Source organism: Triturus cristatus, chromosome 5_1 (assembly GCF_964204655.1).
Source record: "Triturus cristatus chromosome 5_1, aTriCri1.1, whole genome shotgun sequence".
Lineage (NCBI taxonomy): Eukaryota > Metazoa > Chordata > Amphibia > Caudata > Salamandridae > Triturus > Triturus cristatus.
Window position 1 is genome coordinate 437979405 of NC_140587.1, and position 144179 is coordinate 438123583.

Consider the following 144179-nt stretch of genomic DNA (forward strand, 5'->3'; position numbering starts at 1 on the left):
CACAACTTGATCTGATTTTCCACTCTCTTTTGAATCACTAACACCCTCTGTTGCAGTCACTGAAAAGTATGCAACTTAAAAATGTCCACGAAAACTGTCCGTACTTTTACTCACTCCTGCCAATTTACCACTGTGAAGAAAATCAGCAGGTGCAAGTATACAAGATTGTGAATCAGCGCATTTCCTGTTTCTTTGTTCCCCTTACAAGAATACTGTTCTATGCTGTGGAACCCCTTCCCTCACTCCGAAGTGACACTTGGAGGCTTTCCTTTCCCACCTTTGGCAACGAGCATACTCCAGCATGTGTGTGAGTCCTTGACAGCTGATCCTGGTGTAGACATCCACATGCAACTGTGTGTGAGTGCCCGCGAGCGCGCACGTTTGTAGGAGTCAGCTCCCACTCCGCCATGACTCTGCTTATCCTCATTCCCCTCATTGGGATCCGTGGAATGATGCTTGCGGATGGTTTTCTCGCACCTACATTTAATTTAAATGCAGAACGTTTTCTGTGGATTGAGCCCACAATGTCCTTCAGTCTATATTTGAAAAGGTGACATTTATGTTGAGCTTTCACTAGTGGGAGACGAGCCCGTGACCCTGATGGATTGACATGGCAAGACCCCTGGCCTTCAGCAGTTCAAGGAGGACAGTAGGTGAGCACCCATGCACATATAAAAGGAACGACTGGGCAGCGACACTGTGAAGAGCAGTTTTGCTGTGGAGCCGCGGGCTCAGCACACTTGCAGCCATACTTTATTGCTCTTGATTAAAGCGATCATCATGCGTACAGAAAAAAACATAGGGGCAGCTTTATGTTCCCTGGCGCATCCCTGCAAATCAGCAAGGATGCACCAGGGAAGATGCGTCACGAAAGTTTACCCTTGCGCCACAATAGATGCGCCGCATTTACAATGCAGCGCATCGTGGCGCAAGGATAAACAGATGCGTGACGCATCTGATGGTGGAAGGTTGGCGCATTGCTGGAGTTGCGTCACAAGCGCGACGCAGCTCCAGCAAGGCTCGGGGGTGCCCTATCGTTACAATGCTGCGTCAATCCTTACGCCTGCTTCAAGCAGGCGCAGGGTTTTGACGCAGCATGGCCGGAAAAGTGACTGAGTGAAATCTTGTAGATTTCACTCAGCCACTTTTCGGAGGCGTTCCTGCGCCGGAACGCCCCCCCCCCGTGCAGGTACGCCCACATGTGGCGCAAGCTTTACAACGTGACGCATCTCCCTAGATGCGTCACGTTGTAAATGGGACGCAATATGGCGCAGGGTTTACGCTGCCGCTGCGTCACAAAAGTGACGCAACGGCGGCATAAAAGTGGCTCAAGTCCGTTATAAATCTGCCCCATAATTTTCTTGCTCAGCCCTGCATTCCTAGCAAACACCAACAACATACATTCCAGAATTTTGCTTTGTTCGATGACATCTGTTTGTATTTTGATGTTCATTGTGATTTCAGAATTCTTGTTCTATTTACCAAGGAAACTGTGGAGACCATGATCTTTCTACTTTCTAATCTTATTTCTAAGGGTAAATATCAACAGTTTTGTTGTGAACCATTTCTGTCTGAGCAGTGTGAGAAGGATTTGTCTTCCATGTTCCATTAAAACAAGATTTCCTCACAAAATAAGTCCAGGCTTGGCATTGGCAAGAAACAAAATTGCATTTCTTAAAGCATTCCCCTTCATTTCAGGTTGCACGCCACATCCCTGGGTTCAGCGCTGGCACTGATTTCTTGGCACCGTTTTTTTCTCACATGGATGGGATTCTGAATGGCAATTGGCATAACGAACATTGGTTTGGGTTAAGGCCACTGTGGCAAGCTATGTAGCTATGCTAATGGATAGCACAATTCAATCCTTTCATCTCTTTTTATGCTTTTGAATACTTTGGAAACAATACATCAGGCCAAACGAGGGAGTTCTGCTCTGCCTTCGAAGTGGCTAAATAACATTTAATTGTGAACATGTCCCCCAAATCATCCTCTCTACAGTGGAACATAATGGTAAATAGACAGGGGGAGGAACACTAGTTCTTTCATGCAAAATACTTGAGAGCATATCACACTATCAAGCTGTGACTTAGCTAATTGGTAGATTTGTAGAATCACGGATGCATGTGAAATGTAGTAAAATATATTGGTAATTTCTTTGCATATGTTATAAGCATTTGGACATGGTTTTCATGCACAGGAACCACAACTTACTGCATGCATGCTTGTGGATGGTTGCTCCGGCACTAAACATTTGTCTATCGGGGCTCCTCCCTTCTACATAGGCGAAAACTCCTGGCTTTCACAGTGACAACTCTTCTTCTCCATAAAGCCCTTTATACATTAACCACAGGAAGGGTCTGCGTTCCTGCTCAACAAGAAAACTAAACTTTGTGTATCATACGTTGAAGCTGCTCTTTACGGACGCTCAGCAGTTTTCTAACTTTTTCTGCTGCAACTTTATTGACATTGTCGTGATAAATGTTTACCCAAACCTGGTATCTACAGTGAATTTACGTGCTGAGCATGTCTGACAATCATATGATCCACTTAGAATCCATTCAGCGACAATAATGTGTATTTATATATTTTCATTCTCCCCAGCTTACAATGATGTGAGTTACCACCACTACATTACCCACTCTAACTCTGCAGATCACACACAGACCCACACATTCCCACCCAAACTCTTACCATTCACCATTATAAATGCAACCTCTCACCACAAAAGCCTCTACCCATCAACACTACCATTTACACTCATCAATGCTTATTCTGCAACACCACTTTCCCAACATAACTGACCTGCTTTTTCTCAGCAATCTAAATAATATTTTATTCTCACAGACCTAGCTTACCTCCTCATCCTCTATAGTCAAACATTTCACCCTAGATGGCTATAACATAATCCTATAGCCAGACCCTCACAAATCTGATAGAGTTCTCACCATCATAATGAAACTGTTTCTAGCTATTTCCTTCTTCCCCACACTCTCTTTGAATGCTTCTCTTCTCGTCTCACCCTCTTCCCCTCAATGTTTCACCTTATGTATCTCTCAAGGACCTGACAAACATTTCCTTAACAACTTCTATGACCTTATCTCCCTATCACCTCAGACAGATAAATATTATAATGGTGACTTCGTCTTTCTACAAACAAGAAGACCAAGGTCATCTGAAGGACATTAGTGGACATCTTCGCCTTTCTCAAAGTGACTATCACACATCATCTCCCCACCCACATCCATGACCGCAACTTTAATCTCTAATGTTGTCTATTTAGCCTCTCTCTACATCGTCTGCATTCCACCTGACCCACTGGAATTGACACATCACCACTCACCATCCTTCCAACTCTATTTCCTAAAATCCCCACACATGATCAATCTAAGGCATCCATTACAACATCATACCCATATCCAGATCTTTCCAGACCCTACTCATCATAGCCCTTGAACTCTGTACTGCAGAAAGGCAGAAGACATGGTATGTTTCCGAGTTTCCAGAGAACCAGTTATCCCTCAAACATGAATGCTACATTAGAAAATGTAATGTCCTAGCCTCATTGCTAAATTATGCCATTACACCAAGATCATAGTTGAAATGAGAACGAGTGAAGCACTTTACAGAGCAGTCAAACACTTCAGAAATCTGTTTCCACCACTGTCCTTCCGACACTCTGTAATGAAGTCAACCAGCATTAGCAGTTTATTCACCAACAAAAAATTTAATCTTGCATAACAACATTGAGCACTCCAACACTCTGAATCCAACAAACATCTGCACACCCTCTGCTCCATGAGATAACCCTTCTGCCTGCTCTCCTTTCAACCAGTTACTTAACTGGCCAAATCTTTTTTCTCCAATCCCTTAAAGCAACATTTTATGAGAATGACATTCTCGGTCCTCGATCATCTAAATCCTAACCTCTGAAGATCTCCTCCCATAAACCTCAACATCTCCTTCCAAACAGGCACATTCCCATCATCCCAGGAAACATATCATGTCCCATCTGCTAACGAGACCAAACCAGCTGGATCCAGCGACACCACCAACTACCACCCCATTAACGTCATCACCTCCTGAACTAGGGCCTCAGAAGAGCAGTATCTCTTCAACTTCAAAAACATGTTGGTCACTGCAACCTATTGCAAGCATAACCGTTGGGTCGGGGAGCGAAGCTAACTGCCATGCTGTGGAGAGCGACTGCCGAAAGCTCTCTGGCTATCCCCGCCCTTATCCCCTGATTCTGTCACCTGAGTCCCAGTTCTGGGAGTGAGGGTGACCTTCTACAACCCAGAGAAAGGATGCGGGATGCTGGAAATCCACCACCGCTCTTTGCCCCTGCTGAGAAGCTGGGATTGCTCTGCAGACTCGAAGATAGCTGCAGCGAGGTGACTGTGGCTGCGGTTCCAACAGAAAGAAAGAAGGCCCTTGGAACCAGGATTATGAGGCAGGAATCAGGGGAATTCAGAACACATCAGAAACGAACAGCCTGCCTAATTGAATTAATAATAAAGGGTTACCTCAAAGGTGATCTCAGGTGCTAAAAAGTCTCAATTGAGCCCTAATACAACTCAAACAGTTTTATATCTGAAAACAATATCTAATTATTCAAAAATAACTTTACTTTCACAAATATATTGAAGACATGATATTGAACAACTCTTTTCATGTCACGAACCATCATATAGAAATCATAACTTTCAATGCTCATAAATACGTACACTTACTCTGGAAAACTCACACATCTCATTTGTCCTACATGTATAACCCATTACATTAGATACACAAAAACGCAATTAAAACAGCTTTGAGGATCACAAGGAGCAGCAGTAAGATCTTGACTCATGTTAAATTTTGTACAAACATAAAACTAACACAACACTGATTGCATCTGTGTAAGCACTACATAAATAGCTGTAGGGTACATCTTTTTCCATTCTGGGTAACCTACAGTTATTTATGAATGAGATGTGTGAGTTTGATTGAAAGTATGACTGAGTATGTGGCTGCAGCATCCAGGAGGGGGGGTTTCAACCACAGGCCTGATGGACTGGCTTTCACGTATAAGGGAGCTGCATCGTTCCTACCCATACCAACCACACATCACTGCTTGCAATCCAAATCTAACTTGGGCACCATATCCAGAGAGGAGACAATCTCCCTGATCTGCTTCAATTTGTGATGGTGAGTGTACCCATCCTCTGGTCTGGAAGCTTCTGCTACGGAGCCCGTCCATAAGTGATCCTATATGAGCTGGCCTCAGGGAGGAGGCCTATGCCATGCCACAGCCTGCTGGCAGTCATACATGCTGTTGTGACCAGCTAGGTGTTGATACATACTTGGAAGTACATCTGCTAATTAGGTGACAGACTGCCTCTTGGTGGAGTCACAACTGTGGGGCTGACCCTGAAGCATTGCTTATCTTAGGAGTCTCCACCTCACCAAAGAAGCACTGACTTTAATGACCAATTTGAAAGTGAAAATCAGGAAACACCCGCTACCTCGAAGTTAACAACATCCTGGACCCTTCCCAATCTGGTTTCCGCAGCAACCACAGCACCAAAACCGCTCTCATCGCCGCCACTGACGACATCTGGACCCTGATGGACAAAGGAGAAACAGCCGTCCTCATCCTCCTGGACCTATCAGCAGCCTTTGACACGGTCTGCCAGCGCACCCTATCAGCACGCCTCCATGACGCCGGCATCCAAGAGAAGGCCCTGGCCGGGACCACATCCTTCCTCTCCGGCAGAACCCAGAGCGTCCGCCTTCCCCCCCTTCCGCTCCAAAACCACCGAGATCATCTGCGGCGTCCCACAGGGATCCTCCCTCAGCCCGACGCTGTTCAGTATCTACATGGCTCCTCTCGCCCACGTCGCACGACAACACAACCTCAACATCATCTCCTACGCCGACGACACCCAGCTAATCATATCCCTCACTGAAGATCCCCACACCGCCAAAGCTAACCTCCACAGAGGAATGAAGGCCATAGCAGACTGGATGAAGAACAGCAGACTGAAGCTGAACTCAGACAAGACGGAGGTCCTCATTTTCGGACCCACCCCATCAGCCTGGGACGACTCTTGGTGGCCCACATCACAAGGCACAGCACCGGAACCCACGGACCACGCACGCACGCAACCTGGGGGTCATCCTCGATTCCACTCTCTCCATGACCAGGCAAGTCAACGCCGTCTCCGCGTCCTGCTTCAACACCCTCTGTATGCTCCACAGGATCTTCAAATGGCTCCCCCTCGACACGAGAAAAAACGTCACCCAGGCCCTCATCACCAACAGACTCGACTACAGGAACGCACTCTACTCAGGAACTACGAAGAAGCTCCTGAGACGACTCCAACGCATCCAGAATGCCTCGGTCCGACTCATCCTCGACGTCCCCCGCCGCAGACACATCACACCCCACCTGAGAGGCCTTCACTGGCTCCCCGTCAACAAAAGGATTACCTTCAAACTCCTCATCCACGCACACAAAGCACTGCACAACACCGGACCCACCTCCCTCAACAACCGACTCAGCTTCCACACCCCCACCCGAAGCCTCCGCTCAGCTAACCTCGCCCTCGCCACAGTCCCTGGCATCCGAAAAACCACCGCCCGTGGCAGATCCTTCTCCTACCTCGCCGCCAAGACCTGGAATACTCTCCCCCTCATCCTACGACAGACCCAGGACCTGCTGGCCTTCAGAAGACTCCTCAAGACCTGGCTCTTCGACCAGTAGCCCCCCCCCCCCCCCACAGCGCCTTGAGACCTTCTCGGGTATGTAGCGCGCTTTACAAATGCAGTGATTGATTGATTGAATGGACAGGGCTTGTAATAATAAGCCCATTGCCCTGGTGAGTAACACTTGGCATTCTTATTCATCAAGGAAGTGACTTCAGCATTGTGGGGACAAGGCCTGACAGGTTGGTCTTGCCCCCCACTAGTCCCCTGAATGAACAGAGAGTTGTTAAGAGACTGCAGGGAGACCGATTGTTTATCTGAGCATCCTCAAAGGAACCTTTTACCCCCTAGGCTGTGAAGTTGGCAGCTCAGTGCTCAACTTTACGTCAACACTGTCCCCTTCCTGTCCACCTGCCTAGTCTGCTGGCTAATTGCCCCTTCGCTAACCTTGTGGGCCCCCTGCCTTGGAGAACCACTTTGGAACTACCTGTATTATCGATGGCCACTGATTTAAACCTTGTGCTTGGAGATTACGTAGATGCAGTGTTGACTCCATTGGTTCCACCAGAGAGGTTCTGGAGAATAAAAGTATCTCTTTGGTAGTGGATCTTAATTTATTGTGGAGTAATCATAGGAATATGGCTGAACAGGTACACAAGGTCAAATCTATCTTATCAAACTTGGTCCCTGTTACAAAGGACAATGTGGCTAAACTAGCATACATATCTGAACATAAAAGAGTGGTGGAAAGCAGAGTGGAAGATCCAGAGGGCAGGGCCTAGAGCAATAACATGAGAATTGTTGTATTGCCAGAGAATATTGAGAGGACTCTGTAATCGCCCCTCTAGAGTACTGGCTGCAGGAAATTGTAGCCCCAGAAGGACTGTCTAAATTTTGTGCCCTTGCGAGAGTGCACAGCGCACATACCCCAAGCAGCTCATCATTCTTTGAGGTGCTTATAGACCATGGTGGGAGGCTCAAGGGACCAAGATTTTGATTTGCTTGTCAGGTGTTTCTTCCTCCCCCTCCTTTAACCTTGAGTCACCGGTCCACTGTGGCCTTGTTGATGGTGTGATTACATTATGGTTAAGCGCAGTTTGGACAGAGTGCCACGACTTGCCTGTCCTAAGGTGGGTTCAGTTGGAGTGTGTTACTACTATTTAACTACTTCATTGGATTTTGTTCATGCTTTCCACTGAGGTGTACACTTTCTCTGTAAATGTACTGTGAGGTTATGGGCTGTAATATGCAGGGTACACAACTCTGGGTTGTTTCTTACTCACTATGTCTAGTTCTGCTTCCACTGCAAAGGTAATTATCTGGAATGTGTGGGACATTAATTCTCTGAGTAAAAGACATAGCGTGCAAATGTACATTAAAATTTAGAGAGCCCAAATTGCCTTTCTCCAGGAAACTTACCTTCCCAAACAGAGGGGCTGGGGCTGCAAAAACACTAGTGTGGGAAGATATATGCCACTACATATTTTGCATTTGCTAAGGGGGTATCAGTTAATTGATCTAGTTGTCCCGTAAAGAGTACTAGGGTGCAAAATTGATTGGAAAATGATAACTTTCATAAACACTTATGCTCTAAACACTGACCAATCAAGCTTCCTGCCAGCCCTAACACCCCATATAACTATGATATTACATTATACACTGATTATGGGAGGGGATGTTAATTGCTAGCCAATGTCATCCTGGATAGAGTGCATCCCCCCACCTTCTTCTCTGATGAATAAAGTTGCCCAGTTTGTTTGTAGATAGTTCAAAAGGTAGGGTTTTATAGACTCTTGGAGGACTCATAATCCCAAGTTAAGTGCATATTCTTTCTATTCGGGTATGCATGAATACTTTGAATACTTTGCTAAAACTCACTGCAACCATACCATTAATATTGTCATTTAATAGGATATTGGCAGGACCGCATCCGACCTGGAAGCTCAGTGTTGCACCTTTATATAACCCGGGTATCAAATCTACCCTGGGGGACAGAATTCGCAACTACTTTAGAAAGAATAAGGAATGGTGCCATATCCTCTTCTGGAGTGAAGGCATTCAAACTGGTGGTACACGGCCAATGCTTCGCTACGATGGCAGGGGTTTGCACAAAACTGCATGCTGAGATAATGAAGCAAGATAAACTCTTAAACAAAATACAGTTGACAATAACTGGTGATCCAGTGCCCTCGGACCGCCTTAGGCTAGAAAGGGAAGCCCTGAAAAAGGAGTTTCCAAAAACTACAGCTGCATAGTACAGATGATCCACTGGGTTACACACTAGCTGAAATTAATACAGCTTTTCTAGTTTTTATGCTCAACTCTTTATGCAGCAACACATTATTGCTGCTAGAACAAGTAGTTTACTTCACAATGCTGTGGCCTTTCTGGGCTTGGAGATAGTAGTCCAAGAAGTACCCAGAACAGATGGCTTATGTTTTGATTACTATATGACATACGTCGATGATCGGGCTCTTATCCTGACTAAATTGTATAATGCAGCCAGAGCTTAAGGCTGTCTCCCACCAACAATGAGGAAGGTTTGCTTGTCCCTCTCTTGAAGAAGGGAAAGGACAGGGACTAGGTGATATCTTATAGACCCTTATCTAAATAAAATATAGATTGTAAGGTGCTAAGTAAAATTCTAGTGAACAGACTTCTCCCCTACCTTGTTGGTCTTATCCAAGATGATCAGTCAGGATTTGTAGCCACAATGAGGACAGTGTCTAATGTTTAACGATTCATGCAAGTATTGCATGCCCCCTTGAGTGACTATCCGAAGGCCCTCAAAATTTCAGTAGGTATCAAGATGGTCTCTGACTGTTGCAAAGCCACTTCCTTTATGCCACAATGACGAGCATGGGGCTGGGCGGCTGGTTCCTTAACTGGATGGCCCATGTAAAGACCATTAGTGTTATTATGGATGGCTGTCAAGTTAGAAGGGGCACATGGCAAGGTTGCCCTCTCTCGCTGGTATTATTTGCTAAGGCCATAGAACTGTTGGCCTTTATGATTCTCAAGGGTGAGTATTAACAAGTGCTACACGTCGATGGCTCCCTCATAAATGTCTCTCTTATGCGTGGATAATTTTATTATACCTACGGAGTGAACTTTCAGATGAGATGGATGCTGCTAGGCCTTACAGGACTTCACCTTTCAGGCTTATGCGTGAACTGTGAATTCCTCTTGAGCATTCCGACAATGCGGGCAGCTTACTGGCATATTTAATTTGTGGGACACATTAGCACAGGATTGTTCTAACAACACAGGATTGTTCTAACTAGCAGGCTCCCTATTGATGAAGGTGGGAAGGTGGTTCCAAGTATAGAGCTGTATTATCTCGCTGCACAGCTAAAGTGGGTGACCTACTGGAGGGATAAGTGCTGGAGTAGACAAGCTGTTGGGATATAACTCATACCCCTTTGAGATCCACTGATGACTTTATTGTTCAATCCACACTCCCAAATGAGGAAACACCCTGCTGGGCCATGGGAACACGATTCACTGATTAGGCTAGATCAGCTCAGTCACCATCTGCTAATAGTCCGGCAGTGGGCTCTGCGGCCCAGATTATTCCCACCAGGCATTAGTATCATGGTAAGTGTGGTTGGGTAAACACTTCAGTGAAAGTTTATTGAAGTTTTCATTACATTTTTCATTTAGGTTTACTTCCTCCCTCTTCACGTTTGGTCATAGTTACCTGCTTTTGTGTGTACTCATTATAGCATTGACCTTTTAATTGCAGATCTTATTCCTTGAGAGAGTTGTGTTATTTCCAGTTACACAGAGAACTGTTGATTTTGTGTTGATAATCTTTCAATTGTTGTGCACCTATGCAAGAACTGTATTGATTGTTCTGCATTGATATATGGTATACCAGAAACATGATAAAAATATGTTACAAAAAAGTACATCAGTCAGGTTTCTAAACATCCTGCAGCTCTGAAACTGCTACTCTGCAGGCAGTAGATGATGCTCTCCAAATCACAGACAAAGTTGACACTAATCTTCTGGGCCCCAACAAACATTTGCAACATAGGATACCCTTGATTACTGAACTCTAATTCATAACCTTTTTTCCATTATGTGCATCTTGCAGAGTCGTCCTTAACTGGCCTCCCTCTTTTTTGATCAGAAGGTTGCACTACATTCAATATGTTTAAAGTAAAGCTCAAAATTGCCACCAGCCATGTCTCCAGGTTCTATCTTCACACTGACCATATATAATTAGTCAATGGAACATCTTGATGTTTTTCTGGATACACAAATGACAATCAACAATATTTTAAAGTATATCTATATCTGGCATTGGAAACTGCCTTGGCATCGTCTAATCTTGGGTGAAGCTAGCCTATGATACAACACATAAATAGCTACATGCAAATCATTGAAGACAATTTCCAACCCCAAATTGAGAACTCTCTCCATGCAATGCAACTTTTTATTTTAATGTTTGGAAGCTCTACATACAAAGATAAATAATACAAGCACAGGTAAAGATAAGGACAGAATTATAAGAAATTGCTGTAGGGTCCCCTTAAGTATATACAAAAATGAAATTGTATGTTTTTTTCTACATAGAATTTGCTCTGGGACAGAAGGCAGTCCAAAGATTCATTGACCCTCCAGGTTAGCTCAGAGGAGCAGTCATGGTCATTACCACTATTACAATCTCATCAAAAATGAAATGTAGAACAAAGTTTATTAGTTAGAGAACAACACTTTACTAGCACCTTAAAACACATATACAGTGAAAAAGAAATCAAATATTAAGACATTACAAAGGTCAACAAACACATGAACATCAACCATGATCATAGCATAGTAACATTGTGTTGTCAAGTTATAATAAAATGTTAAAATTAACAGTGTTTACAAAGATCATGATCACTGTGCTGTAAATAATATGATCTTCACAAACTGTGTGGACCATATTCCTCTTGGAAAGGAAAATCCATGAGATCTGACAAGAGAGGATCAGACTGCTATTCTTTCTGGTAAAAGTTTTGACTCCCACTGTGCTGTTTGCAATTTGAAAAAACATAGGTAACAGTGAACCAGTGAACCAATCTTGTTCTGGCTACTGAACCCCCCCATCAAAACTAATGACTGTCGCAATAGATTTTGGAATCACTATGAAAATTATAACATCAAAGACACAATCTTTTGGAAACCATGAAAAAGAATTAAAAAGTGTTATTTTGTCTGTCAGTAGTCACATTATATTTTTCAATATATGTTTGATCAAGGAGATTGGCTCTTTGTCTCACTCGAGTGTTGAGGTGTTCATAAAGCTTAAAAGTCAGATATATCTTGTGACCTCAATGTGCTAGTGACAATAGTCCAGGAAGGACAAATCTTGCCAACTGGTTAGGTTAGATCAGACTCAGAAACTCTGGGAGAAAAAGGGATGTGAGCCTGCAAGAACAAATAAGCACAAAAAAAATAATCCAGGCTTTTTTCCAATATGTGGGATCTAATTTGCAAGCAATCATTCCAGTCTGGTAATTTACCTTGACATAGACTACCAGATTTAGTGCCCCCCTACAAATGGCTTGAGGACTCTTCTTCTGATACCAAAGCCATCAGGCAGGCGATGGGCCATTCTCACGCCATTTTGAACAGCAGTAGTAGAGAAAAGGGAAAGATGGCTGGTCCCTCAAAGGTAAACCGAACAGAGTTACAAAAAGGGTGTGTTCACCAGGCAGAGCCGTCAGTCACATCAACTGTTCTTCCAGGGTAGAATTTTAGGCATCCCTCCTCTCAACTCTTGCAAGAGGTAGAGATGGCTTCCTGGACAGCATCGCAAGATCTTTTTGACTGTCTGAAAAATTGTGCGCATACAGGAACAGCAAAGGCTAGGGAGGCTATCAGAGCTAACACTCAGTTCTCAGCTTAAAGCAAGTAGCCAGCACCCAGCTACACCTTTAGGTTGGCATACAACTAAGGTCTGTTGAGGAACAGTTATTTCAAGTACTGGGACTTTTGTTTGGGTGTCACACCACTGCTACTACGTTCAAGTACCTCATTAACATTTGAAATTTCAGCAACCCAACTCGGTTGTTTCCCACCTGCAGGGAAGGTGAAGATTTCCATGGCAAGAGCAGGATTGCTCTGCTTTCAGCATGCATTGCAGGTGCTGGTGGCTACATGCCACCTCAGAAAGGATTCTCCCAGGAGGGCATCACATGCAGGAATCCTTGTGTATCCCATTCAGACAGTCCTAGGGGAAGGAAAAGTGGGGGATGTGCTCTTCTAATATGTTTCTGTAGGCTACATCACCATCTATTTCATATGCAATTTGTGAGCAAATAAATCTGTTTGCTATCAAGTACAAGAAACTCTCAATATTTGTGCCAGAGATGATCACAGTTCTTCTGTCAAGTTGTGTTCCACTGTTCCGGATCAGTATTACTTTCTATTAATAGTTAAATCTGCAAAGAGCGTTCATTAACTAATAAAGAGAAAAGGAGGAAATGTAATTAACGGTAACATACCTCAATTTACAGATGGTCTACAAAAGCCCCTTGTTCTATATTAACGGGCCAATGAAGAGAGGGAGAAGTCCCTTTTTTATGCTGTACCAAAAGTAAAAAGTAATATTTAACATAAGAACTAAAAGTGAAACCATACAGATCAGAAGTTTGAAATGTGTGTGAGGCCCTGGAGAAATTTTATTGTGTGGGGAAATCTTATGAAATTTACATATTTCATGTTTGTGAACATCATGATTTTTTGTGGTTCAATCCTTGATGAAAGATTCCCTCACAATACTCCGGAGATTACTTTGAGCAGAAAACATCTTCCAGAAATTTGAAAATTACAGCTAAAAGACATTTTCTCCTTGAACCAATCTCTTTCTGGAATATATGTATAGTTTACCCTCTCATTAAATTGTCATGCAAGACACTGGCCAGGGCCATTTTGTGTAATACTTGTAATTTTGGGCAATTGTTATCAGAAAATCACATGTATTTTGCGAAAATAATTGTATCAAAAGGCAACGAGCCATAGTAAATGTATCTAGTGATTATCAGGAAAGGCAGTGCTCTCAGAGAAAAGAGATGCTTCATGGAAAATATGTGAGTATATGCCAGTCTTTTAATAATACGAAAGTACTTCGGACTGCTAGAAGTTTGGAGGAATACAGACAGGGGGGCACATGTTGTGCCCCCCTGAATGTATCCCCATGGAGGTGGGGGGGCATGGAGGCCCTTTAGGGCTCCCTTTGTTCCTCCACCACCAGCCTTTTCATGGCAGGCGGTGGTGTAACTCGTAATATGCTAAGCGGGACTGCGCCATTCCCGTCAGTATGTTACATTGTGGTGCAGTCCTGCTAGGGAACGACTGTTCCCTAGTGCAGCTGGTGGTCCTTTGCTGCAATGACTTTTGAAGTCGTAATGCGGCAGACGGACCACTGCCACCACAAGTCTGCCGATCTTATGACCGCCAACTCGTAATAAAGCCCTATGTTCTTTCTTCAATGTGTAGGGAACTGAATTGAGAATAGTATATTGCAGCCAACCCTTCCCATGCTCAAAATCAAACAAACTATACACTTACCCCAATATTTGCTGGAATGTTTTTGCAATAATAAATACAACCCCTCCAAATTATTGGCTTTTTTCAGTGTTTGGGGTTTAGGTGTTAGAATAGTGTATGTTTCATTCTCCAACCGAAACAGAAACTCTCTGGACTGGACTGGAATACCAACAGTAAATTTAACCCTTTCAAGTTCTTTTCTTTCCTTAATGTATCAAGGATTGGACTTAGATTAGTATATCTGCACCCCTTACACTATATTCAACAATTTAACAAAAATGATTTTGGTTGTACAGAGTAAGATTATTTAATCCAAATTTAATCCAATTAATTTAATTTATATTTTTACAAACATGGTGGTACATTGTGTAATTAACACTTTACTGAATGAATAAATCAAACATTTTAATTGCCATTCTTAATTTATACTTAATAAATGCAAATAAAATTTCAGTTTTAAATCTAATTTGTATAAAACAATATGTAGCACATTGAATATATAAGTAATACATTTTTTACATCAACACCTTGGGGCAGATTTATAATAACTGGCGCATCCCTGCATATCAGCAGGGATGCGCCAGTTATTATGCGCCACAGCTCCGCCACCATGGATGCGCCGCATTTACAATGCGGCGCACCATGGGGCAAAAACGGCACAGATGCGTGACGCATCTGTGCCGTGAAAGTGGCGCATTGCTGGAGTTGCGTCGCAAGCGCGACGCAGCTCCAGCAATGCTTTGGGGGGACCTATCTTCACAATGCTGTGTCAATCCTTACGCCTGCTTCTAGCAGGCGCAGGGTTTTGATGCACCATGGGCTCAAAAGTGACTTAGTGAAATCTTGTAGATTTCACTCAGCCACTTTTAGGAGGCGTTCCTGCGACGGAACGCCCCCCCCTGCACAGGTACGCCTACTGCTGGCACAGGGCTTTACAACGTGACGCATCTCCCAGATGCGTCACGTTGTAAATACCCGCAGCATGGCGCAGGATTTGTGCCGCCGCTGCGTCACAAAAGTGACGCATAGGCGGCGTAAATGAGGCGCAAGGGCCTCATAAATCTGCCCCCTTGTATTTATAAATGCAGTGCATATATATTGTAAATAAAATAGGAACTTAGAGATACATTATTAGGTCTGTTTCTAATTTAACAATATTTTAAGGCTGCCTATTCACATTAAATGTACAAACAGTAAATATTAAACAATTAACATATATTATAAAGTTGGGTATATTTAGTACAATATACGTGTTTATTTAAGGCAATTTAAACAAATTTCCAAACCACATTGCATAATAAATTAAATAATATTTAACAATTATTAACATGCTTTTTTATTAAATGTTTTGCATATTTTCATCACATATTCAAAGTTTATTTACAGCACGAAAAAATATTATACTTTTACATGAAGAAACAAAACTTATTATTGGAAGAAATTGGTTTATTGGTTGAGGGGTGGAAGCTCTAATCTGACATCACCCACAATACTTGTCATAGCGAACCACAAAAGTCACTTCAATTTCTGGTACCTTGGCACAAAAGTAATGTGGCTTAATTGAGAAGCAATGTGTATAGAATTAATGCAGCACACAAACAGTAATAAAGTGAAAACACAAGCAGAATTCCACACTAATTTAGAAACATAGAGAACAATTTGATTTAAAAAATTGTATCAGGATTACAAACGTCCAAGCAGTAGAAATGGAGATTGTCATTTCAAAGTTTTAGGTAAAAAATAGCTATTTGAAGCACAAAGTGCCAACTGCTGGTATGGGCAGGGAGATGTACCTCTAACACCACTTCTAAGGTTTCTAGACCTATGGGCACCAATTGGTGGGTTAGGACCCACTCCAGCAGAGGCCAGGTGAAGGTTTTAAGGTTTCTTGAGCCTGTTATGTTCCTGTAGCTCACACAGAAGGCTCTGGTTCTGAGGGTCCACTATTTATACCCGATGCAAGGGGGGGGGGGGGGACATGCAGGCTACTCCCACATCTGGTCCTGGAAACTTTTTTCATTCCTATGCCAAGACGCAAAGAATTCTTGGGTGACAAAAGACTAGTGTCAGTTTCCCTTGTGTGTGCTGGAGTATAGCCCTTCGAAATGTAAGTGGGGCAAGGAGCAGCTCCGACCCCAAACATCATGGAAGGATGTCCCATTTGATGGATGTCCCTTCCTTCCAACATCTAGTCCCACTTTGTCTCACTGTCTGGGAAAAATATAAAACGCCTAACAGCAATGCTGTTCACAGTCATGTGAGCCGTAACCCTGGCACCAATTGGTTAGGGCACAAAATGGCAACTTTCTAAAAGTGGCATTTTCAGAATTGTGACATAAAATCTGACTTTACCATTAAAGATAATTTTAAATTATAGTTAATTTGAGCCCAAACATGATATTCATACCTCTGCCCACTCAAAAGTTAGCATCTATTAAATGCAATAATGTAATCTATTGCTATCCAATGGAGCGTTTCACTACCAGAACATGCACAACTTACAAACACGTGTCCTATTTTTTAAATACAATGCACCCTGCCCTGTGGACTCTTAGGGCTTACCCTAGGGGTGACTATAAATATTAAAAAGGATGGTTTAGGCCTTATTAAAGGCTTATTTTACTAGGTAGATATGACAGTTTTAAAGTAAAATGCACTACAGGATTCTTTGTCCGACCTGAGACATATTATGAAAGACTACTTTAATGGGAGGCACAATGAGTGCTTCAGGTTCAAAAGTAGCATTTAATTTATTGGCCCTGGATCATGTAGTACCTTTTACTAGGAATTTACAGTACATTAAATGTGCCAGTTGGTTGTAAGCCAATTTCAGCATATTTAAAGGAGAGAGCACAAGCACTTTAGCACTAGTTAGCAGTGGTAAGGTTTGCAGAGTCTTAATGCCAATAAAAACGGGCTCAGCAATAGAAGGCAAAAATCCTTGGGGGGACCCTTAAAAAAAGGGCCAGGTCCAACAAATATACTTTATATATTAGCTGCAATGTTTTTGTAGCCGCTTTTTTAGTGCACTGTTGACTTTTTTCATTTCATTTCACAGGGCATTGTCAGAAGGTTCTTTTTTCAACTGATCAGGTAAAACTTAAATTGTATGTGTATTTGAAATAAGTAGGTTGATTTTGTATAGTTTTGGTTAATTTTACTGTAAAGCATTGCTAGTTAAGTTATTAATTTTTTTAAATATTAGTTTAGCACATTTTCAAAGCTTTGGCGCCAGAGATGTATTGCAGTTATTATTTTGTTAGTTAATGGGAATACCAGGGCTACTAATGAAATGGGGTGTGCATCAACAGTTTTACTTTGCTAGGTCATAAGATTGCTTGAGGTAGGAGTGCGATATGTAATGTTTTTATTTTTGGGGTTTTGAAACACATTCACTGAAGATTGTCCCCCTTGGAGTGGTGTTAACATACTGCAATTGGATTAATTGTTTGGACATTAGAGGTCTTTGGCGAGTTAGTATATGCTAGTTAATGGGTATATTGGGGTTATTAATGAAGTTGGGGGTATTTAAATAGTGTATTTCTGCTAGTTAGTAAACTTAAGATTGTTTGCAGGGGTGAATGGAGCATGTAGTGTTTTTTGTTGCTGTTATGGAACACCCTCTCGAAAGAAGGGTCTTTTTGGAGTTGGATTACATAATACAAATGGGTTTGAATTTTGCAGTTGTATTGTATTATTTACTTTTGGCTGTAGTTATTGAGGGTATCGATCAATGTGATATGGAACCTTCTTCATTTTATTTTTTTGGGGGTATATTTCTTATTGCATTTTTGGGGGAAATTATATTGTGAATCATCTGCTTGTGGAGGAGGTGCCTTGTTTGAATTTTCTAGCGACAGAACTGTGAGCAATGTTATTTTATACTTTCGTTTTCACACAAATAATAATTACTAATTCATTCATTAAATGATTATTATTCATTTACTAATTTGGTAGTTTTTATGGTGTAATGTTAGCATATAAATGTAAAACAAACTTTATATAATAAATTATATGATAGAAAATATATTGCATTTTTATTTAAATGGGTTTAAAATGTTGAATGGTATGTTTATTTGATTTTGTATTTTTTTATATGACACATTTATGTATGGTGTATATAAAGTTTTAGAATATGTCTGAGTATAAATAATTGCTTTGTGCATTTGTAGGTAATTTGTGTAGTGTATTAATTAACTTAGGGCCTTATTACGACTACGGCGATCCGTTGGACTGCTGTAGTTGTGTTGGCCGTCGGACTGCCAAAGAACCACTGCTACGGCCAGGGAGCCACGATCCCGGCAGTCTTGCAGCGGTGTGCGGCTGGCAATATGTTGGTGGTCCTGCTGCGACATCGTCAAACATATTACTAGTTTTCTCACCACCACAGTTTTCATGACGGTGAGGAAACTAAGGGGGCCCTACAGGGATTAATGCAGGAGGGCACATGCTGTGCCCCCCTGCATGCATGCACCCCCAGCTCCTGCAGGGCATGGACTTAGTAGTCCATGCCCTGCAGGAACGTGCAATGGCGTTCCCATTGCTATGCTTTGCTAAGGCTCACATATGAGCCTTAGCACAGCGACGCCGTGGGCCAGCCGGCACAGGACCACCCGACCTGGATTTCAGTTGGAATCTGGTGGGCAGTCTCATTATTGGTTTGGCGGTCTCTAAGCGGGGCACTGGCATCGCGGTTCACTCCAAAACTGCAAAACTCATAATAAGGCCCTTAATGTTGTAGTTTTAAAGGTGTAATGTTAGCAGATGAATGTAACACAAACCTTGGGTAATGAATTATATCATATATATAAAATAAATTGCATTTTTTATTTACATGTATATGAAATGCTGATTGGTATGTTTATTTGATTTTCAGATTTTTTTACTTTAGTACATGTTTATGTATGGTGGATATAAAGTTTTAGAATATGTTTAAATACGAAAAATGTCTGTGCATTTGTAGTTAATTTATGCAGTGTGTGATGTGCTTGTTATATGCTACAAAATGTAGTTTTAATGTAATACAAAAATAGTATGTTGCAAAATTCCAGGAAAAAAGCCTTTACTGGTATGAAGATCTCAAAGAGACCTCTTAGTCTTAGCTTAGAAAGCTGGTGTTAATCCTATTCTGAGGAACCTGATATTCCTTAGTACTGAGAGGATATATTACACAATGAGGGCTCACTGAGTCTGGATCAGATCAATTCTACAATCATACAGTGAGAGAGATGGTAATGTCTCTGTGCCTTTATCACTGAAAACCTCCACAGGCTTCCTATACTCTTTAGGTAGCCCTTCTGGAAGGTGCCCTGAGTTGGTCACTAAAGGAGTCTGAGAATATTGCAATGGAAGACTATAAATAGCATAGCCCATGATAATGCCTCTATGCATCAAAAAGATAGTTTAGACGGAAACATTTTTTAGAACAATTTTTTATTGTTTAAAGATGAACAGTGACAAACAGTGGACACATTGCCATCCGAAAAAAGGAGCATCCACAATGAGCCACATGTAGAGGAAATATAGGTACTCACTAGCATAGACCATGATATGCCCACCATTTCCCCCCCAACTATCATGTGTTTCTGGATATGTATATCGGTTCTTCTTGCTTTGTGCACCTGTCCATTGACACCCATCCACTGGCCATGGACGGGGGATTGGAGAGTTCAATTGTTTGGCAATATCCTTTTACTGAGCATAGTTTCTATTCCAATAACAGTGCAATCTCCTCCACTTCCACCAAAGTATTCTACAATATTTACCAATACCACATGTGGAGGCAGTTCCAATACTCCCCCAAGAGCCCTTGTGAGAGCGGTGAATATACCCTGTAAGGACTGTGCAATGAGAGGACATTCCCATACCATGTGGAAAGAATTCCTCTGTCCCTCTGGACAACAGAGACAAGAAGTTCAAATAACGTATTTGCCCACCACGGTCTCATGTGTTTAAGATAGGTTATGTGCAGGTATTTAAGCTAAATGAATCGGAGCCATAAAGTGGTAACCAGCACTCTTGGGAACATACAAGTATCTCTCAAGTCAGAGTCATCTAATGTTTCCAGTCATTCCTTCCAGCAGGCTCCCATGTTTGAAAAGGAGTCTGGTGAGTTAATCAACAGTGTTTTATAATTCCAGGAAATCCCTCTTTCTCTATGGGGCCCATGAGGATCTTTGCTTCAAGTGGATTAAACATGGATATATCACTAAAGGCTTCCCGATAGGACATGAGAGTGTGGCGTAGTTGTAAGTAGTTGTAGAATTGGGATTTGTGTAACGTGAATTCAGTCTGAAGATCTTGAAAGGATTTCATGTGTGTGTTCTGCTAAATATCCCTGACAGACGATATGCCAATAAGGGCCCTCCTATCAAATATTTTGAGGGATGCTAAGTGTTACAACCACTTACCCCATCATAGGGGCATTTTAAGTATGATCTTCTGATCTACTGCAGAGCAGATCTCCACACAAGCAGTCCTATTTTGTGATATCTGGGAGAGTCCATGGAATAGGATCCCTGCAGAACAGTCCCAGGTTGTTATCTCATTCCACCAGTGCTTCTTACAGTCGGAAGGCATGGTTGCGTAATCCACCACTCTGCCAGTCATTCACTACTAATATCTGCGCTTTTCAGTAGTACAGGCATACATCTGCCATGCCCAGCCCTGATGAATGGACATATTTACCTAAGGGCAATTGTGAAAGCCGGGTTGTCTACAAAAAGAATTGTATTTTAGCAAACACCTTCTGAAATCAAGCATGGGGAATGAGTAGGAGAAAATTTAGGAGAACACACAGAAACATGACAGGGCCAACATTTTAAACAGAGGTACTCTGCCAAGAGCATCGAGGGAAAGTTTCTCCAATGTAGTGAGATTACTGGCTAGTCTGGTCATTAGAGATCTCAGCTTCGGTCGATGCTAAATAGGGCTTCAGGGCAATGTGTATCCTGGTAATGGAAGCTAAGCCGGCGTGCCATGGATAAAGCAAAAAGAAATTGGGATAATGGGTGCCCATGTCTGATGCCACTACAAATTGAAAATAGAGAGGAGAGAGTATGTTAACTCAAACCTGGGCAAGTGGACAAGTGCATAGAATCCATACATTCACCCTAAATGTAGCACCAAACCCCATGTTTTAAGCACTCCTTTGATGAAAGACCAGTTAACCAAATCAACAGCTTTCTTGAAGTCTATAAGCATTAAGGTACTGGGTCCTTTCAGATCAATTAAACTTGCGACTGTCATTTGGTCATTATGGATGCAATATCTGGTTCTACAACTTAGCATAATTCTGCGTTAGTCAGGGTGGACCTAATGGGTCAGCATTCTAGGCAGGAAGGTCTTGGCATAAGTTTTAATCTCTGCTTTTATGAGAGAATCAGCCGGTAGGAAGCACAACAGTCAAGCGGGTGGACTGCTTTATGTTGAACCACAAGAGTTGTTCAGTCTAGCTCTGGGGGAAAGTGGAATTTTTATATTGCTTCTTGATACATGTTCAGAAAGGGTCAAATTAAAAGTGATTGAAAGCAGCTATATTATTCCATATGGTAACCACCTGGACCTGGGTTTTTTCTAGAGATCATATCTTTTAGAGTGACTTCAATTTCCTCTCCGTTAGAGGTTGCTCAAGTTCCAGGAAATCACTAGGGTGCAATTGTGGCAGAGGAAGGCCTCCAATGAGTGAAGTGGAGGCTTCCTAAAGGGGGTGCTTTTGCGCCGCATGAAGAGAGCAGTAGTAATCTGCAAAGGCAGCAGCAATATCTGTTGCCATAGTAAGTTTCTCACCCATAGTCGTCTGTGAGGCATGAAACTAAGCAGGAGGGTACCGCTTTTGTTGCCAGCCATTTCAACACTTTGCCAGATTTATCTCCCCATTCGGACACTCTTCTCATCGAGGCCACCCAGCATTTACGAGCCTCTTCAAGAGTTAGCTCAAAGACCAGGTAGTGCTGTGCCTGCTTGCTGTACTTGCTCAGTGTGCCGACCTTGACTACTACGTTCTAGGGCCATAATGCTGGTTTCCAGTTGGGATATCTGCTGATGTTTCTCTTTACCTCTCAAATATGTTCTGACAATTCGCCATAGAGCAGCCTTCATTGCAGCCAATAGCTTGCCAGATGAAGCCACCATTCCTTTGTTTAGGTCAAAGTAGGACCGCAGTTACTGGGCTAGAAATTGTGTAAATTGTTTATCCACTAAGCATCAATCACTGAACCACCAAAGCGGGCAGAGGCCTTCCTCTTAAGAGACAAAAGGAAGTGCTACAGTACCATGGTCCGAAATCCCCAAGGAAAAGTAAAGGAGCTAGACATATTGGTTAAATCAGTAGAAGGGAGCAATATCAAATCAATGTAAGTATCATCTTGGGTGCAGCCAACAAATGAGTATGTGCCAGCGACTACAGATTCCACATACTCCATGCATCACACAGACCCAGACCATCAATCCAATCCTGTAGCCCTCATCCATGTCTGCTGATTGTCCCTCTAGGTCCAGTAGAGTTCACCCCTGGAGTCATAAGTCATTGAAATAACGCCTTGAATGGTAATTCCTTAGGGTAACTATAGTGCCATATATTTGCGCACCTCGAGGGGGGCCTTTATCAGTAGAGTGGGACATAAACAATTATAAGGGCAACCTTCAAGGGTTCCCTCAATCACAATGTACCTCCCCAAAGACTCTTGTGTTACACATGAGACAGAAAGGAGAAACGCTCTGTGTAGGACCCTCTGGTGTGGTAGACCCCGTCATATCTGTACTGAGCAAGAAGGGCACACATATTGCCAATTGAGTGGGTCTCCTGCAGCAGCACAGGACCCATGGCATGATATTTTGCAGATCGTAGGACCACTCCATGTTTTATGTAGTCACTAAGATCATTTATGTTCCTTGTCATAAGTGTAAAGGTATAAATTACAGTTTTCAGTTAGCATCAAGTGTCATATGTTGACCTGTAGGACAATAACCGGGGTTCCCAAGAGGGCTTCCAAAGCTCTAGCTGATGTCAAGTCAAACAAGAAAGTACATGTACCAAAACTGATGGCCAAGGGGGCCAAAGTAAGAAACAAAGAACAAACCACTCCTCTCCAACTAGAGTCTCCCATTCTAACATGTGTAGGAACATCATAAAAAGGGATACATTGGTGCTGATAGGCTTGGTATATCAGGTCACAGCAATCTATTATTCAATAGTCTTTGCTTCTTGTGATGCCCCTGTGTTGGTGGCTTGAGGAAATGACACACTGTGCATCAAGCCATTATCCTGACTATGAACAGGACCAGGATGAGTTTCCTCGAAGTCTCGGGATGTTCATGCCCTTGAGGCTAGTCGTCATTGCCAGTGTGATTTCCTGCATCCCCCAGGAAGTCTCCCATGTCCCAGGTCATTCTGCGAAGATACCAAACCCCATGGGGGGACCGGGTTGCAACTGAGAGTTCATTTTTCCATCGCTCAGTCCCATGCACCTTCCGGGGTATCAGAAAAATATGGATTTGGAGTCATGAATCACCTTAGGTTTTGCTGGATACCAGAGTATGTGTTAGAGCTTAAGGGCCTGCTTACCTTTGTCATACGATTTCTGCAATTGCTGCAAATTCGGGGTATAATCTGGAAAGATCATTAGACTTAATTGAAATGAGACCTCTACCATCTTTTGGACTTCCCTAATGATCATATCCCTATACTTATTGTTCAATATTGTTATGATCAGGGGTCATTGATGGACCATGGGAGGGGGCCTTTGTACTAGGAATATGTGCCCGTTTGATGCCAAACAGGTGGAGATATCATCAGAAGACATCCATGTTATGATCCACTGTTCCAAAAAGTCATTCAGTACAAAGCACTGCACCCCCTCAGGGGACCCTACAAAGCAGCGTTTGCAGCGCTGCCACCTGTTCTTAGCATCTGCCACATGGTCTTAAAGGATTTTCAATGTTGCTGAGGTGGGAGATCATAGAGATAAGCTCCTGCACAGTGTCAGCCTGCTCTAAAATGCGATACTCTGCCCCTGAGTCTCTCAGAGGCACACTGTGGAGGTCCTGAGATAATATCTCAATCCCAACCTTTCCAAATCTTGAATTAAAGCATTGAGCAAGAGGCCTGAATGGCCGGAAGACTAGTCCCAGCATCATCTGTCCCTGAGGGCCCGGTGGACCAGTCACTGCTTTATGGCATCTCTGGAGGTCCCAATGTCGGGGCATGAACAATTCTGCTTTGCGCTTGAGAAATGGTAGATTAGTCCCATCCTATGGCTCAGGGCTCTTGGAGTGTTACAACAGCAGGAGTATTCACAGTGACCCAAAAGTTTAGAAAGTAATAGGCTGGAAAAATGTGCCTCCAAATCAGATGACTAGTGCATGGTCCTCTGCTAAAAGTTATTAGGAGGAGGGGAGGATCTGGCAGCCTACACAAGACTGCAGCAGGTAAGTCAATTCTAAACACAGTGGAGGACCTGTTGGTCCACAGCCCGCTTGCACTATTGGAACTACTAGTATCTGGTATCTGAGGTGCAAGCAGCACATGCACCTGAGGATGACCCAGGGGACGCCAGTCGAGTGAAGACCAGTGGTCAGTGTCGGAAGGCTCGGGGGCCTTACAAGTCCCCAGCGGCAGGGCAATTAGAAGCAACTCGCAGGCCAACACCACTTCAAGCCATTGGATGTCCACTAGGGTCTGTGGGTTGTACCCTAGGCATTAAACAATGGTGTGTTATCGGCCCCTCAAAATCTGCAGCTAATGTCACATCTGGTTCCTGGAATTGCGCTGAGCTGGGTAAACTCAGCTTTTCAGTGAGCCAGCAGGAGACGGCAGCATGTGGGGGAAGGTTCCGCAACCAACAATCCAGGCTCTAAGACGGAGCAGCCTGCAGCCCCCTTCACTGGTCACACCACTGTTCCCCAGCCTTGAGGTTATCATTCTAGAACACAGCAGGCCCAAGTAGGTCCTGGGACGCCATTCGGGGAGGGGAAGGAGAGAACCAGGCATTGCTGGAGGAACCCACAAGGGCGACAGTAGTGGTGAAGGGATGAACACCACACCCCCACTCAGCTGTCCACCAAAGCACGCACCCAAAATCCTGTGGTTCCAGGCCTCCGCTTCAATCAAAGATCATCTTCTAGGGGGAAATAGCATAAACCACGCAGTCTAAACAGTGCTTGGCTTAACAACGCAGGTGGGACCATACACTTCTAAACCATGCATATGCCTTTACCACGCATATGCGTGTTTTAGACGTTAGTGGTAGTTAGCGCCCTTGTTTCAGGCAGAGGATCGGACTGTGCGGAGGGTCAGAGGTGTCTTTCTGCTTGGACGGGGGCTAGGGTAGAATCTTACCCACAGATATGCCTTTACCAATTATGCCACTACAACTAAATACATTATAAAGGCATGCGTGGTTGAAACGTGGTCATTGTTAAGGCAGCGTTGTTCAGGCATATGTGATTGGTGATTGAATGTTTACTACATACAACCTCTACTAGGCCTCAACACTCCTGCCCAGCCCTAGGCCCCTACAGAGCCTGCAAATCTGTGATCTTCAGTGGGGATCAGGTCTGGCAGTCAAGCTCTGAGCATTTGACCACACACGTCCGCTTCTCTATTAGTGTTCCTGTAGGCCTACTGATATCTTCTAGGTAGCAAGGGCAGCAGAGGGACTTTTAGGATGCCAAAGTAGCCCCATCAGCAATGAGGATGCATAGGGATCCTATTCAGGAGAAAGGAGCTCATTTCATAGGTCCACCATCTTGGCTCATTGGGGCACAGCTCCCATTTTAGAGGTAATCTCAGCATGATTCATGAGAAATGTTTGGAGACAGGAAAGGAAATACAATTTTCATTGTGCAAGGATAACTGAGAAATAGCACAGTATCCCATGGATTCCTCTGAAAGTGCCATTCAGTTCCACTAGGGTAATGGACCAGTGTTTCCACATTTGCTCGAGAAAAGGTACCATATCACAACTGCATATTCCTGTGGTTTCTAGAGTACTGGAAACTGCCTGTATCTGATTGATCTTATATAATAAAAGACTTGTGCCATCCTTCAGTAGGATTGTTTGTCTTGGCTGCTTTGTTTAGTGTACTTCAATGGACATTCCATCGTGGGTTATGGAGCCTGGTTTAGTCCGTACAACCTGTACAGTAAATGTGACCAACCCAAGTGTCTGTAAAATAATCTAGGAAAGTGGCACATTTTTCTTCATTTGCTTGGTAATATGTGCATTCTATCAGGAGGTCGTAATGTTTCACTAGTTTGAAGTAGGGATGAAAGCTGGAAGAATCAATTTTTAAAATCTTTTGCAAGATTGCTGGGGTCTAGATAGGTTTCCCAACCACAGAAGTGGCTGATAGTGCTCAACAACAACAATAAGCTGCACTTGGTTCTCCTCCATTGTTCTGCTCTGTGCTTGGGAGCTCAGAAGCCCAAGGTTTACACCCAGGCCCTCGAGCACCTGCATGAGATCATCATCCTTGTTGGAAGGTGTGGTAGGCTCACTGGACTATGGACCGAGCATTGAGAAGCACTGGGAGTGCAGGCTGCTTGGTTGACAGAAGGCAGTGTCAGTGCAGCCTGTAGCCATGTGACTGGCTGGATCAGCCGGGCTGCTTTGGGAGGACTGGGCAAGCAGCCGGGGCCCAAAACTGATGACCCGTATTACCTCCTGGTCCTTTGTAGGCTTGTACACTGCATAGGGCATTGGAGTGCACCAAAGCCTAAAGAATCACCAGATCAAAGCCAGGAACGTCAATGCATTTGAATTGCTGCTCCATGAGTATTTTCAATTATCCTTTTTTTAATGCAAAACTACTCACCCCATTAACAACATAGTGAAATGAAAGATACTATCGAACAATTCTCAAAAATACTTTGTCATAGTGTATAATTTTTGGTGTTCTTTCAAATTGTTTTTAATGTCAAATATTAGGAAAAGACTGAAAATGGTACATCATACAACTACAAGTTCCCTTTTGACTTCCACGTGGTCTTAGAAATATTTGCAATTGGTTTTATCTTTGCCACCATTTTAATTTCCTAAACAAATTGAAAGAAGATATACAACATAATAAAACATAGCATAAATTTGCAAAAATGAGATCAGTCCCTCTGAGAACAACTTCCGCCCCATGGCAAAATATTTTAGGAAAAGGTGCAGGAGATGCAGTTTACCTGGAGACCTGGTGACATATAAACAGCATTCTGCTGCTACCGCTTCAGCCTCAGAGTTACAATGAAATTACTTAAGGAAACCAACAAGGAAAACCAAAAAAGCAATGATGAGAATATAATAACTACCAAGAATCGGTGTTCTGAAAATATAATTGATCATACTATAACAACTACCATGGCTTTGGGTTGTGAAAAAAAGAACTGTAAAGAAAATTGACTCCACAAATCAACAAACTAACTCCTATACAGAACTGAAATCATAAAAGATTGGATAGATCACTGTATGCTACACGATGATTCCACCAGTGTGTCACTACACAAAACCCACAAGATAGAAAGGCCCAACTAGCAGAGAATTCATTATTAGAGTAAGTCATAAATCAATCAATGGACATAAAAAGGCTTCATCACGATCTCAAATCAACCCAAGATGATCATAATACAGCAGAGGACTATGATTTGAGACCATCTACTTCAGAAATTAACAATAGCCTACAATAACACTCACACAAGCCTCCATCTTGGCCATTGTTACTTAGAACGCTTGATGCTCCAGTAAATGCACTTAATTTCATGTTCTGACAAGCTTGGAGTGCAAGTAGATCTCATGCACACTCTAGCCACCTTTGTCTTACTAATTGATAAACAGCTGGAGTACCTAAATGACTTAATACAATAGGCCAACGCTGAGACAAGCCCCCTCCGAAGACCTATGCATATTCACCAGTTATTAACAAATTATCAACTTTACCAAAGGCTTTTGGATGGTCTTCTACAGGAGGTAAAAATTATTAGAAAATCAGAGCTACAAATGCCAACAAATATACCATTAGGCATACAAGTGAGCCCACAACCAACTCTCAACCTTGCGCTATAAATTGTTCCTAGCAGATTATGCACACAGCTCTCATCCATTTGCCATCAGATGAAATAGTCTTTCAGTTAGTGAAATCTCCCTAGGAAAACTGCACAGTGGTCACTGGCGGGGAGAAATCTGAGAAAGTGCAATGTTTGGTTTCTCCAAAAACCCTTAAATACTAACAAATAGGGGACGGAAACGTCTCAGAAATGTCCATAATAAAAAGAATGAAAAACAATTTAATAAAAATGGCAAATTGTTTCCAATATTTATATCTTTGAGAAACACAAACCAATTGCAGAGGCAGGAAGCAAACCCAAAAGAACAAATTAAATCTTATGACATCAAAGTTTGCACGCCACATATGGAGAATCCCTGGATCAAAAAGAAACAAATATATTTAATCCACATATAATATTAGACAAGAACCAGAGATCCAACCCCATTTTTCTGACATATAAAATGACAATGAGGAGAGGAGAGATTTTACAACTAAAAATAAAGTGCAAACAAATAACCATTAAACAATGGTCCAAAACAGAGCAGAGGATATTGAAACAAAGAACTAATAACAAAATAATTATATTATTTCACGCTTAACTTACTTAACAAAATCCCTTGGGATATAGAACCACTGAAAAAGGAAGAAGCCAAACCACCAATGGCCAAAGTTGTAAATCCACAAAAAGAAAACTCAAACACACCCGAAGATGAAAATTACATCAAAATTCTGTTGGATTATGCAAACACCTGCATGGTCCAAAATGGACCAGAGTATGCATTTTGCACTAAGAAAATATCACTAAATGCAACAAATTACGTATGCAGGATTAATTGACAGTAATTTAATGTCACAAGAGCATCCTGAAAATTCCCAAATTATTCAGATTACTCCATTGTATTAAAACTTTCCCACAGGCCAACACTGTAGCTGCTAAGCATGCAGCAATGGCCTAATAAGCATATGACAATCGGTGATCAATAGACAACTGCACAACTATAATCACGTCTTAATGACAAGCTTGAAGAGCCATTCTATTGACCAGGAACAAACTTTTATTTCTCAAGCAATTCGTGTAAAATATGAAAATAATGCCCAATTTACTCTCCCTGTTTATTGTGATGAGTCTTTAAAGCTTTTAAATCGCAACCATCTATTGTCAATTCAAAACTGTACAATTTGGGGTTTTTCGTTTTATAATGATTATAATTAATGAACAATAAAGGATTTCTGTATTTAAACCAAAACATTTTAATACAAAAGTGCATTTGCAGTTTGTTGTGCATTCCTCACTTATTACCTATTCACCAATGTATGTTAGAGTATGTAAAAAGTGTTCCTGTAATACTCTTTTACATCCTCTTACATGCTTTTGTAAATTGGCCTCAAATATCTAAAGAAGGAATGAGTTGTGAATATAATTGGAATAGTAATATACAATTAGTACAAATGCAAAGAGACTGTACCTTCTTTGCACTTTTCCTAATAGGGTGTGGATGTTTCTGGCCAATTCACAAAGGCATATGAAAGTAAGAGAAATAGTAGCCCTGTAGTATCACTTTCCTTACTCATAAACACTTTTGTGAATCAGCCCCACCATGTAGATTATTTTAAATGGCATCAAATAGCTTGATTGTAATGAAAGTAGCAGCCTTGAATGTGAGTTTCAGTGTAGCTTTTGATTATGCTGTTAATCATAGCATACTCATAGTGTTTTTTTACATTTGACATGCATATACATATTATTTTCTTGTGTATTACTGACATCAATGGTAGGTTTGGGCTTCATTGGGAGACAAGCCCATTTGAAGGGAAATATTGAGTCAGTGATACTGTCCGTGTCTCATTAAGATTTGTCTAAATGAGAAGGGGGCATTTAAAAGTTCCATCCTTTAGATAATTTTAAAACTGGGTTATGTTCGGCATGTTACTTTGAGTGTAGAACATTATTATACTTTTATCATTGTTATTGTTGTTTTAGGAGATACATTCTTCCTTGGTGTAGGTAAGAGGGAAGGGGACATGTATTTCTTCAAAGATTTTGGGTGTTAGGATGGCTTTTCATTGGTTCTCCTTTTTCTGTTCATGGTTCTTTTAAGGTTTTGCACTGATTACTTTGGATTTGGGGATTATAGTCTTTGATTAGCAGATGCTGTTGATGTCGGTGAAACCTCTTTAAGGCCATGGACTTCACCTCATTTATTTTTTTCGGCATTTAAAGGGGATGATTGTGCTGTATCACAAAGCATGTTTACAGCAGCATTCAGAATATTATTTGGTACACCTCCAATGTGTTAGTTTATGTGTAGTATTTTCTTTAGAGTAGGTGTAGTCCATATACCTTAATACTGGATCCCTTTCTAAGATTTAGTAAATGTTTATTCGGTTGAAACTTTGTGATTTGTAAATTATATAAAGTAAAATAAAATAAAATGATTGGTCGTTGTTTATATTTTCTGGAGCTATTATTATCAATGTGGTATTTATAGTTGGATTTAAAACATATTACCACTTACTGGTTGTTTGTCTTGTAAGGATTGCAATTTTACATTAGTAGAAAAACTTTGTAGAAGTCTTCTGTTGTAGTATATTCAAATAGACATATTTTCAGAAGATATATCTGTAGTGGGATTGAAATAAGAGAGTTTTGTAGATGTTTAATTTAGCATTAAATGTAGATGTTTGTTAGCTATTAGAAGGTTTACTTCAGTTCAGCGTGCAGTTGCTGCTTTTGTGCAAAGTATCAGTCTCCACTCTTTTCAGGTGAATTTGTCATCAGCTTTGATGGCTTGTGGCATCTTTTATTTATATCCCTTAATAATTAGTTGTAGTATCTGTTAATCGCTATGGTTTTGAATTGTTTCATTAGTAAGATGTCACTTTTTAATTTACATATATTTTAAAGATGGCTTTTGTATGTTGAAATATACATCTTAATTTTATTTGGGTTATAAATGTGTGTGTTTAATATCTTTTAAAGATATATTTGTTCATAATAATTGTGATGTCAATATTGTGTCTAATTTCATTCTTTTTTGTTAAAATTATAGTTTGGTCTTATTACTGCCCTTGATATTACGTTTTAACACTATCCTAACTATTTTAAAGCAATTCTTATTGTTAATAAAATGCTTACCTCTGTGCTAGTCTACCTGCATGATCATTTTTGCAGTTTTATGTGAACTGGCACAGACCCCAAATCTTCTCGAACAGTTTCAAATGGGCTGCAAACCTTGTAACATAAATACAGTTAGTGTTGTCATAAGAAACAAGGGTTGAATTTTATTAGTTCTTCGCTCACTGATGATGATTGAGGAGACTACTGGCTGCTGCATTAATCTGAACGAACACTGCATGGTACACTGCATGGTACCAAGTTGGTAGGAGACAATACTTCTCAAGTTGCTTTCTGTTTTATCCTCTGGAGTTTTCCATGATTCACCTCCTTTTGCAACAACAGTTCCATTCTAAAGAGTGGCTCTAAAGTACTGGCTCAAGGGTACTTCATAGTGGCCAGCATGTCCTTCTGTTTCCTGGCATTTGACTTTGATTGCTCAGGTACCTGATGACCCTTTTTGGTATTCCTCATGCAATACAAAGCAAGTGTCCTCTTTGTATTGCTCTAACAGGGTTTCTGTTCCTGACCCTGAGTAGTGTGCGAAAGTAGTTCCTACAGGTCAAAGAGGCCCCTCTTTTTCAGGGTAAGGGTGGGCGGAATTTGCGAAATTGACTTTCGCAAATTGCGCCAAATCTCTGCGAGCATGCGAAACTTTCGCGAAGACGCGGAGATTGCTTTTCCCGCCCGTTCGCGATGTGTTTTTGCGTGCTCGCGGGAAAATATATCTCCAACTTGCCCATGCGGTCGCTAATGGGTGCGGCCATCTTGCTCGCAATGCTTATTTCCTGTTCACGATCACAATGACGTGTTCGCGATCGCCAACTCTCGCGGGATAGCGCGACGGGCTACCAACAATCCAACATCTTGTGGCACACGCGAACGGATAGGAAAACTCGTCGGCGAACGCCGGGACCCGGTAAGTTGCGACCGCACACGCGAGAATACATTTTTAAAGCGCGAACAAGAAAAATACTTCCGTTTCGTGGCAGGTTGCGAAAGTTTTGACATTTTCGCGCTCTCCGCGGAACGCAAAAATGTCAAAATATCGCAAATTCCGCGAGCTGAACGAAATTTACCACCCAGGCCTATTTCAGGGTCCCCAGCAAGACTACTTTCACGTAAAGAGGTCAGGGCCACTGACCCTGGACAAAGAGTCCAAAATATACTAATCCGGAGAGCATTCCTCCACTCAATACAGGAGTTCATCAGCAAGCTGGTCCATCCATCATCTTCTGTACTTTTGCTCTTCTTTAAATGTCTCTGCTCTGTGCAGGGGCTTAAAAGTAACAATGGAGTGTTCTAGAAGGGGGGGGGCATCTCTACCCCTTCCAGGAATGCCACATCACCTTCCTACCTCAGACTGACATTTATTAGGAGCTGTCCAAAGGCTGGTCTATCACTAGTACAACAATTTGGGATTTTGCAAGATGGGAGAATGAAGTGGTGATCTGGACTACCTCTTATCTTAGCCTGGTTCCACCCCTAGCTGACACTACAGCAGGGGATTCCCTCAAAGATGTGAAAGAGATCTCTGGAGTTACTGGAGTTCTGTCTGCTCCCCCTTTGTCACTGTGAGGAAGACACAAGACGTTTGTCAGAAAGAGTCTGTTCTTCACCCTATGCAGATTTCTCCCCTTCCTGTTGTCAGGAAGATAGCCCCACAAATGCCCCATTTTCTAGGACTTGCTTTTAACTGAAAGATGACTTGCATACTATTTGACTTGCCCCAGCAGGGCAGTTCAAAACTAAACACTGAAATCTCATTAGGGCTAGCTCAGGGAATTATCACAAAAATCAAATTAAAACGAGGAACGCATATAGGCCAAAATGTATATTTTATATTTGTTCTGGACCCAGTGAAACATACAAAAATTCACATCAATGTCCTTTTTATGTTGACCTAATCCAAAAATTGTACTTTAACAGTGTTCATCCAAGGTGAACACAGTTAAGCATTACAGACTTGCACTTTAGCCAGAAAGAAAGAGGGCATTTATTTTTTGGCTTTCCAAATAACTTATAAAGCTTTTAAAGCCATTAGTCAATGTATTCTCAATTCCATTCATGGCAGCAATATCTGTTCACTGATATCAGACTGAGTCAGACAGCTTAAAAGCATTTCAACAGATGCCTTCAAGGGATGAAACTTCATCAGGAGGTCTCAATCAAAACATAAATCCAAAAACCAGGAGATTCGAAATCTAGAATCTGTCCTTTCGTGGCTAAAGAAGATTCCTACACAAATGTCCTTTCTATCTGAGGCCATAGAGATTTTAGCCAGTGCTTTGTACATTCTTCTCTAGCAAACATTCACAACTGGAAGTAAGTTTTGATCGTACTTAAAATGCCTTAATTGTTGCAGCCACGGGTCTCCTACCTTGACCTCCTTACTTTTCCCCATGGAAACATAGACTGCTGTGAGAACCAGCCTTGTTCTATGTTGGCTGCCTCAAGGACTTAGGGGTCTCACCAGGGCTTGGCCTATCTTTGCCACTGAACACACAATTTAGTGCTGACCAAACCTCTTATTTCAAGGATTACGTGCTATTACTTTTTACAGGTGTCAATCCTGGCACGAGTTGTAGCACCAACATCAGGATTCTTACTAGGGCTTATTTGCATTCAAGCCAAAAGATCATCCCTAGATAAAGGTTCAAAGTTACTAAATGAAGAAGGTATGAGGCTATGGGTGGTGACAGTATATGTTGCACTTATAACCAGCAATGATCTTTCTTACATAGATAATTTTGGCTTAAAGGAAGTAAGCCAGCAACTCACACAGGACTGGGAGGGGGTGAGCCGCCATCAGTGCAGCTGAAGCTTCACATCTTTTCATAATGTCCTTCTGGGCGCCAGGTGCATTAGTAAAGAAAATAGGGAAATAAGCAGATTGATTAATAAAACTATCAATCTCCTACTCTCTTAAAGTTGAGTCATGCTCACGTAAGACAGTCAATTTTCTTTCCATATGTCTGACGCTACTGTTGTTGACCACCAAAGCCTGGGAAAACCATGGAGAATGTTTGGGATTTACTTGCTGTGCCTTGCAGGTTGATTCCAACTCACAAGTATCAGGTGGTGACCCAGCCACAGAAGAATTATTTCTAGGATAGCAGTCAATCTTATCCAAATGATCTGAAATGGGCAAAAGACAAGACGCAAAACAATAACTATCAAGCTTAGGCCTGGAACAACTTAGAATAGCAGAGAAAGTAGGCCGACCTGTAAGTATAGTGCAAAGTGAAATACATATGACAATTGCACCACCCTGGGTGGGTGGTGTCCCTCCAGAGCACAACCGATAACTTGCGAATACGTCGCAAATCCAAATGTGAAAGTAAACCAGGAGTTTCAGGCAATTTCAAATAATGAGTTAATTCCTAATAATTCACCATCAGATCATACTCATTATAATCATGAGAATGTCTGGTGTACAAAGTTAAAAAATTCAGGTTACTGTATGCAGCTGAAGAGTGAGCCCCAATGCATTTCGGGTATGATAATAACCCTTCGTCAGGGGAAATGTTCCTAAAAACGTAAAGATAGGAGTAAATTGAAGCAACCAGTTTGACAAATCAAATGTTAGTCTTACGGGTGCCTTGTGACTAAAAACCACAATTCTGTGTGTTAATGAGATAATAAGAAACAGATAAAATAAATGTATGCCGGGAAACAGGCAAGTTACAAAAAAAGTGCTTAAACTGATTGGTGATGAAATATAGTGACACCCAAAGTCGCCGATATTCCAAAGCCGGTGATGTATGTCAAAGAGACGAAGCTGTTAAGTGAATCGACGAACGGTTTAAATAAAGTTAACGTGGCCGGTAGAAAAACAGTTGAGAAGTGAGGCAAGAAAAACGGATCAGTAAAACGAAAATTAAACTCAGTGCAAAGTCAGGTGTGGAATGAAGAGTAGCAGAGAAGGACCATAATTTAAACCTGTGTAACCGGTATCAAGAAGGTTTGTGAGCAGAGGTGCACATACCTTGATGTTAGTCAGGTTAGCGTTCAGCGTGCTCACGATGTTCGCAAATGTTCACATAGCGGCCATAGACCGCCGCGGTTATAAACAGTGAAAAGGGGCATATTACGTGTGTTACGTTCTTCATTAATATGGCGGCCATGTTAGAGTTATCGCCCATCAAAAATGTGGAATATTAACGAAAACCAGGAAATGGATAATAAATGAATGTAAGAGACAGATAAATACAGAATGTGATGGAGGGAAATTTGAAAGTTGAAACCTGAGGGTGATTAAGGAATGTAACGGCCATTTTAGAATAGAAAATAATGCATGTAAATCGCTCGATGCTAAAAATCATACAAGAGAAAAAAGTCAGGGGAGGTATTGAATCATAAAAAAGAAGCAATTTAAAAGTAGAAAGGGCGGTGTGTAAATCACGTAATAATGAGAATCAAGCGTGAAAAATGAGACTGAAGTGAGAAAAAGAAATTAGGATAAATGATAAGAGAGAAGTAAATGATTAAAGAGGTAGCTGAAACAAAGGTATAGATGAAACCAGGACATAGTACAAAGAATGTGGTTGCTTACAAAAAACAACTAAATTCAACGCGGTCATTGAGTCCATGTGGTACCAGTGAGTTCATTCTATAAATCCAAACAGTCTCTCTTTGAAGAAGAAATTTGCGATTGTCTCTGCCTTCTTTGATAGGTACTACTTCACATATCAAAAATCTTAATTGGCTGATGTTATGATTGTAGTCAATAAAATGTGCTGCCACTGTGGATTTGATGTTCTTATTTCGAATATTACTCTTATGCTCATTGAGTCTGGTTTTGATCTTTCTTTCTGTTTTGCTGATATATGCCAGGCCGCATGGGCACTTAAGCATATAGATGAGATTCTTGGAGTCACAAGTGGCCTTAACATATAACTTGATGTTGAACCCACCTGTGAGATGTTGCGTGTAATTACCCTTGATGATGTTGTTACAATTTCTACAATTATGGCAGGGCACAGTGCTTTTATATGTTATGGTCAAATCATGTTTCTTTGGTGGTTTAAGTAATTCCATTAGGTTTTTACTTCTCTCGTAGGCAAACAAGGGTCTGTCCGAGAAAATATTCTTGAAGTCAGGTTCCACCTGTAACATAGGCCAATGTTTCAAAATGACTTTCTTGAAATTAAAACTTTCAGTAGAAAACTTGAAAACCATAATTGCTCTAGATGTGGCTTTGAAGCTTCCTTTGGTGATCAAAAGCTGAGATCTAGATTTTGATGATACTCGATCAATAGCTTTCGTTATAATTTCTTGAGGATAACCGCGGTTGCAAAACCGCAACCCCTCCCGCTGGAGTACATAAACCATGCTTACCCAGCATTCGTTCTGAACTACCAAGCCCTCCAAGGAAGGCCAGCCGTTCGGGAGGAAGGGAGAGGCGTAATGAATGGGACAAGGAACACATGACCAGGAGTAATGAAGGTTACTGGTAAGTAATAGGACATTACCCCGAGGTCCCTAGGTTCTCGTCCCTTTCATGACTCATGGAGAATACCAAAACCAGAAAAAAGCACACAGGGCACCACACTCAATGCAGCACCCAAGTGGATTTATTCAAACAAGGTACAGAAAAGAAAAACAGAGTTAGGAGCACACATCCTGCAAAACACCTAACCTGAAAATCACATCCTCCCCAACACATTCTGGAGACGATAATGGCGAACAAAAGTATTAGAGAGGGCCCATGTAGCCACCTGACACCTCAGCAATGGACCCTCGATGCAATTCAGTCCATGAGGCCACCACACCTCTCGTGAAATGGCCCTGCAAGCCAGCTCAATCACCTGCTTCAGCCACCGGCTAATGGACATAGAGGAGGCCCTCTCCCCCTTTGCCACCAACTCAAAAGAAACAAACAATGCCCCAGACTTCCAAAAAGCCTTGTGCAATCCAGATACACCAGGAGAGCTTGTTTTATGTCCAACAGTGACCAGTCCACATCCCCGGAATAACTAGGAACCTCCACCAGAGCCGGTAGAACCAGCTCCTGAGACCTCTAGAATTGAGACACCACCATAGGCACAAATGATGCATCCAAACTCAAAACCACACCATCCCCCCAAAAGAGCAAGTATGGCTCCCTGGCCATCAAATTCCCCAGTTCCCCAATCCGTTGAGTTGAAGTGATCGCCACCAAAAAAATCACCTTGAAGGTGACAAACATACCGTAAACTAATTCCATAGGCTAGAAGGGAGCTGACACCAGAGACTTAAGCACCAAAGGCAAATCCCATAAGGGAAAAAGCGGCTTCACTACAGGGCGGGCCAGAGAGAAACTGTGAATCTAACTGACCACTAGATCATCCAGATTACCCCATGATGCACCCTATTAATAGCAGCCTACTGGGCCCTCAAGGTAGAGACCGCCAGGTGCTTCTCAAAGCCCTCCCACAAAAACTGCAACACATCCTTGAGGGAACACACCAGAGGGAACAGATAAAGCGAACCACACCAACAGCCAAAATTCCCCCACTGCCTCTCATAGGACTTTAGAGTGGAAGGACGAGGGGACAGCTAAATAGTGGGCACTAGGTGTTGAGGCAGCCTCCATCGCTGCAACCCATGCCTCTCAACTTCCAGACCGAGAGACAGAGTCAAGGAAGAGCCAGAGACGGGACAGCCCGCAGATGAGAAGGGAAGCACAGCACCGTCCATGGACCCTGAACAACCATCTTCCTGAGACAGAGGAACCATGACCAATGGGGCCAAAAGGGCACCGCCACAATCACAAACCTGGACTCGCCCTGGAGACTTGCAGGAAACTGGGAAACAAGAACAATCAGCGGGAAGGCCTTCAACAGGTGGTCAGGCCAAGGGACTGCTAGGCCAGCCACCTGCCTGGCCCTACCTCAGTGGCCCGACAAAAAAACTTAGGAACCGGTGCATTTTGCCAGGTTGCAAAAAGATCAAGAAAAGGTGCACCAAACCGCCTGCACACCTGCTGAAAAATCACTCTGGTCAGACGCAGCTCATGAGAGGAAGGGAAGATCTGGCTGAGGGCATCTACCACCCCATTGTCCGTCCCCACACAAACACTGCTCGCAGGAACAAAAGGTGTTGCTCCACCCATAGGAACAAAGGCCAAGTCACTGCATCAAGGGACTGGGACCAACTACCCTTTGATTATTGATTATTCAAATATGTCACCATGACTTGGTTGTCTGAACGCACCACCCGGAGTCACCCCTCCAACAAGGCTTGAAATCCCCTAACATCCCAGGAAACAGCTATCAGTTCCGTCCAATTGAAGGACTACTGCCCCTCCCTCAGAGACCAGATTGCCTGCAAGGACCTGTCCCCCAGAGTCTCACCCCACCCAAACGCACTGGCATCTAAAGTCAACACCAACTGAGGGTCGGGCTGCAACAGCATACTCTGTTCCAGATTTACGACCAGAGTCCACACCTCCAGTTGCTGACAAACTGCCTGGGATAAAGGAATCACCAGATCAAAGTTGCCAGAGTAAAGCTCCCACACAGACAGTAGATACAGTCACAAAGGGCGGAGGTGAAATGCAGATGCCGATGTGTACCCCAACATCCCCAACCACAGGTGAACAGACAGGCATGACTTGTCCATCATCTACAGGATCAAGGATCAAAGAACTTGGATCTGAGCAACAGGCAGGAACACCCAGCTCAGGTTGGTCTGGAACCAGGCGCCAGTGAACGCCATGTCCTGAGGGGGCACCAATTGACACTTCTCCCAGTTCATCAGAAACCTATGTGGCCTGAGCAAAGCAAACACAATCTCCAGATGACCCAGGATCAGTTCCACCGAAGGAGCATGTAGGCGCCAATCATCCAGATAAGGATACAAATGGATCCCTTGAAGATGAATTGAGGCCACCAGAGGAGCCACCACCTTGGTAAACACCCTGGGGGTAGACCACAGGTCAGATGGCTGGACTAGGAACTGGTAATGAACCCCCATGAGGCAGAACCTCAGAAACTGCTGGAAGAGGGGATGACTGAGCACATGATAGTACGCATCCTGCAAATCCAAGATACACAACAGATGGTCCTTCTGCAACAAAGGTATAATTTGCTGCAGGGTCTCCATCTTGAAGGGGAGATGCAACACAAACCAGTTCAGAGCCTTCAAATCCAAAACCAGCCGGAAGCCCCCTGTAGCCTTAGAAACCAGAAAGATGATCAAATAAACACCCCGCCCCACCTCGAAGGGTGGGACCACTTAAATAGCTTCCTTCAGCAACAGAGAACGAATCCCCTGTGCCAGAGTCTCCTGCTTCGCAACTCTGGATAGAAAGGAGATGGCCAAACCCCGGATGCCGAAGGGACCTCCCCAGATGCGGTCCAGTATCCTTGCCACCCAATGTCCATCACCCAGGCATCTGAAGTAGACTGCTCCCATGCCTGGAGGAAGTGCCGTAGGAGACCACCGACCACAAATTCCTGCCTCATCATATAGTCAGGAAAGAGGCTTAGGCGGGTAGGATTTTGCTTTCCAATCCCAACTCTGACCAGTAGTGAATCGACCCTGAGACCTGGGGAACTGCTTCCTGGAGGTGGAGCAAAATGGAGATTTAGGCTTAAAGGACAGTCTCTCAGGAGCCATGCTCTTAAGGGAGGAGAAATGTTTCTTCTCCTTAAATAGCTTATGCAGCATGTCCTCCAACTCTGCCCAAACAGCAATGAATCCTGAAAAGGCAACCTCAGCAGTGACACATTCTGGGCAGAATTAGTCCACCAGTCCTTAAGAACACTATTCCTACAGCCAGCCACACACACCTCTCCATAAAGGGCAGAAGCCCTGAACACATCAAAAGAAATATCCAAAAGTTATTCTACTTCGCACTCAATCTGATCCAGGAGCCCAGCACAGTCAGAGGCATCGTCCAAGGATCTGAACAATGCCTTGAGATCGGTCAGCAACAATTGTGCCACATAGGTCCCATAAATCCTAGCCTGAAAAGCAAGATGGGACCCGAAATAGACCCCATGAAGAGAGGCATCCACCTTCTTATCCACCATATCCTTGATGACCGCAGCCTCCACCAAGGAGGTCCGCCCCACCAGACTGGCCTTAAAGAATCAATGGGAATGGCATTTGGTAGGTCTTTTTGCATTTCCTGCAAGGCGTACAATTTAGCTATGAAGTGGGGCAACATGATCTGATCAGGATCTCTCCATTGCCTTTAAGGACCTCAAAAATATACTGATGCACCGGTACATCCAGGGGCGCTGAACTTTGGAACTGCTATAACAAACCCTCAGAAGAAGTTGAAGGCATTTCCTCATCAGGGAATTCCATATTTGATTTTACATGCCTAAGCAAGTCCGGCTGCAAGTCCTTAGAAACATACTTTCCCTTCAGATCCTCGGATCCTTGCCCCTTCTCCTCAGACCTTGAAGAAGAAGGAGGTGGAGCATACCCCATCCCCTTAGGCTTAGGGAAGTCCCTCATCTCCAACAATGTCTCCCAATTTGACCTCTTCAATTTAGCATCCCCACACTGCCTGCGATGTTTTGGAGGGGAAAGAGAAGAGCTGGAGGAACTTGATTCTCAAGAGGAAGACTCGGTGTCATGCTAACTTTTTTTGTAGTGCTTCCCCATAATCACCAAGCAGGAGTACCACTGACCACAGCAGGCAACACACACTGGGAGCAAATAACAGGATCAGATCAGGGCACAATAGCACATAACCACTTTGTGGAATTCACCCCCGGCAGAAATACTCCTCCCTAGCCCAAAAAGGAAAATAAATCTGCCACCAGGCCAACCCAGACACACCCTCCAGAACCGGCGTGTCTGCACTCAGCCCGACTGTCCTCCATGTGGAATCCGGAAATCAGGCACTATTGGAGCATTCCCTGTCCAGCTCCGACATGCCAGCCATGACCATCTGCATCTGCCAATTGGGCCCAGCCATTAGGCAGACAAGACTGCAACCCGGAAGCACACTAGCCACCAAGGGCCAGAGTTTTGCCTGTCGCGTCTCCCAGCAAACCCCACAGACCTGGAGACACCTACCGCAAGGAAGACGGCCTCACCAGGAACCATCGCTGCTCCCCTCCAGCAGGAGCAGACCAGCAAACCGCTGTCTCAGTCTGAAAAAGACAGAAAAAAGAACAGAATGAATGCTGGGTAAGTACAGTTTATGTACTCCCAGTGGGAGAGGGTGGGGTATGGCAACCCAGTATTCTTTGTGTTCTTTTTTCTGTCAAGGAGATGGTAGATCTCCATGAGCTATGAATGGGACGAGGACCTAGGGGCCTGGGGGCTGTAGCCAGACCTAAAAATAAGACTATGAAAAGAAATGTCATGCATAGTACTTTGTTCAGAGTACAGCTCCCACTCATTCTGAATTGCATTTTACCTGTGAAAAACACAAAGTGGCAGAAGGTTCTGACAATACTTTACCTTATAACGAACATCTGGATTGCTTTCTGTTTATACATGATGGCATGAAAGTGCTCGAAACAGTGCTTGTAATGCAATATTTCTTTAATTAGTACATTGTTCACTTCCTTATCAGGTTCTCACTTGTATACTGTGCTGCCTGAGGCTGACTAGGGGACGCATTTTCCATACTTTGCTGTAAAACAGCTTTCACATTCATTGCCCCAACAATTACTCTGAAGATCATTACCCGTGTGCCCAATAAAACCAAGCTTAAGGATATACCGACAATTCCACATGTGCTTCTGATCACAAAAAAGACATTTTTAGAGGTCACATCTATGCTCACGGTAACGCCTGTGTAATAATATAAACTTACTATTTATGTTCCATTTAAAAATTCATCTGCGCCGATGAATCCTGGGACCTTTCTAATTTAATATTAGAAATCTAATGACCAAATAAATATACTTCTGTTACCAGGCCTGTATTTTGGGATTTCGAGTAAATTATGCGGTATATAATTTCTTTGTGCAATTATATGAAGCATTTGTGCCATTTTTTATTTCATGCACATAAAACATAGGGTGGCAATTTAGATACAATCAAGACCTGTATTCACTGAGTCTGATTTAGGGAGTGTGTGCAATAATATAGCGACCTTCTGCATCATTTTCTAGTCAGAAATGATCACCATTACGAAATGCTGATGTGTTTTCACCAAACTACGGCCTACTTATGGAGCACCGACAGGACATTTGTGGGGGGTAGACGTGTGGGTGTAGTTTTGCCGTAGAAGCAGGCACGCGTGCTCTGCATCTATGTGATGTGGGTGCCATGAGTTACTTTGAGTATGGAACATTTGCCTGCTGATGTAAGCATGACGTGGGGCTTCCACTTTGTTGTGGTTTTTAAAAGCACATTCGAAAATCTGAATGATTTAATTTTACCTCTTATTAGGGGGTAAGAACATAGTATAGAGGGTCAATACCCCTGTCTGCTCGTGTGGAATTGAATTTGTGCAATTTGTAAAACCACAATTTAGCATTGTGAAATTGGTCATTTCCAGGGCCACTGGAATTATGCGGCGATTTTTGCATAGTTATAGACTTGCCGCATTTGCCACAAAATCCATCATCTGCCAGATAATCTGTAGATTTAATCAAACAAAATGTTTGTTTCTTGCTCAAAGTTTTGAAATGTTACATAAAATGTGACGACACCTGTTGCAGCACGGTGGAGGGGCTCTTTGCAAAGCCAAACTGGTCACCCATCTGATGCTTATTGCTATATTTAGGTGTTAAACTGCTACTAATGAGGTGCAACCAATGCCCACAGAGTCTTACCAAGTTTAAAAATGTTAAAATAATGACATAATACTATTACAAAATGTGCCGCATTATGCCACATAATTTGCCTTTTCTTTCCACAGAATTTGCTCAACCCTGCTGCATAATTTGGCCCTCTCCTGCTGCATAATTCCATTTACCGTGGTCATGCCTAACTTTCACTTTTTCCTCGAGTCAGGGACATGAACAGTATGTTGTTCTGTGATTCTGGCCTTTCGCTGTTTGTCCTAGGCATTCGCCTCCCATTTGTATACTTAACAGAGTGGCTGTCCTTGCCCACTTCAATTTTTATCATTGCCCTTTGTGACTGTCCACCCTGTTGGTTCATTTTGATTGCGCATCAATCTCAAGTTTCACGTGTTTGCAAAGAAGGAGGTCCTTAGATAGGAAGTTACAAGAAGCGTTATAACCTTCCTACTTACTTTGTGCCCTGTGCAAAAAATCTGGGGAAAGTGTGCTCCACTTTACCCATTTCTATAAACAAAGGGGCATATGTACAAGCCCCTATCGCCACCACAACGGTACTTTTATGGACTTTGTGGTGGCGATAGGGGCTGCGCCTTATGTACAAGGCATCGTTTAGCCACTTAACATGGCTTAACGCTGCCTTGTACAAAAGGCACCCTTTCACGCTATGGTTAGCGTGAAAGGGGCGTGCAGTGGGTGTTGTGGTGGGCGTTCCACCGTAACATCCATTGTATTTGACGCTGCCCACTATGTACACGGGTGGCGGACATAGGAGGCAGCGCCAAAATTAAGACTAGGAAAACCCTGGTCTTAAGTTGGCGAAACGAGGAAAAATGCATTATTTCTCCTCGTTTTTGCTTTTTCCATATGTGCTGCACATATGGAAAAAGCAAAACGCCATGGGTTGTTCATGTACAGGAAGGTGTCCCTTCCTGTACATCAACAAACCTTTTAAAAAAATGCCATTTTGTCACTTTCATGTGTGCTGCATGAAGCAGCAGAAAATGAAAGTGACAGAATCTGTTTATGTCAGGAAGGGACACCTCCCTGCACACTCTGGTGCAAGGGTGTCTGCGTTGGCGCTAAGTTGTTAAACTTAGTGCCATCGCAGGGGGAAATGCAAGTCTGCACCACAGTCTTGTAAATATGGAGCAGCCTTGTGTTTCAGACGTGGCGGAGCGTGTCGCCAAGCCAAGGAGGCTAACGACATGCCCCGCCACTTCCTAGCACATTTCCCTCAAAGTGGCTGTATCCTACAATGTCACTTATCTGAGTAGGCCTAGGGGTGACCTTCCTGGTTCACACCTGAACAGTTCCCATTTGAGCTAATCCATTACAATTTAACAAAGCGATTTCAAAGTACAATAATATTGAGGCAGGCCTCTGCGACTTTACTAGAACAAACTGTCAGCGAACGCCTGAAAACTCAACTCTTCAAGTTATAATGTAACATAACAGTCTCATAGGCATAGGGCTTGAAGAACAATGTATAGGAGTCACTGCACATCCAGTTAAACGTTAACTACCTTCACAAGTATTATGCTTCCGAGTTTCTGAAGTGACACTGCAGAATGTCTCAGAACTCTGTCCATGGGATCACGGAGAAAAACATCTTGCCCGTTGAGCCCAAGCACAGAGAGGCTGGCTATGTATTGGGTGACTGGCTGTTTCTTCTTGTCTTAATGAGCCGTAAGACCTATGCAAATGTGAAAACGAGTAAGTGCTGGAGAGCAGATTCTTCCGCCAAAGAACCCTAGGTCTGACTCCATGCTCTCTGCTGTTCGCCATCTTGTTTGGTCCAGTCGATGCGGAGAGATGATTAATCTGCACCTACCTGACAAGAGTCACCTACTACACATTACTTTTGCTTCTTCTGCACTGGCTCACCAGGCTCCCAGGGGTAGCCCTGCAATGTCTATTGTGGATTTGGGATTGAGGGTTACTCCAATGGCGCCCACATGAGCAGTCTGTACCTGCACTCCCTTTGGGCACTGCGCCTGCTAGTATTGGCTCATGACCTCTGCTTTGCAGGCTGCCAGGATCTCAATGGTTCCCATCTAGATGACCCCTCAGTGGAACGTAGAACCACCAACTCAGGTCTGTGCTGCTGCCTGCACCCACACCAGTGCTTTTGTTTTGAGTTTTGATTGAGTTTAATACAATTTTAACTGAAGTATTAAGAAAATGATCTACAATGGGAATTATAATCTATATAAATGCATATATCAATAAAATACGTATAGTAAAAGAAATATAAATAAGCTGATGGTATATAGCTTTAAGATAATATTTAGGAAGGATAAAATGATTGATAAAGAGGAGCTGACGGAAAAAAGAAGGAAAGGGGATATAAGAGAAGGAAATAAGAAAGAAAGAATGTGGAAGATATGAAGATCAAATAGAATCTAAAAATCGAATGTTACCTATTGATTAGAGCAACTATTAGACACATACGTCATAAAACATAACCATAATCTATAATTGCTGCTGATAGCCTTAATATCCAAAGTCAAAAGCAGTGTCAGTTTACTGGTTGTTACCTATATGATGCTATCAAGAAAAATGTGATTCATATATTATTAAGAGAAATACTTCCTGCAAGAAGGTATCTGCCTAAAGGCAATAACAATAAAAAGGTCCAACAACTTCACATTACATTAAGATTTATGGCTAAGGGTGAATATCAAATCTATAAACACATTTACAAAAGATAAAAGTATAATAATATTCACTATCTCAGAACATTTAGATGACACTCATTTCCAATATTCATTAGCATATTTATAATAGTATGGGGGGCAATGTTCCTTATTCATTGTTGTATGACCAACATAAACTAGATACAGAATTATCAAATTTGTTAACTTGAACTGGTGCGTAATCAATCACATATAAAATATAACAATTGAGCAATATTTGCAGACTTAGAAATCACAGTTTTGGGCCTTACTGAAATGCAAAATGCCATTTTGGAATGTACGAACGGCATTTGTGGTGGTGCAAAATGTGATTCCTACCTAGTAGAAATCGCATTTTAGAAATCGCAAAATAGGAAATCACAAATAGGGATTTCCAAATTGCAAATCGCTAACCGCATAGCCAATAGATTTCCTAATTGTTACCAGCTGTAAAATGGGCATTTGGAAATGCAATTACCAGTGATTCGGATCAGGTGGTAACCAAGTGCAAACTATAATAAGGCACCCAAAATGCATCAGGCTCTTTCACAATGGTGACTTTGTATGTTTTGGCTATTGTATTGTATTGTATTGTATTTATATTTGTAGAGCGCAAATTGCTGCCCTGAGGCGTCCAAGCGCTGATGATAGCCAGAACCAGCCGGAAAACACAGGGGGGGGAATGAGGTTAGAGGGGTGAATTAAAAAGGAAGGTTTTAAGCTGTTTACGGAATGAGGTAAGGTTAGAACCAGCTCTGAGGTGAAGTGGAAGGGCATTCCATGTCCTGGAGGCATTGTGGGCAAAGGTCCTGCCACCACACCTGGATCGTTTTATTCTAGGAATCACAGCTAGAAAGGTCTGGCTGGAGCGGAGACTTCTATTGGGCGTGTAGTGAGTGACTAGGTTACGAGTAATAATTGGACCAGTGTCCCAGAAGGCTTGATGGGCAATGCACATTGCCTTAAAAAGAACTCTTTGGCGAACTGGTAGCCAGTGAAGGCTAGCCAGTCCGGCCCTTACAGAGTGTCTACGAGGAATCTCCAGCAGTAAACGGGCTGCGCAATTCTGCACTGTCTGCAGCCTGCGCAAAACGTAGTCTGGGGCGCCGAGATAGAGCACATTATTAAAATCAAGACGTGATTGTATAAGCCCTTGTATAGCCACCTGTTTGGCTTCCATGGGGAGGAGGGGGAAGATTTTCTTTAACATCCTCATGATGCCAAAACAGGTAGCTGACAGCTTCGTGGCCTGTGTAATGAATGATAGGGATCTGTCCAGCCAAACTCCGAGGCTCTTGATGTTTTCTTTGGGAGCTGGTAGAGGACCCAGACACGGGGGCCATAGGGCATTGGGGAGACGAAGATCCGGGGGACCTAGGAGCATCAGCTCCGACTTGTCCCCGTTCAACTTGAGGGATGAGGAGGACATCCAAGTCTTCACCTCTTCAAGGCACTCTCTGAGCCCGCCTGACGCAGGAAGGTTATCATCCTGCGTCAGTGAGACCACCAGCTGCGTGTCGTCCGCATACGAGATGATCTTAATCCCGAAAGGGCGGACGACCTCAGCCAGTGGCCTCATGTATAGATTGAAAAGTGCGGGGCTCAGAGAGGAACACTGGGGGACTCCACACTTCAAAGGTCTACTAGAAGACATGGACTCACCCTCGAAGACTCTGAAGGATCTGTCCTCTAGAAAGGACTTAAACCATGACCAGGCTTTGTCCTTAATCCCAGCACAGGACATACGGTACAGCAGAGTGTCATGGCTGACCGTATCGAACGCTGCGCTTAGGTCAAGGAGGATCACTGCCACTGATCCTCCTTGATCCAGGATTGTTCTTGCTTCCTCGGTGACCATGAGGAGAGCGGTCTCAGTCCCATGTTTTGGTCTGAAGCCCGTCTGTGTGGGGTCTAGCAGGTGAAAACTCTCAAAAAAATTTACTAGGTGATGGTTTACCTGAGTCTCTAAGATTTTACTCACCCAGGGTAATAGCGAGATGGGACGATAATTAGCCAGGTCAGAAGGGTCTAAAGTGGTTTTTTTTAGTAGAGCTCTGACCATGGCCTGTTTCCAGGCAGCCGGGACCATGCCAGAGATGATTGAAGCATTTAGTACCTCCCTAATTACAGGTAGGGTCACCTGGGAGGCGGCCAAAATTATATCAGGGGGGGCTGGGTCATCCGGGGACCCGGATTTGACTCTCTAAGGATTCAAGAGTTGTGAGGTCCAGTAGGGGGAAGTGAGTCAAAGTGGATTGGGGAAGTGGGGGGGGGGGGGTAAGATGCTATGGCTTTATCGGGATAGGTCGGAAAGGTACTGTTTTTGATAGGGGGGAAAGGCTGAGTAGATGGTATTTACTTTTTGGTAAAAGAATTCAGCAACGTTGTTGCAGTGGGTGGTGGACTTATCGACCTGCACGGCGGGGGGAGGCTTCGTTAGTTGTTTTATAATGTGAAAAATCTCCTTTGGTTTCGATTTGGCCATCACTATACTATTGGAGAAATATGTGGCTTGGGCTGTTTTTACTTGCATTTTGTATTCACTGAGAGATTTGCGGTAGTGGGATTTATTGTCCGCCGCATAGTCCAAGCGCCAACGTCTTTCCAGTCTTCTACATAGACGTTTCTTGTCCCTAAGAGAGTTCGTATACCAAGGGGCCGTTTTTTGTGAACGTTTCAGTGTGGTCTTCCTTATAGGGAGTGTGGTATCTAGGGTTTGCGTGATCCAGTTGACAAAGGCCTGGTTGGCTAGGCCAGGATCCTCGTGATCACAGGGTAGGGTACTAGCAAGTTCGGTAGCCCAGTTATCCACTGCAAGGCGGGACCACGCTCGCATGACCTAGATAGTGGGTATGGTCAATGGAGGTTTGACCGTGGTCCAGCTAAATGGAACCAGGAAGTGGTCAGTCCATGGCAAAGGGATAGATGGGCCGGCTTGGAGATCAGAGCAGTTGCTGAAGATGGGGTCCAGCAGGTGACCCTTTACGTGGGTGGGGGTGGTAACATGCTGAGTAAGTTGCAGGGCTGCTAGATCATCTGCTAAGGTAGCGGCTGTGTGGTCCAGTGAAGAGTCAAAATGCAAATTGAGATCTCCAAGCAGAGTGAGGTTGGACGTGGTGTTGATTCGTTCGGCCATATTTAATGGTAGATTAGCGTGGAACTGCTTTGAGGGGCCTGGGGGGCGGTAGACAAGGGTGCCTGAGAAGCAACTGTTGGATGAGAGTTCGATATTAAAAGCAAGACTCTCACAGTCCGGGATGTTTTCCGGCATAACTCTACAGTGATATTGTTCTTTGTAGATAATTGCCAGACCTCCTCCTCTCCCTTTGGGTCGGTCTAGCCGACTGAGTTGGAAGCCTGGCGGGAGAGCGTCTATAACTGCAGGGCCGGACTCAGAAGTCAGCCAAGTTTCCTTCAAAAACAGAATATCTGGATTGTGTTCCTCTATTAACAGTGCCATTTCGGCACTGTGTTTCGGCAGGGAGCGGCAGTTCAGAAGGAACATGCGGTAGTCATGGGTAAGTTTCTGGCTAGGTTTAATATTAAGGGGGATATGGCATGTAGGACATACAAGTGGCAGGGCGTCGGCGTGATAGATATGCCGAGGACAGATATTGGCAACGGGCCTAAGGCTGTAGAGGAATTCGGCACTATAATATCTGTGCTCTGACGCTTGCAGTGTAGGGGGGGAGGCCCTGGGCCCAGACTCGGCGCGGACGAGCGCAGACGAGCTTGCCTTATGCGCGCCTTCGGTGCGCATTCGTCGTGCCCGCTGCGCTTCCTAAACATGCACATCTTTATAGATAGGAAGTGCAGAGGGGGCGTGGCCTCGTAGTGGGCGTGTCCTACTCCATGTGAGGAGAATGGCGTTTGTCAACAGCGGCGATTTTCGCCCTTCCCAACGCTCGTTTCAGCGTGAGAACAAGTGCCTGCACACACGTGTGACAGGTAAGGGGTGAGTGAGTATTAAAATTAGCAAAAATACAGGTTTTAAAACAATCAGCAGTTACTTAGACAACACTCCCGGCTGTGCCTCAGGAGGAGATAGCTTCATCTATGAGCTATGAGGATGAGAAGGAGACAGGAGAGGATATTCAGGGTGTGGGTCACCATGTGTAAACTGGTTGAGATTTATGAGAGATGCAGACTGAATAGCAAATTGCGATTCCTTAAATGCAATGTATGAAGCACCCAAGTTGTGCGAATATGGCATAAGGATTCGCAAATTACCACCAACTACAGGTTGGTGGTAATTTGCGATTTCTTTCAAAAATGCACATTTTTGCATTTTTCAAAGTGGCATGTGGCACACACACATGCCCTTAGGGCATGTATGTGCGCCACATCTGCACCCATACTCATTTCAGGAGTGCAACAGGGTGTCCTTTTGACACCCTGGCACGCTCGAAATTGCATTCTCAATTTGCGATTCTCTAATTGGGAATCACAAATTGAGAATGTCTTCCCATTCATTCCTATGGGCCTCTAGGCCCATAGGAATGAATGGAGAGGTATTCCTTAATTGGAATGGTAAATTGCATTTCTGTGAGTCTGAAGGGGAAGATGCAGACATTCTGGAACAATGATGGAAACAGGAGGAACCCAATTCAAGATCTAAATGATGTAAGGGAATAGGTTATGTTGAGTAATATTAAAAACTCTGAGCAAAAATCAGGGCTGTGGAACATGCAATGAGAAACATGTTTCAATCTTTTTAGGGAGACTTGAGATTCTTTGCAGAATTATGGTCACATGGTCACAGGGTGAATAGGTGGCACAATGGGGGTCACACTATTTTTGTCAAGAGCCACTGACAGTGAAAGAATGTGAATGATTTTTTCCGAATAGCTTTCTGGGAGAGCTGGATTGGGGTTCAGGTTGAGTAGGGACTGGGGTGTATTTGGCTCAGCACAGTGAGAGGCCCTCCTGGGGATGCAGGGGGGGGGCTAAAATTGAAATAGAGTGGTCTACAGTGCTTCTCTGGAGATCAGTAAAAGGTTTACTCTTTGCTAGACCTGACATCCTTAGGGTGCTCTTCCCCCAAACTTTCTGTGGCTTATATTCTATTTTTGCTGATTTGTTTGGTTGGTCTTAGGACTCTGAGCACTTTACCACTGCCAACCAGTGCTAAGGTAGATGTGCTTCTGCCCTAAAACATGGTTTGATTGATGTATCCACAATTGACACACTTAATTTACTTGCACGTCCCTAGTACAGTGCACTACATGTGCCCAGGGCTGGTAAATTAAATGTTGCTAGTGAGCCTGAGCACTGATTGTTCCAGTAGCACTTGAGACATGTCTTATGCCTGCCACTGTGGAGCCTGTGTGTGCAGTTTACACTGCCATTTCAACTTGGCATCTAAAACCCCGTGCCAAGCCTTAAACTCCCATGTTTATTACATATAGTACCCCTAAGGTACGCCCCAGATAGCCCATAGGGCAGGGTGCTATCCAATCAAATGGTAGGTACTTTTATGTTTTGCATGTCCTATTAGTGAAACTCTCCCAAACTAGTTTTTCACTACTGAGATGCCTACCTCTCTCATTGGGTTTAACATTGGGGATCCCTTATTACATTTAATAAGCTGTAATTACTAATTCAGAGAAGGTAGAGTTATCAAGGTTAGTCCCTCTGGAATGGTAATGACAATTTCTCTTTAATGGTAAAGTTGGATTTGAAGTTACCATTCTGAAAATGTCACTATTAGAAGTTGGACATTTTCCTGCTCATAGCCATCTGGTTTCTGCTGCCTGTCTCTGTTCACTGTCCAGGAAGAGTTACAGTTGACTTTGTTTAGTCCCTAAATACAGTTTCACACAAAGGAAGGCTTGTGGGGGATGACTTCATGCATCTTCCTGGGAAGAATGGAGGGAGAAGCTTGGCACAGCCTCATCCTTACACCTGAATAGGCCTGGCCTTGCTCACACAAAAAGGGCTGCAAACCCCCCTGTAGTGAATCTGAAGCTAGGGCAGAAGAAAATACCTCTGTCTACTTCAAAGACCCTTCTTCAAAGTCCCCCCACTTTAAAGTCACAACTGGGTATAAGTACTAAACCACTGATCCGACCAATGCAGTACACTTCTGGACCTGAAGCCAACTTGCCAAGAAGAAGGATTACTGAGCTTAGGAATGCTACACTGCTGGACTGCTGCTCTGGAAGACTGCTGCTTTCCTGTGCTCGCAGGTGTCTGCTGCTACTTCTGACTGGACCATGAGTGACTCCAAGGGCTATCTGACTAGCCTCCTGTTCTTCAAAGACTCAGGGACAGTCTTTAACCCTGCCTATGTGCCTTCTTTATTGGAAGAGAACCCAGGTGCTTGCTCCAGTGAAAACAACACATCTCTTGCTGCGTCAAGCAGAACTGATGCATCGTCGCTTTTGTGGGAACAGAGGCAGCACATTGCCATCCGGATCATCACATGAAAACTGCTGCGTTGCCTCCATTGCTGGAGGATGATCAATGCCTCTCTTTGAATGGAGAAGCCCAGCGTATCAGCTTTTGAACCAACGCATCTCAGAACCGGAGCTTCGTCTTCGGAACCAGCACATCACTAGCACATCACCATCTTTGCGAGAGGAAAATCGACACAGCTTGTGTTGAGACCAGGATTAAGGTACTTTGCTCAGAAGGACGTACATGGGTCTTGTATCCAGCCCATGATCCATTGCAGTTGGCCTGAACTCTTGACTTTGTCCTGGTCCACCTTGACTAATTAAGTCTTTAAGCTCTATTTGCTTTGAAGTGCTATTTTTTAATTGAATCTTTAAAATTCATATCTCGACTTCTACTTATTGGATTTTTGACATTTTGGTCTTGTTTTATTTCTAAAATTGAGTTCTATTTCTCTAAACTGTTGTGGAGTATTTTGTGGTGTTTTCTCTTTGTTACTGTTTGATGTGTTACACAAATACTTTTGACATTGCCTCTTAAGTTAAGCCTGCCTGCTCTACGCCAAGCTACCAGAGGGTGAGCAGAGGTTAATGTACAATGTGTATCTGACTTACCCTTACTAGGATTGTGTTTCCAGCTTGGACAGGGTGCATACCTCTGCCAACCAGAAACCCAGTTTCTAACACACATGTTCATGGAGGGAGAATCGAAGAGATTTGGAAAGAAATATAGGCAAATACTAACAACGTTCCAATGCATAACCTGAAATGTTTCATGGTTTAAATCATCCCTTGAAATGGTGGCTAGTTAAGGAAGAGGTTTTGATGTACATAACTCAGATACTGTGTCTAATTGAAACACCTATCACTTATAAAGATCGCCCAAACTTGCGCCAGATTGGATATCATTTAATTGTATGGATAACACAGCAAATCTTAATTGCATTGGTAGCCTTTCTAAGGTTTAGAATTGCTAACATAAATGTGATCAAGATCATTGCAGATCATAGTGGAAGAAGGGCTATTGCTCAGATCAAGGACAATGACATGTGCGTTGTGTATGGCCACAATGGTGATGATCCTGGGATCTTCTTCAATATGCTTAACTTAGAATTGGCAAGCTGATCTTGTAAACTTATCATGCCGGCCTGATTTTAACTGTATCATGACCTACATAATAGACACTAAAAATTGCAGTGCCATCCCTGTATGAATGAGAACAGATGTTCCATACTTCAGATGTAAGGCATATACCTAAGAAAGAGAATCCATGTTTTACTTACAATTAAACCCCACACAGACATTATTCAAGTTAGACATGATTTTAGTCTCACAAAGTGTTATCACTAGGGCTGATATAAAGTTGTGTCCTATGATAACATTGGATCATCATCCCATATCCACTACTATTCAATCTCCAGAAGGAAATAAGCATGGCCGGAGATGCCTACTTTATTGAAGGAATATATTGTTATTAATCCTAGCTAGGTGATTTTGAATATAGATTGGGAGGCTTTAAAAGCTTAAACCTGGGGTATTAGTATGCAGCATGTTTCTTAACAAGAATGAGGCAAGGTATGCAGGATGGGGGCAATGTCAGGATGAATCACTATATCTATAAGTTGAACATGCACAAGCAATATAATATACAAGCAAGATCCATGTGAAAAGGATGTTCATTTAGCATTGATTAAATCCCATAGCTTAGTTGGAAATCTACACAGGTAGAAGGCTCGAGTAGCATATGGAATCTAAAAAAAACATTCAGTGCAAATTTGGGGAGTCATTGGAAAAATAGTTGCATATTACATCACAGCCAAAAATCATAAAAACAACATTGAGTATATCAAGGACAGTGAAGGTATTTAACACTATGAGCCAAAAGCTACCTTTGAACAAGTTACAGAATTGTATCATGAGTTTTTTTACTTTGATTCTACTATATTGCACCCTCATATATTGTGTCTGTCTCAGACTCCAATGTTAACTTTTGCGAATGACATTACATTAGTGGAGGTATGTGTGGCTATACTTGCTCTGTCCTCTGGGAAAGCTTCAGGAAAGGACACTATACCTCTCAAATTCTATAACACATTTGCTGAACTTCTTACAATGGTGTCATTACAGGCCATTCTAGATATTGAATACCATAATTGGCAACAAGGGGCTGGGGACCATACGAGATGGATCAGAAGTTGAACTGGATGCTATCTTTTTGAAATAGGTAGCGAATACATTTGGGGATTGGTTCGGGATCAGCAAATCCATTTTATATTTTAAAAAAGCAGTTACTTTGTTTCCTCCTAGGAGACTTAACATTAGCAGACTGAGTATTCACTAAGGACTATGCAGACTGTTTGTAAACGCCGGAACTGGCACAGGATTTCCGCTTGCAAATACAGACATTATCTTCATTAATGGATGACCAGTTTTCTTGTGATTGTGAATAACAAGGTAGACTGTTTGCCAAAGATGTGCAGCTTCTCTACTGTAACTACAGTATCCTTGTTTTCAATAAATTTGCAACTCTCACCTAGTCCTGATAATGGCCTTAATAACTATTGAAGCGGACCGAAACATCGACAAACTGTACAATTGTATAGGTTGATTAAGTGTGATAAATAACGAGTTGGGCCAGCACCAAAAAAAGGAATAGGATGATGTTGCCTGCTTTTCTTTACCTACTCAATGTTTTTTCTCTCCTTCCTTAACATTTTGAAAGTTTTTTCTATTGTTTTGTCTATAAAACAATAGACTTTTTGTATTTAAAGGTTGGGAGTATTTTGAGACAGGGATACATTTTCTTTTGAATTGTGATTGACCCACAGATTTATTAAGAAATTTAAAAATTGTTACTGAGTGGCTACCTGCCCTCAATGTTCTCTATTCTATTTTCTTTTTTTCTGTAATTGGGTAGATTTATTGATTGATTTTTGTGATGCATCAAAGCACAATATTTATTTAGAGCGCCCGAGGTGCAATTTATTTTGATGGTCACTCTAAAAATTGCTCAAAGAGGGGACATCACTAAATCATGGAATGCCACAAATATTTCAGTTTTTCATAAGAAAGGCAAACCAGCAGAAAAAGGAGGATCATAACGTCCTATTTCTCTAATCAATGCTGAGGTTAAAATCTAAAAGTTCTTTTGAGCACACAATAACACTGGAGTATACCCAGTAGAGACAGAGACCCAAATGAGATTTGAGAGTACACTGTTGATGTTGATATGGGTTGTGGTGTATGTCTGTGCTTGTGTGAGAACCTTGCACAGTTGCTGCTTGTGCTAAACCTGCTCTGTGTGTATAAAGCTTCCACTTCCTATGAATATAATGAACCTGTTACATACAGGAAATCTTACACTGCTCATGTGAGATTCATAGTGTGTGATGCTTACAATATTGCAAAGGTTTTGTGAAAGCACTTAAACAGCCATGGCCGCTGCAAGTAAGAGGGGTGGGTGGTGCGGCTGGCTGGAGGGGATTTCGAGAGACGACCACGAGGGAAAATTAATTATTTATTTAATTTTTCCTTGTGGTCGTCTCTCGAAATCCCCCCTGCCGGCCTCACCGCTCTTATCTGCAGCAGTCGCCGCTGCATATAAACGCCGAGCTCTTATGTTTCCCAGTTCCATGCATGCCTAGTTCTTCCAGTCCAGGTATTTCTTTGCATTCTTTTATTCTATTTAGTAATTATAAAACTAGTACTAAACTAAAGAAAAGCTGTACTGGATCATCTAATTCTTCATGCATCTGGGACATTTTAAAAGCTTGGCAAAGCAGTAGGGTGGTAGATATGCATCGCCTTTTCGGTAGTTCCGGCTCTGGATAGCCCATAACTTCTCCTGTGATCAGACGTTCATATCATCTGCCGGTAATTTCACCAAACTGGCAATTCTAAGTGTGAATATATCCCTTCAAAAGTCAGAATAAAGCACAATTGTTCCAACAACCCAGAACAGGGGTTTGCTCTAAGAAATGCTGCCATTTTCCCGCCCATTTCTCTCTCTCCTCACGCAGGAATTTCGAGAACTGACTTGCCCCATATACCTTCGAGTTCTAAGATTGTCTGAACTGGATCGTTTAGATGCCACGAGTACTATAGCTTCACAAATAGCTTTGCAAATAGGGAGCATGCCAATCAAGTCCACACTTTAATGTTGGGCATTATATATTTAATAGTATACCTAAAGTTCCTACATTTTTTCACCTTTTTGCCAAGAACCATTAATGATGTTTCTAAAATATGTGTTAGCCACGTCCTGGCATTCTTCAGAATTGCTAAATTCCTCAAGTCAAAGTAAGACTGACAATAAAAGAGAGCAACCTTTTTAGGTTACAATATGACATGGAGTATGATAAGGATGCTGTACTACAGTCCTGTGGTTTCACTTAACAGCCTAATGCAGGCTGGGAACTGTAGTTCTACTTCTTTCTATTGATTTTAATTGATAGGGATTGAACTAACATACCTAAAAAGAATGATTTGCAAAAACAAAAAAGCCTAGGACTGGAGCATTGTGTCCTTTATGACACGGAGTCATAGAGTAACAAACATTTGACTTCATACACATATATGCAAAACGAAAATCTGCTGTATTCGTCTGTTGCAAAACAAGAGATATTTCAAATTAAATACCTGCACAAAGACTTTGGCCCAACTGGAAAAGTATGGGTGGAGATTTATGCCTCTACCTATACCAGACGTGGGTTTTCAGGCATACTTCTGGAAACGTCATGTAACTTTTTGGGAAATCTTTTGTTCCACCTGTGCAGAGTTCTCTATGATCTTACACAGAGGGAATAGAATGTCCTGTGAAAATGCAATTTGGGGTGATTTGTACCCCTTTTCATCCTTAAAAGGGAGCTTCCCCATCCTTTGGCAAGAATACATCTATAGCCAATTCCATGGTGGACAGGGTAATGAAAAGAGTTTAGTAATGGCCTTAAAAACACGTTTGTGGAGATTCCCAAAAATCCAAGGCAAACCCCACCATGGAAGCGCTGGTTAATGCCATATGCAAATACAGCTAAAGGATCAAGGTAAAATGTGTGAGGGCATTTCCTGTTGAGTCAGAGAACAGCGATGTTGAATATTTACTGGCCCTTTGTATTTAACTGTATTTAAGCTGCTGAGAGAGCTGGAAGACCCCAGCAACCATATGAACAGGCTTGGTGCTGGTAAACAGACACTTCCTCCATAGCAAACTCAGATTGACTATTCAATGACTTCACCTCAGCAGCTTCAGTAGTGTGATGCAGCTTGAGATATTTGGAAACAAATTCCCCTGGAGATTTGCTACTGTTTTTTTGCCTCTCACAGGAGTGAGCTGCCTTATGCATTTGATGAAGATCTTGCTGAACTTGTGTGTGATTTGTGGTAGCAACTGAGCGATGGGGAGATAACAGAAGACATGCAGTGGCAAAGAAATAGGTTTTGAGTGTTCTGGATAACATACAGCAGCGATGAACCACCGGTCTACCATTGTGCAAGGGACACAACAAATATGTCCAGGACAATGACAACAGTGGCAAAGTTGAAGTCACAGCAAGCATTGGCATTGTTTGTAGCAGACGCCTGGTATCCAGATGGGGGGAGAAATTAACAATTGCTGCAAGTGGTAATGATGAGGCTGGTGACAGTTTTTATGAAAGTATTGCATTTTAAAAAGAGAAATGATCAAGAACAGACTACAAGTCCTTCTTGGGCACCAAATACAAAAAACACAACCATGTACAGAATTCTCCCACGCAAAGATGAAGAAATGCAAAAGTCAGATGGTGGCACCAGAGTAACCAATCCTCAGAGATATACATATAGGTGGGGTATGTAACAAAAATCTCTATATACCCATGCAATGACCTCATGTCCTGTATGAGATCAAAAGACACAGAGAAATAACTTAATATTAGGAGGCCAAACTACCTATTGCAGTGGTCTTCAAATTCTTGAATTGATGTTCATGAGAAGGTGTTTTGCGGTGCTAGAATCTCACAAAGAGGAGCACGTAACCTGTCCCTGTCTGAAGAATGCAGATAAAGATCACGGATAAATGCAAAGCTGCAATGCAACGGAGGAGATGTAAGCCACTATGTAATAGGTAATCAATAACATGTTTTGGTTTCCATGTCCTGTCTGAAGGCAGGTGTCAAAGTCACTCACACAATTCTGATGAAGGGTCACACAGTGGACTTTTTAGGTTGCAAAGTCTGTCTATAGCATGTTGGCAATCATGAATTATGTTTTTGAGTTTGCGTTCAAATTGAATAATTGAACATAACAGCCTGTTATTTTAGCCAACAGATGTTAGGACTTATAGTTTTGTGCTTCACATTGTAAGTATGGACTCAAACAATCCAGTATTTATTGTGTTTGGAAAAAAACTGATGTGGTGTAAGGTGTCACATGACATGATGCTGGTTGCCAGCTGGGAGTATGAAGAAATAAAAGACATGAATGAACATTCAATTTTGTCCAAATTAAAAAATGTATTGTTCGGTTACTAAAAGCCATTGTAACAAAAAATTTACAATCTTAAAGCACCAGACATATAAACTATTAAATGATTAATCGAGGGGGCGTGGCTAGGCACGGGCTGAAGATGGCCGTGCAGTAAGCGAGCTCCGCCGTCCGTCGCAGCCCTCGTCTATCCTGCACAAAGATCCACGGCATCCCTCGACAGATCTAATGATCGGAACATCAACGGAGCCCATCCCGCCTGTTCCGGTGATTCTAGTTAGCCCAGCAGTGGAGTACTTGTCCCTGAAGACTCCGGCCTACAGTGGGGCCTAAAGCCGGAACACACAGCAGCGCGACCGGCCGGGAGAAGAGCCACAACCGACCCTCTGCTCCCCAGCGGTGGCGCCGCGGCTCAGGGAGCCGGTGCGATCTATTGACTACCTCGGACCATCTGGGCAGAGACTCGTCAGGTGCTCGGCGGCGGCGGAGATTGGTGAGCCGCGGGGGGGCCCTGGAGAGGCGGTGAAGCACTAGGACTGGGGCAGGGTAGGGCGCGCCGGCCGCGAGGTAGCTGAGGGCGGGGGCACATCCACACTGCTGTCTGCTCTCCTGTTCCCTCCACCATAGCTGCGGCCTCTGCGTGCCCCACCGGGGGTTGCGGCTCTCAGCAGGGCCCAAGATCTAGGTCCATACCAACTGTGGCCCCCGGCAAACTACACCTGATCGGCCTCTCTTCCACAGCGGTGGCGCATTGACCCAGCGCGCCGCCGTGATTGTCCTGAGATAGAAGCACCCAGGAGGTGTTCGTTGAGCTGGAAGTGGCGGCGAAGACCGGGTCCCATTGGGGGGCACCAGAGAGGACTTGGGGTGCACGGTTGTGAGCAGGGCAGGCGCGCTGGCCGTGCTGTGGTCAATGGAGGTGGCACATCCTTGAGGCGGAAGAACATTCCTTGCCTGCCCTGTATTGGCCGGCCTTGCCCACCCGTGGAGGGTTGCTGCCTGTGGTGGGGCCCGAGGCCAGGACCCATAACTGCTGTGGCCCTCGGAGGAGAGCTCCTATCGCCCTGACATCGTCCAGCGGCGGCGCTGTGATCCCCGGTGCCACCGAAACACGTGTTCAACTGGAGCGCTTGGGAAGGGATTCCTGCAGGCCTGCAATAGCGACGGGGACTGTGGCAGGGCTGAGGTGTGCTCAAGCGGATAAAAGGCCAAATCTAAGAGGCGAATCTCCTGGCGGCCTGCCCTGCGGAGGATCTCTGCATCTTATCCAGAGACGCTCTGTCATTTTTGAAATCTACCAGCTAGAGAATTTTGGAGGAGGTCGGGATGGACCGCGACAAGACCGGGGGAGCCCGTGGTCCCAAGAATACGCAATAGAACAAACTGGACTGATATACTGTCCCTAAGGATGCGCAACAGGCCCGATCGCCCAGCGACTATAGGGCCGGGGGCCTGGGCGCAGAGGAGCAAGAACTCTCGCTTAAGGACGTCATGGGGTTAAGACTTCTCTGGACACTGTGGCCATAGATGTCAATCTCATTAGGGATGATTTGGGAAAACTGAGCGAAAAGGTCAAGCAAGTGGAACTCACGACTGCTAGCCTCGTAGAAGATGTCTCACAGATCCAGGGAGAGATCAGGGAACTCCAGGATTTCCGCAAGTTTGCCGACCTCAAGTTGGACGACTACGAAGGCCGCATGTGTCAAAATAACCTACGCATCCTTGGGGTTCTGGAGAAATCGGAGGGGCAAGCACCAGATCTTTTTGTGGAGGACCTCATCCTTAAATATTTGCAACCCAAAGGCCTCAGCAAGTTTTTTGTTGTTGAGCGCGCCCACAGGATCCCGGGCGGCCGTCCCAAATGGGGCGCTCCCCCGTGTCCCATGTTGGCGCGGGTCCTGAATTTCCGCGACAGATACGTCATCCTTCAACACTCCAGAGCTGGCGCCACCTGCGCTACGAAAACTCGAACATATCCTTCTTCCCAGATTTCACTCAAAGGGTCCAACGACAGGGACGGTCGTTTATGTCAGTCAAGCTCGTCCTCAGAGACCAGGGAATGAAGTATTCCTTGTTGCTCCCGGCCCGTCTCCGGATCGAGACGGATGGACGAGTGTGGTTTTTTGAACATCCTGAGGCAGCAGCAGATTGGATTGAGAGCAGAGGAGTGAGAGATCTGGCTGACCGCGGTGGTGGAGACAGTGAGTGGTCAATCGGCCTGAGCAGATACCCGTCCAATGGCTGGGCTCAAACTAATTGTAGTGAGTGGTGGGACTGGTTGGGGGGGCTTCTGGATTCATTGCCTTTGGATAAGTGGACTCGAATAGACCTTTATTATCTGTTTTTGGGTGGTATAAAGGTAGAGCTGTTGGGCTGTAATGGGGCGGGCTCTGTTTCCCCCCCCCCCCCTCGTTTTTCTCTTTTTTAGGGCGACAGGCACTCTGCAAGTTTTCCATGGGCAGTTGTAAGCCTAGAGGGCAGGGCAGCGGGGTGGGGGGTTGCTGGGTGGGACTGTTTATTTTTCTGTTTGAAGTTTTGATTACATCAGCAACTGCTATTGATACAATGATTGAGGGAGTGGCAATGCATTTTGTGATTTTCAGTGTATTTAGTCATGGCACCAGTGGGAGACAGTGGGGTTAAACTGTTAAGTTGGAATGTCAATCGGCTGGGGGACAAAATCAAACGTAGTGTGGTTCTCCAGTGTATAAAGCGCCATGCCCCTGACATGTCCTGTTGCAGGAAACCCACCTAGTGGGAAATACATGTAGGGCGTTGCATAGAGGGGGGTGCGTCTTACTGGCTCATGCAGGTTTCACCACGGGCTCCCGAGGAGTTGGTATACTGATGAAAAAGTCCTTTTCCCTTGTAGTGCAGGATACTTGCTCGGATGCTAGAGGGCAGTATGCCGGAGTCTATGGCACGTGGGAGAGCCGCCCTGTCACCTTCCTTTCGATTTATGTTCCCCCGGGTCTTCAGGCAACTACATTCGGAGCCTTGGGTACACTGCTGTTGGAGATTCCGGAGGGCCTCTTGGTGTTGGGAGGGGACTTGAATTCGGTGGTCTCTGGTGGCCTGGATCGTCACCCTCCACGTGAACTTCCTCATTCGCAATGCTGGCTGCCGGACTTCCTGGAATCTATGGGGCTGGTGGATGGGTGGAGGGCCTTTCACCCTGACACGTCTCAATACACCTTTCACTCTGGGGCTCACGGGAGCCTGTCTAGAATAGACTATTTTCTTGTCCCTGCGTCTCAAATCTCCCATGTCCGGGCGATAAAACACCTAGCTCGAGGGATCTCAGATCATTCGCCGGTGTGGCTCCAGATGGTGCTTGGTTACCAACAGGTGGGATGGGTAGCCCCCATCAATCCGTGGTACCTACAGGATCCTCATATCCGTCGAGAGCTCCTTACGACCATTGATAATTATTTTTATGAGAATGAAGGCTCGGTGGAATCCCCACAGGTGCTTTGGGAGGCCTTTAAGACAGTGATACGGGGTCATGCCCTCTCCTTGATTTCGGGGAAAAAGAAGGAACAGTGCAAAGAGTTGGTGGCGCTGGAGGCAGAGATGGGGAGACTGGAGGCAGACCAAGAAATAGATGTCACACCGATAAGCTCCACCTTCTCAAACTTAAACAACAGAACTACAGGGCGCTAGTGACAGACCAGGCTAAGGCCATGGGGAGGGCGATTCAGGGTCGGTTGTACGAGGTGGGCGATGAAGCTGGGAAATTCTTGGCCTGGTTGGATAAAACAGAGTGAGCAAGCAGACTAGTACCTGAACTTTGAGGGCAAGAGGGTGATTCCCTGTCGGACCCGCAAGCTATTTTGGACCGCTTTGCGGCCGACTTTAAGGCGGTCTACACCTCGGCTGCCCCCTACCCTATAGATGACTCCCACCAGATGCTCGCCGATGTTATTCTACCCAAGCAGTCGATGGTCGAACATGACTTCATGGACGGCGACTTATCCAACAAAGAGATCGCGGCGGCAGTGCGGGCGCTCAAACCGGGCAAAGCCACTGGACCTAACAGGCTACCAATTGAGCTGTATAAACTCAAACCAGACAAGTTGGCCCCGTACATGAGGGCCATGTACGAGGACTCGAGGCAAGCGGGTCTCTTGCCATTGGACCAACGTACTGCCACCATAGTTACCATTCACAAGGAAGGGAAGCCCAAGGCCGAACAGGCTCTTATCGACCGATATCCCTGTTGAATGCGGAGCCCAAGATCCTGGCTAACCTCCTCGCTACTCGCCTCTTGACGGTGATTGGGACCTTGGTCCACCCGGATCAGTCAGGTTTCATACTGCACCACAACACCACGCTGAATCTACGCAGAGTTCATGGGGTATTGGGCAGAGCGGCTTCGATCCTGGAACCGGCGGTTATAGTCTCCCTAGACGCAGCCATGGCCTTTGACACCATTGAATGGCCATACCTGTGGGCGGTATTGGAAAAATTGGGGTTTGGTCCTAAGTACACACAATGGGTGCGGTTACTGTATTCCCAACCTTGGCCCAGGTGGTGGTTAACAACAAGAAGTCAGCCGCCTTTGAGCTGGGCAGGGGGACCTGTCAGGGTTGCACCTTGTCCCCATTGCTGTTTGCCCTCGCGCTGGAGCCACTGGCAGCTTGGATACGTCAAGATCGGATGATTCGGGGTATGCGCTGGTCTTCGGATTGGGAGGACCGTATTTCCCCTTACCCGGATGATATCCTTCTATATTTGTCCTCCCCCAGAAGATCTTTGATAGTGGTTTTGGATATCTTCAAGATCTTTGGGCGGTACTCCGGTTATTCCATAAACTGGAGCAAATCCCTCCTGTTCGTGGTGGCGGGCGAGCCTCCGATCCCTCCGCGTGGGTGCCCACTTCAAACCTGATCCGAAGGCTTTACATATTTGGTTATTTTCCTGTCTCTAGATCCCTCTCTTCGCTATGCCCGCAACCTCCAGCCCCTGCTCATTCAGCTGCGCAAAGATACCAACAGGTGGAAGTCGCTTCCCCGCTCCATGTTAGGTAAGGCTGCCCTTTTTAAAATGATGTCTCTGCCCCGATTCCTGTATGCACTTCAGAATTCCATGGACCCGATACCTGCGTCATATTTCTGGGAGGTTGAGGGCCTCCAGAGGGACCTACTGTGGAATGGCAGGCCTCGCATTGCGCTTAGCAAACTTTCCCTGAACTGGTACGACGGAGGCATCAGTCTCCTGGACATCAAGCTGTATTACTGGGCTTCCCATCTGTCCTCCATTAACCACTGCACCTACGCCCAACCGTACGACCCGGGATATAACATGGATAGGTGGCTCCTCTCTGGAGCAACCTTCAGTAGAGCCCTTTACTCTCGGCCCCGGCGCTATCCACTTAAGGGCCCCACCAAGCATGCAGTACACGTCTGGCATGCAGCCACCAATCGCCTGGGTTGGAGACATAAGCTAACGCTCGCAACACCGCTGTGGGACTCTGAACAATTGGGCGACCTGTGGAGAAGTAAGGGATTCGACAAATGGGATCTCATAGGTATCGCATACATAAGGGACTTGTGGGACAAATCAGATATTAAGTCTTTTGCAGCGCTGCAACAGCAATATAACCTGTCTGAATCAGAGCGCTTCCGTTACACACAGGTTCGGCACGCTCTCCGTACACACCTACAGCCCAAGACCACACTGCCGGAATCATCCCCACTGGAGGTTAGAGTGCTAGACGGTCATCTCGTGACAGCACCATTTCCCTGATATATAAAAAACTGGTCAATAACATCTCAGACCCTCTCCGGGCCCTCCGAGAGAAGTGGACAGGGGATGGCATAGAAATGGATGACGAGGAGTGGCAGGAGGCAGTTTCCACTCCCAGAGTTGTAGCAATACCAGCTCGTCTCCGACTTGTCCAACTAAAACTCCTCCACCGCATTTATGTAACGGGGACCCAATTGGTACGAATGGGAAGGGCAGATGAGAGCGCCTGCAGGCGGGGATGTGGCCAGCTGGGAACCTTCTTCCACATAGTTTGGGAATGTGAACTGATCCAACCCTATTGGCGTGAAATTCATGGCATCATCAATACCGTTCTGTCGGTGCAACTCCGAGTGGAGGCCCGTAGGTGTCTCTTAAATATCTGGGAACCAACTGATTTAAATGTTTGCTTGACGCAGTGGGTTACGTTGGGACTAATGCTTGCCAAGAGGAATATCGCCCAGCGATGGGGGGGCTCCGCTCCCACCTACCGTACATGACTGGGAAAAAAGACTTGGACTGGGCAATGTTCAGGGAAAAGACTGTATATGTAGCTTGTGGATGCCCCGGCAAATGGTCTCGTGTGTGGGGCCTGTGAAACTCCTATTGTGGAGATATATGTCAGCCGCCCTTGGCTCCTGCAATGGATGACCCCCCCCATCACCCTAGACCTTCCACCATGTATATTTGTACTCTGTAACCTACCTACTGTACTGCGGATGCTTATCGTATTGCTTCCTTAATGATGTCACTGTAATGCTGATGTTTGTTCTTTTTCAATAAAAAATGTTTTACAACAAAACAAAAAAAATGATTAATCAAAATAAAATGTACCTGATATATGTATGCTGGTATTACCTCATAGTCTAACAACATTCAGTCAGTGACACTTTTTATTAAGCTTCATTTATTAGAACCTGACTGATTGCAAATATAAAATATATCAGTATTCACCTTAAATTTGCATACTAAGGAACTAATCCTAGACTGGAATGGGTAGTAAAGGAGCTGCATTAATATTCACAACAGATTAGCATGAAAATGTCTGAAACTTAGCTACCATAGATAGTATAAAGTTCACTGAGTCAAAATTTACTGTGAAGAATGAATATTCACAATATTTTCATATAATAATAAGTGTTCCGTAACTGGAGCAAGTAAAAATCATGTATAGCAGAGAAAGCCTACCAATATTCGAGTGAGCTGACCTGATGATAACTGATTCTTCACAGGGGCAAATAAAGTGCCATGTGCAGGGATAAAGTGCAGCAATCCATGAATTACAATGAATAATAAATAGTCACCATAAATTCACATAATAGAAACTGATCCTTAAAGAAGCAGAGGAGACCCAAATGCAAAAGGGAAGTGTACGACAACAGATCCCTTAATGGAGCAGATAAAGTGCTATGTGAAAAAATGGAGTAGATTAATTTCTAAAATAGCAAAAGTATATATCTAGCTACGACCAAGACTTTTGAGAAGTCGGCTGATGTGTAATATTGAGCATAATGATAGTTAGCATCTGTTCTGTTCACTTGCTAGTCAGACTTAATAACCAACTTAAATCTATGGTCTAGAGGGCCGGGGAACACAGAATTGCCTAAATTCGATTTCTGAAGTTCAGTATTTGTAATGTCCGCAAGTATTAGTAATCAAGACAGTAGCTCAGGGGCGGCTGGCACAGCTCGCGGGTGGGGGAACAGGCATGCGAGGGGGCGCGGCTTCATAAAAAAACAACACTTATCTTGCGCCACCACCAGGTCCCGAGTCTTCTCTCCTGCTCGCCTGTGTCCTACTTCAGTTCGAAACAGGAAGCGGACAGCAAGGCTATCCACCCCTAAGCCAATCACAATGCTGCAATGCAGCATTGTTATTGATCTAAGCGCCGTAACACAGCGCTCAGCCAGGGGCTGGAAGGGTGGGCATGTTCTCCATTCAGGCTGTAATGCAGCGTGCATGGAGAACAGGGAAGTGCGCATGACTATTTTGGGCGGCCCGAGAGGGCCGACCAAACAGTCATTGTGCACAGGAGTGTTCTATCACTCCTGCCCTGCTCTGCAGCCCCACCCCCTCACGCATGCTGCCGCAGCAGGAGGACAGAATAAAATTATAACGTTCCATTATTATCATTGTATTTTTTCCTTTCCTTTGTTGCCGGCTGGCAGTAGGGTAACGCTCCTCCGACTTAGCGGAGGAGGCGCCACTGCAGTAGCAGTTAGTCAGTGCGCTGCAGACATGCTGCCAAGGCTACCCGGTTGTCCTTACTCTGAGCCGGTTAGATCACAGGGGTAAGAACTTTCTTTGAAGAGTCATTAAAAGTGGACATGGACAAATTATGTGTGGTTGATTCGGAACGATGGTCACATCCTCAACCGCATGTGCATGTGTGACAAGACTGCCAGGATTCAATTGATTTTAATGGTAACAGGAGAAACCTGAGGGGATGTATTTTGCACACAAAGATTGTTTCAGGTGCAGGTAAATATATGGCTGGGGAAGGGGATCCTGATAAAAAGATAGACGTAACTGAGCTCTGGCTGTTTAAAAAAAACTTTAATGTTTATTTCAGGTGAATGAGCTCTTGCTGCACGCTTTGCCTGTAATTTAAAATGGCCATGTTAAGTTTTATTGTCCCTTGTTCTTTTAACTTCAAGTCTCCCAAAATGGTATTCAGGTTTAAAATCCCATTGTTTATGTGACTTTTGTAATTGACTTGTTTCTCTTTCCAAATCCAAATGTTTACGGAAAAAGCTCACGGAGACCTCTCCCCAATCGAAAGCAATATTTAATGAATTGGGCATTAATTGTCGCAGTTAAGTTCACCATTCCGAATTTCAGCCGAAGTTGGCTGACAAAAGAGTGCTCTTTCGTAGACCAAATACGGTGGGAATCGCCCTACACTGAATCGTTTGCCAATTCGACATGCAGCTTGCTGCCTCAGGTGTGGGACCCTTGTATGATGACTGGTACCAACTTAGCTCCAAAAATCTGGAGCACACTCAAACCAGTAGGGTTGTGCAGCCTAATATTCATTTTCTTTATTTGGTGCTTCAGCTTGAGTGCACAGCTTTGCATAGCTTTAAGTTCATTTTTGTCAACAATTTGTGGACGCTCCCTATAGTCCCTCACTACTGCATGCAATGCATTCATAATTTCATATAAGGGTAGACAGTCCTGTTTTCAGTGTTCATTTTTTGTAAATTTCAATATTTTTTCACAATATTTTCCAAACCTTTTTATATTAGTGCTTCAGTGTTTATTCAACAGCCTAACTGCAAAAATAGACAAGAGTGCTTACATAGCATGTTATTTTTTTGCGGTAATTGTTATAAAACACATATTTAATTTGAAGAAGAAGTAATGCAAGGTATGTAGTGTCTTTCCATTGGCAGTCTGTCCAAAAGACTGTTTTAAGCATAATAAGTTTGTGTATTGTACTTTCACTCCCACCTCGTTGCACTCTCTCATATTTCATTACCTCCTACAATCACTGTATCAGGTCAGGTGTCCCCTTGGCAAATGTCTCAATTAAAGTCTGTCCTGATCTCCTGGCAGACATCATATTGTATTCTGGGACTTGACATTTTGCTGTTAACATTGTAATTATGGGCACAAAAACCCCAGTAGTAAAGAAGATGAGCAGTCAAAGTCCAGATCAACAGATGCGCCGTATAGCTGAGTAAAGGTATAGTATGACACTACTATTACAATTCCAATAAAAAATGCCTAGCCAGATTTTTACATTTTTGTAAAGACACATCACTTTAATATTTAAATATATCAACAGCAAAACTGAAAGTCAGACAGTAAAAATCACACACATAATGTAAAATAAACAAAGCAATGCAACATAAAGCAGTAATAAACCAGGGCCCCTAAATGTAAACACTACTCACTGAGGGTACCAGGACACTCTTGAAAATGTGAAACTCAAAAGCTACAAAGAACACAGCAGTAGAAGGGATGCTTTGTATAAATTTCAGCCACTGGCGTTAATTCAGGCTGCATTTGAGTCCATCATGTTTCACCAACTACACCACTCTAGGCATCCCAATATCCCTACCTGGTCACAAACTCTGGGGCAGATTTACAAGCCCCTTGCCAGACATTTACGTCGCCGTTGCGTCACTTCTTTGACACAGCGGCAGCGTAAACCATGCGCCATGTTGCGCCTTATTTACAATGTGACGCATCTAGGGAGATGCGTCACGTTGTAAAGCCCTGCGCTACATTAAACCTGCGTCAGGTTTAATGTATGCAGGGTGGGCGTTCCGTCGGAAAAAGCCTCGGAAAAGTGACGCAGTGAAATCTACAAGATTTCACTGAGTCACTTTTCCGACGCTGCTGCGTCAAAACCCTGCGCCTGCTTGAAGCAGGCGTAAGGCACGACGCAGCATGTTAGGTATGGGCAGCCCCTGAGCATAGCTGGAGTTGCGTCGTGCTTGCGACACGACTCCAGCAATGCGCCACCCTTATGCCATCAGATGCGTCACGCGTCTGTTTATCCTTGCGCCACGATGCGCTGCATTCTAAATGCGGCGCATCTGTGGTGGCGCAAGGGTAAACTTGCGTGACGCATCTTTCCTGGCGCATCCCTGCTGATTTGCAGGGATGCGCCAGGAAACATAAATCTGCCCGAAAGTACTGAAAAAAGGAGGATCACAATATGCCTGCCAAATTCGGATTACTTTGTTATTGGTTCATCAACGTTACTGCATGTGATGCTCATGGTAGTGAACACTTAAAACAGCTAAAGCAAAAGCACATTGTGGGAAACCAAAAGTAAGGTTACAGGGCCTCGCGTAGGAAACAAGTGGTCCTCAGAGTTCAGGACAGTAAGTCATTGTGTACAGTAAGGTAAGTTTATGGGGGTTGCCTGCATTTTGAGCTAAACAGCAAAGGCGGTGCTGGGACCACTCAGGCCCCTCTCATACAGGATACTGCAATGGACAACCAGGTGAAGGACATCTCCATACAAAGGAGGGGCACTTAATACCAATTGCTTAAAAACCTTTTGCAGGGACCGAATGTAGTCACCATGATGATTCACCACTCTCCACACCTGCAGCTGTAGCAGGTGCATCTCCAATTTCTGGGAGTGGTAGAGAAGGCCTCTAAAAGCTATATCTGTGAATCTTGATTCTGTTTCAGAGGGCAAGGAGTTCCACACCTTGGGAGTACTTCATGAGAAAGATTGCTTCCATGTTTTCTCTAGTTTGAAGGAGGGTGGCTGTCGTTCCCAGAGAGCATTGACCACCCAAAATGCCTGGTATCTAGGAATTCCTGCATGCATGGCTGTGTATATGACAGCAGACTAGTTTTTACTGGCTGCAGGCTTCTAATGGCAGACAGTTCATCATTTATGGGGTGAAATGATCACATATTTTATCTCCTGTAACCAGTCTAGGTCCTGCATTTAGTACTGATTTTGCAAAGTAAAAAAAGGGAAAGGACATTTTTTTAACACATTATCACACAGATTTAGGCCATATTTACAAAGCAATTTTGAGGTCGCAAAATGGTCTTATTTGCAGAATCTGGCCGCTTGCATCCTAAAAAATGCTTTTTTAATGTACAAACTTCAATTTGCAATTCAGTAACAAGTTACCAAATCACAATTTTGGGTGCAGCTCAATACTAATTCGATATTTGGAGGGGACGGGTTTATGGCGTCCCTTCCAAATACCGAATGGTAGTGCTATGAATTAATTTTTTGTGACCAAATTCTGGTTACAAAACATCAGTAGTTTACCACATGTTTAAATGAGCCCATCCCCTTTGAAAATGTTTCAAAACTTTTTTGCAGGACCAGGCAATGGTCCCACGAATCACGAACCACTGACTACTCTTAAAAAATAGAAGTTAGGGGGGCGGGGCCAAGATGGCGGCGGAGTAGCACAGTTTTCTTGGGCTCTGCTCGCCGAGGCCGACACAAAGCGTCCACAAGCACGAGGGGGGGCCAGACGGTGATATCGGGCTGCGCTGCTGCTGGAGGACCGGTCAGGCTGTTGCGCGGCACTGATGTCCCGCTGAATCCGGCTGCTGCAGCGTGAACGCAGTGATCGGCCGCGGTGTCAGGGACAGTGCCGGGATCGCCCCAGTTGACTTGGTGTTGGCGGAGCAGACCCCAGCTGCTGTGTCATCCGTCCCTCTTAGTCCAGGCGGAGGCCTGGGCACGCTGCGGAGTGAGGTGGCGCGGGAAGCGAAGCCAGGAGTCCGCTGCCTCCTTCGGAACTGCACGAGGGCCTGTCTGCGGCCCGGGTCTGGCGACCATTAGGCGGCCATAGTGGGTGAGGCCTGGTGTCGTGGCTTAGAGTGGGCAGCGAGGTCTGCTCCTGGAGCCTGCATTTCGAGGACGTTGGTGGCGGACCCTCCCCCGGCCCCGAGAGACAATTTTGAGACAGGCGGAGGCCGCTGGGGCCGAGTGGAGGCGCCACATGGAGCGGCCAACAATGGGTGAGTGGCAGACTCGTGCCTCGCAATGCAGTGGATGCACATTGGCGGGCTCTGTGAGAGGTGAGGGAGAGGAGCTGTACCGCTGCACCAGAGCGACCAGAGTTAGTGGCGCAGAGCAAAGGCCCTGCATGACATGGACTGAGAACGACCCCTGGCCCGACAGTGGAGAGCCTTGGAGGGTTAGTCAGCTTACTCGCTGAGGCTTCAGGGTAGAACTCAGGCCCACACTCACTCATCACCCTCAAGAGCAGTGAGTACCTGATTGACTTTGCAACCGGGCGTCCTAGGCCTTGCATTCAGGCCTCTTCTTTCTCGTTACTGCAGGGGGCCCTGGCTGGGTTGAGATTCCTCTGTGCTGGTGGGCAGGTCGATGGGGTCCCCAGGCGCTGGTGACGGGGTGTCGGACTGTGCCCGTCCATGCTGGGAACTGGAGGTGCCCTGCCTTGAGGCGGCAGTTGTCGGTGGACTTGGACAGTCGTAGTGGGACCTCAGAGGCATTGTCACGCACTTAGTGGAGCTGCTGTCTGCCGGTCACTGCGGGGCCCTGAGTGTGTGACAACAACAATACTACAGAGGCCTGGTCAACGTGCCTAAGCGGGGTGAGGCTAGACTTGAGCCTGAACGCCCCGTGTGCGTAGGCCCTGCTCTGGTCCGTGCTCGTGCCTCCTGCCGCTATTGTCGATTGGTAGAGTCCCTGTTCCCCCACCAGGCCATGGGCCCTGCCGGCTGTGGCCATGACCACCCCACAAGTCAGGAAAGATACGATGAGCAAGGATTCATCCATTAAAGACCTGCTCCAGAACACGGGCGGGAAAAAGTCAGGTGGACCGGGTATGGAATCGAACGCAGGCCCTGCTCCTTAGCAAGCCACGAAGGAATATATGGAGCAGCACTTCAGCTTTCTCCGAGAAGACTTTGCGAGCCTGCATCAAGAAATGACCTCCGATATCAAGCAGCTCCGGATGGAACTCACCGAAGTGGGGGACAGGGTGGACACCTTGGAACGCAATGAGGGCAGATGAGAGGAAGAGCTTACCACCCAGGCACAGGAACTTAGTGACCTCCGCGAGCGGAACGACAAGCTATATCTCAAGCTGAAGGACCTTGAAAATCGTTCGAGGCACTCTAATATTCGTATTAAGGGCGTGCCACTTCTGGCAGACCGTGGCAAGCTGGAAGAATGGGTCCTTTGCCTCTTTAAGCATATGGCCCCGGAGTTGCGAGACAAGGTCACGTTGGATCCAACACATCGGGCCGGCTGACCCGCTTCGGGCCCTGGCCAGCCACAGGACATCTTGACTTGCCAACATTCCTACTGTCAGAAGGAGATTATCATGGCCACCACACAAGACTGTTCGACTGTAGAATTCGAGGGCCTTCAGGTTGGGATCTTCCAGGATCTCTCGCCCCTCACCCTGCTGCGATGTAGGGAACTGCAACAAGTCATATCCATCCACCGCGAACAGGGAATCCTGTACAAGTTGGGCACCCATTCCGCCTGTCCTTTGTTTGGAATAATGAAATGCAGTGTGGAGCCTACAAGAAGCGAAGGCCATACTTGGTGGCGCTCTGACAGTTGCAGAGGATTCCGATGCAGTGGAGGGATGTCCATCAACTGGCAAGCTGCCGAGGGCGGGCAGGAGACGAGGCCTTAGGAGGGGCACTCAGACAAAGCCGTCGGAGGAGGAGCGTCAGCGGGAACGGAATGCCTTGCTCAGTCAGTTGCAGAGCCGGGAGATCTCCGGTGATTGAAGCCATCGACTGCCCCTGGTGCTTGACATCCTGTGTTCTGCTGATATCACAATGGATTAAAGACCAGAAGTTCGAGATATCGGTCTGGGTGGTGGAGCCCCACATTCCGGATGGTGATGATGACCGACCGACAGACACACGGACCCTTGCACGTTGGTGCGGTTTGTTCCTGTTGACGATGACATTGATGTTTGTTTGTGATTTTCACTTTCTCTTCCTGTCTTTTTCTCCTCTCTTTCTCCTCTTTCTTCCTTCCCCACTCACAGAAGATCTGCAGCTCGCCCACAGACAGGTAGGGTTCTTCATTGCGACAGACTGGGAGGGGGTGCAGCGGTGCCTTTTCATGGTGGCCCATGACTAGTCTTAAGGTAGTAATCATGAGCTTCAATGTGCGGGGCCTTATGTGCCGGCAAAGCACTGTGCGCTTCTTGCCTTGTTGAGAGACGCTAAGTGCGAAATTTGTCTTCTACAGGAGACCCACCTCATGCAAGCGGACTGGAGGAGGCTTCAATCCAAATGGTTCGATAGACAATATTTTTCTTCTGGGCCGGGGAAGAAGACTGAGGTGGTGATCCTCCTGGCCACGCATTTCCAGGCGACTGTAGTGGGGATCTTCGCGGAAATCACGGGGCGCCTGCTTACCCTGAGGATATTAATGGGAGAGCGAGTACATACGATAGCCCGGTCTATAGTCCCAATAAGCACCAGGAGGCTTTCTTGCGCGATACGTTAAACTTACTTTTGGAGTCTCTTGATGAAGACTTGGTTATCGGGGATGACTTCAATTTGGTTCCGGCTGCTCAACAGGACAGGTCGACACTTAGGGTGAGACATACGGGGTCGATCTCTGACATGACACTACAGAGATTGAGGGAAGCTGGCCTTACGGACGCCTGGCGCCATCGCTTCCCATCCGCGCTGAAGTACACCTTCTTCTCTGCGGCACACCAAATGTACGCCCACGTCGATCTCTGTTGGACTTCGCCCAGCGTCACGGCATCCACTGACGACGTCTATATTGGGGTGGCGGCACTCTCAGATCTCTCCCTGGTCGTCTTAAAGCTGATCCTCCCAGGCGGCTCGCAGAGGCAGCATTTGTGGTGCTTAAATCACACTTTGCTTACATACAATGCCAATAAAGCCAAGTTAAGGGGTGCTATTAAAACCTACCTGTAGTTGAACGACGTGGGCTCGGTTGCGGTTGACACACTCTGGGACGCCTTGAAGGCTGTCCTGCACGGGTGCTGTATTGCTATCGCGGGGAGCCTCAACAAGGACCGTAAAGCTAAAAGGGAGGAATTTGAGGCTCAAATCCGGGAGTTGGAGGGGGTTCACCACCATACAGGGGCGGTTCAAACATGGAGACTACTCACACAAGCGAGGAAGCAACTGCGGACGTTAGATCTTGGTTGCGCCGAATATGCTTTGCTCCGCACCAGGCAGCGTTACTACAAGGGGGGAACAAGGCTGGGAGACTCCTGGCACACGCTCTTCGGGCAGAGACGGTGACATGTCGGGTTGCGGAATTTACGAATGCCAGGGGTGAGACCATGTGGGTGGATGGGGAAATTACATCCGAATTTGAGGCCTTCTATAAGGCGCTATATTCCGCTGAATGCTTGGATCCTATTGCGATTGAGGGATATGCGCAAGCGGCGCCAGTGACCCTGCTGCGGGACTCCATTGCAACCACCCTGGAGGTGGGCTATTCAGAGGCTGTCAGCTGGCAAGGCCCCAGGCAAGGATGGCTTCCCGGTTGATTTTTAGAAAGTTTTTGTGTCGGACCTTGCTCCCCTCCTGGCGTGTCTGTTCAACACTTTCAGCGCCACTGGAAAACTTGCCCCATCAATGTGCATGGCAGAGGTAGTGGTCCCTACCAAGCCTGGGCAGGACCCTCAAGAGTGTGCTTCTAAGTTCTTACCGCCCCATTTCCCTGCTTAACGTGGAAAAGGCATTTGACAGGGTTCACTGGCCCTATTTGCAACACTTGGGGAGTGATTTCGGAAATGGGTCAGCTGTGTTTACCAGGGGCCGCAGGCCTGCATCCGGGTCAACGGTGTGGTCTCCAGGTCCTTCGAGATTGGGTGCGGCACGAGGCAGGGGTGTCCACTCTCCCCTCTTCTTTTCGCGCTGTACATGAAGCCATTTGCTGAACGGGTCCGCCAACTCCACAAGGTCACTGGGATCCAAATGGGCGATAGGGAGCATAAGATTTCATTGTACGTGGATGACATGCTCCTTTACTTGTCTCGTCCATTGTTCTCTCTCCCCCCCCCTTGTTGGCTAAGGTTGCCGCCTTTAGCGTGGCGTCGGATTTCATAATTAACCTGAAGAAAACTCAGGTGCTAAGTCTCACGATCCCAGCGGCGGACTGACTCCAATTGTCGCAGCTCTTCCCATTCTTTTGGGCTGTCAGCGATATCACGTACCTGGGGCTCTGGGTTTTTTCGACTACAGCAAAGACGGCCCAGGTGAACTACTCTGAGTTGTTGGCCATGGTTCGCCAAGAAACGAATAGCTGGAAGAAACATGTCCTCTCCTGGTTGGGCAAGATTGCTGCAGTTAAAATGAGGATCCTGCCACTTCTGCTTTACATAATGCAGACGCTTCCCTTATATCCACCGCCCAGGATATTGGCCCAAATGCAAAAATTAATCAATGGCTTCATTTGGGGGGGAAAGAAACCGCGCATGGCTCGCCATCTCACGTACTTGTGGCAGGAGGACGGAGGCCTGGAGGTCCCCCATCTTGGCCGCTACTATGAAGCGGCGCAACTACGCTTGATGGTGGGATGGTACCAACTAGAGTCGGAAAAGCACTGGTGCTTCATGGACAGGGGCGTGGCTGTTATTCACATCTGGAATGTACCCTGGCTCCCCAGGCGACATCGCCCACAAGGCGTTTACCTCTCTCCGGTCCTGCGCGCTACCATGAAGGTATGGGACAAGGTCCAGGAGAAATGTCAAATGTCTAAGGTCATGTCACCACTGACCCCTTTCATTGGGAACCCAGACTTACCCCCGGCCCTCATAGGGAATGCCTACCTGAAATGGCAAGAAGCAAACTGTAAACGCATTGGCGACCTCTTTGCTGTACGGGGATTTATGGGCTTTCCCCAGTTGGTAACCCATTATGGGATCCCCAAGGAGGCGTACTGGCAGTACCTAGCGCTACGACATTGGAACACGCAGTCCCAGGTCAGTGTGCATGCAGGTCGACTCCTTACAAAATTCGGGTTCTGGTACATTACTCGCACCTCCAACAAACGTCTCTTGTCAGACATTTATAACTTTCGCAACAAGGCCAAGATTTCACCTAAGTCCCCAGCACAGCGTAGGTGGGAATCGGAGCTGGATCGGGAATTTGCCCCGAAATAGTGGACGGACGTTATCCACAGAGCCCGCGCGTCATCATGCAGCACCTCAGGGAAGGAGATGCTTCTAAAAATTGCGCACTATTTGTATTATACCGCTGCACGTGTAGCCAAATGGAGGCCCTGCAGCAGCGATCTATGTTGGTGCGAATGCGGTCAGGTGGGCACACTGTCCCACATTCTCTGGCATTGTCCCAAGATGCAGACATACTGAGACTCCATCTTGCCCTTTGTTGATCAAATATTCCAGACGGAACTTCCCGGATTTCCCAGCTACATCCTGTTGGGACTTCCTAATCCCCTCACAAAGCCTCTCTGCTCCTGTAAGCGTAGGGCAATCACCCTAGCGCTGGGAGCAGCTAAGCAGGTCCTCCTGGGAAAGTGGGACACGGAGGCTATCCCAACAACACTAGATTGGCTACACAGGTTGTGGGGGGTGGTCGGGATGGAGAGGATCACTGTGGGGATCAACCGCACACTGCTGCCTAAGTTTGATAAGACCTGGGGGTCCACAGTGGCAAACCTGCAACTTTCCTCATTAGTATTCATGAGGTAGGTTGATTTGTGTTCCACTAGGAATCACTAATTCAAAGTAAAAATATTTCATACATTAGGAATAGTGATTTCCTAATTGCGATTTGCAGAAAATTGCAATTTGTTAATCGCTATCCCCAAATTTTGTACATCTGGCCCTTGGCAATTTTTCCAGAAATCAGTGAATTGCCCAGTACCATTCGATAGTTAATGAGGCCCATGCTACTGGTGGGAAAATTGGTTTGTAACTTTGAAGCTACAACTTGGTCTGTGTTTTTCCATTTTTCTAATTGCCAAACTTCTGTCCCACTCCATGAACACACATGCTCCCACCCATAACCATAAAACTTATTACTGCAGACAATATTCCTCATTTGCATTTCTCCACATTCATAAGTTCATTTTTCAGTATGAGAATCAGCTATTTGTACTATCAGATATCACATTTTTTGCACCAAATTTTTACTTAAATATAAAAACAGAGATTTGGGAATTAGCTCTATAGACCGAAGTTTATCTTACTTAGAGCGCACGTTTATTTTCCAAGCCTTCCCAAAAGATAAATTGGATCCAATCTCTGTCTTTCCTGATCACTGGTACACCTAATATAGAAGAGAGCGAGGGCAGTGCTTAATCAGACTAAGATCGAGAGCAAGCGAGGTAAAGGCAGAAAAGGAAAAAAGAAGGATGAAGAGAAAAATAAGAAAACAGTGATAAATGAGGAACGAGGGGGTTAAAGAGTGCAGCTATAGAGACATGAAGTGTATGATGGTGGAAAAAAGAGGCATGGGTGGAATCAAGACTAGGCAGTCTTGGTATTCGGCACCAACACATATTTTCCCATCATCCATCTGTACAGCATGTGACATCACTGGATTTCTCATCATCCATTTACACAAGTGACATCACTGATTTCCCACCAACACTGTCTTTAGAATAGAAAAAGTCAAGCAAGAGGACTCATTCACCTTCATCCACCTGCACAGGAAGTGACATCACTGGATTTCACATTGTCCATCTACACAGGAAGTGACATCAATGGATTGCCCTTCATCCATCTCCACAGGAAGTGACATCACTGGATTTCCAATCATCCATCTGCACAGAAAGTGACATCACTGGTTGCCTGCCAAAACTGTCTTTAAAAGAATAAGCCAAGCAAGAGGACTAATTCCCTATCATTCACCTGCTCGGAAAGTGACATCACTGAATTTTCTATCATCTACCTGCAGAGCAAATGACATCACTGGATTTCCCATCATCCATCTGCAAAGTAAGTGGCATCACTGGACTGGCTTTTCAATCATCAATCTACACAGGTAGTAACATCACTGGTTTTTTTGCAAAAACTGTTTGCATTACAGATGTGCAGCACATATGCCACTGGTGCAAAAAGCCATGCCAAAGACAAGCCCATCTGCACCCATGCATGCCAAACCAAAGTACCCAGGTCCTCCTCCTAATCACTTCTCCCATCGCTACTACGCTGTGACGCTGAACCTAGGTCACAAGGATGCATCTCACTGTTCAGAATTGAAGTAACGTTCTCATCGCCACCTGCCTTTTCACAGTGACCCTCCAGCAGCCACCTCACTCCCCATAGCATCTCACACACCCCACATACTCAACACACATGACCCCCCACTACACTACACCACTCCCTGTCTGGCATACTCCTCAGCACTCACTCCCTCACTAACCACTCCACTGGAATTTGGAATTTGCTACACATCCGCCACCAAACCTGCTCCGCCTGACCAAAACCTGTCTGTCTTGTTCTTTGGCCCCTGTCATTGAGATGGTAATTCCTTACTTTCCCATTCCCTGTATACAAACTCACAAGACAGGAAAGAACAAATACACCCATAGGTGGAATCTCTATCATCTTCAAATAATCTATTCAATGTTCCACTACCTTGGAAAGCACCACCTGTAACAGGGAAGACTTGACCTTCAAACTCCTCCTCTCCACCAATTGCACCCTGAACAGCACCCTCATCTACTGCCCTCCTGAACTGTGTCAACTTTGACAGCTTCATTGTGGACTTTGGGACATGTCTGATCCTGAACTCCAGTGCCTTCATTCTCCTAGTCGACCTCAGATACCACGTGGTGGACTGCACTGATCTTAACATGGACAACTTCCTTGAGGACCTGTCCAACCTTGGACTCTCACAGAAAGTAGAAGGCCCCACACATGCCTCAGGACACCTACTGGACCCCATCTTCACCAGCTTTAGCAGCATTACAGTAGAGAAGCCAACACCATTCACCTGGTCTTACCATACCATTAGCAGCCTCAGCATACCATCCCACACCTCTGCAAAAACACCATCACCAAATTTTCACAACAGGACTGGATCAACATCTCAAAAGCATCCTGGTATTCCGAACTCCTGGACCACTGGCTTTGACACAACAACCTCCCCGAATCCATCTCCAACTTCAACGCATGGATCAACACTTGTGCAGATACTTTGGCTCCTCTCAAAGCTAACAAAGCCAGAAGAACTAGATTGCAAGCAAGTATGCACACAGAAGAGCTCAGACTTACCAAAAGCCACAGCAAGCAACTAGAAGTCAGACGGAGACAAATTCAGAACAACACTACAAATCTACCATCAGACACTCCCATCAGCAAATCAAAGCCACCAAATGCTCCACCCTCAATGACCACATTGTAAGCATCACAAACAGCTTCTACGAAATCTGTGATATGGTTAAAAACATCACCTCTCTGGGAGCAATCTTCACCAGCGTAACCCCATTTTAGGACTTCTGCACCCACACGTCCCTATTCTTCACTGACATGATCACCAGCATCTATAAAAACTTTGAGCTCCAACTAGACCCTTCAACCCTTGCATCCCTCCTGCCATTCTCTACTAATGCCCGGAGGCACACCCTGACCACCTGGCCCACCACCACCACTCAAGAAACTACAACGACCATGCAGTCCATACCCTATGGAGCAGCTGCGAAACCCTGCACTCACAACAAATTCATCCAAAGACGGACCCCATTAGTTCAGTTCTCACCCTGATTCTGAATGCCTCAATCATCACAGGCACCAAACCGGACACCTGGAAAAATGCCACAGTTCTCCCCCTCTTTAAGGAACCCTCAGAAGATCTGAAAATGCTAGCCAAGTACTGGCCTATCTCCTTGCTACCTTACCTGCCAAAAGTCATGGAAAAGATGATAAATGCCCAGCTACCCACCTCACTGGTGATGGAGCAAGGACTTGTTTATGTGAGACTTGATCATAATCAATTCACTCGTCTAACTTATTACCATGAATTATTAACTTTGTTTCGTGATTAATCCTTACACCTTGCAGCTCCATAATTAAGACAGTGAAGCTTGCCTATGTGTTTACTAACCATTAATACGGATAGCGGACTAAAAGCGCGGCTCTAACAGGGAAAACTTTACTGCGCATACGTCAATTGCATCTATGTAATGTGACGTGTAATAGCTTTGGAGGGAACTTCTTGCGCATGAGCAGTAAGCACTAACATGGCATCTTCAAGACCCACATGCATGGCACCTGCTTTGCAATTTAGAAAACGCTTTATTGCTAAAGAGCTAATGTAGGGAAAGTATTAATGAATAAAGGGGAATAGAGTAGATGTAGGTGGTATACAGTGAAATCATTTATTTCTTGAATTAATATTCTCCTTTTTGACCTTTTATTAGTTCGTATTTCGGGTCTTCTTGCCACAGCCTGAGTGATTGACTGAAAACCCACTGCGCATGTGTGACCTCTACCTCCCCTGAAAGGATGATCCCACGATTGGAGCACATCCAAGGCCATCGACCGCTAAACCCTGGGAACCTCGGATGTCAGAAGCGCAGAAGCCGAAGACACATGAATATTATTGTTAAAATTGTCACAACTTTGAATAAACTCGGTGGGAATAAAAATAAAATGCATACTAATAAGGGGATGGGTTTGGGAACAAAGAAAATGCTATGCCATCATGGTGTGATGGCCAAACAACCCTTGCCTGTCCAATCAGAAATCCATATTTTGCGATATTGCAACTTTGGGGGGTGGTACCGAAATCCCAAAAGGTATAACTAAGGTTGTTCAGTTAGATTTGTGTGCGTGATCCTGAAAGAATGCTGAGAGGGAGGATGCTGTGGGAGTTATTGATGATACTAAGATGCTGAAGAAGAGAATTACTGATCTAAAAGCAATTAATTAGAAAGAAGATCGCTGAATAATCTCGAGGAAGAAGAGACCCTTACCAGCACTCTGGCCGGGGGGTTGGCCTTCTCACCATCTGTGGTAACTATAAATTTGTATATTTCATATGTACTGCTGTCTCTATCCTCTCCTTTCTGAGCAACGTCAATCTAATGAATTGTGAGAATATTTGAATTGATTGATTGTTCCTCCCAAATGATTGATGGTATCCGTGGTGTGCAATTGAATGGTTCACTCACATTTAACTTTAGATAAAGGTTTTGAAAACTTCTTGAGTCTGTGTTCATTATTATTGTTGAATTGTTTACATTTAGAGGTTATGTACATCATCACCATCAACTAGTTCCAACTAATTGGCCCATCGACCAAATGGATATAACTTATTGATCAGTGATAAGAATTTAGAAGGAAATTAATTACTGCAATTTTGATCAATGGGTTTTAAACAAACTCCCCCCCCCCGCGGCTAACCAGGTGATTTTGTGTGATAAGGTATATGTGTTTTGATGGGCCCAGGTGAATATATGGTATTGGAGGATCTGTTGGTGCGTCACTGGATCAGTTTTCAGGTAGCAGAGTTATGGTTATTATTGATTAGCTTATTGATGAGTATTGATTATTGATTATTAATTTATGTTTTAACAAATCCGTTTGCGTTGCGTTTTATGTTGTCTGGAACACAGGTACAGTGGTACCTGGAACTCCAGGGAAGGAATAGCGGTTGGTGGAAGTAGCCACACTGCTCTGAGGTTACTCGTCTGTTGGAATAGCACTGAGAAGCTATGCAGGGCTGGCAGTGCTAAATTAGGGACTATGGGGCATATCAACAAGGGCTTTATCTCTGCTTTTTTGGATTTAAAAGCCAAAAAAGCAGAGATAAAACTAGCACCCTATCAACAACAGGGTGCTAACATGCAAATTTGCATGTTAGCACCCTTTTACTCTACGCTTCCCCTTGCATCTCTAATGAGATGCAAAGGGGGCGTTCCAGAGTAAAATAATAGGAGAAATGTCGCTAAGCGACATTTCTCCTATTATCAAGAATATCGCTAACCCTGTTAGAGACAAAAAAAGCAGCGCTAACCGCGGCTAACGCTGCTTTTTTACGTCTGGTATTTTTCTGACTTAGCCATGATATCCTATGGAAGGAGGATATCATGGCTAAGTTTGTCTGTCCCTATCAACAATCTAACGTGAGATTATCGCTGGGTTTCCAGCGATAATCTCACGTTAGCCACTTAGCGTGAGGATTTTTATCGCTATTGAGATAAGCGTTGCTAATAGCACGCTATCTCAGCAATAAAAATCAACGCTAGCCGGTGATAATTATCCTAGCGCTAAGTGCGCTTAGCGATAATTATCGCCGGTTGTTTTTGATATGCCCCTATATTTTCTGTGTAAAAGTGATGAGTGATTGAAATCAGAGAGTTCGCTGTTGAAACTTTAGTCCTTAAATCACCTAGAAAGGGTAACACTAAAGGAGTAGCAGGGTATTCCGAGCTAGATTGACAGCAAAAGAGTTCGCTGGTGAAACTTTGGTCTTACATAACCTAGAAAGGGTAACACCGAAGGAGTAATAGGTTCTTCCGAGCTTGAGTGAAGGGTAAGCGGAAGGGATTTACTCGCAGTGTATGAAGAGTAAACGGAAGTTCTTACTTTGTGAAAAGTAAGCGGAATGTGTTACTCGCAGTGAAAATAAATCTATCCTTTATTTAGTGGAACAGGCAGAGTAGCGAATGTTTTTATGTTGTTACTAATGAAGAATTTAATGAAAGTATTGAGAAAAGTTTTCGCATTACCTTGTGAAGGGAGGGTCAGTCGCCGGAGTTAGACTGACGTCACAGTGTGCCGCGCTGGGATTGGTGGAAACCACGGGCATGTCTGACAAACGCAGACTGTAAAGAAGGGGTCATTAGTAAGGAGTGATACTGACGTAAAAAAGGTCGCCCTGGGATTGGTCAAACCATCAGTGTGAGCCCGAGTCTGATTGGATTGGGAAAATAAAAGCTAATTTAGGATTGGACAAAAGAAAATTTATATATGCGAAATTGGGAGAAGGCTATTGTAGGGAGTCTCCCGGACAGGATATTTTTGGGCTTTGCAGAATACAATTTTATACATCGATACTTCCCAAAGATGTATAGGGACAAGAGAAAAATTTCATTGATAACACAAATTAAGAATTTCTTTAAAAAAGACAAGCCCGTATTGACTAGAGAACGGATTCCTATTCCTCCACCAAAAACACCTGCTTCATTCATGATGATGGAGAGAGGTTATCATACCTGTGTATGGTTGGAGCATCGGGTAAATTACACCACAGGTGATGGAGTCTTAGCTTTCCCAGAATATGGTACATTTAATGGGAGAGTTCTACAGAACTTGAGAATGAGGAGGAACGATTTAGAGCCAAGACCTAGACTAACTCAGTATGAGGCTTTAGAAGAATGGGAGACTGAGTCATATAAAAGAGAGAAGCATGGAAGCGAAAGAATGAAGGGATTCATTCCAAGATACATGAATGGGTGGTCATGAGAAGATCAGATGAAACAATGGAGAAGAGCAATGGTATCAGAAGGGTTATATCCAGTATTGATGGCTGAAGAACAGACAGGAAGCAAGTGTAGAGAGAAAGCAAAGCATATGAATGTGACCGGGTATGGTGAATCAGAGGAATAATTTTTAGAGGATATTTTAGCTAAAAACCTCCCCCATATCAGGAAAGAAATAGAGTAGTCACCCCAAGTGCCCCAGTATTAGGAACTCTTTTAGTTCCGCAAATTTTGCATGATAACTCAATGAATAGAGTACTCCAAGAGAAAGAAATTGAGGCTCTGAACAAAAATAGAGAAGAATTGATACGGAAAATAAATCAATTGAATTTGCCCGCAGATGCCCTGTCAGTACCTGTAACTATAGGTCCAGTTATACCATTATTTGGGAACAAAGCGAACATTCACAATTCTCAAACTGTACCTACCCCAGTGATAAACTCCAGAACAGAAGTAATAATTGCAGAAGATCAAGCAAGTGAGTGCAGTTCAGTCATTTCATTAATGGATCTCCCAATAGGAGAGCCAGTGATTGGAACTCCAAAAATAAATTTACCTGATCATGGGAGGGAAAGAGGGACCGTGGCACCTCCAATCACTAAAAGAACAACAGCAGTTACTCCAGAGGATTTAGAAAGGTGGTCACAAGGAATAGAAAGACGCAGTTCAGTCCCAAAGATTTTAGACATTTATAAATTGAAAGTGGAGTTAGAGGAAATGATTGCTGGAAATGTGGGATTAGGAAGATTGAATGATTACAATGAGGAAGAATTGTTGTTTGTATGTAGAAGTATTACGCAAAATGCAAAAGTGTATCATGAAAAATTGATGGAATTGGCTGCAGAGATTGGAATAGACATAGGGAAATCTAAGTTGTTTCAAAAACCCTATTGAGTGGATTTCACAGACAAGGATTTGAAAAACATGAATGTGTCTGGTAGAAAATTACAAGTAAAGCAACTAATGACCATTTTGCAGAAGTGGGGAGACATGGATAAGTGGAAAACTAGGTGGACAAAAAAGAAAGAGGAAGCAAAGGCTAGGGAAGCGTCAACATCTGCTTTCTTGTTGAAAAACACAGAAAAGGTAGAGAGGCTGTGTCCCATGAGAGAAGTACCTGGTGGTGGTTATGTTCGTGTCCCCTGGAGCAGACAGGATATTTTGACATTTACAAATGATTTTCCGAAATTGAGAGAAAAACCTGTGGAGTGGTACAAACAGGTTGAGAGGTTTGTAAAGGTGTCCAGGGTTTTGTTGAAGGATCTGGATGGTTTGTTTGACATTGTGGTACCTGCAGATTTGTGGACAGAGTGTAACATTACAGTTGATTGGCCAAGTGAGGAGTATCCAAGGGATGCTAAAACAGGAGCACCTTCAGATGATGTGATGAAGAAGTATCACCAAGTGATTACTTTCTTGAAAGGGAAAATTCCCCCAAAAGAGACAGATTGGGTGAAGATAGACAGAACAACTCAAGAATCAAGTGAGTCTGTACATGCCTATTGTGAGAGGCTGTTACAGGTGTTCAAGCGGTACAGTGGTTTTGAAAATATTGGGGACAAAGAGTTGGGACATTTTGTGTATCGATTTGTGTATTACTTGAAACCAGAGATTAGTCAGATGATTCAACAGCATATGCTTTGCTGGCAGAGCAAAAGCATTGATGATATTTTAAAGTACGCCAAATATTGTGGTGACGATATTGAAGCCAGACTTAAAAAGTTAAAAGAGAAGATGATGTGGGCACAAGTGAAATTGGCAGAACAGCAGGAATTAAAATTAAATAAAGAAACTGAAAAAGGGTTGAACCAGAGTGATCAGGAAATAAATGGTGGCAAATTGAGAGGACGAATTAATAGAGAGGATGTAAAAAAGAAGTTCCCATGTCACTGATGCGGAAAGATTGGGCATTGGAGGAATGAGTGTCCGAATATTCAAAATAATAGTGGGACAAATCAAAATTTACACCCACAGATGCAGACTGAATGGGTTGTGAATCAGCCACTGCAGGTAGTTAATCCACAGTATCAGTTGCCTCCAGCTCCTATGCCAATCTTTGTGAACCCTCAAAAGCACAACACGGACGCCGGATTTCCAGGAGGAAGTGGTAAGAAAAATTCTGTGATTTCACAATATCTTTTGAAAAGTGCTGCTAGTGACTCAGATGATTGACGGTGCCTGAGAGGGGAGGAAGAGTAGTGCGTACTTGGTACATCCTTGCCGGTAGATCAGTCAGGTCCATTTATTGATGGGAAAGTGGAAGGTGATGATATCACTTTTCTATTGGATGCTGGTGCTACCCGTTCAACTGTGAGAACTTCAGACATCCCAAACCTACCCCTCTCAGGAGAAAGCATCCAAGTTGTTGGTGTTTCAAACCAACACATTAAAACCCCACTCACAAGGCCAATGGAAGTGCATATTGGTAACTTCAAAGATATGCATCGATATATTGTTTGCAATTCTAGTCCTGTAAATTTATTAGGTAGAGACCTGCTGTGCAAGACGAGCTGCACAATCTATTGCACATCGGATGGTGTTGCTTTCCAAACCCCTGATGAAGATATTGTTTACAACATAACGTTAGCAAAGCAAGGTACTGAGGTGAATAAAATGTTTTCTCTAATGACTTCAAATGAATTACCAGAAGAATTAAAAACTACAGTGAACCCAAAAGTGTGGGACTTTAAAGGAAAAGAAATTGGATTAATGGCAACTGTAGATCCCATAAGAGTAAAAGTGAAAGAAGGTGCAGTCTATCCAAACACCCGACAATACAAAATTAGTCCAGAAGTGAAAGCAGCATCTGCTTTAGAAATAAAACGATTGATTGAACAAGGCATTTTAAAAGAAATACTGAGCAGCTCGTGTAATTCGCCCACAATAGGAATTAAAAAGCCTAATGGGAAGTACAGAGTAGTATAGGATTTACAGAAAATAAATAAAATTGTAGTGCCTTATTGTCCAGTAGTTCCCAACCCTGCAGTGATTTTATATCAGATACCCTGGAATGAAGACTGGTTTACAGTAATTGATTTATGCAATGCCTTTTTCTCTATTCCTTTGCATCAATCAATCAATCACAAAATTTGTAAAGCGCACTACATACCCGAGAGGGTTTCGAGGCGCTGGGGGGGGGGGCTGCTGCTATTGGTCGAAGAGCCAGGTCTTGAGTTGTCTCCTGAAGGTCAGTACGTCTTCGGCTGGTCGCAGGTAGAGGGGGAGGGGGTTCTAGGTCTTGGCCGCGCGATGTGAGAAGGATCTGCCTCCGGAAGTAGTTCTCAGCGAGGGATCGTGGTCAGGGCGTGGTCGGCGGAGCGGAGTTTCCTGTTGGGTACGTAGAAGGAGAGTCGACTGTTGAGATAGGCTGGGCCGGTGTTGTGGAGAGCTTTGTGTGCGTGGGTCAGGAGCTTGAAGGAGATTCTTTTGCAGGTTCCTTAGGTGGGGGGTGATGTGGTTATGGCGCGGGATGTCGAGGATCAGGCGTGCAGAGGCATTCTGGATCCTCTGTAGTCTGCTGATAAGGCTCCGGCGTAGAGGGCGTTTCCGTAGTCGAGTCTGCTGCTGACTAGGGCCTGGGTGACTGTTTTCCTTGTATTTGTCGGGATCCATCTGTAGATCTTGCGGAGCATGCGGAGGGTGTTGAAACAGGTGGAGGAGACTCCGTTGACTTGTTTGGTTATGGAGAGTTTCGAGTCGAGGATGACTCCCAGGTTGCGTGTGTGGTCAGTGGGGGCCGCGGTGGACCCCAGTGACATGGGCCACCAAGAGTCGTCCCATGCAGAGGGGTTGGACCCGAGGATGAGGATTTCCATCTTGTCTGTGTTCAGTTTGAGACGGCTGTCCTCCATCCAGTCGGCGACAGCCTTTATTCCCTGGTGGAGGTTGGATTTGGCGGTGAGGGGGTCCTTGGTGAGGGAGAGGATCAGCTGACTGTCGTCGGCGTAGGATATTATGTTGAGGTCGTGCTGTCGGGCGATGCGTGCTAGTGGTGCCATGTAGACGTTGAACAGCGTTGGGCTGAGGGAGGATCCTTGAGGGACGCCGCAGATGATCTCAGAGGCATCGGATCGGAATGGGGGAGGCGGACTCTCTGAGTTCTGCCGGAGAGGAAGGAGGTGGTCCAGTCCAGGGCCTTGTCTCGGATCCCTGCGTCGTGGAGGCGCGTGCGTAGTGCGCAGTGGCAGACGGTGTCGAAGGCGGCGGAGAGGTCCAGGAGGATGAGGGCCGCCGTCTCGCCGTTGTCCAGCAGGATCCTGATGTCGTCTGTGGCGGCGATGAGGGCGGTCTCGGTGCTATGATTGCTGTGGAATCTTGAATGGGATGGGTCCAGGATGTTGTGGTCTTCGAGGTGCCGGGTGAGCTGGGTGTTTACTATCTTTTCGATGACCTTTGCTGGGAACGGAAGCAGGGAGATGGGGCGGAAGTTCTTGAGGTCGCTCGGTCCGCTTTGGGTTTCTTCAGCAGGGCGTTGATCTCTGCGTGCTTCCAGTTCTCAGTGAAGGTGGCGGTCTCGAAGGAGAGGTTGATGATTTTGTGCAGGTGGGGTGCGATGGAATTGCTGGATTTGTTGAAGATGTGGTGCGGGAGAGGGTCGGATGGGGAACCGGAGTGGATTGTTCCCATGGTCTTGATTGTGTCCTCGATGCTCACATTGGCCCAGGTTGTCAGGGTGTCGTGGGCGGTGGGGGGCGGTGGGTTCGGTGCGGTGTGCTCGGCAGGTCATCCGTGGTCTGAAGCTGTCATGGATGTCGGTGATTTTCCGGTGGAAGAAGGTGGCGAGGGAGTCGCACAGGGCTTGCGATGGTGGGATGTCGTTGGCGTTGGAGCTGGGGTTGGAGAGTTCCTTCACGATGGTGAAGAGCTCCTTGCTGTTGTGTGCGTTGTTGTCAAGGCGGTCTGTGAAGGAGGTTTTTTTGGCAGTCCTGATGAGGTGATGGTGGATGTGGATGGTGTCTTTGTGGGCAGTGCGGCTGTCTGGTGTCTTGTCACTGTGCCATATGTTTTCCAGTTTCCGGCAGGTGCGTTTGGAGTCGAGGAGTTCCTGGGTGAACCAGCGTACTCTTCTGCTGGTGTCTCTGCTGGTCGGGTTTTTCAGCGGGGCCACGGTGTTGGCGCAGTCGTTCATCCAGCGTTCGAGGGCAAGTGCACCTTCATCTGGGTTGGTGGGGTTCGTCAGAGGGTTGAGTGCGAGGCTTGTCTGTAGTTGTTCTTCAGTGACTTTGCCCCAGCAGCGGCGGGGGGTCTGTAGGGTGCGGTGGTGTGTGAGGGGTTTTTGGAAGGAGAAGTGGAAGCAGTGGTGGTCTGTCCAGGTGAGTTCGGAGGCGTGGCTGAAGGTGACATGGGGGCTGGAGGAGAAGATGGCGCCTAGCGTGTGGCCGGCGATGTGGGTCAGCATCGTGACGAGCTGTTTTAGTCCGAGGTTGGCGAGATTGTCGACCAGGGTGGAGGAGTTGTTGTCGTTGTTGTTCTCCAGGTGATAGTTCAGGTCTCCGAGGAGGATGTAGTCGGTGGAGGTCAGCGCGTGCGTGCTGATGAGGTCGGCGATGGAGTCGCAGAATTGAGGACGGGGTCCTGGCGGTCTGTAGACGAGGGTGCCTCTTAGGGTGGTCTTTAGGTCTGTGTGGATTTGGAAGTGCATGTGTTCGGCGGTGCTGAGGGTGTCGTTGGTGTTTGTTGAGATCCTGATGGTGTTTTTGTGGACGATGGCAATTCCTCCTCCGGCCTTGTTGGTGCGGTCTCTGTGGGTGATCTTGTACCCGTCAGGGATGGCTATGGCGATGTCTGGCGAGGAGGCTTCGTTCATCCATGTTTCGGTCAGAAAGGCAGCGTCCAGTGATGTGGTGTCGAGTGGGTCCCAGAGTTCGACGGCGTGTTTGTGTGCGGAGCGGGTGTTTATCAGGATGCATCTAAGCTGGTTGGCTTCCGTTGTGGTGGGTGCTTTGGCGCTTTCGTGGCAGGAGAAGCTGCAGTTCCGGCAGGTGAAGGGGCCGTGGGTGCGCCTCGGGCGGCCTTGCAGCAGGTGTGAGTCCTTCCTGGGTTGAGAGCGACAAGGGTTTTGGCGTCGTGGCGGATGCGGTCCTCGTGGCTTTTGCGGGGGCCAGGGGTTCTGGCGCTGGGCGCGGTCCAGGCGTGGACGGGCGCAGACGGGCTTGCCTTAGGCGCGCCTTTGGCACGGCCGCGCAGCGGCCGCCATATATGGGGAGTTGGGGAGGGAGGAGCAGCTGGGAGGCAGGAGCCAAGGGACGGGTGTGACGAATGGGCGTGGAGGGGGTGGGGCCGCAGGGGAGGCAGCGGCAGGGATGGGGGACCGGAGACCGGCGCGGGGCACAGAAGAGCAAAAGGGGTACAAATCAGGGTCACAGAGGCACAAAAGTCAGCGCAAGGGTACGAAGGACGGCGAGGGGTACAGAATAAAAGGGGCACAGAGCAGAGCGGCGAGCGGGGGCAGGGGGCACAGACAGTTACAGGCACAAAATCAAGGGTCACAGTGGGAAAAAACAGCACATGGTTAAAGGCACAGAGCAGAGTGGCGAGCGGGGGGCAGGGGGCACAGACAGATGCAGGCACAAAGTAACAGGCAGCAAGTGGGAACGAACCTAAGGCCACCACTGGCATCCAGATAGTCAGTATCTGTTTGCCTTTAAATTTGATGACCGTATCTTGGCATGGTGCCGAGTTCCTCAAGGGTATACTAAGAGTCCCTCAATCTTTAACCAGATGTTGAAAAAGTGTTTGGAAACACTAATCATGCCCCAAAATTCAGTCTTGGTGCAGTATATTCATGACCAACTGGTCGCATCAAGGACTCGTGAACACTGTGTCACTGACTCAATTGCTTTATTAAATCATTTGGTAGAAGGAGGACACAAAGTATCTCCTGAAAAATTGCAATTTTGTAAACAAGGAGTAAAATATTTAGGCCACACCTTAGAAAGACGAGTCAGAAAAGTAACTACCGAAAGAATAAAAATAATAAAACAAATGTTGCTACCCCACACTCCAAGAGAAATGAGAATGTTTCTGGGAGTAGATGGATATTGTAGGCAATGGATTATGGGATTCTCCTTATTAGCAAAACCTAATCCAGATGACCCGAAAATGTGCAAATGACCCAATTGTTTGTAGTGATGAATGTGTTGAAGCTATTATGAGATTACGAGACTGTCTGTGTGAGGCCCCTGCTTTAGGTATGCCTTACTACACAAAAGAATTTGCATTGTTCTGTTGTGAAAGAAAAAATTGTGCACTCTCAGTTTTGACCCAAAGACACAGATTGAGCAGACGTCCAGTAGCCTATTTTTCTCCTACTTTAGACCCTGTAGTTTCAGCTCTACCTGGCTGCTTAAAAGCAGTTGCTGCTACTTGTATGAGCTTAGAACAAAGTGAACCTTTTGTGATGGGACATACAGTTAAAGTTTATGACCCACATTCAGTTGAGATTCTGTTAACCAGAACTCAAACTCAGCACCTTACTCCAAGTCGGATGACTAAGTATGAAAGAGTGATTTTGGGAGCAGAAAATGTGCAAGTAGTGAAATGTAGAGTATTAAACACTGCTACTCTACTTCCAGATCACACCTGTGAAGAGGTGACGGATGAGATAGAGCATGATTGTTTAGATGTGACAGATCTGTGTACCAGGCCCCGACCTGACATTAAAGAAGAGCCCCTAAAAGACCCTGATCATAAGCTGTTTGTAGATGGCTTGTGCCTGAGAATTGAGAGTGTAGGACTTAAAGCTGCATATGTAGTTTGTAAAATTTCAGGTGTAATTGAAGCATCCCATTTACCAGGAGTAAAGTCTGCACAAGTAGCTTAATTGATAGCTTTGATTAAAGCATGCAGATTTGGGAGAAATTGGAGAATAACCATATTTACTGACAGTCAATATGGTTACGGAATTGTGCATGACTATGGCCAGATTTGGCTGCAGAGAAGATTTCTGACTTCTTCAGAATCTCCAATAAGAAATGGGAAAATTGTGAAAGAGCTATTGTGTAGGAGAGTGGAATCTGACTAATGGTTGCCCCCAACTTTTTGCCTGGTATTTAAGTGGTTTTTGACTAGTCTGGCTGGGATCCTGCTATCCAGGACCCCAGCCTATCTGCTTTCTCCCTAAAACTGTTGTGAGTACTCTAGGTACAAACATAATTGGATGCTGGGCATGCCCTACCAGTCCCTTGTAGATGGTACCCTAGGTACCCAGGGCATGGGGCCCCCAGTAGGCCTACCAGGGCTGCAGCACTTATTGTGCCACCCTGGGACAGCCACCCAAACTGACACCACCAGGCCACTACTGTAGCCTGGGTAAGGTGGTGCTAGCACCCCTTACAGGGATGTAGGTACCCTATGTCCCATACCATTACAACACATATACTCTCATAGGTCACCCCTATGGCAGGCCCTGGTAATCCTACAGGGCTGGGTGCTGAGGTATGTGTGAGGGGGGACCCCTACGTGAGTAGGGCCTCCCTGCAACCTTCGTAAAAATATTACTGGGTTGTTTGTAGTGTAGCCATACCATATACTCTTAACCGCATTATAAGTTATTGCGTCATCGCTGTAACTTTGGAGTGGCTACACAGAACCATATCGTGTTTGGTGTCAAACCTGAAGGAATCATACCCCCAGTCCAGCCATGGGCATGGGGGCACGATTCCCCCTTGCTAGGAGGGTGATATGGGAAAAGCGGTAGAATTTGGAAACCAATTTAAAAGTGCACATGTACCACAAAATGGCTACTGTTCGCCACCTACACGACTCTGGCTGGCTGTTGCTGGGGAAAACCCCAGCCTCGCCATCTGGACAATAGGGCTCCTGTGGCAGGGAGGTGCCAGCACCTCCCCAGACAGGATATGTGGATTGGAACAGGGTGGGTGCACCAAAAGTCCATTCAGAGTTGCACGTAGGCAGCTGCAGAGCCCCAATTCTGCATACACCGCCTGGAACCGGTTCAGGGGCATCCTGCCCCTTGCCCAGGCGGGAAACACACAAAGGGGAGTGGGTGTAGCCACCCTTTCCCGCCTCTACTCTGATTGGTAGGCTCTATTTTGGACCATCCCCTAATCTTGGGGATATATGGGAATAACTTTGCCCTAGAGCCTTAGATTCGTACAGGACTTCACAGAACTGACCTTCGACGAGCTGCTGCCCAGCTGACAGAAGAAATCTCCCTTGGGATAAAGGAGTTATCCCCCTGCTTGGCAGGCACCTAAAAGACTACAAGATACCCGGTTGGAACTTCGTTGCTCTCACGACCTTCGACGCCTTCCAGCAACCTCGAGGTGGGTCTCCAGTGCATCCCAGCGTCCTGTGAGCGTGCCCAGCAAGTCTGAGCACCCTGGACCACGTGGGTGTCGAGATCCCCGCATACCCCGAGACACCGGCCACCTCTTGTCCAGCACACGACCCCGACCAGTGGGGAAGTTGTGCTTTGGCCCATTCTTGAGCCAACCTTCAAGCAGCATTTGTGCCGACCCTCAGCTCCCTGGCCCGCTCCGGTGGCCCGTGGGAGCCCTTTTACGCACTCCATTTTGCTGCCTTCCGCGGTCCCTTGTCTCTCGACTTGTGGGCCCTGACGGAGGACAATCTTCTTTTCTAAGAGTTCCCCTGGTTGCTCCAGGCCTGCTCTACGCTCCCTGCAAAGGAGAGCACCCTCAGACCACGTGGGTCTGCACCAGCAGCTGCTTTGTTCATCTTGCGTGGGTTGCGGTTGCCAATGCTTAGTGGATCCAATCGGGACACTAACACCGCAGCGACCCTCAGCCGACGTGGGACAGTCGCCCTCCAGAAGCTGGCCTTCCTTGAAGCCTCCCGGAGCCCGTGACTGCAGAGCCCCGCTGTACCTTCCACACCTGAAGCACCCGACATCCACGAGCTCCTTCCTGTGAGCTCCCTGGTCACTGTGCTGTGACCCAGACTCTGTCCCCTCTGCTTTCAGGTTCATCTTTGTCTGTTCTTCAACTTCAATCTTCACGACTTCAGCGACACTTCCAGCTAGCAGCAGTTTGGACTCCTTTTCCATAGAAAATCAGCCCGCGACCCGACACCAGAATCGACCTATGCACCCGGCTTCCCTGGGGCAGGTAACAGTGGTACTTCGGTACTTCCGTGGTGGTGGGCTCTCCAAAGCCTTAAGTCTCAAGCCTTAACTTTGTACTGTTGTTAGAAGTGTCCTTAAACCTTAATTATTCAACCGCGACATTCTCCATAGGCTAACATTGCGATCCCGACAGCAACTTCTCGCACTGCACACGCCTCCCGTGGGTCCCCTTCCTCTTAACTGTGGGTGGATTCTTAAGGGGCCAGCGATCCTGAATGCCCTAGGCATTGCCTGTAGAATTGTCGTGGTTCTTATACCACTATTTTAGTATATGGTTTGGTCCCCCCCTGGGGCCCATTGATTTCTGTGCTATTTATTGTGTTTAGAAATGCTTGTTTGAATTGTAACTTTGCCACTAGCCACATAAAGTGACTGTGGGATTCTGTCTAGAATAAATACATATATTTTATATATATACCTGTGTGGGCTACTCTTTCATTTGGTTATTCAAGAGGTTATTATGGTAAAACAATAAGCTTAACACTCCTTCAAGACTTAGCCTGAAGGCTGCTCTCCACAGCTACCACTAGGATAGCTTTCTTTAAAGGTTGTCTTAAACCTACCATCAATAGGAGTCGAATTGGACTGGTGCAAGGTGTCCCTATAACTAGGAACAGCATATGCCAGGCCAACTTCTCACATTGGTGTGCAGCGGTGGGATTCAAGCTTGCCATTGTTTTACCAGATAACAAATTGAATTTCTAAAGTGAAAGCCACAAGGTACCAAAGGTACATATAAATTCAAGCTAGAATACAATAAGTTCTACTGAACTTGGAGTTGTGTGTAGAGGGTTTAGCACACCTTGACTACAACTCAAGAGAGGGTTCAGTAGGCCACACTTAGTGTAGGTAGATACATCACTACACTAAACATGTCTTCAGGTGGCACTAAGGCTATGGAAGGACCCCAGAGGGTCCCTATAGATAAGTATGATAATTTCACCTTTGCAGAGCTCAGGGAAATGTGCACCCTTAGGGGACTGAAGACAGAAAGAGGTGCCAACACAAAACGTCTCAAGGAGATCCTGCTCATAGCAGACTTTATGGAGTCCATAGGATCCAGAGGGACGGACAGAGTGGGTGGGCACCCCTCAGAAGAGGACACTCCCATAGTGGAATCTGAAGAGGAACAGGAAGAGGATGAAAATCCTGACCTGGAAGAAACAGACCACTCACAGCATGGAGGTGATGGCTCAAGAGGCACTCCCTCCACCCTTAAAAGGGGAGTGGTGGATCCAAGAAGGAACAGATCCCCCTCAGTGGGATCCAACCATTCTAGGAGATCCAAAGGGTCCTCTGCCTCTTCTCAGAGAAGAGAATCCTCTCATGAGAGGAAATGCAGACTGATCAAATTTGAGCAGGCTAAGCTTGAGCTTAAAAGAGAACAGTTAGCAGTGGACAGGGAAACCCTGGAGCTTCAGAAAGCTTCAAGAAAGTGGGGTCTAGAGATCCCTGGTGGCAGTAAGGAAACCCCTAGAGTTAGAGAGAAAATCCCTGACAATAGGAACCTCCACAAGATTGTGCCCCCCTATCAGAATGGGGATGATATCCACAAATGGATATCTGCTCTTGAAAGGGCCTGTAGAGTACAGAGGGTCCCTGTAGAGCAGTGGGCAGCAATCCTGTGGCTCTCCTTTTCAGATAAAGGTAGAGACAAGCTCCTCTCTGTAAGAGAAGAGGATGCTGATGATTATTATATCTTGAAAGCTGCTTTAATAGATGGGTTTGGCTTAACCACTGATCAATACAGACTTAAGTTCAGAGACACCCAGAAAGCACAGAATCAAGATTGGGTAGACTTTGTGGATTGTGCAACCAAGGCACTGGAAGGTTGGTTAAATGGCAGTAAAGTTAATGATTATCAAGGATTGTATAATCTCATTATGAGGGAGCAGATTCTTAATAATTGTCAGAACCAACTCTTACACCAGCACCTGGTGGACTCTGATCTGACCTCCCCCCAAGAATTGGGAAAGAAGGCAGACAAATGGGTCAGAACCAGGATTAGGCCTAAGAACCAAGTTGGTGACCAGAAGAAGGATTCCACTAAACCCAAAGAGAAAGGTGGGGATGATAAACAAGAAAAGTCCTCTGAAGGGCCCCAACAACCCAGTGCTGGGGGTGGGTCCCAAAATACTTCCTCTAATAACAAGAAACCATATTGCCATGTGTGTAAGAAACTTGGCCACTGGAAAACTGACTCCAGCTGTCCTAAGAATGGCAATAAAGAAAGTGTTCCTCCAAAACCAGCTCCAACACCTCCTGTTACTACTAGTAGTAATCCCCCAGGTGGTGGGAGTGCACCCAAAAACTTAGTTGGGTTCTCTTTGGGGACACCAGTGGACTCTGGCCTAGCCAGGTCCCCTGCATTAGCAACTATGGTCTGTGATGGTGGCATGGGGTTTGCCAACTTTACCATGAGCCCCAGTATTCTGGGCAGGTACAGACAAGAACCAATAATCAATGGTCAGAAGGCTGTGGCCTATAAGGACACAGGGGCCAGTGTCACCATGGTGACCAAGAGGCTAGTGCCCCTAGATCAGCTTTTACCTGGGTTTAGCTATCAGGTGACCAATATTGATGGAATCAGGACAGATCATCCCATGGCAGTGATAAATCTCAGCTGGGGAGGAGTCACTGGCCCCAAGAGAGTGGCAGTGTCCCCAAACTTGCCTGTAGATTGTCTACTGGGGAATGATCTAGAAATCACAGCCTGGGCTGAGGTTGACCACAAGGCCCATTTGAAAATGGTAGGAATTCCTGAGAGAGTGGATGAGACCCTGAGGGCCTCACCTCCACCCCAGGAGGAAATAGAAAGAGTGAAGCCTGAAACTATGGATCACTCTACCCAAACAGAGAGCATAGGGGAGGAAGAGCAGTCTTCCCCCCACCAGACTACAGGTAAAGGTCCAGTTTCTCAGGGAACTGCCCCTGCCCCTTGTGAAGTAACTGCCCCAGAAGTGGACCGGCTTGGCCTGCCCACCTCTCTGATGGCAGGGGATCCTTCCAAGGTGGTACCCAGTCTGGAGCAGGTATCCTGCCCCTCTCTACCCTGCCTCAGTCAGCCCAGGGCTGCAGAGGTCAGGGAGGTCAGTGGACCCTTATTGGGCCCCTGCCCAGAGGAACCCCCTCATCAACAGATTAGGGACACCCAGCAGAGTAGTTTCAGCCAGGTGAATATTCCTCTACAAACTGAGGGATCCCCCTTACCCCTAGGTATAGGCACCCCTCAAATGGATGTTGTTGAGCACAGGGAAACCTGGGGCCTAGCTGCCCCAAACCTTCCAGTGCCCTCCACTATTCCAGCCAAAGGGATCCAACCCCCAGCTGTAGGCAGCCAGAGGTTGACCCTTAGGGCCAGATATGACACAGTCATGGGCAGAAAGGCTTCCATAGTGGCCAGTGATCTGAGGAGGTTGAGACCAACCCAAGTAGGGTCTCACTTCCAGACTCAGACACCCCACCAGCCCACCTCTGACCCAAAAACCAATACAGGTAATTTCCCTAGACTTTGGAGAAACTCTAGAACCCCTTGGGGTAGGATTTCCCAAGTGGACCATGACACAGGGAGCAACCATGTTAGTACAGGTTCTTCCTTATATGGCCACTCAGGAAATAAAGGCTTATCTGGACAAGGTTAGCCTTATCTCCTTTCGTTTGGGGGGGGGTTATGTAGGAGAGTGGAATCTGACTAATGGTTGCCCCCAACTTTTTGCCTGGTATTTAAGTGGTTTTTGACTAGTCTGGCTGGGATCCTGCTATCCAGGACCCCAGCCTATCTGCTTTCTCCCTAAAACTGTTGTGAGTACTCTAGGTACAAACATAATTGGATGCTGGGCATGCCCTACCAGTCCCTTGTAGATGGTACCCTAGGTACCCAGGGCATGGGGCCCCCAGTAGGCCTACCAGGGCTGCAGCACTTATTGTGCCACCCTGGGACAGCCACCCAAACTGACACCACCAGGCCACTACTGTAGCCTGGGTAAGGTGGTGCTAGCACCCCTTACAGGGATGTAGGTACCCTATGTCCCATACCATTACAACACATATACTCTCATAGGTCACCCCTATGGCAGGCCCTGGTAATCCTACAGGGCTGGGTGCTGAGGTATGTGTGAGGGGGGACCCCTACGTGAGTAGGGCCTCCCTGCAACCTTCGTAAAAATATTACTGGGTTGTTTGTAGTGTAGCCATACCATATACTCTTAACCGCATTATAAGTTATTGCGTCATCGCTGTAACTTTGGAGTGGCTACACAGAACCATATCGTGTTTGGTGTCAAACCTGAAGGAATCATACCCCCAGTCCAGCCATGGGCATGGGGGCACGATTCCCCCTTGCTAGGAGGGTGATATGGGAAAAGCGGTAGAATTTGGAAACCAATTTAAAAGTGCACATGTACCACAAAATGGCTACTGTTCGCCACCTACACGACTCTGGCTGGCTGTTGCTGGGGAAAACCCCAGCCTCGCCATCTGGACAATAGGGCTCCTGTGGCAGGGAGGTGCCAGCACCTCCCCAGACAGGATATGTGGATTGGAACAGGGTGGGTGCACCAAAAGTCCATTCAGAGTTGCACGTAGGCAGCTGCAGAGCCCCAATTCTGCATACACCGCCTGGAACCGGTTCAGGGGCATCCTGCCCCTTGCCCAGGCGGGAAACACACAAAGGGGAGTGGGTGTAGCCACCCTTTCCCGCCTCTACTCTGATTGGTAGGCTCTATTTTGGACCATCCCCTAATCTTGGGGATATATGGGAATAACTTTGCCCTAGAGCCTTAGATTCGTACAGGACTTCACAGAACTGACCTTCGACGAGCTGCTGCCCAGCTGACAGAAGAAATCTCCCTTGGGATAAAGGAGTTATCCCCCTGCTTGGCAGGCACCTAAAAGACTACAAGATACCCGGTTGGAACTTCGTTGCTCTCACGACCTTCGACGCCTTCCAGCAACCTCGAGGTGGGTCTCCAGTGCATCCCAGCGTCCTGTGAGCGTGCCCAGCAAGTCTGAGCACCCTGGACCACGTGGGTGTCGAGATCCCCGCATACCCCGAGACACCGGCCACCTCTTGTCCAGCACACGACCCCGACCAGTGGGGAAGTTGTGCTTTGGCCCATTCTTGAGCCAACCTTCAAGCAGCATTTGTGCCGACCCTCAGCTCCCTGGCCCGCTCCGGTGGCCCGTGGGAGCCCTTTTACGCACTCCATTTTGCTGCCTTCCGCGGTCCCTTGTCTCTCGACTTGTGGGCCCTGACGGAGGACAATCTTCTTTTCTAAGAGTTCCCCTGGTTGCTCCAGCCCTGCTCTACGCTCCCTGCAAAGGAGAGCACCCTCAGACCACGTGGGTCTGCACCAGCAGCTGCTTTGTTCATCTTGCGTGGGTTGCGGTTGCCAATGCTTAGTGGATCCAATCGGGACACTAACACCGCAGCGACCCTCAGCCGACGTGGGACAGTCGCCCTCCAGAAGCTGGCCTTCCTTGAAGCCTCCCGGAGCCCGTGACTGCAGAGCCCCGCTGTACCTTCCACACCTGAAGCACCCGACATCCACGAGCTCCTTCCTGTGAGCTCCCTGGTCACTGTGCTGTGACCCAGACTCTGTCCCCTCTGCTTTCAGGTTCATCTTTGTCTGTTCTTCAACTTCAATCTTCACGACTTCAGCGACACTTCCAGCTAGCAGCAGCTTGGACTCCTTTTCCATAGAAAATCAGCCCGCGACCCGACACCAGAATCGACCTATGCACCCGGCTTCCCTGGGGCAGGTAACAGTGGTACTTCGGTACTTCCGTGGTGGTGGGCTCTCCAAAGCCTTAAGTCTCAAGCCTTAACTTTGTACTGTTGTTAGAAGTGTCCTTAAACCTTAATTATTCAACCGCGACATTCTCCATAGGCTAACATTGCGATCCCGACAGCAACTTCTCGCACTGCACACACCTCCCGTGGGTCCCCTTCCTCTTAACTGTGGGTGGATTCTTAAGGGGCCAGCGATCCTGAATGCCCTAGGCATTGCCTGTAGAATTGTCGTGGTTCTTATACCACTATTTTAGTATATGGTTTGGTCCCCCCCTGGGGCCCATTGATTTCTGTGCTATTTATTGTGTTTAGAAATGCTTGTTTGAATTGTAACTTTGCCACTAGCCACATAAAGTGACTGTGGGATTCTGTCTAGAATAAATACATATATTTTATATATATACCTGTGTGGGCTACTCTTTCATTTGGTTATTCAAGAGGTTATTATGGTAAAACAATAAGCTTAACACTCCTTCAAGACTTAGCCTGAAGGCTGCTCTCCACAGCTACCACTAGGATAGCTTTCTTTAAAGGTTGTCTTAAACCTACCATCAATAGGAGTCGAATTGGACTGGTGCAAGGTGTCCCTATAACTAGGAACAGCATATGCCAGGCCAACTTCTCACATATTGGAAGCAATTCAGTTGCCAACCGAAATAGCAGTGGTCAAGAGTGCTGCTCATCAGTCAGGAGATGACTATGTGACAGCCAGTAACCGATACGCTGACCAGATTGCTAAATATTGTGCTAAGACAAATATGGCACTGAACCGGAAAATTAAAACAAGTGAAAACAGATGCCAACTTATGTTTTTCTCAGCTCCAGAAACATGGGAAGAGGTGAGGCAGCTACAGGATGAGGTTGAGGTGAGCGAAAAGGAAATCTGGTTGAGGGCAGGTTGCACCAGAAGATGAAGTATGGGTGTACCCTGACGGTAGACCAGTTATGCCAGTCTGCTTACTTTCACCAATGGCCCAATTGTATAATAGTGACACACACATAGGCAGGGATACCATGATTAGACTTTTCAGACAAAATTGGTATAATCCAAAGTTCAGGATGATCGCTGAGAGCCTTTGCCAGAGATGCTTAATTTGTCAACAGCAAAACCCAGGCAGAAAAACAGTAGTCAGTTGGGGAAAAATTGATTTCATTGAGTTACCTCCATGTAAAGGACTGAAGTATGTCCTTGTTATAGTGTGTTTGTTTCCACGGTGGGTGTAGGCATATCCAACTAGGAGAAATTATGGTTTCACAGTTGCCAATCTATTGTTGGGAGAACACATCCCACGTTTCGGTTTCCCAGTCACTTTGGAATCAGATAGAGGGCCTCATTTTAATAATGAGGTAATCTAACTAATCTGTGAAGCATTTAAAATTGATCAGAAACTGCACTCTGCATACCGCCCAGAGGCTTCTGGAGTGGTTGAACAAATGAATGGCGCAATCAAATCAAGACTGGCTAAAGTATTGCATCCACATCAATGTCATGGCCAGATGCATTGCCTCTTGTGTTGATGGGACTCCGAAGTATTCCTGACAGGAAGACTGGACTAAGTCCCCACAAAATCATCATGGGAAGGGCAATGAGACAAACATTTATTCCTGGAAATAAATTAATGAGTATAAATGATGATTTGGTATTGGACTATTGCAAAGGATTGGCTGACCTAGTGCGTTCTGTCTCTCACCAGGTTGGAGAAGACGCATTTGCCAGGCAACCAACTCAAGCGCATGATTTGAATCCTGGAGACTGGGTGGTAGTGAAGAAACTAGGGGTGGGCGGAATTTGCGTAGTTGCGCTACGCAAAGCTCCGCGAAAAGGTAAAAGATCTCCACGAGCACGCAAAAGTTCCGCGAACATGCGGAATTGCTTGTTCCGCCTGTTCGCAATGCTTTTTTCATGTTCGCGAGCACTGTTTGCTTGCTGGAGGGAGAAATATCTTGCAAACACGCATTTTGAAAGAGTGAACAAGCAAATAATTCTGCGAAGCCACGCATCACAGAGCTTTTGGCAATTCCGCGTTCTCTGCGGAACGCGAAAGTACCCAAATTACCCAAATTCCTTGAGCGGAACGGAAGTTACCGCCCAGGCCTGGAAGAAACACACCAGGAAAACGTGCCTAGCACCGAGGTGGGATGATCCTCGTCAGGTTATACTGGTTACTACCACTGCAGTAAAGTGTGAACGATTACCCAATTGGATTCATGCTAGTCATACCAAACGGGTACCAGCCCCTTCTGAAACTAGACAACTGCCTGAGACAGTTGAAGTAGCTGAAGGTTGTGAAGTCGAAGAACCTAGAGAATTGGATTTTGAAATAGTAGACTTAGAACAACCGAGCACAAGCTAGGAGGGATGGATACCAGAATTTGATGTACCTGAAGTATTTGTCCAAACCAGAAGCAGAACAAGATTAGACAGACAGGACGATAGTGAGGACCAGATAGGTGTAGAAGAACACGCTCAGGAAGATGAGAACAAAGCAAATCCAGAATCTGAGCAGGAACAGATAGGGAAAGAAGAACATACTCAGGTAAATGAAACTGAAACTGTTTCTAATCCTGCGGAGGCACAGTTAGGAGAAGAAGAACACGGTTGGGCAGCAGCCGAGCAAATTGCAATAAGACCTGATCAGGACCAGTTAGGTAAAGAAGAACAAGTTTGGGAAGAAGAAGGACAAACTAAAAACAGTCCTAAACAAGTCCAGTTAGAAGAAGAAGAACACGTTCAAGCGAATGAGATAATAAATAGGCCTGGGCGAAAATTTCGTTCCGTTCGCGGAAATTGCGATAATTTGACATTTTCGCGTTCCGCAGAGAGCGCGAAAATGTCAAAATTTCCGGTTTCCGCAGCTTGGCGATAATTTGTTTCTTGCTCGCGCTGTAAAATAATACATTCTGGCGCGCGCGCGATCGCCTTACCTGAATCCCTGCGTTCGCCGACAAGTTTTCTTGATCCGGTCGCGTTCTCCATGAGATGTTGTATTGTTTTTAGCCATTTGCGCTGTCTCACGACAGTTCGCGCCCGCAGTGACGTCATGCGTCGCGCGATCACGTCTTTCTTCTCGCGATCCTGCACCGCGAGACAACTCAAAACAAGATGGCCGCGCCCGCAAGCAAGCACATGGGTAAGTTGGCGACCTGCAACCATGCAGAAAATCTCGCGAACATGAAGGAAAAAAACTTCCGCATCTTCGCGATATTTCCGCTTGTTTGCGATAATTTTAAACATTTTCGCGATAATTTGCGAAAGTTAATTTCGCAAATTCCGCCCATCCCTAATAATAAATAAAAGACCTGAACAGGAACAGATAGAGAGTGAGTCAACTGAAACAGAACAAATTGTGCCAAACCTCTGTAATAATAAAAGAACACTGAATAAAGATCAAGAGGGTGAAAGTGCAGTACAAATAAAAAGAGCCAGAAAAGGTGACAACTGGCCAGGAGGAGTTAACAGACTGAGATATGTCCTGAAAAGGATAATTGAAAAGCCAGAACAAGTAATTGAAATCTCAAGTCAAACCCGGACAAGACAAAAAAAAGAGAGAAATTTACGAAGAAGTCTGAGATTGAAAGCTCTGAACAATAAGTATCAAGGCCCTGTATGGACCTACATTATATTAGAAGAGTTTGAGAATCTGGACATAAGAGAGGAATCTGAAAATCAGAATCCTACACCAGAAAAAGAATAAGAGTGAGATTTTATTAAATCAAAACTCTGAAAAATCTGGGTGCTAAAGTAAGAGGAGAGATTATCTTCTCCGATTGAAATGGCAAGAAACAGAGTTACTGAGCAACCGAAACGAAATTGTGTTCAAAGAATTCATATGTAGTATTATCATACTGATACTAATATGGTTAATTTTAGCAGTTCCGTTACTCATGGCCACGGACAAGAAATATGACACGAGTACTAATGAGAATACAGCTAAACAAAAAGGAAATAGGGTAGAATTACAAGCAGCAGATTAGACAGATTTCCATCACACGGTGACAGATAACGACACATCATTAAATGTCTTCACAAAATTATTAATAGAATATGTTGACACAATGAAAGTTTGTGATCGTTATGTTTGTATGAAATTGTCAGCGTCAGTGTCAGAGGGGGTCACATACCACCACATACCTTTGACATATGGTATATCATTTAGTGTATTAGCAAGTTTGTTTTATGCAACTGGGAAATTACAGTATTATTATTCAAATTTAGATGTAGTATTTTCAGAACTTCCTATTCGAGTAAACATGAATACAGTACTTAGTGCTAGGAGTGCACAGTTTATGGGTGAATTCTTCCTTACAATGAAGTCCATAGATTTAGTTAAGGCACACAAAGACAATCTAACATGTACATTACATGAAGAGGAAAAGATATTCCTGAATTTAGTTGAGGGAAGAAGGCAGGACTTCCAAAAGAAAGCTGTTGAACAGAAAAATCATGTTCCAATATGGGCTGAAAGGGAGGGAATTTATACCACTGGCAGGGCTCATGCAGCGATGTCACTGGACTTTGTAAAGAAAGGGAAGATCTGCATTCATAGATTAAAGACAAATTACGATAACATATTTATTGGTTCCAGTGAATGTGAACATAACTTCCTAATTTTGGGAGTTTGGAGACTAAAAGGGGGAACTGATTCTATATTTCCTGGGATTTATTATGTGTGTGGTAATAATGCTTATTTCAAGCTACCTGCACAATGGTATGGAAGCTGCTACCTGGGGATTGTAATTCCGAAAATCTACCATAGAAAAAGAATCACTGGAAGCAATGAAAACTGTAATGGACTAACATGAACAAAGAGGGCTAGTTTTTCAGAAATCGTAGGTGATATACTTAGTGCACTAATACCTTCAGTGGGAGTCATACTCAATTCACATAGAATTTGTCAGTTATCAACAGTAGTTGATCGTCTATCGACTGATACTGCTGGAGGTTTCTTGATGATCAATACGGAAATGGTTGCGATCAGATCAATGGTTTTATAAAATCGTCTTGCGCTTGATATCCTATTAGCAAAAGAGGGCGGAGTCTGTGGAATGTTGAAAGTTCAACATTGTTGCACTTAAATTCCTGACAAAAATAAAGAAATTAAAGGGTACATGAAGGATATTACAAAAGGTCGTGACATTTTGAAACCACTGGAGGTTGTCAGTGTGTGGGAGAGAATAACAACAAGTGTAACTTCAATAGGGACATGGTTTAATAATATAGGGAAAAGTCTTTTGGGTCAAATAATTTTGCCCCTAGTAGGTGTGTCAATAATAACATTAACAATAATGATTTGGTGTAGGTGTTGTAGAAGAAGAAGAACATACGAAATAAATGAAAAAGGAAAGAAAAGAAAGAGGGAGCACGATGAAATAGAGATGGAAGAAATGAAAGGCAAGCTTTATAAAGACATGAAATATTTTGAGAATAATGAGAAAGAAGGGAAAGTGGAAACAGAATTGGAACTTAGAGAATACTAAAGTTGGTACCTGTTTTAGGGTGAGTAGTTTATGATGGCATAAGATGCCATCAGAGAGGGGATTGATGGAGCAAGGACTCGTTTATGTGAGACTTACTCGTAATCAATTCACTTGTCTAACTTATTAACATGAATTATTAACTTTGTTTCGTGATTAATCCTTGCACATTACAGCTACATAAATGAGACAGTGAAGCGTGCTTATGTGTTTACTAACCAATATTATGAATAGCGGACTAAAAGCGTGGCTCTAACAGGGAAAACATTACTGCGCCTGCGTCAATTGCATCTACGTAATGTGACGTGTAATAGCTTTGGAGGGAACTTCTCGCGCATGAGCAGTAAGCACAAACATGGCGTCTTCAAGACCCACATGCATGGCTCCTGCTTTGCAATTTAGAAAACACTTTATTACTAAAGAGCTAATGCAGGGAAAGTATTAATGAATAAAGGGGAATAGAGTAGATGTAGGTGGTATACAGTGAAATCATTTATTTCTTGAATTAATATTCTCCTTTTTGATTTTTTATTAGTTCCTATTTCAGGCCTTCTTGTCACAGCCTGAGTGATTGACTGAAAACCCACTGCGCATGTTTGACCTTTACTTCCCCTGAAAGGATGATCCCATAAATGAACCACATCCAAGGCCATCGACCGCTAAACCCTGGGAACCTCGGATGTCAGAAGTGCAGAAGCGGAAGACACATGAATATTATTGTTAAAATTGTTACAACTTTGAATAAACTCGGGCGGGAATAAAAATAAAATGCATATTAATAAGGGGATGGGTTTGGGAACAAAGAAAATGCAATGCCATCATGGTGTGATGGCCAAACAACCCTTGCCTGTCCAATCAGAAATCCATATTTTGCGATATTGCAACTTTGGGGGGTGGTACCGAAATCCCAAAAGGTATAACTAAGGTAGTTCAGTTAGATTTGTGTGCGTGATCCTGAGAGAATGTTGAGAGGGAGGATGCTGTCGAAGTTATTGATGATGCTAAGATGCTGAAGAAGAGAATTACTGATCTAAAAGCAATTGATTAGAAATAAGATTGCGGAAGAATCTCGCGGAGGAAGAGAGTGTCAGAGAGGGGTGCGGCGTGTTCAGTGGTTTAGAGAGGCCTTCTGTCCTGTCCTGATTCCTGTCCTGAAGTCTTTGTCCCTGATCTTTCCCCGGGGACCCTTTCCAACACTTGGCCAAGGGGTTGGCATTCACAACATCTGTGGTAACTATAAATTCGCAAATTTCCTATGTACTGCTGTCTCTATCCTTTCCTTTCTGAGCGACATCAATCTAATAAATTGTGAGAATATTTGAATTGATTGATTTTTCCTCCCAAATGATTGATGGTATCCATGGTGTGCAATTGAATAGTTCACACACATTTAACTTTAGATAAAGATTTTTTTGAAAACTTCCTGAGTCTGTGTTCATTATTATTGATTCATTGTTTACACTTAGAGGTTATGTACATCATCACCATCAACTAGTTCCAACTAATTGGTCCATCGACCAAATGGATAGAACTTATTGATCAGTGATAAGAATTTAGAAGGAAATGAATTACTGCAATATTGATCAACAGGTTTTAAACAAACTTGTTGTTGGTGCGCCGCTGGATTACTGGCACCCACCTCCTTGACACCTCTTAATTCAGATTCAGGCCTAACCACTGTACAGTTACCGCTTATATCCCTGTCACAAACGGCATCTGGACGATCATCTGGACGATCATGGACAGAGGTGACACCAAGGCCCTCATTCTACTGGATCTTTAGCAGCCTTTGAAATCCTCTACCCCACCCATAACCAATGACTGCACGAAGCCAGCATCCAAGGTTCCACGCTTCACTGAATTTGCTCCCTCCTAATAAGCCGCACCTGTAGACTTCCACCAGGATCCTCACTGAGCCTCACTCTGTTCAATGCCTACATGAGCCCAATCACCAGCATCATCCATGCCCACAGAATCAAAATCATATCCTGACAGTACCCAGCTCATACTCTTCCTCTCTGAAACCTGAAATAATTTCTCTGCCTGCATGGCTGAAGTCACCAGATGGATGATAAGCAATTGCCTCACGCCCCACACAGGCACGACAGAATTTATAATCTTGGGAAAAGTCACCTCACTGTGTCAAACACAGGCCCACACTTCTCTGCCAACCCATGTAAAGAACCTTGGAACAGTAGTCGAAAACCAACTCATCATGACCGGCCAAGTGATAGCACACTTCATCTCCTGCATCCCACACACTCAAGGTGCTCAAATTACTCCCCACCAACACTTGAAAAACTGTTACCCAAGTCCTCATCACCAGCAAGGTGGAATATGGCAATGTACTCTATGCCTAAATCAGCACTCAAATGATCAGAAGACTCCTGACCATACAAACCATACCAGACCATACAAAATCCTTGGCCAGGCTCGCCCTCAAACTCCCTACCCCTCACTCACATCACCACCTCAACAAGTTCCACTGTCTCCCAATCGACAGACAAGAACTCTTCAAAAACTCCTCGCTCACATAAACAGAGCCCTACCAAACATTGCCCATGTCCTTGAAACAACCACATAAACTTCGAGAAACCTACCAGACACCTCTGCTCAGCTGAACTTCTACTCACGCATATTCCATGCATATGAAGAACCAGTTCCAGTGGTTGTGTCTTCTCGTATCTCACTCCAAAAGCCTGGAATGATCTGCCCCTACAGATCAGAGCCTCCACCTCTTGAGTTCCACAAGAAACTGAAGGCATGGCTGTTCACCTACCACCGACCCTAGCTCGACCCATATAGCTCCTGCTTTTTTTTAAGTTCAAAAGGTTTATTGATAAAAATAGGAAATATCACAACATGTTACATTATAATAAATATACATCATACCAAGGAGAGTCCACAATACTATTGATGAATCAGGTTCAGCGAGAAAATTAAAAGTAATAAAGCATCAGAGGTAATAATACTAATACTTGAAAAACAATTGAAGACGGAATGGTTGGGGTTATTTAGGGAGGTTTTGAGACTTCCTGTTGGGACGGATGCAATTGAAAAGCGTGACTAGCACATGTATCTAAATAGGTGGTAATAGGAGACCACAGATCCAGCCTTTTTGGCATCAAATGAATAGGATATACAAAGGAAGTATCCAACCTGTGATTGTGACAGACCGCATACCACCATGTCCTATAAGAAATTTTCGAGAAATCTTTCCAATTAGCTGTGATTTGTTGTAACGCAACTGCTAATAGTAAATCGATAATTTTAACATTAGCCGCCACATTCTCCCAACAAGAGGACAAGCTTCCTAAGAAAACATGTGTATAGGCAAAAGGAAATGTAGTGCCAAAAATCTAATTGATTTGAGACCAGACCTGCTTCCAAAAGGCAGACACAGTAGAACAAGAAAATAACATGTGAAATAAGTCAGCCTTTGGTAACAGATACACTAGTGTAACTTTTGCTTAGGGCACTTGGCGAAAGCAAAAGTCTGTTATACACAAAAAACAATGTTTGCGTTGTGTTTGCAGCTCTGGAAGATTTGCGGATCCAAACCCATAATTTATTCCATAAATAGACTGGCCAAGATGTTGCAAAGTCTCGTTCCCAAGCTTCTTCGGTTTTGGATTTCTGTGTAACCTGATCAAATGTTATGCAAAAATTTATATAATGTGGAAGCCTTAGGTGTTATTGTTAATAAGGAATGTAATTGTGAGGAAGGATCTGGACTAGCACAGATGGCATGTGTTACTGAGAATTGCGCACGTGTGTCCAGCACAGTGTTTTTGAGTATGAAGTATTTATGGATGAAAGAAGGAGGTAAATTAAAGGAACTACTGAGTGAAGTAAAAGATAAGAAATCCGAATGCGAGAAGAGCTGATGGACCCAGACTAGACCTCTTTGATGCCACGACTTCCAGTAAAAGGGTTTATTACGAATAAGCAGACTTTTGTTGTGCCAAATTGTGGAGTTGAGAAAAGAGTCAACAGTGTTATGAGTAAAAGGGAATAAAGGTGCTAGAAGTTTAGAAGTGAATTTGATGATGGGAGTAGCTAGGGCTTGCGGTTTACGTGAAAAGGAAAGGTATTCACTGAAGGTAAAGGGGGATAAAGAGAGACGTTGAATTGTGGTCCATAAAGGGCAGTCGTCTTTAGAATCACGCAACCACAGCGAGGCCTGACGAAGAAGGAATGCTTTTTGATATGCTGGAAAATCAGGAAAGTTAACTCCGCCCTCAGATTTGGGACGAGTCAACCTATGCAGAGAAATTCGAGGTTTCTTATTATTCCAAAGGAAGGAAGAAACAATTGAATTATTCTTCTTGAAGAATTTTTGTGGAATAGGAACTGGAGTGTTGGAGATAGTGTATATAATTATGGGTGACAACATCATTTTTATGGTATCCAGACGACCCCAACATGATAAATAAAGAGGGTGCCATTTAGTAGTTAAATCCGAAATCTTCTGCGTGCACTTATCCATGCATAATGAAAATGTATCTGAAATTGAAGATGTGACATGTAAACCCAGATATTTAATATGATTAAGACTCCAAGTAAATTTAGAGGCAGCGAAATCAGGTTTAAATGTGTACTTTGTCAAAGGTAGGATCTCACACTTATCGTTATTCAATTTGTACCCCGAAATATCAGAATAAGCTTGTACCTCTGCTAGAAAAGCAGGGACTGAGTCAGTCGGGTGAGACATGATGAGCAAAATATCATCTGCGTATGCCGCAAGTTTAATATGAGAATGAGACATCTGGAAACCATGCACATTAGGATTTTGGCGCAATTTTGACAAGAATGGTTCCAAAGCCAAGTTAAAAAGAAAAGGGGAGAGGGGGCATCCCAGACGTACCCCTCTTCCTAGGTCAAAAAAAGAAGATATCAAACCGTTAGCACAAACCGCCGCTCTAGGTCTAGAGTAAAGGAGAGATATCAAAGATATAAAATTAGGACCAAAGCCAAACCACTTAAGAGTATAAAAAAGGTACGTCCACTCAACCCTGTCGAATGCCTTCGCAGCATCCAACGCAATTGCTGCTAAAGAGTCTTTAAAACGTGAGGATTTGGACAAAACATCAAACAAGAGTCGTGTATTATCAGTTATATAGCGACCCTTAACGAAACCGGACTGCTCTACCCCTAACAACTCTGGCAGGAAAGAATCTAGTCGTAGGGCTAGTGCCTTGGCAAAAATCTTGTAACCAATGTTTGCTAAAGATATGGGCCTATAATTCTTACAATGCTTAGAATCCTTACCTTCTTTAGGGATTAGACAAATATGAGCATCAGAGAAGGAACCAGAGGATCGTCCTAATGTACTGAAAGAGTGTAATAAAGAGTAAAGTTTCTGTAATAGGAGTTTGGAAAAGTGTAGGTAAAATTCCACCGTAAAACCATCAGGACCAGGTGCCTTCTCCCGCTTAAGGGAGTGAAGGGCATTCAACAACTCTAGCTGCGTCAAATCAGATTCTAATGAGGTCAAGTCTGGAGTGGCGTGTTGGGGCTTTTGAATCGTGGAAAAGAATTGTGATAAGGCCAGGTCAGTGGGTTGTGTTTCAGAAGCATACAATGTTTTGTAAAAAAGAGAAAATTAGTTTAGAATGTCAGCATCCTTGAACTTTAGACCTAAATGTGCATCATAAATGGATTCAATGTTCAACTTGTTATGCTTGACTTTCAAGTAATTGGCTAAAGTCTTTCCAGCTTTGTTTTTACCACCATAAAATTTAGCGCTGGATTTTAATAGATACAATGTCGCATCCTCTGTGGACTTTTTGTTATTTTGGAATTTGGCTTGGACAAGAGCTTTTAAGCTATCATTTGTATGCGAAGTATAATAGGAGTGCTCCAGTCTCTTAATGTCTTGGAGAAGGTCCAAAGTCTGTTTACGGGCAATTTTACGCTTTTTTGCAACAAAGGATATTACAAATTCTCTAACGGAGGCTTCAAAGGCATCCCAAATCGTAGAAAAAGCCATGGAATCATTCTGATTTAGCCTAAAAAATTCATCAAAGAAGGCGCTAAAAGAGGCTGTGAATTTTGGGTCTAGGAGAAGGGAGTTATTAAAACGCCACCTCCGGGGACCAGTAATTTTGGGTAAAATATCAATGCCAATGGACACTGGGGCATGATCTGAAATCAAGATGGGACCAATCTCTGCATGAGAAAGAGTTTGTGAAAGATTATGGGAAACAAAGATATAATCAATTCTTGATTGGGAGTGGGGAGTCGGGGAATAAAAAGTAAATTATTTGGTAGTTGGGTTCAAAGTCGCCAAGCATCAAAGAGCTTATATTGGTTTATGGTGTGAACAAAGGACTTGTGGGACTTGTTAGGTATATAGGAAAACTTAGAATTCCTGTCAATGAATGGGTCAAATACCTGGTTACAGTCACCTGCTAAAATAAAATTATCATCCATACAAAGAGATATGTGCTTGGCAAGTGTGGGCCAAAATGAGGGTTCTCCGCACGTGGGGGCATAGACATTCAAAAGTGAGACTGGAACACCCCTGAAAGACAACTTAATGTTTAACCATCTGCCACTAGCATCCGACTGTTGAGATAATAGTGAAAGCGAAAGGGATTTGTGGCAAAGTATCGCTACCCCATTGCGTTTACCATCACCTGGAGAAAAGAAAACCTCGCCCACCCAACCCCTCTTTAACTTTAATGACTCAACTTCAGAGAGATGAGTCTCCTGTAAAAAGGCAATGTCCACATTTAGTTTGGCTAAATAAGTTAAGACCCGTTGCCTCTTAATAGGGGAATTCAAACCCCGCACATTCCAAGTGATTAATTTTAATGACATAGATTAATGAAGCCGAATAATCCAAAAGTCAGAAGAGATGAACCCAATTAAAACCAAAAAAGATAAAAAATACGAGAAAGATAATGAAAAGACATGTAAGTCGCCATCAAAATAAAGAGAATATGAAAACGAAGGAACAGAGACCAATAGAGACGTTGTAAAACAAGGAATGAACATGATATACCATCAATGAAAAAGAAAAATGCTGTGACTGAAAAAGAAAAATCTACAAACATTACGAAAAATGTACAAACAACGACAAATGCAAGAAAAAAGTAGTAGGAAAGAAGATAAGAAAAAATGTCAAAGACAGAGAAGGACCAAAGACAAACCATTTGTAAAACATTTGACATAGTTAGAGGGAATGTAACACAAAGGTCAAAAAACAAGACAAAAAACATACCTACGAAAGGGAAATGTGGAGGGGGGGAGGTGAGACCACATGGGCAGACGGACCATCCAAGCACACGGGAAGCCAGGGAGAAGCCACGTCAGGAGAGGAAGAGACCTGCGAAATCAAAGAAAAACAAGTAACACAGATAGAGAACAAGGCAGCACATGCGCCCTGAATTCAAAACTAAACGTCATCTAGTGTGAGTTAAATAACAACTTTGCTAGTGAAAAACATCCTGTGTAAAAATAAGCAGTGAAGAACAGGAAAAAATGTATACAAAGACCTACAAAATATTGCAAAACATTAAACAGTATCTAAAATACTAAGTTTTAAATGATGAAGAAGAAGCAGCCGAGTCCATGCTAGTCGGCCCGCAGGAATTAATGAAGCTTTGAAGTCTTATCGGGTCTTCATATGTAGTTGTCCTATTGTTGTAAGTAACTTTAAAGAGACAAGGATGAAAGAGCCCATAGCGAGCTCCCATTGATCGGAGATCAGATCTCATGTTTAGGAAAGCTTTGCGCCTATTTGCAGTAGTTTTAGCGTAATCTTGAGCAAAAAATATAGTAGAGCCGGACCATGTAATCTTTGGAATAGATTTGGCCGCTGACAAAACCTTTAGTAAGTCTGTGTACTCCAAAAAATATATGATTACACCTCTTGGCCTCTGTGTAGGTGAAGAACCGGAGGCTGCGCGACCCAACCTGTGCGCGCGTTGAATATTGAGTGCAGTATCATCTGGTAAGTGGAGTAATTTAGGAAGGAATGACTTGAAAAATGTGGGAGCATCCGACCCCTCAAGTCCTTCCACCAGGCCGTAAATGCGAAGGTTGTTCCTTCGATTGAGATTTTCATGATCCTCCACTTGACGCTGAAGTGACGAGACTTGAGTGTGAAGTTGTGAGACGGTAGCGCAGGATTCCTTGAGTGAGGTAACACTTTGCTCAACCACGGAAACTCTAGTGTCTAATTGGGACCAGTTCTCCGTAAGAACTTGAAGTTTAGCATTGGTGTCCTCCATAAACGCTCGAAGAGCTCTGATTACCTCCAGTAATAGTTCCAAAGAGACCGGCGAGGCAGATTTAGGAGGAGAAGGGGGGTCCTTTTTCAGATGCTTGGTGACAGATTTCCCGGGAGCTGCGGAAATGGAATCCATGATAGGCTCCAGAGACTGTGGCAAAGACAATGAAGAATCTTCAAGCTTAGAAAGTTCTGTGAAGTTTTGAATTTTTAAGGAAGGTTCGCCGCACTTTAGTCTTAGTTCTGCCCTTCAACCAAATTAGGAGGTGAAACAATAGTGAGCTAATGTCAAGAAGAGTGCTCAAAACAGTTGTGTTCTCCTTTGAACAGCCAATAAAAAAGTAATTGGTACGTAAAACATATGGAAAGCAACTGCCAACTGGGCCAAAGCATCAGCGAAAATCAGGTTTGCAAGCAACAGAATGCGCAATGCCTTTTAGAAACATTCCTCACAACCAGGCACTTTAAAATGGCTGCCGGGGAAGTCCACTGATAGCCGGCAGAGTTTATTTGAAAAATGAGGCACAAAAGCCTAAAAACATGTAACAGAGGGTTAAACACTGCTCCATTGCACCGCTGAATGAATAATTATGCAGAAGGCACGCAGGGGCGAGCTGTATCCTGTCAAGCTCCACTCGTGGCAAAAAGAAAGATGGCGGCCGCTTCGGAACATTTCTGTGAGGAGACTTGTAACTCAAGAAAAAATGCACGTTTCAACGCGCGTTCGATAAAAATGAGACCCGCATTGCAGGCGGCATACCTTCCGACGGTGATTCATGCAGGAAGCTTCATTTGAAACTAGCGGTTAGCGCAGCGTCCCCGAGGCGAGCCCGAGAGCCTCACTTGAACGCCGCCATGCTCCGTGGGCGTCAAGCCACGCCCCCCTATAGCTCCTGCTTCAGTGCTAGAGCTTTACAAATACACAAAACATAACATTACAGAGTTCAGCAGCAAAGATGGTGCTCTCTTAAGGAAAACATGAGCCTTGCACTTATTTTGTATTTATTTCACAAATTAAGCAAGGCAATGACATGCAGTTGGTGAGTGTTAATATGAGATGGGGTCCTAGTTTGCCTGACCGAAAGGAATTTAAAGGGAACTGTGCCTCAGATTGACTCTGACATTTGAGCTGGAACCAAACCCAGGACAGACTGTGTCCGCATTCCATGCACTTAGCATACATTAAATGCTCTGGAAAGTTAGCCGCCCAGATTATGCTAGACTTCGCTGCTGGAAACTGAGCACAGCTAGCTTGTGAATTTATAGTTAAGGCTATGTGAGAACAGCCCACAAACGAGGATAACCACCAGCAGCAGATTAACTTTAAAAAAAAGATATCTGTCGGAACTATTGGACTTTATGCATTATAGGCATAATCTGCTTTTATGAGAATCTATAATTCAGCAAGAAAAATAAATAGTAATTTGTAAACAAAATAGCAAATTTAAATATCTGTCGGAACTGTGGCATTTTATGCATCATATCCTTCCGTAGGGGAAACCGAGCTGCTTCAGACATGATCTATTTTTCATGGAATTCTATAATTCCACAGGAAAAATAAATATTAATTTGTTAACAAAACAGAAAATGCGTTTTTTGAAGTGGTAGTAGCTGTAGCTTAGCGAGCTGGAACGTGTGCCTCCTCTGGGACATTATTATGGTCTTATCCATCATTAAATCAAGCAGAACTTGGGCTGCCTGGAATGTAAGGAGAATGTGCTTTGCAAAGTGTTCATTTTATGCATCACTATAATTCATGTTCATTTCACAGTCTTGAAATCCGACACTCCAGATGAAGCAATCCCTTCTTAACAGATGCTGTTTAGCTAACATTTGTACACAATTAAGAGAAAAAGAAACTCAATGCTATGGTGTGTAGGTGGATAAAAATAAGAAAGACCTCCAAACAGACAAGAAGACAGAGTAAAAGGCTAAACATCAGAAGGGGATGGATAGATAGATAGACAGACAGACAGACAGACAGACAGACAGACAGACAGACAGACAGACAGACAGACAGACAGATAGATAGATAGATAGATAGATAGATAGATAGATAGATAGATAGATAGATAGATAGATAGATAGATAGATAGATAGATAGATAGATTGTATCGATTGTATCGATTGCTGTTTAAATATTTATAGGGTCTGCATAGCCCCCACCAATGCTGTGCGGCTGTTTCCAAGTGCTGAGAGAGGGGAAGGGGTCGGACAATCTAAATGATGTAGCTTTATGTCCAACTCCGATTTGGAAACTCACGCTAAGACTAAACTCTAGTTATATAGAAACAGATATGGCACCTTTACTCGCTGGTTGTATAGACAGAGTGTCTCATTCCGGCAGCCATGAGTGCATATGCCATCCACTGACTGAGGCAGCAGCTTCGCTCCAGGACCAACAATGTTGGTGTTCCTGGCCGAGGCAGGTGAGTGGACACATGCGGGCCATAGCGCAGCCCCAGAGTGAAGGGAATTCTAAAAGTTAAGCAGTTTTTCAATCTTAAGGTGGCGAGCGGGTTCCTAAATCAAATTTCAGTCATTAACGAGGGACACCAGCTCACAGCCGCCTGACATGCAGTCTCACAGGACTGGAAGGAGGGCAACGGAGTAATTTACTCTAGCAGCAAATTATGTTACACACACACAGGATGTCAGATTAATTTTTTTAAGCAGGGTTGGACTGGAAATGAAACCAGCCCTGGCAATTCTGCTGGACCAACATGGGGGCACAGGGGGGGGGGGTCATGCCAGTGAGAAGCAGCTTTTGTTACAGGGGGCTGATATGGCAAAACCAGCCCCCACTTCTTAATAACCGGCCCCCACCTTTCTGGACCACCGGGAAACTCCCCCTGCCCACCAAGGCCAGTCCAGCCCTGTTTTTAAGGCACATTGAGATTAAGTGATTTGCCCAGAATCACAGACTGCTGTGCAGACCACAGGGCTTGAACCCAACTTCACAGGAGCACAGTGTTAACTAACATCCTAACGTTTTTGACAGCAGAAAAAGTGAATATTGTACACCAAGAGAAAAGTATCAAACCAAAAGGAAGTATTTGTTTTCAACAACTGGTAATACACTGTTGGAAAAAAGAACTGAACAAAAACCACAATTTAATTATTTAATAGAATTTATGAGAAAATACAAAGAAATTCAATCTTTTGAAATGTCAGCTAAATTGCAGATACCTTCAATAATGTGTTTAAAGAACCTCACAATAAATAAATAGAGAATCTTCTCTGGCCAATTCAAAACAGAAGTTTGCAGAAAATGAATGATAAAAAGGGACAAACAGCCGCAAAATTAGTTCCCTTGATTTAAAGGAGAATTGAAAAGATTAATAGATTTTAGAAATTCTTCTAAAATTATTGTCCGAGAAAGTTCTGAAAATTTTAAACCAATACAATTAGATTTCCTAAACAATTACAGTAATTATAGTAACAATAAAAAGGAAAAGTGTATCAATTGGGAGACAGAAGAATTGAAATTTATTAAAAGGAAACATATAAAAAAAAGATTAGGGCGAGTGAAATGTGCTTATCACACACTGACAGAGAAAAATAAATGAATGAACCAGCAACTATTAGTGAACAAAACCCAAGAGGTATAAATAGCTTGATGGATTCTATTGTTGATAACGTACTTATTGACAGCCATAATAACTTTATTCGGATGCACATAGTGTCACGTGGCTCAGATGGACATTGTCGTTTTTCACTAACCTAGCATGAGCACGTTGAAGCTTGCCTGCTGCTGCGCACGTTACTACATGTGTTTATTTTTTTGCAATAATTTCACAGACTGCTTTCACATGAGAACTCACCCCTGTGTTCACTCTCTGCATGTTCCTGGGATTTTGACTGAACATTATGTGCAAGGTCGAACAACAACGCCCCTTGTTATTTTGTTCTGACCAGCCCTTAGCCCTTAGACAAAACATCCCGATACAGCTGTTGTTTGGACAGCGTACTTGGGTTTTTAGTAGGGTACATGAATGGGTGAGACACACTTGGAGAGGGACCTTTCCAGGGAGAAGAGCACCTAAGATGTAGATCTACCATCTATAGGCTAAGGTATGGGGTCTGCTGACAAAGCCCAGAGATCTTCTATTATATAATAATACTTATTCTTAGCAAGGGGAGGGAGGTTAGGCACTATAGTCCTTTCTCTATTGCCTTTCTATGATGACATCTCCCTTCATGATTTATGGACTGGCTGCTATGATGACGAAATTTGTACAATGCATTTTCCTGCTTGTTGTGGCTCGTATACTGCATGTTAGGGCACGTTAGTTAAAATAAATATTTAAAACTGTTTCGTGTGTCCATCAGATCTTATCGTGGACAAGTACAAGAGAGTGAGCGAATGGGTATGTCTTGTTACAGCGATTCCTGAGACATCGGGGAGTGTTGCGATCTGGGGTGCCTAGTCATTTGTTTCTCTGTGAGTGAGTAGGAGAGCAAGTGAGGCACTATAGCTAGTCTGTCCTGGGTTCGTGGGTACTAAAGTGGTAGGAAGACTCAGTCCCTATACACCAATGTCCCATATTCCTGCGCATAGTTCTGTATTTCTGCAGAATCCCTGCAACAATAGTAGTGTCCATAAAAGAAAAACAATACACACATGTTAAAACATATAAAACACATGATAAAATATAAAATAAAACAACACATTCCATGCATTAATGCTAAGGTTTTTGGGGTACATTGTGATACGGGCCCGGGCAACCAATCTCAAGAAAAAACCTACATATTAACTTGTCTCATTGCCTGTCAGCTGTGGCAAAAAGCTGAAAGCGGTCCTAAAATCCCTGATATTACACCTTTTAATGAGCGGGAGTAAAAAGTGCTTCTTATAACTTGTATAAAATTTGAAAAAACGTCCAAAATGCTGCCTAGAGTGCCCAGATCTCCCATCACAGGGTCAGAGACTCACGTGAAGGAAGCCCAGTGGGAAGCACAACAAATATTTTACTGCGCCGGCCGTGAAACGAAACAGCAAGTTGCGTCCCCAGTGCCCCCTCGCTCTGAAGAGGTAGCTAGTGAGTGGACTCTCTTCAACTTTGTTCATATAAGCTGCCACACTCGACTTTCCCCTTTCTTTATTCATCCTTATGTATCAATCAAAATTATATAAAGCTTACTGTACATATTTTTGTTTACAATAGCGCTGAGCTCAGGATCCGTAAAACAAGTTGCAGACCGATCTTTTGAAGGGTTAACTCCACACCTGCTAGCCATGGAATTGAGAGGCAGTGGATCTTGTTCTTTGATCTTTACTGATCTGCTTCCAAAATCGCATTGAATAGACAATGTGAATTAGATATTTGTTTCGATCTACCAGCTCACTATATTTCGCGGTTAAGAGATATTGGGCCATATGTATCATTCCAAATTGCGATCACAAACGCCGAAATTGGCAGAATTTCAGCGTTTGCGATTGCAATTTGGCTCAGTGGTATGTATTAAAGAAAAACAGCCTCGCAAAACAAGGAATCGCAAAATTAGCGATTCCTTATTTTGGAATTGCATTTAAGTAATCGCAAATTTCTATTCCTTAAATGCAATGTAAGAAGCACAGAAAAAGTGCAATTTGTCCTTAAGGAATCGCAAATTACCACCAACTTCAAGTTGGTGGTAATTTGCGATTTCTCTGAAAAATGCACTTTTTTGCACTTTTCAAAGTGCAACGTGGCGCATATACATTCCCTTAGGGCATGTATGTGCGCCACATGTGCACAAATGCACATTTCAGGGGTAACACAGACTGTTCTTTTGACACCCTGGCACCCTTGAAATTGCATTCTCAATTTGCAATTCTCTAATTGAGAATCGCAAATTGAGAATGTCTTCCGATTCATTCCTATGGGTCTCTAGGCCCATAGGAATGAATGGGGAGGTATTCCTTAATTACGAATCGCAATTAAGGAATATGTAGGATTCGCAAAATTATTTGCAAATCCTACGTACATAGCGTTTTGCGATTCTCAAATAGCGATTCGCAAAAAATCGCTATTTGAGAATCGCAAAAATGTATTTTCATGCATATGGCCCATTACATTTCAGAATATAAATAATGAAAAAAATATGTCAAGTTATAGATGCTAATAATTCATGATCCATTTGCATCTTAATCAGAGATTGTATGGAATTATTTCTTAAACAGACATAGATATAACCCCAGTTTATTGCAATCAAGGAGAACAAGAAATCAAATTGCATTGGGCTTTTCTTAATGAAAAGATGGGAGAGCAATAGTCTACCAAATTAACACAGATAACACCTCACATAATTAGAAACTCATGTCAATTTGAAACATCAAGTGTTAGGGTTTAAAGAAAGAACAAGACAAAATAAAATTGTGTTTCAATTACTTATGAAATCTTCTAGTAAGACTGATGCTGAAACCTTGTCATGGTACACAGGTGCCTTAATTTAGGGAAATGGTACAACATGGACTCATACCTACTGTCTCTCGTACAAATTACAGTTGAAAGAAACTAATAAGTAATTCTAAAAGACCAACGCAAGCATAAAACCTTATAATATGATTTCAGGAGACAGGGGCTCGTGAGGAATACTAGAATCAGCCTGTTGTCGTGCCTTTTGCTCTAGAGGGGCCAATACCATTACAATTGCCAAGGCAACAGACCCTGATTACTACCTCTATTCGTTGGAAAGAGTCAAAAAACCACACCCCGATCCAGTATGCATTTGCTTTTCAAATGGAAAATTCTACCAAACCGATCAAATATAGTATCAAATATTAATGTTTATATACCTAAAGGTCTGAAGCGCAAACCATAATGTGTGAAATCTTGGCAAAATGTATCGTTATTTTACAGGATTACTCCAGTCTCAACTTTATAATCCTTGGGAACTTTAATGCACATATTTTTATTTCCTTTTATGAACACTCAAATACTCTTGAGAATGAGAAACAGTTAACAATTTTTCGTGTGATGATCTGGGGTGTAAGGCAAAAAAACGATATGCCTGACTGTTGTTCGCGAAAACATATCAAAACTGGAGGATAATCCATAAAAACATAACTGCGATCACCGGGATCAAACCGGACTTACTCACGAGAAAGAACAGGCAAGGCCGTTTCAGTCAGTTATTATAAAGAGTGCTACAAAATCTTTCTTGTGTTTAGTGCCAGGTCTCACTTGTCAAACTAGCCAACAACAGGCAACGTCGATTTGACTACTCTGAACTGAAGGCTTATATGCAGGCCCTACATGTTGAAAATACTGATAGTAAGCAAAATGATAATTAACCCCTTGCGTGCGCATGACGGAACCACGCCGTCATGAGCCACGGGCGGCGTGTGCTGATGATGGCGTGGTTCCGTCATGCTGCGGCCGCTCCACCCACACGGCACTAATTCCCCGCCTGTGCGGGCGAAATGAAGAGTGGGCGGAGTCGTGACGGAACCACGCCGTCATGGGCACAGCTCGCCCGTGACTCATGACGGCGTGGTTCTGTCACGAGCATGGCGGCGCTGCCCTCACCCCACACACCCCCAGCGCCGTGGCGGAATTTGCGCAGCGGCAAAGGGGTTAAAACAATTTAAAAATGGAAGAAAGACTTAGGGCCCAATTATGAATCTGGCAGCAGACTTAGACACAGATTGTGCATTGGCTGGGAAGAATCTCCTCCAAAAGCAGTAAATAGGAAAGTGCTGGACTGGACTCCACACACAACCCCAGAGGTGAGGAAGACATTTCTTTGGGGGGGAGGATCGTGGGCCTGAACTGGACCTAGAGAATTGGTAAAAAGCATGAGCATGATTTAACCAAAGTTTTGGTAAAGTCTAACTGCGCTTATGGTATATTTGTTCCCTTGCTTGTTTTGTTTGTTCTGTATTGTTTAATGACTGTACATGTGTTGTTAAAAGGGTGTGCACAAATGTCATCCAGTGAGGAGAATATAGGGAAAATAAGTTGGAAGGGCAGTTAGTATTGTGAGGAGTCCAGTCATCAGAAAATGCACATGAATGAAAATTCATGGTTCGAGCAAGCGGGCTCTAAATATTGCGTGATAATGAGGAAGATAGGCAGGAGTGCCAGAACTCAAAGTATAGTCCCTTGAAGGATGAATATGTGAGAGAAAGACACCCTCTGATCTAGCCACCCGACCCTTCAAGAGTGCCTCTGAGTGTTGACTAAGGGTTTGTCAAGAGCAAGAGGTTCTTTGGGTTTGAGTGCGCGATATCTTCCCTACCCTCTACACGAGATCTGTTAGAAGGATTATGAACTGAGAGAATCTTATCCATTATTTTGGTCTCCTTTTCTCATCTCAATTGGTGAATTGCAGATCTCTCCCTTTTTACAGAGCTGCAAGGAAACCAAAGGGAGCAGAGATAGGGTCCATGAAATCTAAACTTAGCAAGTCTGCCCCAATAGTGACTCCTTCCAATATGGTAAATACATGTGCAAATATTTATGGCAGTTGGTGGGAATCACTAAAAAGGATGGGAAGAAGTCCTTTTATGAAAATGGTACCTTCAATATAGAAATATTAGCTCATTTACAGAAGAAACTGATAGATGCTGAACAAAGGCCTCTTCTCATACAATGGCATGAGGAGAGACACAAATATAAGCATGAATCCCAAGTCCGAGGTATGAAAGATACCAGGGAAATTCAAATAGCAAATCAGTCACCTTAAGGACAGGGTAATCGATTGTGCTCCAACTGCTCCATCTCTTCCTCCTCGATATCTATTTCCACAGATCAATGAACCACAGGAGAAGAAGAAAAAGAGCAAGGACACAAAGGATGATTTTTTATACATGTTCTTCATGCCAGCTGAAGGGGCTAGGGGTGCAGTCGCTGATGCACCCAGAACCAGCAGCGCCTGCAGAACCGCCAGAGGCTGGAGCACAAGGAGGTAGCGAGTACGTGAGTGCTGAGATTTGACCTACTGAGAGTAAAGGGCCAGATGTACGACCCACCAATTTGCGACTCGCAAATTCCGTTGCATTTGCGACTCGCGAATTGGGATGAATAACAGTGTCTCAGACACTTTTTTCGATTGCTAATGGGGTCGCAAATTGCATGCCTCATGAATATTAATGAGGCTGTTGCAATTTGCAACCCCATTAGGAATGGCTAGCACTCCCAGGAATGGTGGCCTGCTAGGGTCAGCAGACCACCATGTCTGGGACTGCTTTTAAATAAAGCAGTCTTTTTTTTTTTTTTTTTTAATGCAGGCCGTTTTCCTTAAAGGAAAACGGGATGCATTTGAAAAAGAAAAAGAAAACTTTTCAGTTTCATTTTTTGAATGGCAGACAGTGGTCCCTAGGACCACTGCCTGCTCTTATAAATATTTTCTCACATACTCAAAAAGGGGAAGGGGTTCCTTAGGCACCCCTTCCGGTTCACGGCTGCAAATGCGGTCGAAAAGGAAGAGATTTGGCGCCGCGGCCAGGGCGACTGACTCCGGAATCTGGGGATCGCGGTTTGATCCCCGGCGCCGGCGGCGGAATAGCCCAGCACCATGTGACTCTGGGCACTAGCTTGCTTAATCTTCCCTACGGCCCCCAGCGCCTAGAGACCCTTACGGGTGATTGTACGCGCTTTACAAATGTGGATTATTATTATTATTACATGGCATGGTGACTCGCTATTACGAAGGGATGCCTCTTCCTAATAGCAGGAGTCGCAAATGTTATTTTGCGAGTCAGTGACTCGCAAAATAGCATTTGAACATGCCATTACCCTTTTTTGTGCACGGATGGATCTCACTTTTGGAGCTGCAAAAAAGGGTCATACATCTGGCCAAAAAAGTCCATCCGAGGGAGTAGAGACCAGATCTTTGTTTGCTCTTGAAAGTTTGAGACAGACTGTAGAAGATGTTTCCCTTCACCTCATTCAAGTGACACTGATATTGAGGACCCTTCCTCCCCCTCCACTCTTCTTCTCTTGGGGAATTACCCAGCGGCAGATTTATGTCCCACATCCCTTGAGTTCCCTCTGATTTAATAAATATTGAGAAACAATTCCCTAACATGCGAGAAAAACCACACTCTTTTCTGAGAGGTACTATAGAGTGTGTCTGAAGTGTACACACCCAATTGAGCAGATGTGAATCAGTTATTGCAGCTGGTGGCACCAAGTGAGGTGGGAGAAAGACTGATCCAAAAAGTGCCATGGCTAAGAGTGGCCTCCAGAATTGATGGGGAATTGAGTGCAGTGAAGTATGTGTTGTTGAATGTGATTGTGGATGTGTGGCTGGTGAAAACCACTAACGTTGTCATCCACAGGTGCCAATAATGAGGCTTTCATACCCCGAATGGAACTACTGAAGGTGAAGATTTCCCTTCAGAAGAATCTACCCACAGTCCACAAGTACCCGTTAAAACCTGATGGGGAGAACGGGATCCACCCTGTAATTGCAGATTTGATTATGCAAGATATTTTTGTTCCTATTTTTAATATATGTAATACCCCAATTCTCCCGATACGCATGGTGGGGAAAGCTAACATGTACAGGTTGGTACAGGACCTGAGGGCTATTATTATTTTGATTATCCCAAGCTTCTGCATGGCCCCCAGCCCTAACACTATCCTTTCTCGCATCTCTGCAAATGCCCAATCTTTTACCATAGATGAATTGTGTTCTGCTTTCTTCTCCAACCTCATGCACGAGGAGAGTTAGCACCTCTTCTTGTTCATATTCCAGGGTCCAAACTTTTGTGTCCCATGCTTCATGGAATAATAAAATCCAATTCAATCTTTTTCAAGGCTCTAATGAAGGATATGGATAAATTGGGTTTCCTTTGGGGTTCTACTTTAGGCCCATATGTTGACAATCAACTTTTGGCGCCTGTTACTCTAGATCATGACAATGAGAACTGGCTAATAAATAGGCCTGGGTGTAAAGCTCAGCTCACAGTGTTATCGGAATTCGGCAACTCTGGGTTCTGCAGAGAATACAGAGTTACCAATAAACTCGGCAAAGGAGCAGAGTTTTTTCCTGTTGGCTACTCGTAACATCATTTTGTGTGTGTGTGGAGTGCAACATGAGACTTCCCGGGCGCTCGTGAGTGCCCATGAGATTTTCAAGCCACCTGCGAGCTGCTACGAGATTTTGCAGTCGCTAGCGTGTCTTTACGCCACGCCAGCGACTTACGGCACTTCTTTTGTGTCATAGGTAAGCACGATTGAGTGCAATCAACCACGTCTGCAACCTGGAGAAGATTCTCTCCTCGAGAAGCAGCTAAATCTCCTCAAAAAGACAATTTGGAGATAAAGACCTTCACAAATGGACCGTTCCCATTGTTTTTTTGTGTGAGGATCCCTTTTTATATTTTACTTTTTTTTCAAGACCTCCTGGTCACTTCTCATTTGGATTTGGAGCTGGAAGGATCACTCTGTTTTTCTTCTGCATATATACCATTGGATTTTGAGGACTTTGGTTTTGTTATATCACAAGTAAGTTCAAAAACTGTTGTATAAGGGTGTTGTGTTGAAAACAATGGCGGACAACGGCAGACATGGTAACCGCACCTTCCTGCTGTGTTCCCTTCGTAATTGTGTCAACAGTATGTGCACATGCAACTCCTGCACCTGCCATCGTTGGGTGCCAACTGCTAGGCAGAGGAATAACAGACCCAAAGTTGGAGTGGTGCACTACTCCAAAGCAGTAATTATATATCAATAAGTCATATAGTCTTGTTGTATTGTATCAGCAAATCCTTTTTTTCATAATCATCCAACAGTAAAAGATACCAGGCAATGTGTTTTGTTAATTTAAAATGAACATCTTCAGGGCTGTAATTTTAAATATAAAAAAAGGATATATATATATATATATATATATATATATATATATATATATATATATATATATATATATATATATATATATATATATATATATATATATATATATATATATATATATATATATATATATATATATATATATCCAGCACAACATCCTCCGTTTACTGGGGGCCACCGACTCTGCAGGGTGGGCTCAAAGGTTGCAGGAGCGGAGAAGCCTGCATGTTCAATGCTTCAAAAATAAAGCCCCACTCCGACTTCTGTGCAAACACAAGACTTTATTCGTCTGAAGCAGCATATATATAACTCAAGTCCTGACCGGTTTGATCATGGCTCAAGGGGAGCCGAAACGTTATGGCGACATCAAGCAGTTGAGCGAATAAATTCCTTGCACTAAAGAAGGTGGTCCGTGTTTGTGTTGTTGCGCGGGGGTTACGAGGAGGCTGCCCTGCCAGGAATGCAACTGAACTGATATATATATATATATATATATATATATATATATATATATCCAGCACAACATCCTCCGTTTACTGGGGCCACCGACTCTGCAGGGTGGGCTCAAAGGTTGCAGGAGCGGAGAAGCCTGCATGTTCAATGCTTCAAAAATAAAGCCCCACTCCGACTTCTGTGCAAACACAAGACTTTATTCGTCTGAAGCAGCATATATATAACTCAAGTCCTGACCGGTTTCGGCGTCACCACGCCTTGCTCACAGGTGAGTTCAATATTTACCATGTGGTCACGAGGCCATAGGATCAACTACAGCCCCCAGCATGCATCATCGTTGCTTTGTAATCACGAGGCATTGCTTAATATTCATGTTTTGCCCAAATAGCGTTTTATGAACAATGTCCCAACAACGTACCAATTTGTAATGTGCACGCATTCCTTCTCACAGCAAGTGCAATTTTATGCTGCCTCTGTCCATGATAAGGGTTAGCACTGCGGAGCTTCCAAGAGGAGAAAACTCCCCTATTCCCTTTCTCTCTGATGTGCTACCAATACTTCTGGCAATCCTTCGTTTGGTGCGCGAGAGCGTGTCATGCCCCCTCCATAAAATCCAGCACAACATCCTCCGTTTACTGGGGGCCACCGACTCTGCAGGGTGGGCTCACAGGTTGCAGGAGCGGAGAAGCCTGCATGTTCAATGCTTCAAAAATAAAGCCCCACTCCGACTTCTGTGCAAACACAAGACTTTATTCGTCTGAAGCAGCATATATATAACTCAAGTCCTGACCGGTTTCGGCGTCACCACGCCTTGCTCACAGGTGAGTTCAATATTTACCATGTGGTCACGAGGCCATAGGATCAACTACAGCCCCCAGCATGCATCATCGTTGCTTTGTAATCACGAGGCATTGCTTAATATTCATGTTTTGCCCAAATAGCGTTTTATGAACAATGTCCCAACAACGTACCAATTTGTAATGTGCACGCATTCCTTCTCACAGCAAGTGCAATTTTATGCTGCCTCTGTCCATGATAAGGGTTAGCACTGCGGAGCTTCCAAGAGGAGAAAACTCCCCTATTCCCTTTCTCTCTGATGCGCTACCAATACTTCTGGCAATCCTTCGTTTGGTGCGCGAGAGCGTGTCATGCCCCCTCCATAAAATCCAGCACAACATCCTCCGTTTACTGGGGGCCACCGACTCTGCAGGGTGGGCTCAAAGGTTGCAGGAGCGGAGAAGCCTGCATGTTCAATGCTTCAAAAATAAAGCCCCACTCCGACTTCTGTGCAAACACAAGACTTTATTCGTCTGAAGCAGCATATATATAACTCAAGTCCTGACCGGTTTCGGCGTCACCACGCCTTGCTCACAGGTGAGTTCAATATTTACCATGTGGTCACGAGGCCATAGGATCAACTACAGCCCCCAGCATGCATCATCGTTGCTTTGTAATCACGAGGCATTGCTTAATATTCATGTTTTGCCCAAATAGCGTTTTATGAACAATGTCCCAACAACGTACTAATTTGTAATGTGCACGCATTCCTTCTCACAGCAAGTGCAATTTTATGCTGCCTCTGTCCATGATAAGGGTTAGCACTGCGGAGCTTCCAAGAGGAGAAAACTCCCCTATTCCCTTTCTCTCTGATGCGCTACCAATACTTCTGGCAATCCTTCGTTTGGTGCGCGAGAGCGTGTCATGCCCCCTCCATAAAATCCAGCACAACATCCTCCGTTTACTGGGGGCCACCGACTCTGCAGGGTGGGCTCAAAGGTTGCATTGTTCATAAAACGCTATTTGGGCAAAACATGAATATTAAGCAATGCCTGCAGAGTCGGTGGCCCCCAGTAAACGGAGGATGTTGTGCTGGATTTTATGGAGGGGGCATGACACGCTCTCGCGCACCAAACGAAGGATTGCCAGAAGTATTGGTAGCGCATCAGAGAGAAAGGGAATAGGGGAGTTTTCTCCTCTTGGAAGCTCCGCAGTGCTAACCCTTATCATGGACAGAGGCAGCATAAAATTGCACTTGCTGTGAGAAGGAATGCGTGCACATTACAAATTGGTACGTTGTTGGGACATTGTTCATAAAACGCTATTTGGGCAAAACATGAATATTAAGCAATGCCTCGTGATTACAAAGCAACGATGATGCATGCTGGGGGCTGTAGTTGATCCTATGGCCTCGTGACCACATGGTAAATATTGAACTCACCTGTGAGCAAGGCGTGGTGACGCCGAAACCGGTCAGGACTTGAGTTATATATATGCTGCTTCAGACGAATAAAGTCTTGTGTTTGCACAGAAGTCGGAGTGGGGCTTTATTTTTGAAGCATATATATATATATATATATATATATGTTCCCAAAAGCCTCCGAGCTTTAAAGACGCACTCCGTGAGGAATTGTTCAACTTGAACTTTATTGACACAGCAGCGGCTCCACGGACCCGCAAATGATGTCCCTGACGCGTTTCAGTGCACACCTGCACCTTATTCATAGGGAAAGGCAAGTTGGAACACCAGAACTGGACTGCCAACATCTTTTCCCCTTCTGATGCATGTGTTCTCCAGTGAACAGCATGCTGGGAGCGGTAGTCCTCAATTCTTCCCCTTTGGTGGGTCCGATGTCCAACATCAATATTTCGCCTGTGTTCGTATTAATTATCTTACGGCCCTCCAGTGAGCCTCGGGGCCGTACTGCCACTGCCAAAATTGTAAGTATTCCTCACGCTGGAACAGGCTGCAATGATTTACAGCCACACAGAACGCTCTTCGGTATTAGCAGCGGTGCAATCTTCCACGGCCGGAGCTGCCGTGTTCAAACATGTTCCCAAAAGCCTCCGAGCTTTAAAGACGCACTCCGTGAGGAATTGTTCAACTTGAACTTTATTGACACAGCAGCGGCTCCACGGACCCGCAAATGATGTCCCTGACGCGTTTCAGTGCACACCTGCACCTTATTCATAGGGAAAGGCAAGTTGGAACACCAGAACTGGACTGCCAACATCTTTTCCCCTTCTGATGCATGTGTTCTCCAGTGAACAGCATGCTGGGAGCGGTAGTCCTCAATTCTTCCCCTTTGGTGGGTCCGATGTCCAACATCAATATTTCGCCTGTGTTCGTATTAATTATCTTACGGCCCTCCAGTGAGCCTCGGGGCCGTACTGCCACTGCCAAAATTGTAAGTATTCCTCACGCTGGAACAGGCTGCAATGATTTACAGCCACACAGAACGCTCTTCGGTATTAGCAGCGGTGCAATCTTCCACGGCCGGAGCTGCCGTGTTCAAACATGTTCCCAAAAGCCTCCGAGCTTTAAAGACGCACTCCGTGAGGAATTGTTCAACTTGAACTTTATTGACACAGCAGCGGCTCCACGGACCCGCAAATGATGTCCCTGACGCGTTTCAGTGCACACCTGCACCTTATTCATAGGGAAAGGCAAGTTGGAACACCAGAACTGGACTGCCAACATCTTTTCCCCTTCTGATGCATGTGTTCTCCAGTGAACAGCATGCTGGGAGCGGTAGTCCTCAATTCTTCCCCTTTGGTGGGTCCGATGTCCAACATCAATATTTCGCCTGTGTTCGTATTAATTATCTTACGGCCCTCCAGTGAGCCTCGGGGCCGTACTGCCACTGCCAAAATTGTAAGTATTCCTCACGCTGGAACAGGCTGCAATGATTTACAGCCACACAGAACGCTCTTCGGTATTAGCAGCGGTGCAATCTTCCACGGCCGGAGCTGCCGTGTTCAAACATGTTCCCAAAAGCCTCCGAGCTTTAAAGACGCACTCCGTGAGGAATTGTTCAACTTGAACTTTATTGACACAGCAGCGGCTCCACGGACCCGCAAATGATGTCCCTGACGCGTTTCAGTGCACACCTGCACCTTATTCATAGGGAAAGGCAAGTTGGAACACCAGAACTGGACTGCCAACATCTTTTCCCCTTCTGATGCATGTGTTCTCCAGTGAACAGCATGCTGGGAGCGGTAGTCCTCAATTCTTCCCCTTTGCTTTAAAGCTCGGAGCTTTTTTGGAACATATATATATATATATATATATATATATATATATATATATATATATATATATATATATATATATATATACATATATATATATATATATATATATATTCACAGAAAAAACCATAGGTTTCAGGCACGTTATAGTTAGGAATTAGCATTTAAAAAACCTCAGAAATTCACTGAAAAAACCATAGGTTTCAGGGGTGTTATAGTTAGCTGGACTTTTCACTTGTACAAAACCATTGAAATTTCCCCGTTATAGTTAGTTCAGCTAACTATAACTCGCGCGCCCGCAATGCACTGCTGATGACGTCACATATTACATCACTCATGACATGGTCAGTGACATCACTCATGATATCACTGATGTCATCTCAAATGACATCACTGATGACATCACTGATGACATCATCCAGTGAATGTGTGTTTTTCTGAAAATTAAATATGTTTTATATATGTATATCTCAAGGTCGATGGAAGAATAAATGGGTATATAAGTGTCTAAATGGATGATTTGTTTTTGAAAAATTGATTGTGTAACTGACTGATTAAGTGTATCATAGTGAATACATGGCTTAGTGAATAATGGTTAAATATGTACATATCTGTATCAGTCTCTCACTTTGTGTATAAGTGGCTGCATGGGTTGGTGAGTAGCTACATGGGTGTCTATATAGGTTATTAGTTGGTTTTTTGAGTAACAGTCTGAGTGTCTGCATGGTTCAGCGGGGTGTATTACGTAGTGCATAGGTGCATGAATGAGTGACTCACTGTTTGTATGTGTTCAAGACAGCATGTGTGCAGGACTGTATGGGTGGATGAGTGTGTGTATGGGTGTGTTAGTGAGTGAATGACTGTCTCAATAGTGTCTTTATGAGTAACTACATATGTTTTAAACTAGTATATGTGACTATTGGTGTATATAAGTGAGTATATGTGAGAGTGAGAGATTGAAAGAGTTCCTGTATGAATAAGTATGTGTTTCTATAAGTGATTGTTTAAAAGACTAAGTATGTGTAAGTTTCCGTAGAAGTAAGTGTGGTGGTGTGTGTATAACTGTATATGCAAGTAAATGTATGTTTGATTCTTTATTAGCATGAGTGACTATGTGTGTGAGTAACTATGGATGAGTGGCATTGTGTAACAGGATGTATAGGTGTATGAGTACATATGATGAGTGAGTACATGTATGAGTGACTGTATAGGACTGTTGGTGAATGAGTGGATGTCTATTGTGGATCTTAGAATTACTGAAGAGATTGTTGTAACTGGTATTGGTATGTCCATTGTTTTGAAAATTTTAGTCTCTATTTTTGAATGTGTGTATCAAAGGTTATATTAGGGTGAGAGGAGGTCTGCCACTCTATCACAAGGATGATGTCATCAGTGATGTCATCAGTGATGTCATTTGAGATGTCATCAGTGATATCATGAGTGATGTCACTGACCATGTCATGAGTGATGTAATATGTGACGTCATCAGCAGTGCATTGCGGGCGCGCGAGTTATAGTTAGCTGAACTAACTATAATGGGAAATTTCAATGGTTTTGTACAAGTGAAAAGTCCAGCTAACTATAACACCCCTAAAACCTATGGTTTTTTCAGTGAATTTCTGAGGTTTTTTAAATGCTAATTCCTAACTATAACGTGCCTGAAACCTATGTTTTTTTCTGTGAATTTCAAAGGTTTTTTAAATGCTAATTTCTAACTATGCCTACAGAGATAGGACATGTGAAGAAAGAAGAAAAAATGCACAGAAAGAAAAAAAAGAAGTGCAGAAAGAAGCCACAGAAGTCCTCAAAGACGAAGAAAAGTGCAGGAAGAAGGATAACGTGCAGAAAGAACAAAAAGAAGAGCAGAAAGAAGCCTTGTTACAAAATCATCCTGTACCCTCAACTTTTTCAGACGGATACTGGTGGTAACTGAGTCTGACTAACCAGTCCTAGAGCCAGTGCTATGTTAAAAGACACTTAGAATACAGTGAAAACACCTACATGCACTAGGGAACATTATGCGTTGGGGTCCTCCTGTGATTAGTATGACCTCCTCTGTAAGCCCCTAGTATATAATAGGGCAGGGGAATTAAAACTACCTCTTAAAACAGGCCACAGGGCGTTTTTGCACACGTTAACTCAGGCCCCGTCCCCTCCCTTCACCACTGTGTAAACATGCCCTGTGTCCGTTTTTAGTTGGGAGATTAAGTTCATTTGAATCCTGAGGGTCCCTAGGGTCCAACTAGCCCACTAGGTACCTCCAGTAAGTGCCACAGAGCTGCGTTGCAGAGAGGTGTAAAAAGTGGCACGGCCTGGACCACCTCTCTGCAATGCAGCTCAGTGGCGCCTACTGGAAGCACTTGGTGGGCTAGTTAGCCCCCAGGGGCCCTCAGTATTGAAGGGAAATTATATCCCCAATTTAAAACATGCCATAGTGCGTGTTTGCACACGTCACCTCAGGCCCCGTCCCCTCCCTTCACCACTGTGTAAACGCGCCCTGTGGCTGTTCTAAGTTGAGAGATTAAGTCCCCTTGAATCCTAAGGGTCCCTAGGGTCAAACTAGACCACTAGGTACCTCCAGTAAGTGCCACATCTGTGGCACTTACTGGAGGTACCAGTACCAGACCCCCCACAGACCCCCCAGGATATAGCGGCATGGATTAGCAAATTTAGCGGCACAAATATGGAAATTTAGCGGCACAAATATGGAAATTTAGCGGCAATTTTGCGGCATTTTAGTTTGCAGTTTTTCCTACAACAAACACAGATATCTTAGTTTTTTGAAGTATTTAACAACATGAAGCTATGTATATTTGGTTTATTTACAATGTAGAGACTGTGTTTGGCTTCAAGGCTACATATATGTGATTTAAAAAAAAAATTATGCCCCCCAGGGCCCGCCGCGTGCCTCATGTGCCCAAAAAGAAAGCAACCTACACACTTACAGGTGACACGATCCTGCGATCGGATTAAGTTAAAATGGTGTCTTTGTCCAAATTCCATGTCAATGCGAATAACGAAATGATGATAGCTTATCAGAAATGTTCAGAAGCTTAGAAACTCAAATTATCAATTCTACATTGTCGTTCTGAGATTCTTTAATCAGCTGAAACGTAATAACAAACCAGCACAAACCACACTAAGGCTCCCCAGCCGGGTCCCGCATAGAAGCACCAGTATTGAATTTACTTGCATCACTTATAAAGATTTCTATCACAATCCATTTCAACTTTTCCATGATCTAGAACTCAGTTTTTTTTGTGTTTTTTTTTGCAGAGTTTTATATCCGAATCACCTCGGGTATCAGAGCACTTTACATTGCACCAGTTACGTTACATGAGGACACACATTCATTTTTTGTTCTTAGTTGTTACCTGATTTGTACTCTAGTCATTAAATATTGATGTCTGTAGAGGATGGTGTCTCTTACTGCTAGATCAAGGAAGGAATCATGGAATCTGACCACCTGAGTAAAATTGGGGGTATCATGATTATTGGGGTTTTAGTAAATTATTGGGGCTCAGCACCCTCTTCCTGGGATGCCACTGCATGTGATGTGATATTGCGTGTGTTCATGAGCCTCCCAGGGCCAGACTGCAGAACCAAAAGCAGCCTTGGCAAAAATGCCCTAAAACTAATGGTCTCCCTTCATGTCCTTGAATAATGTCTCCCATTTCATCCATCCACACTCTTTCTCTCTCTCTTCTGTATTCTCTCTTATCTCCCTCTCAGATCCTTTCTTTTCTACCTTCCTCCCTCCCTCTCTCACTCTCTGTCTTGAAGCGCAGGCCTGCTGCAGTTAACCTCAGGGAGCTTAATTACGGTGACTTCACTCCAGCGCACCTCACAGGCTAAATGTATGTATTTTCTATGGCATACGTTGAGTTTACATTTCAACTAGGCATTGGTTTCCTGTCCCGGACAGTTTCTAGAGGCTGCTCTTCTCCTCTGTTGTTGCCTCTCAGGCTCTGCGGTCGCGGACATTGACGGAGAGAGCGGGGTATAGCCGGGGCCGCTCTATCTCCTTTGCTCTTGGAGATTCCATGCAGGTAAAAGCAGCTCCATTCTGATAATCCCATCCCTAACTTTCCAAAACCGTCAGAGGCAGGCAGGCTCACGGAGTCACTCTTGTTTACTCAGCGAGTCTGATACAGTTTTGCAACCTTTCTACTGTCAGCCTGTTTATTCTTAAATGCATGGTGAGAAGAGGCTCAGATAAGATTCTTCCTGTTTCTCTTGCTAAACCATAGCGCGGCATTATCACTTGCAAAAGTGCCGATTTTGCGAAAATCGCGGCATTTTTGCAAAAGTGCCGATTTCGCGGGCACTTTAGTAAAAATCGCGGCATTTTTGCAAAAGTGCCAATTTCGCGGCAAACCGCGAAATCGCAAAATCGCGATATCCTGGAGGGTCTGCACAGAGCTGCGTTGCAGAGAGGTGTAAAAAGGGGCTTGGCCTCAGAACACCTGTCTGCAGCGCAGCTCCCTGGCGCATACTGGAGATGCCTGTTGGGCTAGTTGGCCCTCAGGGACCCTCAGTATTGAAGAGGAATTAATTCTCCAACTTACAATTCGCCAGGGGGCGCGTTTGCAGAGTGCTGCAAGGAGGGGGCATGGCCTCCGGCACGATGCCAGTCTTTTATTTATTTTAATTTTTTAAGAAGGGGGGCTGTGTGGTTCCCCTTCTTATTCTAATTTATTGGACCTGATGACCCCATCCCCCAGGGCCTGTCTCCTAATTATATTTTTTTGACCCCAATCCCCAGGGCCGGCCACTGTTTTTTCTTATTTTTAAAAAATATATACTTATAGACACACCTAGGACATGCTGGACAAACCGTACGTACCTATCACCATGACGATTTGCGTGATATTCATTAAAAGGCGACTATGCATACAATGAATCCACGTGGAATGTATTTACACCACTAGTGAAGCTCTGACATGTCTGATGCCCTACCGTGCCTAATCCCGGTAGACACCCTTGTCGTTTATTTATACAGACATGGGTAGCTATTGACGGGCACATTTAATACACATGCACACCAAGCCATTCAAAGGGGATTCAACCAAAATTCGACCAAAACTATGCAAGAAACCCCCCTCACGGTTAATAAAACACACATCCACTGCCGGATGTGTAATACTTTTTATTTTACTCTCTGGAAAGGGGACAAACATCACTTGAGAGTCACAGCGCGCTCCTGGCAGAGCCCAATGCTGTGTTACACCCACCATTGCCTGCTGAGTGCCACACACCTCTGTGTTGTATTCCACTAGCTAGTGCATATGCTATGACACTCTCTAGCCCATGTGCACTGTAACACCATCCCGTGAATATGTCATGCCACACTTGTCTTCGCACGGGTTATATTGCCCCATCTAACGTGCCTTCCTCGATGCCTATGTTATAACGCACAGTGCTATGCAATACATATTACAATCTGGGATCCATATCTTTGTCCCAGTGCATATGCAACGTTACACTCCCCAGCACATATTTTATATTACAACTTTAGAGACTAGTTAGGTTACACAACACTGCCCTGTGCATATTACACTCCAAGGCGCATATCGCATAGCACGCGCTAGTGCCTGTGCTATCTCGCACTCTCCAATGAATCTGTAATTGCGCACAATGTATTGCATATTATATTTCACGCCGGTTCATCTTATATCACACTTTTTGGTGCATAGTTTATACCATACACTATATCTAGTTTTCATTTTCAATCGTGCTCTCAGGACTATGTTCTATATAACACTGTGTTTACCTACCCTTTTCACGGGCATTACATTTTGCGATAGGGGGTGGAGGGTCAGGGGGTGTTTCTGCCAAGTGAGCCCGGAGTCACAGTCACAAATGTCCTCTTCTTCCTGAATAAAAGTGAGATTATGCTGCATACTTGTTCATATTTTAAGTAGTTCGCACAGACACACGTTTTAAAAACAGTAAAGTTCCTAATACCCGCCTTCTCTGAACAGTTAGCTTGCTGCCCCATCCCCCTCCTCCCTATCCTCTGTTGTGTGAATCCATGGACTAGCCTCCTCCTCCCTCCTGCCATGCATGGTCTGATGTGCTGCCACTGCCCTCAATTTAGTATGATGTACCAGTCCACTCCTCCTGCCCTCCATTGCCCAATTCTATGCCCCATCATTGACCTCCTGCTTAAACTCTGTGCTTAGCTTGCTGCCCCTATTCTCCTTCCCCCTGCCCTCCGATGTCTTTGTGCATGCCCCTGCTCCATCCTTTTTGCCCACCATGTTCCATGGACCTGCCACTCCTATCTACTCTGAGTGTTCTGTTGAGCTGCCACTCCCCTCCCACCTGCCTAGCATTGTCAGATGACTGTAACCTGTCCCTGCCACCTCCACCCTGGCTGTCCACATGCCATGCCCCTATCCTCTTCCTCCTGTCCTACATGGTCCATTGTACTGCCACACCCTTCTGCCCTCCCTGGTCTGTTGTGCTGCAACTGCTCCTTCTGCCTGCCCCGTGCGGTCTGTTGTGAGGCCCCTTCCCCTGAACTTTCTTGTCTGTGCACAGGTCCTGACCCTCCCTTCTATCCTCCATTGTCCTTTGTGCATGCCCCTGCACCCTCCTTCTTGCCCATCATAGCCATTGTGCTGCCACTAACCCTCCCACTTGCCATGCGTGGTCTTCTGTGCTGCCATGGCCCCTCCCACCTTCCCTGTGTGGTCAGTTAGCTGCCCCTGACCCCCTCCCACCTTCCCTCCATGGTCTGTGTGTATGCCATCACAGTCTCAGTGTTGCTCTCCATGGTGTGTCTTGTTTCTAGTGCCCATCCTGCCTGACCTCCATGGTCATCTTGCTGCACCTGCCCTGCCCCCTTGCCCCCAGCCCTCTGTTTACATGTGCAGACCCCTACTCCCTCCCTCCTGGCTTGTCTGTTCCATTGTAATGCCCCTGATCCGTCCCTCCTGCCCTTTATGATCTGTTATGCTGCAGCTTTCTCTCCTGTCTGTCCATTATGGTCAGCTAGCTACCATTGCCTCTTGCCCCTCTGTTCTCTGTTGTACATGTGCATGGTCCTGTCCCCTCCCTCTTGCTTTCTATGGATTGTTGTGCTGCACTCCCGTCCCACATGCCCTGTGTGCTGTATTGTGCTGCTGCAAACCCTGATGCCTGCCCTGCAGGGTCAGTTTGGTGCACCTCTCCATGACCTCCTGTCCTCTGTTATCCAAGTTCATGTCCCTACCCCATTTCCTTCCATGATCCAATGTACCATACTTGCGAACATTTTGAACTTGGTAAGAGGGAGATTTTGAAAAAAAACTGGGGTATTGATTTTCCCCTTTGAGTTACATTGAAAAAGAGGAGATTGTAGACAGGAGACAGATCAAATAAAGCCCATTTGAGCTTAAAAACATTGGACGTTTCCTGGCTGAATCGGGTCTGTTGGCTTGTATGGTTGTACTACCATTGCCTCTTCCTTCTGCCCACAATGGTCTATTACATTGCCACAGCATCTCTTGCAAGTCCTGTATTGTTGGTTTGTTGCCCCTGCCCCCCTTTCCACTGCCCTCCATCTGTTGTGCTGCCACGGCCCTTCCTGCCTGCTCAGTGTGGTTAAATTGTTGCCTTTGCACCCTCCTACCTGCCTTCAATTTTCAGAGTCCGTGCCCCTGGCCTCTGCCTCTAAACAGTATCCTAATGAACAACTAGATTGCTAACATTCTATATTTATTACAAAAGTGTGGAACGCCTGACGTCATCTTGATGTAATCAAAGCTGTAATACCTAGAGCATTTCCTTTAGAAATTACATATATGAGAGGGTCTTATTGGCATCAAAATTATGGTTAGTGCTCTAAAAGACTAAAATAAGGACATATTTTCTGAGTTTTCAAATAGCGACAAAGCACTTTTAAATTATTTGTTATCTTTATGTTTTTTTTGTATCCAGTTGACCACTTGATTAAATGTTGCACTTAGGGGAGAGGATGTGGTGTTACTTCTAGAACTGCAGACTTTGCAACTGGGGAACCAGGTTGGAGTTTCTGCTTTAGCTCGACATTCTGTGATTCTGGTCAAATCACTTAGTCTCCCCATGTCTACAACCAAAATGAATTTGTTCTTGTGTGATGTAACCAATGCTCATGTAAAGCACTCCAATACCTGACAAGTCTGCACTATATAACACTGCAAAAACACAAAATAATCAGTGTTTTGCACACTTCTGTCATTGGGCTATATTTGGGCTACATCTGGGTGATTTTGGGCTACATTTGGGCTCTTTTGTCTCCGGTGGCCATCTTGGGAGATTTATTTGTTATGAAGTTTCCTAATTTCCTCATGTACTGCAGTCTCCTCAGTAGGAAATGCTTTCAGTTTTTTACTTTGATTCCATCATGAAGGTATTCAGATATGTCACACATTTGGCATACATTTTGAATGTTAGCACTCTAGTTGCTCATTAGATTACTGTAGTAAAACTACTGTTCACCATGGAAGTCTGCTCCTGGTATTAAAAGTGCATGTTTCAGTCTGCATGTCAGAATTTTTTAATGAAATAGAAGAGGATTTGAGAAGTCACTCAAAATGTGCGCTCATTTTCTTTCTTCAGCATTAATCATAATTTCTATGGCAAAATGAACCCCCTCATTGTGTTCCTTTTTAAATTAAATGTTTTAAGTGTTACCAGTTTATTCCAATCAAGATGGCTTCAGGTGTGCCATACTTTTGTCATAATGAAGACAGTAAGCGCTCTAGTTGTTTTTAAGAACACTCTGGGACATTCTGTCATTGGGCTATACTTGGGCTACATCTGGGTGATATTTGGGCTACATTTGGGCTCTTTTGTCTCTGGTGGCCATCTTGGGAGACTTATTTGTTATGAAGTTTCCTAATTTCCTCATTTACTGCAGTTTCCTCAGTATGAAATACTTTCAGTTTTTTACTTTGATTCCATCAAGAAGGCATTCAGATGTGTCACACATTTGCCATAAATTCAGAATGTTAGCACTATTTTTGCTCATTATATCACTGTAGTAAAGCTACTGCTCACCAAGGAAAACTGCTGCTGGTATTGAAAGTGCATGTTTCAGTCTACATGTCAGAATTCTTTAATGAAATAGAAGAGGATTTGAGAAGTCACTCAAAATGTGCCCTAATTTTTCTTTCTGCAGCACTAATCATACTTTTTATGGAAAAATGAACCCCCTCATTTTGTTCCTTTTTAAATTAAATGTTTTAAGAGTTACCACTTTAATCCAAGCAAGATGGCTTCAGGTGTGCCATATGTTTATCATAAGTAGGACTGTTAGCGCTCTAGTTGATCTTTGGAACACTCTGGGAAGCTGCAGTAGAACACAAAGGAATCAACTGACAGTCTCTGCCCTTGTTGGATGTACATGTTTTACTGAGAATGTCAGACTTCATTCTCACATGACTGAGAAAGATAATGTGAAGTTACAGAAAATAAGCTCTCAGTTTAGCTTATAGATCACCTTCCAAACCTCTGTGGGAAAAGCATGAGAAAATATTTTTCTCTCAATCATGATATCCCAGCAGAAGGCTTTTTCACATGGTGAAATCACCTTAGAACATACCACAATTCCTAAAATGAGTATGGTACCATCAACAAATGATTTATAATGTAACTAAAGTCTTAAAACCTTCTATTAACTGCAATGCTTTTTAATGAGGTGCTATCATGTATATTGGTCCCAAGATGGCTGCCAACACTTCTTGGATGAAGTGCTGAAAGCCAATCAGATCTCAGGATGAGATGTGTGGTTAGGCTCCGCCCACATATATATATGATTTTACTTTAGATTTTCTCAGGAACTACTGAACAGATTGACACCAGACCTGCAAAAGGCACTTCCCTGACCTGAGGACTACCTCTCTGCCAAATTTCAAGTAATTCTGTTCAGTCGTTCGGGCTGTACCTTGGACTAAAGGTCCCTATGGAAAATTGCATGGGGAAAATGCGTTTTGGGACCCCCCTTTTTTCTCAGCCCCCGCTTGACGAACCCCCCCGAGACTTTCAGGGTAGGATTTTGAAAATTTCGGGAGGATTCGTCAACCGGCGCCAAAGTTATTCCAAATAGAATGTTGCGGATTTCCTATGGAAACACGGTCCTAACTATAACGACCGCAAGTAGATAATATATATATATATATATACACAAACATTGAATTACACTTGACAGAGGACTTTTGCGACAATGAAAGGACAAAAAAGAAAAAAAAAAACAAGCAAAGTATAAAAGAATTTGAAAAAAATGGGAAAATAGGGGGGAGAAGACGGGGGGATAGAAGTAAAGTACAAGTAACAGGACAAAGTAATTAACCAGAGAGCATACAAAAACACCTTTGCAATGTGGGAACAGAGAATGTATGGCAAGACATAAACGCACATAACGAGTGACATATTACATATAAAACCATGTGTGTGAAGGACATGTAGTACAAAGTGTAGCTAAAACAATCTGCCTTTATATGTGTAAAAGGCGCGTTTCCCAGGCTTGTAACACAAAGTGTAGCTAAAACACAAAGTGTAGCTAAAACAATCCGCCTCGGTGTGTGTGAATTGCGCGTTTCCCGGGCTAAAGTCAGACCGGTAGCACTGGGCCTGATTGTAGTCACATGTTGGAATCCTACCTAGTGTGAGTATAAGGGGGAATAAATAAATGGCATCTGGGACCCTAAACCATTTGGAGACAACCCCACCCGGATGTAAGACAATTCAGAAAGGGCACATGATGACATTGCGCAAAAATCAAATACAAATCAGGTGCAAATGCTGGAGTTGAGCATGTACATACCATTGAGTGATATTTGATAGTGGGGGGGAGATGGTCCTAGGTTCCCCAGGTATTCATCATATACAAAGCGCAAACTTGGTCAAGTATGTTCATACGTAGCAAGGAAGAATTTAGAGTGCACAAATTAATGCGACAGTGTGGGCCTCCTTGATAAGGGCCAACACTCGATAAGTCTAAGGAGAAGAACAAACTAACAATCAACAGAAGTCAGCCGTGAAAACGAAATAAGATAAACGCTAGACGAAACAGATAGATAGTTGAAAAAGAGAATGTAGGTTGAGACTGTTGTTGCAAACAGGGTAAAAGATGTATGAAAGGGAAAGGGGCGAGTGATGGTGGGGGTAAAGGAGTGGGTAGAGTAATGGTCGAAAAATAAGAAAAGAGGGAAAGATGGAAAGCTAAGAGTCACAGAACTGATTGATGGCGATGGAGGTCACTAACGTCTAGGCTCCCTGAGGGCTAACTGTGATCTAAAAGAAATCAAGGGAATGGAAAGCCCACGTAAAACCCTGTGGCACTGCTGGGCAAGAAAAAGGTGACAGTGGGTGAATTGAGTGGGCGCATGATAAAGGCAACAGAAAACTAAATAAACTGGGGAGAACATAGATGATGGCTCATACACTCGGTATGACGCACAGCGTGAACCCGAGCAAAGTCTTAGCTGAGGTCCATTGGGAGTATAGAAGCGCAGGATCGGGTGCACAGCTAAAAAAGCAGGAGAGACTCATACCTGGAGTGCAGGAGTCGGCCGTCAAATCTGCTCGAGAGTGAATGATGCCGGTTTGGAAACCGAAAGATATACGCTGGGAAGCGCGGGAGAACGTAATGAGCGTACGTACGAACGCGGAAAAAAACCCACGAAAGAAACCACATGAAGAGTGGGAAAGGGCCTCTAGTGGCTAATAGAGAGGCAGATGTATCCGTGTCTCTGATCGCATGTCAGGTGAGAGACAGCGTCAGCACAAGTTGACACTGGGCAGGTGGGTGGTCGGTGAGACCTGAGGGGGCAGCGTCAGCACAAGTTGCCACAGAAAAATAAGCAGTCAGTGCGACCACAATGGGCACCCCGGTTGAAAACTAAAGCGGTGAGATTGGGAATAGAAGACGGATAAGATGTGCCTGGAGAGTGGTCTAAGTATGGTATAAATTGTGGTACAGTGTTCCTGGATCAGGGTAAAGCCTCTAGTGGCTAAGAAAGAGGCGGAAGAATCCAGGTGCTCGATCGGTGCGTCCGGGGGAGGAGCAGCGTAAGCACTAGTTGCCAAGAATTGGGTTGACGGTCGGTGCGACAGGCGGGTCAGGAAGGGTGACACACAAGGGAAATCTATGGTGTGTCACTGATGGTAACACAATGGGTATAATAAACCCAGATCCATTACATGTGTGTATACGTGGCCTTGGGCATAAAAACCCAGATCTATTGCCAGAAGGGCCAAGAAGACTGGTCCACAGCCGTCCGGCCGAACCAAAAGCCTGGAACAGTCTGAAGATGGAAAAACTCCTAAAGTGTGGTCGATGGGGGGAAACATTATCTCAAGAAATAGTGAAACTCGTGGTCAGTGTTGTGCCCCTTCTTGACCTCATCAAGTTTTCAAATCCACTTGGCCTCCACCCTCCTTAATGTCAGTTCCCTATTCCCACCTCGGTTGTTGGGTGGGATGTGTTCAATGCCAAAGAAACTTAATTTGATGGGTCCCGTGTGTGTTGTGTGGTAGTGCTCTGTCATCGGGTACCTGTCATCGCCATTGATTAGGGCACTCCGATCTTGGATTCTGATCTTGAAGTTGCGAACCGTGCTGCCCACGTAAACAATGCCGCATGGGCATTCCGGAATATAAACCACAAACTGTGTGTTGCAGTTAATGTGATGTTTGATTTTGTGTGTGTAGTTGGAGTTATAACACAGTTCCTTGCGGTTATTTTGGCCCAGACAGCAAACATTGCAATTAGTGCAGGTGAAGAAGCCCTGAGGTGTATGTGGCAATCATGTGTTGGTGGTTGCTTTGTTAGCTGTTATGTAGCTGGGGCATAGGGAGCTTCTCAGGGTGCGCCCTCTTCTGAAGATCAGTGAAGGTTTGTCATTGATATGGGTGCGTAGTGTAGGAATTTCGACTAGTAGGTGCCAATGTCTTCTGAAGGCTTTGAAAATTTGTTCGCTATGTTCCGTATAGTTGGTATAAAAGGCTATTTTGTCTCCATGGCGCACCTTGTTGTGTTGTTTCCCTGACCCTTGTGAATGCTTGTTAGTGAGTGTATCTGTTCTGGAAAGGGCAAGTACTCTGCTCTGCTCTGCCCAAAGCCCTTTAGTCATATCCCTTTGATTTGAAGCGCTCTTTGATGTCTGATACATTCTCTCTGAAACCATCCTCTTCGCTACATGTGCGTCGTGCCTGGACCATTTCCCCATAAGGGATATTTGAAATGACCGATTTGGCGTGGGCACTTCTTGCATGGAGTACGCTGTTGCAGGAGGTGGGTTTTCTGTGTAGTGAGCTGTGAACCACCCCATCCCTCACAAAAAAGTGAATGTCCAGAAACTCTATGTTTTCTCGATGGTGTTGCATGGTGAGTTGGACATTGAAGGGATTGTTATTGAGGTGGTGGAGATATTCATTGAGGAGTACCTCTGAGCCAGACCATAGACAGATGATGTTGTCTATGTACCTCCCCCAGTATCCTATGTTTGGCCCAGGGGGAGGCACGTCTGGCCCAGGCATGCTCCTTCTCGTACCAGCCCATAAAGAGCCCGGTGTACGAAGGAGCGAATTTCGAACCCATGGCGGTTCCCTGTAGTTGGTGATACCACCTTTCATCGTGTTTGAAAAAGTTGTTAGTAAGGATCAGCTCTATCATGTCCATAATCATGTTGTTGTATGCGTATTGGTCTGCCCCTTCTGTGTCCAAGTAGTGACGGGTTGCCAGCATGCCAAACGTTTTCTGAATGCATGTGTAGAGTCCTACCACATCTAAGGTGACAAATCTGAGCTCCTCTGACCATACGAAGCCTTCCAATTTTACCAGAATGTCCTTGCTGTCTTTCAGGTAAGCTGGTAAGTTGATGACATGTTTTTGTAGTGACAAGTCTACAAATTCAGACGGCCGCTCTGTTGGGGACCCTACACCCGAAATGATCGGTCTACCTGGAGGAAATGTGCCCCCCTTGTGTACCTTGGGCAAAATGTAAATGCACGGGAAGCATGCATTGTCGACGTGTAGGTACCTGTACTCATTCTCAGTAAGTAGACATTCCTCCCTCCATTCTGTGAGTCTTGTATTGATGGTAACTTGTAATGTACTGAGGGTGTTGTGTGTTTGATAAAGGGCATGCACCAGGTTTACTTGTACTTTAATTCAATGTTTAAAATTTCTTGTGCTGGGTGACCTGCAGTTTTAGTAGTGGGCTAGTTATTTCTTTGCATGTAAGTTTTCTTCTTTTATACAGGAAAAAATTGCACAGTTCAGTACATTTTCTCCATGTTTTATAATACATTTGCAATATTAATTTGATTCATTATTTGGCCTTGTCTGCCAATGGGCCATCCAGCCAGTAGACCCAATACTAGTCATGGGTGCATGAAACAACTGCTTCTGTGAAATAAAGCATAATTTAGGAAACGGAAGACATTGGATTAAATTACAAAATAGTTTTTGGGGACATTTCATGCTTTTTTTTGTTGCAAACAGTGTATAGGCGGTGTAATATTTGTGATGCCTTTGGCGGATGTATGTTGTTGTAAAATGTTTTAGCCTAGTTAATTTCCATTTATGGCATTGCTGAATTATTTGCCTCCTTTGTCTGGCCAGTATGTGAGTATGTTTGCAATAGGCCACCGTTTGTGTTTGTTCCCCATGCCATGTGGCCAAGGACGATTTTTTTGTATAGTCAGTGTCCATAGGCTTGTATGTGTTCTCTGTTTTCCATGCTTCCTGTTTGTTGCTTGACCATGTGGCTGGTGGCCATTTTGAGTAGAAAGCCAGTGTGCTTGTGCCATAGATATGCATGTGTTCTTTATTTTACATGCCTCCTGCTTGTTGTTTGACCATGTGGTTGGTGCCTATTTTCTATAGCCAGCCAGTGTGCCTTTATCATGGGTCTTCATGTGTTCTTTACTGTGGGCATGCCTCCTTGCTGAGTGTTTGACCATGTGGCTAGCAGCCATTTTGTGTGTTATGTTTGAGGCCTAGTAGGTCACTGCTCAAACTAAATGTACTGTATGAACAGTTTTTTATATTATTATATACTTTTTGGGCATTGTTCACCTG